Below are 133,593 nucleotides of genomic sequence, written 5' to 3'. Positions count from 1 at the left end.
GTGTGTGTGAGTGTGTGTGTGCGTGAGTGTGTGTGTGTGTGTGTGTGTCTGTGTGTGTGTGTGTGAGTGTGTGTGTGTGAGTGCATGTGTGTGTGTGTGTGTGTGTGCGTGAGTGTGTGTGTGCGTGTGTGTGAGTGTGTGTGTGTGTGTGTGAGTGCATGTGTGTGTGTATGTGTGTGCGTGTGTGTGAGTGTGTGTGTGTGAGTGCATGTGTGTGTGTGTGTGTGCGTGAGTGTGTGAGTGTGTGAGCGTGAGTGTGTGCGTGTGTGTGTGTGTGCGTGTGTGAGTGTGTGAGTGCATATGTGTGTGTGTGAGTGCGTGAGTGTGTGTGTGTGTGTGTGTGTGTGTGTGCGTGAGTGTGTGTTTGTGTGTGTGGTGCAGACTGGCTCACTTTGTAATCACATATCCATATATGACAGCGTAGAGCTGATCCTCATCTTAAAATGGATGTTCTACTTAAAAAAAATACTTAAACACTTAAAAAAGTGTTCCTCTTGGCAGCAAACAGGGTGGGCGGGTTATTTGAGTCTTCATCACCCCCCCCCAGAATTTTCTTTTAAAGCTGAGATTTAAATGACTCGGGACAAATTGTAATGTAATCAAAATGAAGATCACATGCAATCTGTCTCTCTCTCTCTCGCTCGCTCTCTCGCTCGCTCTCTCTCTCGCTCTCTCTCTCTCTCGCTCTCTCTCTCTCTCGCTCTCTCTCTCTCTCACACACATACACTCTCTTCCTCATAAACTGACACAATCATTGCTCTCATAACTGCAGCATCTTGTGCAGGTCGGAGGGAACCAGAATGGAGACATGTGGTCTCCAGAATCATGCTTCTGTGTGGCAGTGTTGCCGTCCCCTGGCCAGCGAGTGGCAGCCAGGGTGGTTGACACTGTAAGCTTGCAGCCCCTGGCAACGTGTCCCCCCCCCCGCAAAGAAACTAATTTGGGGTTACTAGTCCTGCCATATCTGAATGTCCCAGTCAGAGATGAAACCACCCATTCGAACCGCTCACTCCGTAGGGTCCACGTGTGTGGGACCACACACACACACACACACACACACACACTGCAGAAACATGTGCTGCAGGCTTAGGTGGGCATACGCTCAACCGAAGGGAAGTGGAAAGTGCGCTACTGTCCCCTAGTGGCAGCTCGTGGAAGTACAGATGGCGGGGAGTTCGATCTGTACCAGTCTGTCACTCTGAGGTACCCTGATCTGGCACTGCGGGAGCAAGAGACACAGTTGTGAAGCATTCTTAAACAAACCATGCACTTATAAACGTGCACATTGGCTCTCGTGCTTCCTGCCTTAGGCCAGATCCGTGAATTTCAGATGCATTTTCCATCCATCTCTGTGCAGCCACGTTAACGGCACACTCTTCCACCACCTGTCTGACTTTAATTGGCAGTAAATAAGAGTTAAGTGACGTCCCTTTGCACACACGGGGCCAGGGAAAATGTTTACCGATCATTTTTATTTAATAAGAGGAGTTCGTTTGCAGAATGTTAAGTAGGTTCTGGGTGCAGACGAATGACGAGATTAAGTGTTGTGGTGGACAGAGAGAGAGAGAGAGGTGCGGCAGGACTGCCTGCTTTCAGGTCCAATTGTAAGGAACCAGCAGCAGCCGTCCAATGAGCTCGCGGAGAGTGGAGCCGCGCGCCAGGTTGCCGAGCACCGCTGTCGACATAGGAAGTCCTTATATGGGCAGAGACGGGCTTCCGGGGGTAGACTGTAAAAGTTACCTTGAGAAGTCTGCGAACTATACTTTCCACATTAATTGCTGCAATAAGCTGTGCTTAAGTGACTGTAGGTGTTTTCTTGGTTTCTTTTTTCCGATCCCCGAACTTCCGTTCCAGCACCCTGTTCATTTTTTCACAGACGTCATTTTGCCAGAAAAAGTGGGTGACCCCTCCCAACCGGGTGAAAAGACCCCCCCCCCCCCCCCAACCCCCCGTGTCGGAAAGTGGGATGATTGCAGCTGTTGGGTCCGTGCTTTCTGTGTGAGTGACAGCACGGCACCGCCGTGGACGTCAGCGCCGTGGGGGTGGGCTCCGGCCGTCCGGTGGGGGGGGGGGTGACAGAGATTACAGATGTAGGGGGTTTGTGAAGGCATGAATGGGAAGAGCAGGGGAGGTCACTGCGCGGGGTCACCTCGGAAACAAAGGGGGACCCGCAGCCGGCGCCCTCCACTGTGTGCCGTCCAATTGCACTGACGTCATTCCTCATCCTCCTCATCACCCAGCACCTCCTCCTTTTAACGTGGCTGCCATGGCAACTGATGCTGGCTTCCCTCCATGGTGATGGTGAAACAGTGGGCATTCCATGACAGCGACAGGTGTGGGGGACTGGGGGCAAAGGAAGGGGGTGTCATTCCCCTCAGGAGCAGCCGGTGCGCCCCCCCCCCCCCCCCCTTAAAATGGCAGGGTGGGCTTTTCCTTCAAGCCGCCGCTGGCCCTGTTGCCAAGGTGACCTGGGATGATTGCTGTTTTTCTGTGCAGTTATCCCGCTTGGGGGTGTCTCGATGATGATTTGCCGCCGTGTCATGGAATGGGGGGGGGGGGGGCATCATCTCCTGCTGAAGTACAAGTGCTATGGAACAATCTGATGCTCCTCCCCCTGAAACAGCGCCCCCCACTCCAAGGGTAAGGTACTGCAGGTATCAGCAGACCGTCTGAAATACAAGTAACACTAGATAACATAACACTTGACCGACTGAATGAAAAATTCCTCCATGGACAATAAAGTATGTTCTTTGTCCCCCGGAATGGTTACTTGCCACAAAACCGCCACAGCAGGACATGCAATGGACAGAAATAATTTTTTATTTTTTTTTGCAGTCTCTTATGACAGATTATTCCAAACAAGAAAAACCAACTTCTGACATAAATACAACAACAAAAAGCTACGTAATCCAGCACAACACGACCTCATATCTTACCATTCGAAGAGTGTATTCCTATATAATCTGCAGGTTGTTATAGTAACGTCATTACACTGGAGCCGTGTGATGGTCTGAACATTCCCTGCCTTGGGCCCTGTGCATTCTGGGATGGGGTCCAAGCTCAGCACAACCCTGCACTCGTAAGGCGTTGAATGAGTGTGGCTGCCGTCTACAGTACTGATCATCGTTCAATCCAACGTCAGTCAGAGTCAGTCACCACACTAAATATCCTAATTTTGACTTTTTAAGGGGGGTGGGGGGGGCACACAAACGACAAACCCGCCCCCCCATGTTACATTTCGAACTGGTCATTCGTACTTATCTTTATTCATGTCATTCAAGCCTGTGCCCCGCAATGGGATGCAGTGGGGGGGGGGGGGGGGGGCTCAGTTCACTCTCGGCTCATTACCGGCATCCGCTAAGCTCCAGCACGACCGGAAACGCAGTGCGGAGAGACACCCCAGGGGAGGGAGAGGACAAGTTTTATAATCACAGTCATTGGACTTCATTTTATTTTTCTTCTGTTCAAGCAGTGAACGGGCTCTCTGTTACCATGGTGACCTGACCGCGAAAGCCACCTCACCTCTCACCTGGGGACCCCAGGTTTGTCATCGGCCCAGAGGGGTGGCCCCCGGAGGAACCTTGAGTGACATCATAAGTCAGAGATGTGGTGCAGCCTGAGGCTCAGCAGGTTAGGATGACGGAAGGTCACCGGTTTGAATCCTGGGGCTGGCAGAGCGCTCTCGCTAATGGGCCTCTGAGCAAGACGCTTAACCCAGGGACCATGTGACCCCTGCTTTCCTATACGCAGCTTTGCATAAAAGCATCCGCTACATAAAAAAGAACAGTCACTATTCTCTTGGGCATTTAGCTGCCGTTTCAGGGCTTCCTCCTCTCTCTCCACGGCCCCAGAGATGAGCCATGGTCCTTTGATAACTCTCACGGCCTCAGCGTGTGAATAACAGGACCCATTAAGCCGTCTTAATGTGAAACGTGCCTCCACTTCCCCCGTCTGATTGCCTGGGTAACTCAGGCTCTGCTGGGCTCACTCTTTATTATGCAGGGATTTCTGTGAATACGCCTCATCGAGCAGGTTAATCAGCGCAAACTTCTAGGCCGTCCTCCTCGAGATCCCCATTCCACTTTTAGGGTAACGTAGTGAAGTCAGGGGTGCAGCAGGTGGCAGATTTAATGCCAAAAGCCCTTGATTTGCACTTTAAAATCCCAGTATGGGAATAGCTGTTGTACCCTTGAACATGCTGATTAACTTTCATTGATTCTGTAAAGAATTACTTCTGGGAAAATGCAAAACTAAATATCTGTAATTCAAACAACATCTGGAGCATTGCTATGCATCTGACCAGGAGAACTTCTCATTGGTCTATAAATACAACGATCTCATTGGCCATAACAGACGTCAAAGATGACGTCCGTTGCGGAAAGGTGTCGGGGATGGTGGAGGGGCTGCGCGACACGGGGAATCCCGCGATGACGCCACCGTCGCTAGGCGCCAGTCCCGCTTTCGGGGCGAGCGTGGGGGCGGGCAGGCTTGGACAGGAAGGCGAAGGAAGAAACGTCTGAGGTGAGAAATGGAGAAGAAATAAAATCACCACAGGGATGGGAAATGTGCAGATTTATAGGTGGGGGGGGAGCAGTAGACATGAGCTCGGGGCCAGGACAAATAGGGAAGTGACACACAGGGAGACACACACACACATGCACACACACATGCACACACACATGCACACACAGGTAACAGCCAGATGGGGCAAGTGAATTAAATAATCGCAAAGAGGCACAGCTCACTGACTTAGCCTCCCAGGATAACCCCCCCTTCCCCCCACCAGCTTAATCAATTTGATCAATTTGCCCGAGACATTATTACTATTGCAGCTGAGATCCAGTGATCATAACTGAGATTAAAGCACAGGAGCCGAAATGAGACTTGTGACTGCCAAGGAGGGGGGGTGCTGATGACGCACTCACCTGACACTGGGGTGCACCAGCACACTGGCAGCCTCAGCTCACCATCACCACACGCCAGCACTTACGGAAGTGATGCCGAATTACGCAGACTCGGGTTCGAAGTGCATTGGGTCCGGAGCACGCCGATATCCTGACACGTGTGCTCTGCACGTATCTCTGCAATGCATATGACACGCCACATACATGTTGAGATACATGCCATTGTATTACTTAGGTGAAGTGTTCTGTGTTAATAGGGGGTCTATATCAACATATGGTCCAAGCTGTATGCAATAACATAATATAAATAAATGTGAATTCAGTCAGAGGTTTGGTGCCATCGCTTGGTATTCAGAGCAGACAGGTGAATTCCAGCAGCAGCTGGAGCTGTTCGGGTGCGTCTCCGTGACGATCGATCACCTGATCAGCTGCGCATGTAGTGGCTTTCTGTCTACAGTCCGCTCCCTCACCCCCGGCACCTTTTCATGACTTACCAGAAAACGTAGTCATTTAAAACCATATATCCGTAATTGCTTACAGAGCACCACAAAGCCGACAAAATATAGTTAAGGAAAAAGGCAACTTAAACCCAGACCGACCCAGTTTCCCTCCCCCCAGTGCCGCCCAGTTGACCCTGTTTAGTCCATGATGAGAGCAGCAGTCTGATCAAAGCCAACTGGCCTCCATTAAGTGCGGGGCAGCCTAGACATTAATCGCCATGGAGATCTGGCTTCTCAGGTTAGCGTAGCCTCTCACGCTGACCATGAAGTAAAAGCACGCCAATTATTACGCGACAAAAGAACTGATTACTCCTGGCTTACAGTGGCTGCGGCTTCCCTCTCTGGGAAATAACGGCCAACGCAGCGCTGGATTAAATGCGGCCCCCCAAGATAAAAACGATACGCGAATGAACAGTATCAGCCAGTTTCTTTTTTTTTTTTCTGTGTCTTCACGTAAATGTACACGAAAGAAAATTTGTAAAAGCTGCAAGCAAGCCCATGATCGACCCATTCACACGATAAACAGTTTTATGTAGCTCAGCCCGCGCCTCTGGGGCCCTGGGCTTGATTTCTCAGTGTATGTATGAGGGTTTCCTCCCACGGTCCAAAAAATTTGCAGTTATGTGAATTCGCATGTTGCCCTTAGCATGTAACTCTGTGCACATTTTTGATGGACTGGCTTTTTGTGACCCCATGTCCCTAAGCAGTTATGTAAGAGGGATATATTTTGATACAATAACTGTATTTGTTTTGTTTAAACTTGAACTATCAACTGTATTAATTCACAAATGCACATGGTTTTAGCCTTAAGCTAAAGCAGGGAGCTTTGAAACTGTAAAGGACGCGTTTTGTTTAAAGGTTGCTCAGTTGCACAGCTCTGGATCAGCGTGCACGCTTTGGTGGGGCTTGCTTGGCACGAACGCGTTTGGCGTCAGAGAACAGCTCCTGTTCAGAGGGCTCGGCTACGTCACACTGCCATCGCTGTAGGTAAACGGCAGAGCGACTGACATCAGTCAAGTGTGACTCGATGCCTTCATCCAAACAGCCACAACCCAGGACCACGATGTGAGTCACTTCATGACGGCCGCCCTTGTCCTGTCCTTCATAAAATTATACTCTATTTGTTCTTTGCACAACAAGTACAGGTTTAGTTTTCACATTCTATCCTTTTCTCCTTTGACACGTATACACACATATGCAGAAGAGCGTAAAGTTTGGGGTACGACGGGGTTGGTTACAGTGATAGACAAAACAGGGAGTTTCCTAGGATACCTGAAGCAAAATGATAATCAGTTTTCTTGGTGGGTGGGTCTCCCAAGTAATGCTTTGCATAGGACCCCTGAAAAGTTAGAGCTGAGTTTGATTTTGGAGGTTTAAGGATCTTACTTACTTAAGGGTCTGAATGGAAGATATGAACCAGCAACCTTCTAATTACACATACAAAGGCCTAGCCCTCTGGGAAGGGAAGGGAATAGAAGGGAAGGGAGCGGAAGGGAACAGAAGGGAAGGGAGCAGAAGGGAACGGAAGGGAACAGAACAGAAGGGAACGGAAGGGAATGGAAGGGAGCAGAACAGAAGGGAAGGGAACGGAAGGGAACAGAATGGAAGGGAGCAGAAGGGAACGGAAGGGAACGGAACAGAATGGAATGGAAGGGAGCAGAACAGAAGGGAAGGGAGCGGAAGGGAACAGAATGGAAGGGAGCAGAAGGGAACGGAAGGGAACAGAACAGAAGGGAAGGGAACGGAAGGGAACAGAATGGAAGGGAGCAGAAGGGAACGGAAGAGAAGGGAAGAGAACAGAAAGGAAGGAAATGTAAGGGAGCAGAACAAAAGGGAAGGGAGCAGAAGGGGTCTTTTTTGTTGTAGCCATTTATTAGTCTTCAGCCCTTATTTTTAATACTTGTGGTAAGACACTAAACAAGCAAGATCTCAAATTCTATACGGATCAGATGAAATACAAGGACTCAAGGCACAGGAATCACAGGCTCCCTGATCACCGGGGGTGTATGAGAAGTCCTACTAATGCTCTGATCCTGCAGCTCTTAGATCAGACTGCAATTATCACAAATAATTACCTTTTAACCCAGTACAAAGAGAGGCTGCCTTCTTAACCCAGCAGTGGCATATTGTGCTGGGGCGATTCAGGTCAAGCACCTTGTTCAAGTGCCCCCCTGTCTCCTGGAGAAGAGTCAGACCTGTAAATGGGTTATTGAGTAAAGGGAAGAGCCTGGAGTTTGGGATGTGGGATGAGACCCTGATAATGGACTTCAGAGGAGGCTAACGTGTGTCCGTCATCAGCAGGCTGAGCTGCTGTAGTCCATGTATCCAGATATATGAACATACATATGTAAAATCTAGGAGTAGAAAGTAATGGTATAAGAAGATGCAGTCACAGTATTAAAACCAGTCCCATTCATTCACATCACCTGTGTAAGACTACATTTTATTTGCCAGATGCTTTTACCCAAAGTGACAGTTTATTTGAGAAAGCAGGGTCAGATGGTTCCTGGAACAATTGGGGGATCCTGCTAAAAGGCCCCATAATTACATCATTCTGCTGACTCTGGGATTTGAGCCAACAACCTTCTGAGCCACACATTGACTTTGTTTTTTTTTTTCTTGAGCCCAGATAACACACTCAGAGCTCATGCATACCCCACCCCCTGATCTCATACCCCGCAGTCGTTCTTCTTAAGATCTCCCTAATATCTCTTGTTTTTCCTGGTCTGTCTCCAGCTTGCTGGTGTCAAATCAGCCCACTTCCTGTCTGCAGGGACCGTTTAACCCCAGGGGTCGTGTTTCCCTCGAGGGCGGCAGCACCACACGGTCACGGTGTCACAATCGCTCCCTTCATCTGGTGTTCAGAACAAAGACGGAACCCATCCTCCTGTGAGTTCCACCTCAATCCCCTGTTTCTGCCCAAGCACCTCCACGCTACATGAACTTCACCGGATTCCGGAAATTCCCCGAGTGACCTTTCGTCCGGGGGTCACCTGGCACCCCTCGTCTGCAAACCCGCAGCCCACGCAACAGCCCGACTCCCGCGATCGGAAGCACTGAAAACGCTAAATAAAAGACGGCAGGCTTTCCGCCGCGTTCTAATTACAATCATTCACGGCGGTAATGACAGCTTAGCCTGGCCCCCATCGCCCCGGTTCCGACGGCACTCCATGGAATGGCAATCCTGCCATTAGTTTCCCGTGGCAACAGGAAGCCAGCAATGGCGCATGAACCCGAATTCATTGTGCTGGTTGCGGTCGTGCGCAAGCGAGAGGCACCTGCTCAGGGCGCGATCCTTTTAGGAGTCTCGGACGTGCGCGAACCACCATCCCATTTCCCAGAATCCTCAAGGGCCTCGACAATGGTCCGGTCAAATGATTAGGATTAGTGTGAACGGTGTGAGGTTAGAAGATGTCTGTCTGTCAAAGCTACAGCCAAAAAGCTTTACGGCTACCGTTTCACTGGACACAGAAACATCCGGAAAGAAGGAGAACTGCGCTTGCACACGACAGAGGTGGGGCTCGAATCCCCACCCCGGAGGCAACCGCGCTACCCATCGAGCCACATAATTGCAGGTTAGGCTTGGAGGTGGAACTGATGATGAGCAAATAGCTAAACACGTCATGCTTGAGTCTGTGCCATCCCTACCTCAGGGAAGGGCAACAAGGGAATCTGAGGATAACACAGCACTAAGGATGCTTCACAGAGTGGGATAAGCAGCTTGTAGGTAAATCCTCTGAACCTCGATTATTAGTCATGTCCTGCTTTGTTTCTCTAGGCCAATCAGCTTATGAGGCCAACCAGGCTTGTACTGCTAATTCCGGTCGATCAGACGTTAGGTTCTCTCCAACCTAGCGCGTCAAAGTATGGCTCCACTGCTACCCTGGCATGACATTCTAGGGTGTCTGTGGACAACGTAAGGCACGGTTCAGTATTCCACACAGCAGGGAGGTCACACCAAGTCATCTTTATATTACTATCAAACCAAGCGTCAAAACAACACCAAAGACCTCACTTCAGGGTGACGTCTAATCCGTGTCAGGGGGAACACTTTGAGCTACAGGACAGGGTTTGTACGTGACCCTTTCAATTAAAAGGACCTGGATTTCACTTAAGCACTGAGTTCTTGCTGTGTGCTGACTGGTCAGTTTCCTATAATCATGCACGTGTCAGTAATGTTAACGTGAAACAGCTAGATGAGTCTATCATGGAAAGAAACCAGTCAAAGTACGAGAAGAACTGAACTAATCAGCTAAGTACAGGAGCCTTTCAGTTTTAAGGTAATTTGCAAAACCTGAAGCCACGTGGATTATCTGGTCACTCTACCTCACCTCCTTTCTTAGACATACCAAGATGTTTTTCTGCCTTCTTTTGTAAAATATTTTCTATAGCAAGCATGCTTGTGGTTTGAGTGATGCAGCAATGCCATGGAGATTCCTAAGGAAATTGTTTCTGCCTGAAAAAAAATGGCATCCTAATAAACAGCAATTTAAAGAAAATCCCAGTGGCTTTTATCTACCTAGAGCTCAAGTGCCCCTTCAGATGTTCTATGTTCTTGCTTGTTTTGTAATCAAACAACAAAACTTAATCTCAAATGTAAGGAGTATTACATTATACAAGAGCCTCTCCTTCGCAGGAAGTCATGCACAGCAAGTGCACCGCAGAACGCAGCATTAATAAAAAGCATAGAAAACCTGTAACGGGGCGGTGCAGTAATGATACATACAGCATGCAGCCACTTATGCAATGCAGAGTCCCTGAGACTAATCCCATGTAGTGCAGACCAAGGTGCAAATCCATCACACACTATAGGTGGACCAGAGACACCACTGACTTACTCTGAAGGGACGTTGGGGGCAGGAATTCTGTTTTGTGTAAGTGTAGTTTTAACATGAGTGAGCTGCCACACATAGCCTAGACACTAACTTATGACTAAGTTATGACCAAAATCACGTGTATTAGGGTCTATTTTATTTATTGTAACAAAGTATCATGTCATGAAAATCACAGTAACTGCACAATCCACACTAAAACCAAGGCGGAGTGTCAGCGTCAGCATAGTTACTGTGTTTCGCCTCCTTTGGCAGTATGTGCGTACGCGTTTGCGGGTGTGTATGCGTGTGTGCATGCGCGTGTGTCCGATGCTGGACTGGTCTCTTGTCTAACGTGTGTCGTGCCTCATAGCCGATACCTCCTTGGACATCTGCAGGCTGTAATGAGTAACAATAAGCACCAATATCCCATTGATGGCAATAAACACCATGTGACGTAAACTCAGGCAGATTTGCAATTAGATGAACGCTTGTTCCGTTCGCACATATTCCCCAGAAGGATATCGATTCTCGGATTTGTGCGACGCGGCCGAGCGATATCAGAGAGAGATCACAGAAACCACAGAGCAGGAACCTTATCCGTCTGCTGAATCTCTCTCGATTGCGTGAGGCGGCCGCATCGGGAGGAAGGCGACGGCTCATTAATCGTAAACGCCGTCATCCAAAACGTAAAGACAATCATTGGGAGAGGTTCACTCACCCCGAGTGGTTGCAGAACACTCTCACATGCTCACTGCATCTTATTTTTAAACGACATCTGCTGGTCTTAATCACAGTTATCTTCTGAAAATAGCGCTTAGATTTTAAGCAACAAATGAACGAGTTTTCAATGACATTGCCAACCTCTATCCATCCATAAATCAATCCATCCATCCATTTTATATACCCGCTTGTGGGTCGCGGGGTCGCAGGGTCGGGGGGTCGCGAGGTTCTGGCACCTATACCAGAAGCAACCTAGGATGGGGAGGCAACACATTGCAGGGATAGATGCAAAGAGAAGGTTTGGGGAAAGTAGATAATGATGTTTTGCTATTGGGGGAGGAATATAAGAATGTTTATAATATCTCATCTTCTTCAGAAGGTTTTTTTTCTGTAAAGGGAGGAGTGGCACCTGACTCAAAAAACGAGGAATTCTGTACAGACTCTGAAAATGTTATAATTCCCAGAGTCTGGCGTAATTTTGCCTCCTTGATGATGTTTGCAGCGTCTTCATCCACGCAGAGTCGTACTACTCCGAACACAATGGGACACTTTTGATTCATGCAGAATCCGGTTGCTTTGCTCCACAAAGGAAACCTTTTGAGGCTGACAACCTACTCTGTCGCGGCTTCTGGAGAAATGTTTGAAATGGATAAAAAGGATGAACCATAATTTTAACAGAGGCTCTTTTTTCTTTCTCTGACAGCAGCCTTGGTTTAAGAATAAAAGCAAAGTTTTTTACTGTTTAAGCAGCTGGAAAAGGTAGAGTCGAGCTCGAGAAGGTAGGGTCAGAGTGCACTTAGTGGAAATGGACCTGAGATGGTTTATGTTGCCCTGAAAATCATAATCCACAAATTGCAAATACACATGAATTTGCCTGCAGCGTTGCACAATAAAGTCAAATCACAACAAATGCTAAGGTAAAGAATGACTAAGCGTTCCCTGGCAGAAGCTGAATGGGCTGATCGAACCGTCACGGATGGACGACTCAGCACAAAATTCCGATGGCTGGGGCCCCTTCCACCTGCTCACCTGTGACGAATAATGCCCCAGTCACCGTGTTAAAGGTTGTTAGGACCAGGCCTGAACTGCAAGCTCTGGCCAATTAAGTTTGCTCCACCCGACATGTGACACATCAGCTTAGGCATGATTGGCTAAGTTATAATTTGCTCCGCCTTGCAGAGCATCCAATCCCATAGCTAATCCTGTATATGTGACCATGTTGGTAGCTTTGTGCTTAATTGGATTTGCTTTCTATGTCTATCTTACCAAAGGCATATTTCCTAATACCTTCCTCTTAATATTATATTGGGACCTAATCAAAGGTGTAGACCTTAACAGTTAGACTAGGCACTGTATTACATGAAGGACAATGGTGATTGGCTAGTTCTGGCCAATCAAACTGCAGGTCTTCTGCTCAGAGAGCTTGTTGTTGAGTGAAAGATTAGGTTAACTCCGCCTACCTTGGGTAACCACACCTAGTCGTCCACTTTTTTGGTCTTTTATAATATAATTCCACTTAAACTCGAACAAAAGAGCGCGAAACGTTTCATTTAAAGACAGGTAAAGTCGCAAAGCGGAAGATCTTAGCACTCCAAATCCGGGTCACTGGTTTACGTCATGAGCAATCATCTGCAAGAAGAAAGGCTTTTAAATGATTTTTTTTTAAATATACATAATTGTTCCGAGGCTTTTTATTGCCACAAAAAACGTCCAGGGGGAACATTTGGTGTATTTATACCAATATATAGTTTCTGGAAGTTTGAGTTTCAAATGCGACGCCCCCTTCTCTCCTCCTGCAAGGTCTCACGGTCCATCAGAAATGTCTTTATTGCATCCTGAACAAAGGCCAGATTTTCCTGGTTGCTACAGTAACAGGGAACCCAGGGGCAGCAGACCAGACCTTATTTATTACACCAAAAATCTGTCAAAATCTCTAATGCTGCTGAAAATCTCCCCTTCAAACGTATGTTTCTCCTTCTGAATAGCTGCAGAAATATTTTAATAAATGGTTAAAGCATCCGAGAGGCTGATGATGTAAAGCCATTTTGAATCTATTTCATCAATAGAGAGTCGATTAATTCTTGGAGAACTGTCACCTTTTCTGAATAAAACCTTTTTCACAATTTGTCCATCTTTAACCCCTCCTCCATATTTGTCTACTTCTGCGTTACAACGGTTGCTTAGATTCTTATCATAGAAACGGTGACTAAGGAGAGGGCACTTCGGAGCCGGTAATTATCTCTGCCCACTTTCTGTTCTCAGACGTCGTCATGCTGCTGTCGGTTTGTGTCATATTCCTTAAAGCGTTTTCTTTCTTTCATGTAGGCTGCGCATTTCTGATGTGTGAATAATCGGGAGATCGGGACAATTCGGAATGTCGCAGTGTGTCTCTCCGGTTGATGGCATTCCGTGAATAGAAGGTCATCGTGTGACAAATTGCGTGTAATATGTCAAACTTCTGTGTCACTCGGCCGCTGCATCCACGCCTGGGCGTGACTGTTTTCACCAAGAAAGGGGCTAACCTCTGAATACGAGCTGTCACTCTGCAGATCTGGGTCCGGTTGCCATTTTGCTCTCATTATGTGTGAAGTGTGCAGCTGTATTTCAGTCGTTGTTCAGGTCTTGTGAAGAGACAGCGACTCTTAAACTCTGAGAAGTTGAGAGGGTCATTCTGTTTCAGTCTCAGTTTTAAAAGTTAAGTGAAATTGAGTGTCTTAAAGAAAACAATGCCTTTAAAGAATTACCATTTATAGATTTATTTTCTTAGCTCATTCCCTAAAGAATGTAATTGCGCACAAACAGACGCGTTCTGGGCATAAGCGCGTCGACTCGCTTCCAGTCGTGTAAGTTGGTCTGTCTGTGAGCCTGAACAGGTCTCAGCTTTGCACACGCCCACACCAAAAACACACAATAGCCACCACTGTTCCCCTGACAGGGGTTCCATCCAAACGACGTGTGGTGTTATTTCAGCCCGCCGAAGCTGCCATGCTGCCTCCTGACAGGACAGAGGAGCCAGAGCCACTAAAGATAGCCTCAGATGGGACGTCACACATGGACGCGGACGGCACGCTGCCCCCCGGTGGCTGAGTAATTAAGTGCGCCGAAGAAGGGCACAAAAGCGCTTCCTCCCCCACTTTCCTGACCTCCTAATATAACAAAAGACTTAGAATAGTGTGGATTTAATGCCACTTTATGAAATACCACCACAATTACTGGAGAGTTTCTGGCTGTTGCTGGTGTGGGTGGGCGGGAAGAGGGCAGTGACCTCAAACCCCCATTTAACTCCTCTCCTGTTACCCTAAACCCGGTGTGTCACCCTCTGCAGCCAATGAGAGCCGCTGATCCCGTGTAAACATGATGCCAGCACATGATGTTACCAAATATGAGGTCATGCTGTTCTTGATCTCAAATGAAACATAATGATTATTAACGTGCAGAATTGACGGTATAAGTAGTGCAGGTTCCACACAGCTGAGTCAACCAAACCCTGATTATAGATACATAGATCTGACCTGTTTTTGTTCACTTTGGTTTCGCTACCCAGAATGCACTGTACAACACGTGCACCTCCTGCACGTCAGACTTCCTGTACCTGCTGTTTTTTTGTCAAACATAAATTCCTTTATATTGAAGGGCAAGCTGCAGGAATCAGATTCTGAAACATGTGAGCTGTTTTGATGCTTTAAATAATGACTCATTAATTAATGCTTTTGATGAGTTTATCCACTATCATCCCACCCAGGGTATACCCCCACCCTGGTGCCAAGGCATCCCCCCCCAGCCCTGACCAGGACATGCAGATAGAAGATGGATGATTTGATGCATAGTGCATTTTAGCATGCAGTGCACGCAGTGATTTTTGTACAGTTATTAAAGATTTAATAACCATTAGACTTAATAGACTGGGCTGGCGGGTTCTTCCAGAGCTTTCCGTCATCCTTTACATGGCATCGTAGCTCAGTGGCATCCCAAGGTACCATTTCTAAGGTGATTTGTTTCTCTATCACGCCACCAGAACTTGTCTTGCAGCTAAATAACAAATTAGTGCCTTTTTTCTTAATCAAGAAACTCTGAAAAAGTGAACTTCCCTTTTCTCGGCGAGGATTGTTGCCATGGGGACAGTGGCGAGTGCCTGTGTCTTTCTGTGACTGGGCAGATCCGCTTGTGCGTAAGAAATCAGCGAGGAACGTTTATATAAATTGAATTGGAAACTCCCCTCTCTGACGCACGGCGAGGCAGACGGGCAGCTCGGGTTAAGGAGAGCTGTCAGCGTAGGAATGTGTCCTTATTAGGACAGCTGGAGCTGGTCAACAGAGCCGAGTAATTCAGGTCCAGAGAGTAACAGTCCAGACCAGGATTTTGTTTCAACCAGCCAGTTGAGTCCTCTGTGACTGTGACTCTTTATGCTCAACTGGTTGGTTGGAGCAAAATCTTGGTCTGAACTTTTACTCTCTGGACCTGTACCACTGTACAATTTTACTAAGCCGTTGAAGGAATGGAATCAGTCAAAGCAGGGTCAAATTGTTGGATGGATGGATGGATGGATTTTTCCCTTATTTATTTAACATTAAGATTAACTTTATTGATCCCAGAGGGAAATTCTGCTGCAAGAACACAGACAAGCATGCATATAGTGCAAGGACAGTAACACAGTGCAAACAGATTTTTATAAGCAAACAGAACACAGATGAATGAAATATTCCAAAAAAACTGAATGCCATGCTAAATATTTGCATGACATTGATTTAGAGGATGGGGTGCAGGTCCCTGCTCAAGGGTCCAGTGAAATCACTCTGAGCCAGTGTCCTTCCAGTTGAGCTTCACCCAGATAACGACGCCTTTGCAGCTGACGGACAGGCTGCATGCACTGGAGCAGACTAATATGTGACTGACGGCTGAGGGGGTGACAGGCTGCATGCACTGGAGCAGACTGATATGCGGCTGACGGCTGAGGGGTGACAGGCTGCATGCACTGGAGCAGACTGATATGTGGCTGACGGCTGAGGGGGTGACAGGCTGCATGCACTGGAGCAGACTGATATGCGGCTGACGGCTGAGGGGGTGACAGGCTGCATGCACTGGAGCAGACTGATATGCGGCTGACGGCTGAAGGGGTGACAGGCTGCATGCACTGGAGCAGACTGATATGCGGCTGACGTAAGATGTGCTGCGATTGTGTAAATACACTTACCATCACCTTTTTATGCAACCCATTTGTACTTCACCTGTAATACAAAAATATGGGAAAATTATTATAACTAGTTATTATTTGGCAAGTATTCTTTGTTTGAATTTTTTCTATGCTTTTCAGTTTGTGGTATTAAAACTGTGTTGATCTAGACTGATTATTAAATATGATTTCCGGCTTTTATTAAGCATTTTAATAATAGGATTTTAAGCACTGGGCTAGATTTTAAAATTGTTAAAATATCTTAGGCAAAAAGGGCAATTTATTCAAGCCAGGAAATTATACTGCGACAGTCAGACCTCTTTACCTGCCTGAGGGGTACGTCTGCCCCCCACTCGCCCCGTGAGCAGATAACACACCGCACCATCGATCGGGCCGCTAGGCTAACGCGGAGCCTAATTAATGAGTGAGCGTCGCTGTGTCCCTCTAACACACTGTGTGATTCTTGGGCGATGGAGGGGGGGTGGGGGGGGTGGTTGTGCAAGTTAAATGTCAGGAGCGTCGTACCAGAAAACACTGTTACATTGTACTATGTAGAGTTACTGCTTATGGAGGGATTACGGTAAAATTCTAACCTGATGGTGACCATGCATTGGATTAAAATGCACACATGCATAGTTCTGCTTAGATTACCATCTGATCATTTGCCCCTCCTCTCCCCGCCCCTCTCCGCCCCCTTGTTTCTCCCTTACAGTCTGTCATGATTGGTGCCTGCTTGCCTCCTCGCTTTTGTACGGGTACCTTTGTGCTAAGAGTAATTCACTCAGGATAACAGCATCTAATGAGATGAGAAATGAATAGCAGCAGTCTCAGTCCCACAAGTGGGCACCCCCCACATCCCCCCCACCCCCAGCCCCAACCGGAGTCTGGCAGAAATTTTCCCAGTACACTCCCTGTTTTGAAAGACTGCTGGCTTTCAGGTGCATGCTGGGACATCTGCATACCTGCTGGGAGTGAGGCTCTAGTTAATATGCATTTTGTGGGAGGTTGAGAATGCTGGGAAGAGTCCACCATTGTGGTGCATGCTGGGAGTATTCTGCCACTGCAGTGCATTCTGGGGAGAGTTGGTCATTAAGTTACTTGCTGCGAACAGCCCACAATTTGGTGCCGTTGGTGGTGTAGTTTTAGTGAGAAACTTTATTGTAAGTGAAAAGATCCTTTACACAATCCGCACAGACATTTTGAGCTATTTGCACATGCAGCTCGAAAGGCCTTGCATGCAGCGAATGAGACTCAGACTCGAACTTGTAAAAGGCTCGGAAGTCTTAGGGCTTCTGGGTCCGGGTTCGGCAGGCGGCTGGGAGACGGGAAGGTGCTGCCGTGCCGCTCAGGAGTCATCGGAGGATTGTCTCACTTCTGCCTCAAGTCATATTACTAAGTGTCAACCTACGAAGTTTCTGTGACAGCAGAATAAACGTTCGAAGAATGCTTAAGTGTAAATATTTCAGCAGTTTTTAATATTAAAATAACATAAAACATTGACTTTATAAAGGAGTACATATAAGGGCAAGCCACGCATCGACCTGGTAACGGTGGGCGGATTGAGAAACTCCAGCCTGAGGACTCGGGATAAGAGGTCGTACCTGAGCGATGCCCAAATGCAGCTTTAGAATGGGGGTGTTCGCCCCCCCCACTGGATACGAATAACCATGAAGAGATAAACCCGCCTGACCTGAATGGACCAGTGATAAACTCTGCTGGCTTTGTGCTCTATATACGCTGCTGCCCTTGATGCATTATCATTTAAATTACTGCTCTGGTGCTGCACTATAACAACCTGCCGGATTGTAAAAAGCGATTCCTTCTTGTTCCGGCACAGGATATGGCTGAAGGATGTAGCAAGTGAGGTAGGTCTACTCCACAAGGCAGCAGCTGGACCCAGGGACTTCTGAGATGTCCTTTGTTATTATCAGATTATTATCAGATATCCTATGTGTATCCTGACAAGTCAATGACACTGAACCCGCAAGACCTTAAATGAAGCTTCCGTTTCCATGCCAGCGGTTCCCAACCATGTCTGGATGATAAGTCTCAGTCTGGGAGGCCAACAGACAGCAGCAGAAGATCACAGTAGACCAGCCAGACATCGCCTGCTGATATTTGGACCTTTGGTGAGTATGTTCTGGAAGGGTGGGCAGTCCGTTAACCTTTGACCACGGAGGGTTTTTTTCCACCACAGTCACCGCATTCGGAAAGATGCTTTATAATAAAAAAAACAGAAGCCGAAGACCGTCAGCGATGACATCATAAAGAGGACAGAGGGATGAAGCTCAAGAGAGGCCTGTTGTGAGAAACGGGGGTGTTTCTTTCTTCTCATCCGCTTCCCTCGACGTGAGGCTCGGCGAATCCGGTGCCCCGGTCAGCATGTCCTAATAAAACCGAATTCCCAGTCGATGACTTTTCAACATGCCTCTTTGTTGTGGCCCCCGTGAGTCATCGTGACGGTGAGTAAGGACTCCTACACAAGGGATGCTGGTGCACACACGTCCGCGTGCACAAACAGACCTCTCACGCATGAACGGCGCCGTCCAGTCCTGTACTTACGCCTGCAGGCCGGTAGCTAGGTCATGTGATCACGCTGTGCACTGTTTCACGGACAAGGCGAACTCAGCACTGGGGGGGGGGGCACGTGGGATGACGTGGGATGGTGGTTAAAAAGCAGAGCTTGTGTCCAGATGGTGATGTGTTCTAATTCTGTTCTTGTGAGGAAGACTTGCCGCAGTGAATAACCAGACCGACCTTGAGTCATTTCATCTGTGTACGTGGAAGGTGTCCTTGCAGGAGAAACGAGACTTTTATTTTGTCTGGGGGGCCAAATGTCAGAGTGGTGCGGAGGCTGAATGTGTCCAACACCAGGCATGACAAAACCGATACAAAAAAAAGGTGATGGGCTCAGACAGACCCTCACGCGCAGAGACAAGACGGGTTAACAGAGACAAATAAAGGTCATAAAAGAAGAGGGGCAGCCCTCCACCCATCACATAGGGCTGCCATCCCCTCCCCCACCCCCCCAAATTTAATTCTCTATCTGGGTCTGTAACAGCACACACACCAAACATAACACAAAGCAGCCACTACAGGCCACAGCCAATAGGGAGACAGTATCACCCAGCACCAGCTACAGGATAACAGCTCAAGTGCAGTTACACGCCTGACAGACTTTACCTCGTTTCTTAAGTAATGTTATAACAGGCGTCTAATTAGTATGTCTGCAAGCACATGCACCTCCGAAACCATCATTCCCGCCCCTATTATTTAATAGTGTTATTTTAAAAGGACGGCGTCAACACATTGCGCATTAGCGCGACAAGCCGATTAGCATATCTCACTGTCAGAGGGCAATGAGAGCGATGTCCTTTATAACGTAAGCATGAGCTCACGTGGGTACCGGCTTTGAATTTCCTCCCTGTTCCTGCCGTCTCACAGCTCGGTTAAACCGAAACTGTTTCTTAATTTTTCGTGCTCTCATTTTCTCTCCCCTGTATAGATAGTTTGTTAGATAGTTTGTGTTTTCCCCCTTGTAACGCATTTTTAATTATATTTCTTTATGGTTCTGAAAATGGGTGGATGGATGTTTGATTGTATTGATTGCCTGATTGATTGCCTGACTGATTGATTTCCTGTCACTACAGTAGAACATTTTCTTGTACTGGTTGTTTTTTGGACTTACCACTGGCTTTCAGTCAAACCTGGTGAAACCTCTAAGAGACAAAGAAATTTCTGGAAAGCTTTCTCGCATCTTTTAATGTCTCCCCCTGGGGGGTGGGGGTTACCAGGTGTTTATTCTCAGCTTCTGATCGGCCCTTCAGGGAACAAGAATGGCATCCCTGATTTTAATGTGACAGCGGACAAAAATCGAAAATCGGAAGTCGCAAATGAGCTAATCATCAATTAGAGGTAAAGGTTAAGCTGCAGCGAGCTATTCTGAGTATCTGACACTGACGTTGGATGACGAGCGAGTCTGGGCACTGATACCTCATTTGCAAAGACTGCAGTGGACGGCAGTGTGAATATGAATGAGCCTTGAATCTTTAATCAATCTGTGTCAGACAAGGAGGGACATGTCACATGTGTTCTGGAGACTCAGCATGGTTCTGGGACATTGAGGACCAAGCTGAACTCCCAAAAACACCAAGACAACTCTCCTGGAGAGTCTCAGTCCACAGGAAGCTTGGTGAGTCACTGCATGCTTTATCACGACTCTGACCTGTTCGGATACAATCAGTGATCCAGACCGGAATTTTGAATTCAACGCAATATCAATATTTAAAAAAAAAAAAACAACAACATCAGTTACTAGAATTAATAAAGTAATTGAATCCTGTTTCGCTCATATCAAGTTGTGGCATCCAAGAATTTTCAGGTACAAACAGCAGACATTCTAAACAGCAGGGAGATTTATCCATCTTCTGCCACTCGTCCAGGGATCTGCAGGGATGCCCAGACCTTCCTCTCTCCATCCTCTTCCTCCAGCTCCTCTGCGGGGGACACCAAGACGGTCCAAAGTCAGCTGAGAGATTTAATCTCTCCGCAATGTCCTGGCTCTGCCCTGGGGTCTCCTCCTGGTTGGACGTGCCCAAAGCACCTCCCCCCACCTCCACCCAGGCGTCCTGATGCTCAAACCTCCTCAGCTGGTTCCTTTCTATTTTAAGGAGCAGTGACTCTACTTTGAGCCCCTCCCAAGGACTCAAACCCAGACAGCATTCATTCCTGTTTCATGTACCTTTTGTTCAGTACCCAGAGGTGATGACCATTGGTGAGGACAAAAACATACATTAACCTGTAGATTTATCCATCCATCCATCCATTGTCTATACCCAGATATCCTATGCAAGATCACGGGGGTCCGATGCCTATCCTCCAAGCTATGGGCACAAGACATAGGTAGGTTTAGGATTAGTTAATAGCTTAAAAAGTCCATTCCCTGAGCAAAAGTCGCGGGATATGATGAGCTATAGGCTGAATATATGAAAAATATATATTATAACTGAGTACTGTCACACTGGCAAAACAGAGATGAACAGTCAGACCTGCCTGATCTGGATTCTGCGGCTGTGCTTTTACTGTGGTTTCTAAGGTACATAATCTGTCACAGCCAGCCAGCGGACGCTGCCATCTTTCACACATAAGGCACCCTTGGTCACAAAGGTCAAAGGTCAAAGTCATGTGTTTGGGGCAGAGTGGAAGGTAGCAGGGAAGACTGTTGAAAAAAATTATGATCATGTCTTGGGGGCCATTTTGAGCAAACGGTGGAGCAACAAGCCGAGGGCATGCTGGGAAGGACTCTCCTGTCTGACCCTGTTGTGTCTCTTATCTCCAGATGGACGGATGTCTGATGTCAATAACAAAGTAACTCCTTAATCCAGGATATATTAAAAAAATCACATTAGATCACCAGGTTAGACCGAGATAGATCACTAGAGCACATACTAGTTATTTTCGCCCAGAATTACTTCTGTTTATACCCCCCCCCCCACACACACACACCTAACCTGACACCCCAACCCCCAGCAAACAGGAAGTCTCTCTTCAGCAGACACCCTTGACAGGCTTTTATTGAAGCACAAAAATAGGCGTATGTGTGCAGAATGGAATAGGTGCCTTTCAGAGAGGAAAATGAAATGAACTGAATTAGCCATTACTGAGCTACTAATGCAGGCTCCCAGTGCATGGGCCAGTGTGAAGTTTGACATACATCGCCTTGGAAACGCATTGTGCGGGGAGAAGAGCGTGACCTGCAAATGACACATTAGTGACTGATTCTGATCATCACTAAGAGTGGTTTCTTTCAGCTAGCTAATCTCACTTAATGTGATGTGTAAGTCATACTATTTTCCGGTCGTACCCTCAATATATGGATGCAGAAGTACGACCGGAAAAAAGGTGACAGTCAGGAACCTTGTATGTTCCTTATTTGCCGCCCCAGCCCCGTGCACTCACCTGGTCCCCCTTCGTAGATAAGACTACCACAGTCACCACCATACTTCCAAAGTAATAACGATTACTTGGATCTCTATCGCCACCCGATGGTGAAAAGTTGTAAAGACACCGTGGCGGATATCTCACATGAGCAGCATTGCTCTGCGAAGTAACGGTCCTTTTGTTTCTTTGATATGTTAGACTTCAAGCAGTGAATTAACGAAGTCTGTCTGTATGTGTTGTGTTTACAAGAACGCTTAGTCTTTTGTTATCGTTCTTGCTATTCATCATCGTATATGGGAGGGGGACGTCAAGCATGCTGATTTCTTTGTTTTTTTTTTTTACGGAAAAACGTTATTTCCCGCTACACTAACCGTCGCCCCCCTCACAAAGTGCGTTGGTAAATCAACGTTTTGTACGATGCATTAAGCGCAAAATTGCACTAAGCTGTCCAAGTTAATTTAACAATCCCCCGCATTCAAATTTCTTTTGCAGAAGTGACCTCCTAATGTCACGTCAGAATTAAGCACCTACTGTTTTATTATAGTTACAGTTGCACCCGACACCTCTGGCCAGTAGGCGGCGATACGAATTCAACGCAGATATTGGGCTAGGAAAACATCCGAGTAAGAATCAGGCTGCAGAACCCGGAAGTAGGTCGTCGGGATTGTTTATCGGTCCACCATCTTTTATGCGATACTATTCGTCTGCTTTCTTTTCACTGCGCTTTGCTGCAGCTTCCTTTACCTGTCAGGGCTGGGATGATGGAAGGGTGTGACAAGTTTCAGGACTTAGAAACGCGCGTCCAGGAGCTGGAAAAACGCGTGTACGGGGAACGGGGAGGACGAAATAAGACGTTGAAGGTAAGGCGAGCTCGGGACAGCAGCGTCCGTATGTGTATCTGCACATCTCGCACTTATTTGAGATCTCGCCCTGTTCTTTAAAAGAAAAGACTTCGACAACGGTTATCCATGTCACGCTGATGTGTTTTATGTTTCTTATTAGCATAAATAATTATTCCCAAAGTGCAGATTTGCAAGCGAGTGTGTTTTGTGATTAGTTATTTCCTTCCATCCATCCATCCATCCATCCTTCCTTCCATCCATCCATCCTTCCTTCCTTCCTTCCATCCATCCATCCATCCTTCCTTCCATCCATCCATGCTTCCATCCATCCATGCTTCCATCCATCCATCCATTTTCTCTACCCGCTTGACCCTATGCAGTTTGTCTGTCATGTTACTGTGTGTTAGTTCCTATGTTCGTCTGTTTGTCAGGGGTTATTTATTTCTCGATCATGCCTGAGATGTTTTAGGAATAAGTGGGTGGTCTGTGCGGTGACGGGTGTTGTCACGTCAGTCATCCGAAATATTAATAAAAATGTGTTGCTTTGTACGCCTGAATCATGAAATGATTTGGATCTTTTTAAGGTGTTTCAGATGGCACACGTCTGTGTCGGACTGAGTCACAAAAAGTAACGTTTCCATCTTTCATGGATGTGAATCGCAGCTCCAGCAGTGGGGAAACGTAAAACAGTACATGTGGGAATATTTTATCATCCAGATGAATAGTATAAATTATTAGACGTTACATATTTTAGACTTTAACGTTACAAATAATAGCATCTATTATGTAATAGAAGGAAATATTAATTTATTAATATTTTTCTTTTTTTTAATCCATTAGCTTGCCGATTCGGTTACGAAGATCCAGACAGGGCTTGCAAACACGGCCAACAAGAGGGAACGAGTTAAAATTTTGCACAAAAAGAGTTAAGTGGCATCCAAAGTACATTTTTTAAAATTTGCATCTTTGCTGCAGATATGCTCCAGCGAGAAACAGCCCATAATATGTCAAATAAGTTTCCATTCATCTCTTATTCCAGTTGAAGACCTCATGAGGTATTTGGACCCACAATTCACTGACAGCATTGCTGTCCCTGACTCAATGAAGCTAGAATTCATCTTAGCTGGTGAGTAATGCTGCTGTAATTCATAGTTATATTTAATTCACTAGATGAGTATGCCACTGATTTTGACTTCCGGTAACTAGTCAGTGTTTTTAACCATCATGCCACCTGCTGCAACTAAGAGGGCCATATGGTGCTACTGGAAAACTTTAAAATTTATTCCAGTTACAAAAAAAAAATTAAGTTTCTCCCATTTACCCCACTTAGTCCACACTTACACACTACCACATTTGATGTGCACGTTCACGCACTTAACGCAAGTATTCAGTGGTGTCCCGTTCCTCAGATAAGCAGAGTGCCCCTTATCCACACTTTGGCAAATACCACATGGCAGTGATCTTTGGCTGAGTATATAGACCACAATGCACTGCTTAGTGAAAGCTAATGTTGACATCAAACGCAAAGAAATCTGTTGGTTAATCCAACATGCCTCCGGATAAGTTTCAGTGCGCAAAGTTGTATGATGACTTTTTACATGGCCTAGGCTACAGTGAAGTACAACCCCAAAAACAACCAACACAAATGAAAGCATAGCTACAGTGTGTCTCTTGTTTACCACTTCAGATATCAAGTGTGTCCCATTGGTTTCCAGAAATCCCTGCACACTTAAGCTTTTTACATACTCTTGTGCACTTTGCGTCTTACGTCAATATGTGTCACCACAGTGTCTAGTATCTCATTACACTTGTCCTTAAGCGTGCCGAATGGGACAAAGCCATCGTTTATCGTTTTTTTTTTTAATACTCCTGCTCACCCAGAGGAACAGTTCCTGCTGTCACAGGCTGCTCTCCTGGAGCAGGTCAGCACTCTCCAGCCCCTCCTGGACAGCAGCCACATTAAAGGTGAGCTCTGAATTCAGGGCGGACCCTGTGTGTCTATATGTGTCAGTCAGTGCTGTTTGGCTGACTGTCCAGTTCACTGACCACTCCACAGCTGTTCCGGAGCATGCCACCAGACTGCAGCGGCTCTCCCAGATCCACATCAGGCAGCAGGTATGGCTACACACCTGCCCGCTTGAGTGTGTGGTTTCTGGTTGCCGGGGAGATCCTCCATGGCATCGTTGTGTTAGTAGGACCCCAAGACAATACTGTGTCTGTGTGCCTGTGTGTGCCTGACAGGACCAGAGTGAGGCACTTTCCGAGGAGGTGAAGAAGCAGTTTGAAGATTACAACAAGACAGTATCCTTTCTTAATCCCAGCAGACTGCAGTAATGAATTTCGCAGTCCAGTGTACCACCTTCAAGTTCGCCTAAGGGATGAAACAGATTACTGAGACATACACATACTTGAGTGTTTTTAAAAATGTCTCTCTTTCTATGCGTCGGCATTTTAGGTCACCGAAAACGTAGCATTTGTAAAATTCCTTCCTCCGGGTAAAGATTTTCAGAAGTTCCATTTTCAGTGTGGTCGTGCAGATTGGGAAAACGGCGTTTATGGTTTGTAACGTCGAATTGCGCACCGTTGTGCACTTTGACAACCGAGTTTTCGCCGTCCGCTGTTTACGTTGGCTGTTGTTAGCCTAGCAGACCTGGTAATAAGGCTTCTGATTGGCCAACATGGCTTCACGGTTAGAGTTATATCGCCCCCTGTTGGTTTGGCATGCTCTTGACAGCGTGTTTTCATGTGGACAGAGAATTTTTTTTTCATTACGGAGGACGAAAAACACCATTTTTAAAATACCCATGTACATGTGGACAAAGTCTGAGTATCATCAAAATGCATACTGATGTCAAACTGTGTAATTTTTCAAAACCTGAAAGGCTAAATAAGAAGCTTTACAGTGGGGATGACAATTGTTCATTTTAAGTTTATGCCGCTGAACACTAGGACACATTGTAAGCCATGGCACTGAGGGTCCCTTACAGAAGAGTTTCCCAATTTGGTCCTCGGGGATGCAGAGTCGGTCCACATTTTTGCTCCCTTTAAGCTCCCTGCCAGACTGGGAGGGAGCAAAAAGCTGGACTGTCTGTGGGTCCCAGAGGACCAGATTGGGAAACAATCTATTAACGGGTTGATTTTGCCACTGTTCTTCCTTAACCCAGTGCAGATGTTCCTGCTCTCCAAGCAGTTCACCCAGTGGGATGAGTCGTTGCGGCAGCTAGAGGGCGCCAAGCAGGTGAAGCCGGTGGACTAGCGGTGGGGGCTGAGCAACCGCCACCTCAGCCTCTGTCACCCACTGCCCTTTCGACCCCCACCAATGCAAATCGCTGCAGCAAATAATGCAAACCTGGCAAATAAATCTCTGCAGTCAGTATTGTTTCTGTGCAGTTTGAGTAAGTCTTTTAATGGGCAAATATGACATGTTATTTAAAGTAAATAGGCATCAGATCTGTTTACCCTTTGCACCTATTCATTAAAGTGTGAACGTGCACGCTGAGGCTTGTGATGTCATATTGTACTCCTGTAATTCTATTTTCTCCTAGGAAATCTCCATTTCAGAGTCTCATCGTTGAAGTAACTCTGTAATCTACAGGTTCCTGTCTGTATGCTGGGGACCTTTTTACAACGGCTTAGCGCTTCGACTCGTATCTGTTCAAAGTAAATCTTGTACTGGAAATACAATAACGTATGTTGGAGAATTATACAGAATTATTTTATTAACAACATCCTAACAATAAGTGCTGGTTTCTCCAGAATGCAAGTTGCTTTGGATGAAAGCGTCTGCTAAATACATAAAATGTAAATGTCATGCAGGTTTGAAAAAGCGGGAGGACATTTACTGGTTGGCACCACTAGGTGGTGATACGGTAAACCCCAATATAGTAAATCGTAGGCAAAGTACTGGTTGAGTTTTTAAAATCTCTTAGACTGGCTTGCTGGTCTAGGCGTATGGTTCTCGCTTGGAGTGTGAATTGGTCCTGTGTTCAAATCCCAGACGAAACATGTGGTTGTCTTTTCTCTGAATAACAAATATCTATTCACTTTCTATTGCCAGTTATCCAGGACAGGATTAAAAAGATAGAGCTGTTGGCCCTACATGGAGAATCAACTTGTGCCACATGCAGGGGTTGGACAATTACACTGGCCAATAGTGTTTGAGGATTCACACCTATTTATGCACGGCCAGGTGACCAACCTTCACTGATCACACATTCCATCAGTAAGAGAAGAGGGTGAATGTTGGATTAGCAGAGCAATAGCACAGCTGTATATAAAATACTGCAATCCACACAACATAATGGGAGACATCAGAGTTCAAATGAGGACAAACTGTTGGTGCGTGTCTCTCTGGTACATCTGTGACCAGCACAGCAAGTCTTTGTGGTGCATCGAGAGCCACAGTATCCAGGCTAATGTGTGCAAACCACCACAAAGGATGGACCACATCCGACACGAGTAACTGAGGACCCAAGAGGAAGCTGTCTGACAGGGAAGTCTGGGTCCAAACCCGGATTATATGCAAAATACATAAAACCACAGCTGCCCAACTCACTGCAGAATTAAATGCAGACCTTGACTCTCCTGTTTCCACCAAAACTGCTCACCAGCAGCTCCACAGGGCCAATATTCATGGTTGAGCTGCTATAGCCAAACCTTTGGTCGCTCCTGCTGATGCCAATTGTCGATTTCAATGGCACCAGCAGTGCAAATACTGGGCTTTGGACAATGTGAAACATGTATTGTTCTCTGATAAGCCTGCATATCATTGATGTTATGTATCACTGGTGACAGAGTGGTTTGATGAAGACAAACTTCCTCCATGAGGGATGATTCCCTAAATTCAGGGTTAAGGGTTTTGCTCAAGGTCCCAGAGGTGGGACTCGAACCCTCCATATCTTGGTCTAGAAGTAAGCATCCTAGCCACAAACGTTTCCCTCCACCAGCATCACAGAGTGTCTTGACCACTGTTCAGAAAGAGGAACAACTCAAAATCCCTCTGTCCATTTTACAGGACTTGTACCTGTCATTCCCAAGACAAATTGATATATATTGGTCGCAAAAGGAGGCCCTACACCATACTAATAAGTTATTGTGATCTAAAGATATTTCAGCTGCATTGTCTAGCCCCTATAAGTGTCAGCCAGCCCAAAGGTCTCTGTATAGCATCTCTCGATCTATATCTGGGAGGTGTTTGATTACTAGGCAACAAGTCATTGCTGTATACATAATTTATAGTCATATATCCACCTGTTTACATAGATATAGGCATTTCTTCTGATTAGCATTGTTCTTACTATCGCAACGTCTATTAATACATCCATTTATGTTGTTGACTAGTACAATGGGTTACGTCCAGACTGCCAGCCTGAGACATTTCAGCATCTCACGCCAGTTAAATTCACATGCTCAGGCATATCAGCCTGTGTAAATATACCAAGTACACGCATAATATATTAACAGAGATTAACATCGAGAGTCCCTTCATCCCCAAACCCATTGTGTAAAGACGCCACTGACGTTCATAATTTTTGCACTGGGGGGCAAATATTAGTGCAGACAGGGGTAATAACGCATAGCACCACCAGATGGCGATAAGAGTAAAAAAATCTCGTATTTCAGTATAGGTAACATATAACACGGCATATTGTACCCACAGTTGCGTTATGTGGTGGCTCGTTGGTCTAGGGGTATGATTCTCGCTTCGGGTGCGAGAGGTCCCGGGTTCAAATCCCGGACGAGCCCTCTTTATAACCAAACCCACTATCCTCCTGTCGTCTTTAATATATCCATCAACTCCATTGGCCTGCTGCAGTTTGTGTGGATGTAGTTAAACGGGAGGGTCAGTGTCGGATAGCGAGGTACTCTGTGTATTCGTGTGTTCGTTCGCAGGACCTTTGCCAGTTATCAACGCCTCTATAGATACGTGAATATACTGCTTTTCATGCACCAATGCAATGGGACGGAAAGTTGCTTAAGTTTTGCGTGGAATATTTCGATATTGTAATATGCCGTAAGGACTCCAGAATTCAGAAGAGCCTAAGGAAAATGGAGCTAAACACGAGTCAAACGCAGGTACTCAAAACTGAGCAGGCTGACATGACCAGTTATACAAGCAATAAGTACTAACCATGTGTTTGGCCCGTATTAGCAGAGGCGCAACGACAGGACAGCAATGGCCTAGGGCACCGAGCTGGGGGGGACCGAGGGAGGGCGGCCGATTACGTAGTACTTTGCCGTGACAGCCCTGCTTTATATGCGTATTCCGTTTTTCATAAAAGTGAAAATAACGGTCTGGAACTTATGACATTGTCCTTGTGTATATTATTAATTTACAGTTCACAGTAAAATAAAGGTAATACATTTTATCATGCCGGGTGAGGTGGAGGTCTCCATGGAGTTTTTTTGCCTATGCCCCCCCCGAGTCCCGAGAATCGCCTCCGCATACTATCGATGTGCATCTCCTCACTTTCCATAAACATAAGAACGAGATCACGATTCTTCTGTCTTCACCAGTAACCAAAGAGAACCTGCTTCTTCGTGCAACAGTTTATAATAGTCATTAAACGTTAAAATGTGCATCAACGATAAGCAAATACAACAACATTATATTTAACCAGTTAGGCTACTGGATCTTCCCCTTAGTGGATAGAGACAACAGGTAAACATGCTACATTTTGTCAAAATCTTATAAATGAACCAAATAAACTTCCATCCGATGTTTGAAACGATGCATCCCGAGTTCATCTTAAATTGTATCCGGGACGCTCTTTTTAATTCGGACCAGTCGCATCGAGAACTTTTATGCCAGTGCACCAGTGCGAATCGGTGAATCTTACTATCCCGACTTCCTACATTTGCCCATTTTGACAAGAAACGCTGTGTAATTCACGTGATCGAGGAGGCATCTAGAAGGTATTTATGAAAGGTAGGGCGTAGTTGTGAGAAACAGTTCGTCTTGCCGAGTGTTAACTACTGCCGCTAGGTGGCATTAAGTGACACAATAGAAAGTCCTGAAATTTATAGTAAAGTGTATGCAACGTGGCGAAGTGCTGGTGTAGTTTCCAGTAGGAGTATCTCTGTATCGTGGCTCGTTGGTCTAGGGGTATGATTCTCGCTTAGGGTGCGAGAGGTCCCGGGTTCAAATCCCGGACGAGCCCTGATTTTCTTAAGGATATTCTGTGTGTTATCTGTGTGTTATACTCTGCATTCCTTAGGCCTACCTAGCATAAATGTTTTACTGTAAACTGTGACCAGGTACCCATAGCTTCTGATTTCGCTGTATTTAACCCATGTGGATTACATTTCTTTTTGACATGTTAGTACTGATGTATTTGGTCATCCGTGTGCACATCTATCTGCACATTTACTCTGTTTAATAGGTGCTGTCCTTAATGATGTCATAAGTGACGTACAAGTGAGAAAAAATGGCACATCACAAAAATACTGCTGTCTACTTGTCAACTAGACATCAGTGGGGCTACGCTTCCAGTGTATTTATATCAATATAGTGTAACACTACGATCATTTAGGAAACATACTGTATATGTCCAGCATAACAGATACATATTCTTTTATTAAATTTTATATAGGTAAAAAGTAGCCAGTTTTACAGCATTCACAGGCACCTGGATTTCTTATTTCAGCTGCAGGAATCAGCTGTTTGAGGCCGCAGCAGCGGCGACGTCACTTCCGCTTCGTCTCGACCTCCATCTTGCACAAACAAGTCGGGAGCGAAAGCTGGGGCTGTCAGTGGCCGCTGCTGGGGAAAAAACACGGGGAACGGCGCCGCGAATCACGGTGAGAACACGTCGCGGACCGCTCAGCTGAGTTAGAGTAAAGGTTTTAATGTTTCGTGGTCGACAGAGACGCGAATTCGGCCGCGGAGACACTGTCAGATTGGCTAATGCTGTTAGCTGCACTGCTAGTTAGCTGACTTTTACGTAAGAGTGTTGACCAGCTTCCTCAGCGCTAGTGGAGCAGAAATGGTGACGCTATTTTTAAAGATAAACCTAAAAGGAGAGAGCAGACAGTCTCTGACTTTAGTGACAGTAAATGTTAATGGGGTAGTTGAGTATTTTTATATGATGGTTAGCTGTCTATATCCTGGATATGTAGCCACCCGGCTAAGTTGCGTCTTCATTTTTTTTGTTGTTGTTAAATGTCCCTCTGATTTGACCCAGTTAATTATTATTTTGCGTAAGCTGAAAAACAGATTTAGACCATACTTTGTTTCTTAATTTTAATTGTACTAGGATAGCGGGTCAGTTTTTGAATGTTACTTAAAGACTAAGTAACTAACTTGTGTGATTTAATGGGAATTCTGGAGTGGGTTGGGTTCGGTGGATCTTTTAGTTATTCTGGTCAAAACTTGGGGTTTTGTTCATGTCTCTGTGAAAGTGTCAAAGATATAAGCTACAGGCAGCACCTGGAGGTCCTACTTCACTGTTTTTGTACATGTCCTACATGTTACTCACTCTTGGTCTTGCCTCCATTCTCTACAGCGCTGTTGGCGTCCTTTACTGGACAGTCAGCCATTTCCCGGCACTTCACTGTCGTCATCTTCAGGAGGAGGAACTGACCTGCCAGCTTTTTTTGTGTTTTCACCCCTGACGTGAGCTCAGCGGTGGTGAGCAGCTGTAGAGTGATGTGTGAGGGACTGTAAAGGGACCCCGAAGGCACTAAGCGGAGGGTGTTGGCTCCTGCAGGTTCCAGCTCCTGAAAGTGGATGACCTTATTATGAAACATGGACCAAGGTGTAGTTGACAGCCCTGTGACCCTTGTCATCAAGGCGCCCAACCAAAAGTACGATGATCAGACCATTAACTGTTTCTTGAACTGGACAGTGGAGAAACTGAAAACGCACCTATCCAAAGTTTACCCCAGTAAGCCGGTGAGTAGGCGTGTGCTCCCACTGGCCCGGCAGCTGTGGGTAGGAGCTTTTTGAAGGTGTGCCCGGATGTGTGGGAGGGTGCTCCAGTGCCTGGGGGTGGGGCTGATTTTTATCTATCCAATCACTGCAGTGATACAGCTGTGATCGTGTGAATCATGGTCTGCGTGTTTTTGTGGGTTACTGCATGTGTGCAGGCATGTGAGATGTCTGTCATTTGCCCTGATCCATGCCAGTTGACTTCACTAATGGTTCCATCTATGTTTGATTATTTGATTTACAATCTTTTGTCTAACACGGCATAAAATTGAGCAAAGTTTTGGATAGGGTAGAAGGGTAAATCTCTCAGACTGCAGAAAATTAGTGAAAGTGTGGTGGCCCCCTCCTTGAAGTAAAATGGGATTATTCCCCTAATGCTGATTAAGATCAGGAGTGCTTGCAAACTTTTGCAAGTGCTCTGAATCTTGTTTTTTTTTTTTTGGTAAGAGGTCCTGTCCAGCATGTCCAGCATTTCATGGTTTCTAATATGTTTTCTTCTGATTTTTGAAAGGTATTTAAATGAATGCTGGCGTGTGTTAAGGCAGACGAGACGTTTTCTCTCCAGCTGATATACAAAAGCAGAAATGTACCGTACGATCTGATAGGTCTTGGTTTCGGGTCCACGTGAGCCGTTTGTTTCGAGCTTCTGTTTCAGAATGATGGCAAATTGGAAAAAAAAAATCCTCGCAAGTATGGCAACAAAAAATGTCATCGTCACTTTTTCTCCCTGTGGTTCATACCATTTCTACCCAAGAGTGGGTGGCTCAAATCCAGGTAACTTGGCAACAGTCAGAATACAGTCTCCTATGGTGAAAAATGGCACTTCCATTAGTTCCACTTTCATATTCTTATCCGTTGGTGAGATTCTAAGGTAGTAACCCCTTTTTTTATTTATCAGCACGTTGGTAATTAGAACTGCTCTAATTTTCATTCGTACATGTTTAGAATGCGATGCCTCTCCTTAATGTCTGAGCCAACCCCTGCGGAGCTGGTCCTGTTGGCTCTGTGCTAATAAAGTGGATTGTTAGTTGTTAGACTGTATTGTTAGGGTTTCGGTTCTTTTTTTTTTTTGGAAACTTACTTTGCAGGCCGGATCCTCAGATTAGTATCATCTAGCCACCCTGACAAAGGACAAATGACGGTGGATGTCGTGCCTGAGTGTTTTTTTGCGTACGGCTGACAGAAGGGATCTGTATCAGAAATTTGAGGAAGTCCTGCATTTTCGTTTCTTTTGTAAATGGGTCTACGCAGAAGATCTCGGTAGAAGAAGCCCTCCCCCTTAAACGTTTGGAGATTGTTTGTAAAAGCCTCCTGGGGCCATGTATCACAAAGCAGGATCTCTCACTTAGCCAGGTAACTTGTTGGATTTAAGGCAGTTGGAACTAAATAAAAATGAACAAAGATACACTTTATTTTAACTGGGCACATTAAGTGCGACAGGTTATCCGGCTAAACAAGAAATCCTGCTTTGTGATATTGGCTCTTGAACGTTATACTTTCTGGACAATTTATTTTGGCTGCGTTTTGTTTACGACACGTCCACATTTCCCCATGGGCTCTTAGTCCCAGTGAGGTCCATAGCCAAATGCACGGATAAGTGAAAGAACACTCGCAGCTTTCATCGAGCTGAAATTCACCGCAAATCCTGAAGCAATAACATTACTGAGCCCCGCAAAGCAGCGAAAGTCATGAAACTCTGGCTTCTTTCTAGGCAAAACATTTTCCTCCTATCAGGTCACCTAGGAAATATCCTTAATTTGAAAAGGAGCCATGCATCAGTAAATATTCGGGGAGTCCTCCAGGCGGGGAGTCCTCCAGGCGTACTTCGATCCAGGCTTGGCCTACAAATGAGAGGCAATCCGGGGCAGTAGATTAAAAATGCCGGCAGTGAAATTTCACTTTCTGTGGTGATGGCACATAGGCATTAAGAACAGAGAAACCTGCCCTAAAATCAAGTCACATGACAATCCCATAAGTGGTCCTCCCCCCCCCCCCCCCCCGAAGCTGGGGTTTCAGTCAGGATCACACAGTGCCCATCATTCTTTGATTCCTCTTGATGTTCGTAGCAGTTAGGCTAGTGGTTGAGGAGACACTGTAGATAAGAGGGAGTGATACTGTGGTGATTGAGAGAGTGTTCGCAGTACTCTTATCGATCCAAGAGCCAAAGATCTGCTGGAATTGCACTGGAAGTAGCCATCAGGCCACTTGAACACTCGATCTAGGAGGAGATGCAGTGCTGAATGTCTGTTACGTGGGGCAGCGGCTGGGAGGCTGGGTCAGGAGGGCAGACAGCTAGACGTTTACCAGGAGGGGACAGTCGCTGATGATGTGTAATTTCAGTGAGCGTATTACTTGAGTTATTTTTACAGTGGAAGTTTACCCTTTGCTGTGCACATAGGGAATGTTTTCCTATATTTTTTCAGACTCTCAAGCTGTCTAAAACCTTAGTGAAAGTAAACAAATGAAAGAAATAAATGTACTGGATGAAAACTTCATCCAACGGTGTCTTCTGTGGACATCAGCATGTGTCCATGCTAGCTGTCCACGGGGGCTCAAGTTATTACCATCTCATCTTTCTAAGTGTCGGAGATGATCAGCGGTCAACATTGCCAATCGCTCCTTTTTATACTTTCCGTTGTAGTCTTCCAAGGATCAGAGGCTGGTGTATTCTGGACAGCTGCTTCTGGATCACCTGCAGCTGAGAGATGTCCTCCGAAAGGTATGGCAGAAATGCCTGATCTATAGATACCATGTTCATTTTGTGCGGTTGGTTAGCAAGCGGATTTAGAAGCCATTTTCACTTCTGCAGCAAATTCCTCTTCAACTTGCTTGCTTATACAGCCATTACGGGCTTTTATTTTAACCCAACAGCTTTTCAAGTAAGGAGCCCTACGTAGCCTAATGCTAAAAATAAGTTGTTTGTGGCCACTTCTGTCAACACGTCATAAACCGGAACCCGAACATGTGCAGCCTTTTTTGTTCCAAACCCCTGTTTTTCACACCAATTCAAAGTCTAGCACCTTTACGTTCCCTCAAGAGGTTGGCCTAACTGTTGAAATGTACACATCTGAAGTGCAAGAGATGATAGGTTAGTTTCAGAGATCAGCCATTTGTGATGCATTTCAAGGCAGTTGAATGCACTGCTGAAGCGGAAGTCCCACCGCGACATCGAGCTGACATTTTCAGGATCAATCCATATATGGATACGGTTCCAAGATGACAAATTCCGTCTGGGGTAATTACAGTGAAAGGTTTGGCATTATCTGTAGGGGACTGACGTGTCTCTTGTGCACTGTGACGTTCTTGGCCTATTTTCCAGTCATTCTGTGTCATCTGAATGGTTGCCATCTTACTTTAATTCTGCAGCAAGATGAATATCATATGGTTCACCTGGTATGTACATCCCGCACACCCCCCGGGTCCCCCCAGCCTGGCAGCAGCCTCGGGCCCTCTGGGATTCCCTTGTCAAGTTCTTCGGTGAGTCCCCCCACGTTCCCATGTCCTCACATCATCGTGTCTATGAGCAGACCATGAAGATCTCCCACCAAAGGACTTCAGTCCTTCTCTGACCACATCCTGCCCAGGGTTGTCTTGAGCCTGTGGTAGAGAGAATAAAGAAAATTGTAGGACCATGTGAGAAGTAGCGTCAGAAGCTATGGATTGACAAGGACAAGTTCAGTTCGCCTCTGGATCCTTTTAGTTTTTCAGCTCTACCAATTTGTCAGTTTTTGTACGGGACTTATCATGCCGTTAAGGTTCTGTGACTGCGTCACCTTGGAAAAAGCCGGTTCCGTCTGTGTGTCCCGTACAGAGTTCAGGCGCCTCAGACACTGCCACACCTGCTGCGTCACCCAGCCAAGACGGCCAGCCCAGCTTCGCAGTTGGGGGTGGTGATGGCCTGAGGCACCGAGCGAGCTCCACCCAGAGTCACGCCCAGCACCACAACCCCACCTTTGTGCAGGGGTAAGCCCAGCCCCCCCGCCCCCCTTAACTGCTATTTCATAAATTAATATATTTTGCCGTGTGTTAATGTGCATGTTGTGTGTCATAAGCAATATGTCGATGTTTCATGCTTGTAAAATAACACTTCCTAATGTGGTCAGCTGATCACTGTTCAGCTGGAGTGTCATCAGTAGCTTAGACGTGAGAGTGCAAACTTACCCTAACATGGCTCTTGTGCGCCCCCTGCAGGTACATGGGGAACTTCCCTGCGGGCTTCCCTGCTTACCCCATGTACCACCCCATGCTCTGGTGGCAGCAGATGTATGTACGTCAGTACTACATGCAGTAGTAAGTCATCCATCCTCCTTTCGCTCCCACAGCACCATGCCTGTACATACGCGATTCTTACTGGATTTCTCACACGAGGATTTACTACTCATGCACAAGAACAGCATTAGCCTTTCTGAAGTACATCTATTTAGTGTTAATTCAATCATTTCCATATTACTTCTGTAATTAATACTAATCATTTTTATGACCCTTAATCGTGCAGCCAAGCAGCAGCAGCTTCCTCCCAGGCTGCCCCCGCTGCCGTTGCCCCGAGCCTGCCCACAAGCTCCGCCGAGTCCCCACCTCCACAGCCCGCTCCAGCCAATGGGCCAGCCCCCGAGGAGCGTCCAGCCAATCCCAACATCCAGATGAATGCCCAGGGCGGAGCCGTATTGAACGAGGACGAGCTGAACCGTGACTGGCTGGACTGGGTGTACACCGTGTCCCGCGCTGGAATTTTGCTCAGCATCGTCTACTTCTACTCCTCCTTCAGCCGATTTGTCATGGTGATGGGCGCCATGCTGCTCCTGTACCTGTGAGTATCTCCCCTCGGCTTTCACTCCCCCCCCCACGTGACCTTCCATCCCATAATGCCTGTGTGCCTCCCTGTCCCGCCTCTCTCTGCCCAGGCGTCAGGCCGGCTGGTTTCCCTTCCGGCCCGAACTTGAGCCCCAGAACCCAGCGGCAGAGGCCAACCAGGAGGACGGGGAGGCAGAACTTCGCCATGACATCCAGGAAATGGTACCCTCCCCCAGAATAAGCATTCTTCCCATCCGCGGCCTTGTCGATCATGAGGGGGGAGTCATTGTTCATCGCCCTTATCTAGTAGCACCTCCTCTTTGAGATTCATTGAATTTAACTCCAAATTAACCGATCTGGCGATTTTATATGGTGATCGACCTCCAAGACGTCCGCGATCCATTTTTCATGCGCATCATAGATATTGGAATCTTTTATGTCCTTCTTCTAATATACCCCAACTTCACAAAACATCTTCTACCAGTACCGCATCCGTACCCTACTTCCTCATCCGTCATGCTGATAGCTCACACATAAGAAAATCTGTGATAGAGATGCGTGATTTAATTTGGCCAGTCAGAAGTCATTCTTTTGGTTTGTGAATGTATCCCGGGTCCAACTACCTGATCCGTGCCATTTGTCCACATTGTCTGTATTTGCAGTAAAGTACAGCAGTCGCTTTGTTTACTGAGAACTGGTGTTAATGGTTCTGCCAACTGGGAAAAAACTGTTTTGTTCTGCTTGTCATCTTGAATGTTCACACCAGTCATCTGTTTGCAGTTTTTGGACCAACGCTATTAACCAAAATATCCCATAGATGAAGTATTAGCTTATATTTCCGTCAGCTGATCCAGTGACAAAGTATTTTAATGCAGTTATAGCTTTGGTTGACTCTGAACTGAAGGGATATAAACGGTCACCCCCCCCCCCCTCCCCCCTCCATGACTGGGATACCTGATGATAAACACACACTCAGACACTCAGTGGAGGTACGGAATGATTATTAAATATGCAGAGAACAAACAGAATGCATGATCAGATTATCTGGCTTAATATCCCAGTCTGGGCTGGTCGAGGTCACTCACACGCAGCCCGAGGTCTTAGAAATAAATATTTACAGCATCAGGTTGGGTCGTGAAAATGTTGCACGAATATGTCACGAATTATAATGCCATATATAATGCCAATCGGGCGTGCGCAGTCATGTTTCATAGACCACAGTTGGGAGTTTTGGACAAATCTATTCAGGCACCTTAGAAGGGAGTATTCAATGTAACTTTATTATTTAAATATTTGATTCTGGATTTGTATGGCCATTTAAAAAAGTGTCTTTAATGCAATGTTGTGTTTAAAATACTGGTAGTAAGTCGCTAGGCTTGTTCAGGTCTGGATGTTCTTGACAGGACATTTAAAATTTGGGAAGAAACATCACAATTCAGATCATGGATCGCGATTGTGTTATAATTTTGCGGTATGATTTTCTGGGAAATCCTGATTGGTCTCTTGACCCTAATGATCCTAAATGGTCCCCATCGTCTAACTTCCATTATTTTATAAATCATTACAAAATTGCATTACATTGTGTGGACTTGGTCTCCAAGGCCACTGAACTCATTTCCAAAACCAGTGATGCCCCTTGTCTGCCTCGTACAGGAGCGAATAATGGATGAGGGACTGGACGAAGAGGAGGGAGAGAGCGGGGAGGAAGGCCACGAGGACCCCGGTGGCACGGCCCATCACGGCTTCCTGTCGTCTGCCTGGTCGTTCATCACCACCTTCTTCACGTCGCTCATCCCAGAGGGTCCTCCGCACGCCGCCAACTGAACTCGTACGTCACCGGGAGGTGCGGCTGACCAAGACATGACAACGCGTGTGCCCGTGTTTGGGGAGGCGGGGGCACTGTGGACCTCAGCAGTGAACACAGTCCTACTAACAGTCGTATCTCTGATGTAATATCCTGTTTCATGATGACAGAAATGGTGAGGGCCCTTGCAAAGGTGAGACACAGATGCAAGAAAATATAAAACTTCTGCACCTATTCTTTGATCATCTGAAAGTGTTTTTTTTTTTTCTTTTCCTTTCTGAATGAGGAAAATAAATTGAAAACACGTTACGCTGGATCACACTTGTAAATCTGTGGCCAGCTTGTAGGTTTCCTCCCTTGCACATATAGAAAAATAAAGTTATGTATTTACATTACAAAAAATACATCTAAGAAGAAAGAGCCACATTAACATACTGAGGAATAAAACTCCCTTCTGTCCTTTCAGTGGTTGTTCTGGGCTTTTTTGTGGGGGGGGGGGGGGGGGGCATAATGGCTCTTCTTGGTAATTCAAAGTACTCGTTTGCCCAGGCGTATTCAAGTTAGTGGTTAACCAGTCACTTTGGCTAATAATAGCAGACAAGTAGGAAGTTAAAATGCAGACCCCCCTCGTGATTTTATCAAACGTTACACCCCCACCCGGCCGTGCTGGAGGTTTCCTGTACCCGTAACGATATCAGGCCTGGCTGTTTCGTGTCTGAGACGTGTTCTATGAAATGAATATGCTTGCATAAATAGAATTAATGTGTTGCACTTTTAAATTACCAGTACATGCATTTTACAGGACAGTTATTTTCCGGTTCCCGACACAGAATAACATACAGCAGCGCTTTTCTATAATGTGTGCAAAGTCTATTTTCACAATTCAATCTGTTATGTTCTCTGAAGGAGATGGCCGATAGTAACGACCATTAATGATTACTGGCAATGTAATGAGACTGAAAATAGAGATGTCAGCTGTAAGGTTCCATGCTGACCAGGTTTGGCTTATTATTTATAATAATAAAAGTCTTAACATGTCTCCTGTGGTTCGATCACTTTGCTTCCATTACATTATTGTTGAGTAGTGATGGCTTCATTGGTGCATAACAGTGTGAATGAGTACTGGGAGGACTTATTGCAGTCAGTGGAGGGGTATAGCCAATTGTCTTTGCTTTCTTCCGGAAGTTTGAGTCCTAGAATGTTCTGATAGCTCTGAATATGGCACGTTATTCTGCTGGCCAATCACCTGGAAGCTTCTGGTTCCAGATGTTAGTCATCCTGACTGAGAGCACATGATGATGAGTAAATGCCACCTGACACTTGAATATAATGAACAAATTAATTCTTTTAAAGGCCAAGGTACTTGGAGGTGTTTAAGGGAATGCAAAAATGCTAGATACAGGGGTTGGACTGAAATGCATGGTTTTAGTCCACAAGAATTTATTAGTATGGTGTAGGGCAGGGGACAACAGCATGCCCCTAAGGACCACGTGAGCCAACCGCAGACTTGTTCTAAAAATAGCACAACTCACCAGTGAGCAGCGTCTAAAATGTAATTTTATCCTCTTGCTATTCTTCTTTAATCACATTTGCGTTTATATAGATTTGAATATGACAATATCTAAAAAAAAAACATTAGGAGGGTGTTTCACACTGGTAGCCCTTCGTATGGCTCAGTACCCATGAAGTAGCCCTCAGTTTCAAAAGGGTTGGTGACCCCTGGTGTAAGGCCTCCTTTTGCGGGCAATACAGCATCAATTCATCTTAGGAAAGACTACAACTCCTATGCAGTGGTCAGAAGGATTTCGATCCATTCTACTTCAGAACAGTGGCCAGATCACTATGTGATGCTGGTGGAGGAAAACGTTTCCTGACTCGCTCCTCCGAAACACCCCAAAGTGGCTCGATAATATTCAGATCTGGTGACTGTGCAGGCCATGGGAGATGTTCAACTTCACTTTCATGTTCATCAAACCACTCTGTCACCAGTCTTGCCGTGTGTATTGGTGCATCATCATTCTGATACACGGCACCACCTTCAGGGTGCAATGTTCGAACCGTGAACCAGTTGTCCAAAATGGTTCGGTAGTGCCTGGTAGTGATGTGCTCACTTTGAACAATTAGTGGGGAATGCAACGATATTGCAGCTCAAACCATCACTGATCCACCCCCATGCTGCACTCTGGGTATGTAACAGTCCAGGTGGTAAGCCTCTTTGGGGCTTCTCTACACTGTAACGGTCCCAGATGTGGGATAGACTCATCAGAGGACCATACATGTTTGCACAACGTTCACAGATTTCAGTTTCAGTTCCATCGTCCAGTCCCTGTATGTGACAATAATTAGTCTACACTCAGAATTTCTGAACAGACAGGCAGTCAAATTAATGTGCAAGCAAAGTAATAGCTCTGGTAATTGCTTTTACAAATGCGTTTGGAGTCACGGGACAGACACGATGCATTTGTGAAGGCAAAATCCACATTTAATGTCTTTATTTACAGCAGGATCCATGGCCTCAGCATTTTGCGTGTAAAATCACAAAAACTGCTCACGTCAGCACTCTGCCAACATACCAGATCCACAAGAGTGAAAATTCGTGCTCGGAGAGACCAGAAATATCTAGAAAGGTGTGGCTAAGTGTCACCATCCCACCCTGACACTGGAACCATCCGTGCTCTTGATCGCGTGTGTACACTAACGGAAAAGAGATTACAAGGCACAGGAGTCATACCGCGTCTAATTAGCGGTGCAGTTAGAGCTAGCTCGAGGCAGTGGCCGAGGACTGAAACAAGCCTGAAACACAGTAATTAACAACTCTCAGCCAATAAGGACATTTCACATTCCCAGTGCTGTTTTTTTCTCTGATACGTGTTGGGATTATTGCTCATACCAAAAATGATGAGGTATTCAAACAGGGGAAACTGTCTGCTGTTAAACCTTTGTTTGCCACATATAAAAGCACTATTTGTGCTGTAAAAATACAATAAATTTCCAATGAACGCTATTTTTTGTTCTGTTACAATAATTTTTAAATAAAAAATATGGATGAAATACAAATAGATGACATACGTTCAATGTGGATGGTCGATTCTGATGAAAAATGAAAAGTTAAAATCAGACAGTGAAAGTGTTATGATACCTAAAAACCTTAATGCCTTATAACCTTAAAATTAGCAATATGGATTCCTGAGCTCGCTGAAAGGTACGTCGGATTGTCACTGTCAGTCCCACTAACGATGATACACCAAAAGGATTAGCCACCAATCAAACTGTCATTATTATACAAAAGATGCATCCAGCCCGATTATAGGATAGATGCAAAAAATATCTGCAAATTAGTATGTAAGTTGTGCTATTTTCCATTGAAGCGCTTTTTCCATGAAAGGCTTTTTCCATTCTAGCTGGAGTTACTGAAATTATTAGTGACATCTAACAGTAAACGTGAAGACAATTATTCTTTCCCGTATCAACAGCAAATGCAAAATTTGGTGCTGGTGTTATTCCTTAGATTGTAGTGGCTACAGCGAGCCATCAAGCATCTGAAGAGAAATATGGCTGGAGTTAGCATGTCTACACTGGTGTGCTACTAGTTTACGACGAACACTAAATACATACTGGCAGGACATCCAACAATATGTACACCTCAAAGGTCTGGTTCAACCCCCTTCGTCGTTTCGCACCAGCTGTGGCAAAATATCCCAAACAACTTTGTGCTTTTAGATCCGAAAAACGTTCTGACTGTTTTGGTACGAATGCAACGTCGCATTTACGACTATAAAACTGCTGTGGTGTTTACCCACAAGCCCAGGTGGTTTCTGAAGGGATATCTATAGGTGTTTAGACCTTGTGGTACCTTTTCCTTTGGTTTTGCTGATGTTGGCTCTTTGTCGGTTGTAGAGAAGTTCCTTCCTGGGGGACTGGTTCTGCCCTCTTAGACCGAGACGTGAAACCAGGCAGTGTGCCCCGCCCTCCCATTACCCCCCCCGCTCCCCACCCCAGCATCGCCAAAATTCACCCAAATGGAAAGACTATCTCTCCAGCACCAGAAGGAGGTCATCCCTCACAGTGAGGTCTCCACATGCATTCTCTTCCCTTCCTTCTCCATGTTGATCCTAACGCATGCCACCTTCTCCTGGCTGCTAGAAGAAAAGCAGACAGAGTTCAGAGGTCTCAGTTGCAGAAGGAGGGTCTTCCGAACATTGCAAACACAGGCAGGGAGACCAGCCAACAACGTCACATGTAGCATGCCATGTACTGCCAAGGCCACAACACTTCTCAGGTCTTCTATGAACATTCAACCCCCGCATGTCATGACAGTTAGAGTGAAAGAGTGTTTATTTCAGACATGTCAAACTGTGGGACCCTACAGAGCTGTACACAAATGCTGTGTGTGGACGCTCAGTCACTCCGTAAGGTTAAGGACATGCTGAACTGGCCCTTGGGATTTTGGAGACTCCTGCTGGGTGGAAGCGGAAGATTGAGAGAGCCATAGCTACCTCATGTTAACCTTCACATGCTTTGCATTGTTAGTATCCATGGCAACTGCTCTCCATGCTGCGCTTTTGGCCATTTCGTTGGAAATGTTTACAGTGGATGGGTCAGGGCTGAATGAGGGACAGGCACAAATCAGACAAGCGAACAGACAGACCTTGAGAAGCTGCGACAGACATACAGCTTATTACAGCATGAATGGTTGAGGCATTAATGGACTGACATATAATCACACAAGGAGCCCTTCATGAAACATACTTCCATCTTCTCTCTACTTTTATATGTATGGATCCCACCCACGGCTTCTCCTGCCTTATGCTCTGTGGTTCCTGAGACAGACTCCCTGCTGACCACAACCCTGTGCTGAACGAGCAGTTATGCAAGATGGATCCATGGATGGATCAAGGCTTGTTTATGATGTTATCGGACATTAGCGATGAACTTCTTAATGTCATGTTATTGTGTTGCTGCAGATTAAGATAATTAGTCGTTACATAAAAGTCAAACATTATTCAAAAGTAAACAAACCCCTCTAGACTCCTCATCCAGGGACGTGGACTGTGAAACTACTCTGTATGATCTGTTCAGGGCAAATACACCAAGGGGACCCACATCGTTACTGCCACAGCTGTGGCCAAAACACGTAAGAAGTGAGCAAATCTGGGTAATCTGAAGAGCAGGAACAAGCCTTCCCTTCCGAGCTCCATCACAGCACCGACACCCACCTGGCCTGGAGAGCCTTTCCTGGAACCTTCAACAGGTGGCTTCGGTCATCCGTGGCATCAATTTCCATTTCCTGCAGAGTCCGCTGAGCTTCCTGGACACATGGGGTGGACGGCTCAGGATCGTGTCCCCATCTTTCCCAGTAAAACAAAAACTGACCCTGACCGCCACTCTACCTCATTCTCCTTCTTTTTCTTGTCATCCTCCCTCTTCTTTTTACTCTCAGGCATCAGGTCGTCGAGCCAGCTGAGCTCCCTGCTGGTGAAAAAGAAGTCCAGCAGTTTGCGGATGAAGACCAGAGCCAGCACCTAGGCCAGAGAGAGACAGAGCGCTCATCAGAAAACCGGCAAGGGCTTCGCTCAAGGTCACCTTTGATGTTTCTCAATATGTCTTCTTGACCATATTTATGTTCCTGTGTACTCGTTTTATGTCATCTTCCATTGCTGAAGACCAGTTCCCATACTCAAGAACAGAAGTACAAAGAATGGTAAAAATCCCCATATGTCGCTCTTACCCCGCCCAAAATATCAAGGATACATCAACTGCATCCTCGCCAAATGAGACCAATCCCATCATTCATTGCGCCCCAAGTTCATTCTTGGATTGCAGGGTAGCAAGACCGGTCTTGCCAAGACCACAAGTACAATCTTTGTGTTCTTGGTTTTGAGAGACACCCATAGTGTCCCGCTGTCATGCTACGTCAGCTCATGGGCTAAGCACGAGCATCCCATGGGGATTACCAAATACAAACGCCTATGGTCCTTCTCAGGAATCATAAAATATAGCCACAACTCATCGTGACATATGTAGAAGACACCCAAGCAGTGTGGAATTTTGATATGAACTTAATTCTGTCCATGGTCTGTAGAGGGAGACACAATTAAGCTGAATATTGCACTTTCACAGAGATGCCACCTGAAGCAACAGGCTGGTAGAAAGCTGCACCCAACATTGTGATTAAAGACTTGGACTCAGAGAAGAAGACCGTCTACCTTTCTGCTCTGCCTTTGAGAAAGAACCCAATTTGGCAAACCTGGTCATTTTCTAGGGTAAAAAAAACTAAATCGGCAGGCTTCCAGGAAATATGAGCAGTGGCTTCCCCCGGGAAACGTGACAGACAGCTTTGCTCCAGGGCATGAGAGCGGTGACATCCCCCCAGAGGAATGTCTGTACGTTTACCATCATGGGAAAGACGACGGCGGCAGCGGACGCCTTGATCACCCACAGGAGCACCAGGCAGGTGAGCTGGACGATTGTGAAGGCGTGCACCTTCCAGAGCGGCACATAGCGCAAGTAGATCAAGTCCGGTTGGTGTTTGGCAGGCATTCCGAACAGCTTGATCCTGTCAAAAAACTGGAAGAAAGACCAACATCTGATCATCTCCGACAGGCAGACGGTTTGTACTGAAAAGTTTTCTGTCTGAATAATAAATCAAAAAGGGAAACAGTTAGTTAGTGTTAGATAAAGGATGAAAATCTTAACATCCTGCGAACAAATGCCGACTCCAGCTGAAAGAAATGCAACATGTCGAGTAGGGATTCTCCTTTGATCAAAGGTTCATATAAAATTTTTGTTCATAGTCAGAGATTTGAACAATTTCAATAACTTTATTGAATTAACAGTAACTTTCGATATAAACATCAATATATATAACAATAACGGGAACTTAACGTGAGGACTGGTTTAACTGCTCGCTGATCGTTTAGATTCTCTGTCATTGGGGAGGATCATGATGAGTTATGTTTGTGTGAAGTTACATTGCATACTTCAAACCACAATGAGTCTTCTTATGTTAACCATATTGATTCATAAGATGCATTATCAGTTGGGCTGGGATCGTCCTGCATCTGGACCACCGTCCAGACTTCAAAAACCCCCGTTGAAGAGAAAACGATGTGATATTGTTCTTCCACACACATATGCAATCCAAGAGTATTTACCTGTATGCCTTTAAGCGAGGACACCCCCATGTAGAGGAAGACACCATAGAGAACAGGCATTGGAATGAACTAATAGGAAAAGGAAACAAGGAATCGAGCTTAATGTACTGATGAATTTCCATCAGACCATGAAGAAAAGTCAGTCACCAGCATCACAGTGTATGGATCTTTAGTCCGGGTCTTGGCGCCTTCTCACCTTCAGCGCTGAAGTCATGAAGACCGACAGACCCATGAGGATGAAGATCATGAAGCCGGTGACCCTCTGCTCACGGATGCCCAGGAATTTGGGCTGCTCCCCGGGCGCCGAGCACTCCGACTCCAGCTTCAGGCTGTTGACGTGTGAGATGGAGAGGACGGTGGCGGCCACGAACCAGGGCAGGCCCATGATGGAGCACACGCCCAGCATCACAGCCACCACCAGCAGGTCCAGGTGGTACCCACAGCCTTTCTGTGAGGTGGGATGCAGTGTAGCATCCAAACTTAGCCAATAGAGCAATGAAGCCTTGTAGGGTTACCAAGGGAGTCACTAATGACCAGGTCTGAGTCAATCTTTGCATGTTTCTAGTGAAGCCTAGTGATGATCACGTTTCATTGCATGTAGGCTTGTGTGAGAGATTCTTAGATGCACTCCAGGGATTGTGTTTTACCTTGAGCTTGTGCTCCTTCCGGTTGATGATGACGGCCGTGATCTGCTGGTCCATGAAGATGAGGATGGTACAAAGCAGAGCTGGAATAGAGGCCACCAACATAGTCCACCAGGGGTTCCCACCCAGGGGGTCAATCAGCCAGCCCCGGTGCTTGGAGGTGGGCTAGAGAGACACAGTACGACAGCAGGTGGACATATTCTCTCCAGTTGTTTCCCCAGAAATATTGCAGGAAGCACTAAGCAGAAGGTTCCATGCAGTTGACAAAAGAGAAATCCAACTAAGCGTAGTAGTCATATCACATAGTGCTTAAATCATAAGGATTGAGCTGCAGAGGCTGAGCCTGCTTGGGCTTAAGCATGATAGCAGAGTGATTGGTACCTCAAAACGGTCAGGCACGTTGAGCTTGGGGGAGGGGATGCCCATCAGATAGTCCACCGCCACCATGATCATTATGGTGAGAAAGACGGCAAAGTCGCTGATGGTGGAGCGGACCTACAGACCCCATTGGTCATATTCAGGAGAGAGAGACAGGCAGTGAGAGATATGGGGTTTGGCAGTCACAGGAGGAAACAGACACTGGGCTGCCATCGGTGCATACAGGAAGGGTCCATGCTAAGGAGTGACAGCCTCACCTTAGTGGGAAAGTAGCTCTCCGTCTTGAACTGCTTGAGAAAGGTGGAGAGGAAGAAGGTGGTGAAGAAGAGGATGATGGACCAGAAGAGCACATCAGGGATGAAGGGGCCGTGGGGTCCACAGGCAGGACCGACAAACTCCCCATGGAGAAGTCTGCACATCTGAGGACATGAGACGTGTGAGCATGGTGCTCTTCTGACGGCCGTAGGCTGGTCTGCAGACGTCATGCAGACTCACCGACACGTTCAGGTCGCTCCAGGAGATGGATTCGGCCGTGAGGTCAGTCTGGTTCCAAATGCGCAGGATCTCAGCGGAGCCGTTGGCTGGTGGGGAGCACTGACACCTGGGAGGAAACGGTTGCACAGGGAAATACGTTCACTGTCGATTGGTTATGCAAATACCCTTCCTCTGACACACCATACAACCGTGATCTTGAAAACAGTTAAGAACTCAGAAAGCAGCGTTAAAGCAAGTGAAGAAAAATAAGTCATACAAGTAGATATGTAGGGGTGGCATGGTGCCGCAGTGGTTAGCACTGTTGCCTCACACCTCTGGGACCCAGGTTTGAGTTTCCGCCTGGGTCACATGTGTGCGGAGTTTGCATGTTCTCCCCATGTCTTCGTGGGGTTTCCTCCGGGTTCAAATTCAGTACAAAATACTCTGCCTCGTGTTGTAATGTTATTCAGCAATGGTACCAGTTTTTACTCCAGTGGAAAACCATCGCAAAAAAAAACTTTGTATGAAAAAGCATCCAAAATGAAATTGGCTTGCTAAGTCAGTGTCAGGTCAGCAGATGGCGCCCTAGGACGCCTAACAGGTTGACCACTACTGGCCCAGGGTCTGCACTCAACAAAATCACTAAAAGGAGCCCCAATATTTGAGGGTCTAAACACAGTTGCCTGTCCTCCCTTCACTCACATGTAGAAGGTCAGATTGTCCAGGCTGTTGTGTGTGTTGACGGGGAACATCTCGCCCAGGTGGAAGAGCTTCTCCAGCGCCTCGTAGATGAAGATGATGCAGATGAGAGCGGCGAAGGCCTCCTCCGTGAAGCGCGTGATGTAGCAGACCAGCGAGCTGGCGTCCGTGGCAACCAGCAACAGGCAAAGGAATGCAGTCCACAGCCCGATGCTGGTCCGCAAGGACAAGTAGGACAGACCATAGTCCCTGAGCGGAGGGAAGAGTCTGTCATGCCAGCATTCATATGGACAGTTTTAAGGCAGAAGTCCTTCAAGATGGATCCTAAGGGTAACAATGTGTACATGCTTCTTTAAAAGAGTAAGAATTTGATTAAAGGTTAAATTAGTGATTAGTTCAGTGAAGTATTTCAGGACTCAGCAAACACGACAAATGTGATTTGTTATAAAGTATTTTACTGTCAATTCAAAAATACCAGTTTAATTCAATTTAATAATCTTCAACATTTTGTATTACTTGGTATAAGATTTCAAGAGCAAAGACTGCAATAACAGGGAGCCGCCAGCAGATGGTGCATGAGTAAAACGAGGCTCACGTGCAGAACTTAAAGAGGATCTTCTCAAAGACCAGGACCGGCCCAGTACTGCCCAGGATGGTAAGAGGCTGCCCAGCAAACAAGGAGAAGGCCACACCCGTGAGCGATGCACCGAACAGGGACTCAATGGCACTCTGTCAGCGGCGGGGGGCACAGAGAGAAAAAAGACGAGTGAGAGTGTGAGGGAAGACATAAGGAGTGAGAGATTTTGAAAGAATCTGACACAGTGAAAAAAATGGAGGGATACAATGTAAAGAAAAGTAGGGGAGTAGGGCAAGAATGAAGTATTTTTATGAGAAATGGAAGGAGATTGTTTGGACAGGAGTGATGAGAGACTTTGAATGGGGAGGCATATAAGATATGATGCCGGTTCCTCAATCTGACGACTGAAGGGCACAGTGTACTTTATCCTCCATTACAGTAAAGCCAGCCGTCAACACTGTGAAAATCTCTCGCCATCACACTCCTCGATCCCCTCTGGATCTTAGGTTTAGTGTGACGGCGGCTGACAGGTCACGCAGGGGGCGGGGGGACTCACGATGTTGCCCTTGGTGGCCTCGCCCAGCAGGCCGCCGAAAGTGATGACGGGCGACATGCAGGCGCAGTAGAGGAAGAGGATGGAGGCCAAACACTGGAGGCTCAGCGCATCGCGCAGGTCGCTCCAGTAGAAGGGGGCCTTACGCTTCACGTCCAGCACCAGGCCCCCAAAAAGCCTGCCGCACCGTGGGACCACAGACCGGGAATCAGCTAAGCTCGGCATGCTGAGCTCAGTCACCACACTGGCATCTCCTGTTCTACTGCCTCGAGGTGTCAGTATCATGTGTGCAGGAAACATCGGCACCCAGGGCGTATACTGAAATCAGCAGACTGTGCAAATATGTCAGCTAGTTTTCGGCAGTGTATTTTTAGGAACTGCTATATTTTTTAGGATGCCAGTCCATCACAAGACACACACACTGTAGACAAGCCAAGGAAACCACTGCATCTCAGCTACATGCGCTGAGTCCGTATGAGGGAACAAGATCATGCAGAAGGGAGCAGCTCTAAAACAAACTGTCTCTGCTGAATTCAATTTCGGCCACAAAAAAAAATTGGTTTACCGGACTCACCGTCCGGTCCTCTGTAGCTCGGGCCCGGCGTGGTGGTCTGCATCCTTCGCTGTTTCTCTGCTGGCAGCTTGTCCATTAGACTGAGATGGAACTTTCCGCTTCATCTGGGGATGACGGAACCAGAACCGTGGAGTGACTGCACTGCGTTATGCAATCTAGCCATTAGGGGTCCCTGGCTGCTGAGTTCACTGGATCGCAGTAAGACGACCAGAAGTCACTGGGTTGCTATTCACAATAGAACAGCAAGATGTCACTGTTCTATTGTCCATCCATCCACCCATCATCCAACCACTTTCAGGGTCACTTATGCTTTTGGGTCACTGGTTAAGAAACCAGAATAGCATCACAGGTTTACTCAGCAGGGGTCATTATTGCCATTTTTAAAACTTGAGCACCAGTCCGTTTACATATGTTAATTGCAGTATCCTCTAAACAGTACCTACTGTGGTTAGTCGACTTAATTCACTTCTGTCTGTGATCATCCTAAGACATCAATATCTATTTCAAGCTTAAATTCAAACAACACACATATTCATTATCTTAAAGAAATGTTAGCAGCGAACAGAAATGCAGTACCCACTGTAGCCAACAGGGGGTGATATCCCTTTTATGGCTGAGGGGAAACATCACATTTAATCTGCGCAAGTGGTTGCTGCAGGGCATGTTTGCAATAGTAAATCCCCCACCTGTGACGGGACACTCTTCGGGGGCTCGATCCGTATCGTGGGGTCCCATTCTCCAGGGGGCAACACGGTGACCTGGTCAAGAAACTCGTCGATCCCAGACAGGAGGTCCGTCCGGTCTTTGGCCTTGTAGGCAACGTCGTGGAAAATCTGCCGGCAGAGGTGATAAGAGCACTAAGAAGCCACATCTTTCATTACCGTCCTGCACTAAAGCGAGTTAAATGCATTTAGAGACATTTCAGCAGACACCTAGTGGAGAAACTGACATCAGCCTCCAGACACTAAAGCAGGTAATATTAATCTAATCAGCATGGGGGAAGGTAACGTTTAAAATCCCCCCCCATCACCCCCAGCCAGCAGAAGCACTCACCTCATCGGTCATGAGGGTCGCTATCGATCTCCCGATCTCGTGATATTGCCCCCCTTTGCCCTGTGGCCCCAGCATCAAGAAGAGAAACCTGCCCAGGGATAGTGGTTAGAGTTAAAGAAGCCCCCCCTCCCTTCTCCCGGGGGCAGGACACAATAGGGGGAGGGAGCTCTGAAACAATGGAGTTTCTGGGCCTTTCCCTTCACACAGCATTTCACACTCTCAGTTAGGGCTGTTTGGATTGGTACCAATGAGGAGGGCACTGCTGTTCTCTCCTTACATTGAACTGCTTCAGAAGAAACAGAAAAAAAAAACTGTGAATGCTTTGGAGAGTCTCAGCTTAGTATCCACAGAACATTCCGGAAGGAAGGAATGGGCGGTAGGTTCTGCAGAGTGGGGATGGTTACCTGGTGGGCACAGGAACCTCAGTGAGTCCTGTTAAGAGGACGGCGGGCGTCAGTCGAATGAAGGCGATGATGGGCTTTTCCAGGAAGTCCACCTCGCCCACCAGCACGTTGGAGGCTTCGGCCCCGTGAGGGATCTTCTTCATGAAGTTCATGTCCACCTGAGTGGGAACCACAGACCAACGGCCCCTGTTTACAGTGTACGTGGAAGCACACTGATTGGGACTCGTTACGGCTGTTCGCCGGATCTAACAGGTCTCCAGGCACCCTGTGGCCTGTTAGGGATCTTTGCGTTTCTCTATAGCAGTGTTTTTCAATATAGTCCTTGGGGATCCACAGCCGGTCCACGTTTTTGCTCCCTCCCAGTTCCCAGGAGTGTACTGTTCGGCAGGGAGCTTGGAGGATGTGGACCAGCGGTGGGTCCCCAAGGACCAGATTGGGAAAGCAATATATACTATAAGCAACTATAAAAGCCAGAGCTGTTAACATGCAGGATCTGGATCAGCACTGGATCAGCACTGGATCAGCACTGGATCAGCAGTTCCGAACGCATGTCGGAGTGACAGGAGGGTTGGGAGTGGATCAGCACTGACAGGGACAATCGTTTTACCGGAGAAGCACACGATGTGCGATTAAATCTGATCTCAACTGTTTTCACTGAAATAAACCAGGAACAGTAATGTATGAGGTCAGGGGACTCCAGTTACCCAGCTTCAGTTCTTAACAGCTGCTGTAAGATCTACACCAACAGACACTCCTTTTTCCGTGAACGTATACAGATTCCCGAGCTGCTGTGTTATATTAAAGCCAGGACTTGTCTGGGGTCTCCCAGCCCTGAGGGCAGGGGTTCTCGTACCTTGCTGAAATCCACGGTGCTGCTCTCCCTGCTCACACCTGCTCTGGGGCCCCTGCTCTCGCCAGATTTGCTGGCCTCTGGATGGCTGGGGGTCGAAGCTGGGGCCCCTGCAGATCCTGCAGGAAAGGGGAGCCACGTTCAAATACTTTTTCCCTTCCCAAGCATGTTAAGCATACTAAGCAGGTCCTGTGATTGTCTCCCACTGTTTGTCCTACCATTATGATTATCGGGACACTACCAGTTCCTTCCACCCTGCAAAAGAGCTTCTCTGCATTAACAACGGCAAATAAAAAAGCCTGGGTCATGTAACTGGAAGTAGTTATAGTAGCTGTGTCGCATGACAGCTTTCACAGCAGTCGCAAGATGACCTGACAGGAAGGATGTTTAAGGTTCAGGTTAGAAATGATGAACATGATAACAGACAGATCAGAGGTGTCATTGGGAGTGGGGCATGCTGGGAGAATCCTGCAGGGGGTCCCTGGGGCTCTGCAAACAAAAGCAGGGCCTCATTTTCAACACCCCCCCGCCCCCCCCCCCCCCAAGTCCACAACCATGAGAGAATTATAAGCACTTAAAATGCTGTTAGTGTTTGTGTGCGTGTGTGTGTGTGGGGGGGGGGTAGATCAGAATTCCTGATCTATCAGGGTCCGGATAGAGAAGTATGGGAGTGACACAGCAGGTGGGGGGAGGGGGCAATAAAAGGGGCGGAGAGAGCTGCTGAATGGGCAAAGTTAATGAGGCAAAGCTGAGGTAATAACTGGGCCAGGTAAGGATGCCGGCTGTGGTATCGAGGAGGTCAGTGGTGAGTGCCTGTTTATTGAAACCAGTGTCACTGGCAGGCAATGTGCATATTTGCCTTCTGGTGGCAGCAACCATGGCATGGCCACGCCAACAGGCCCCTCCTCCTGTGCCAGGGGCGGGGTCGGCGGCTCGTCGTCCTCCGGGGGAATCAGCACCACCTCAGGGATGCCATCCTGTTCCACGCGGGACACCAGCAGCTGTGGGGTGGGCTGGCAGGTCGCGGGCCGGCGGGGGGCTGGCGGGCTGTTTTGGGGGGGTGGCGGCGGCGGAGGGGGAGGGGTTGGGCAGAAGGCGGTTAAGGAACATGGAGGGCAGGGACTCACGGCCCTGGCACAGGCTGGAGGTGGAGATGCCAGGCTTCAGAAGCGAGAGGCGGGACGAAGACAGGCCTTCCCCTGGGAACAGGAGGGAAGAAACATACAGAAAGGAAAGGGGGCAAAAAAAGACAAACAAACAAAAAACGAAGGAAGAATATAAAGGTCATTTTCAGGAGTAAGTTTGCAGAGCATGCTGGGAGAGGCAATGGGAAAAAGAACTCTGGGATAATGGGTTCCAAGCCAAACCAGGCCAAATGAGCTTGAGAGCGAGCAAAATAAAACAGTCACACGAAAGCGGGAGCGGTGCATGATGGGTAGAGTCTCACAGGCCACCCACGTGTGAACAGAGACTCCGGCATTGGGCGGCATCCAGCGGCAACGAGCGTTTCCAAGCAAGTTAGTAGGAATAAAGCATGATAAAAACAGGGTATCCATCAAACAGAGCACCATGCATGGTGGCAAAAGATCAAACTTTCAGTAAATTAAGCCATTGTTTCCCTTCTGGCATACTGATAAATTTGTTTATAAAAGGTACTGTGCTGTAAACGTGGAGCAGAGCACTTTATTTAGACTTCTCCCTTGGCGGAGGCTGTTTCAGAAACTTTGGTCTCTTGGAAAACTTTTCCAGGGCAGAAATAGTGAAGCAGTGGCACATATACCTGTGAGGTACCCGACACAGGGAACGCGGGGCCGGTGAAACAGCTGACGATGGTGCGTCAAACCCGCCACTCAGACACAAGCAAAGCAACATCACACAACCATGCCATGTGCACAGGCCAAACATGAGCGTCGTGTCAATCACACCGAGTCTCGTCCAATCCCCCGGCAGTCCCGCCCACTGAAACACGAAGCAGCAGGAAGGTTATGCTAAAGCTAACATGCTAGCATGTAGGCACTCGCACTTTCCTTTTTTTTTTTCCCAAGGACGAGGGGGGTCCTTATTTTCTCATATCTCTCGAGGTGTGATTCGGGGTACATTTCGAGCCTCCCCCTACCCCAACCCCCCGGGGCCAAGATCAGATAAAAAAAAAAGTAAGAGGAGTGGGAGCAGCCGGGGTCTCACCGTTGCGCTCAAGCATGTGCGGGTCGGAGTGTTTCTTGCCTATGTCCGCAATGGAGCGCACCAGCGGGATGCGATTACTCAGTTTCTTCTCGCTCTGGTGGTGGTGCCGCTTCAGCAGGGCCTCCCGCACCTTCTCACGCAGCGCCTTGTCCAGCTGCTTTGACGCCACCATGCTGTCGATCACCATATCTGTGGAACACGTTAGCGAGTTAGCGAATTAGCAAGTTAGCAAGCTCTTCAGCAGCCCCGCTGGTATATCCCTACCACGGCACCCACACTGAGGACGCGCGGGGCGCCTCAGACACGCTCACACGCGCTCACCTGCGATCTCCTCGATGTCGTTGGCTCGCATGTCGAGCATGACGGTGCCGTTGAGGATGCAGCTGCGGAGCTCGAACAGGCTGTGCAGGGACAACGTGGCCACGTAGGGTTTGCTCCAACGCTCACCGCCCTCTTCCACGTCTTCCTCAAACTTCAGCCACCTACGAGTCCAGAAGGGCTCACTTCAGGCCAGACACACACACTGCTAACATACAGATACTGTAGCACACACACAGGAAAGACACAGGCAACACACACATGTTTGTACTCATATCTTTATGGGGACTGTCCTTTCATTTTGATGGGCAAATTCCTAATCCCAACTATGACAACCCTGACCCCTTCCCAGCCCTAAACTTAACCATAAGCAACCAAACAAAATGCAAGGCATGTGGCATGTTTAGTATTTGATTGTAGTCACAGATTTATTTTTTATAGAATTGAGTTTCCTCTTGCGGTGACTGAAAAAAAAGTCCCCACAACATCAAAATAACAGGTGTTTATCACATTGTGTGGACATACATACATGTATACGAAACAAACACACACACACACAGGGCACATACACAGGACACACACTACATAACACAGGTAGCACACCAGCAAATGATCTGTTTAGCCATCAAAAACGTTAAAAATCAGTGATCTCGGTGCACTTCCCAGCCCTGGATGCATATTTTTGAAATAATGACAGTATTGTGAATTCAGCAGCTGGTCATGATGGCGATGATGATGATGATGATAATGATGATGATGATGATGTAAGTCTCAGATCAAGTCACCCCACCCAGTCCTACAGGGCTGCGTCACCCTCTCCCAAACCGAAACATGCTGGTAGCAGCTGAACCGGTGGCCAAACCCCCAACCCTAGCACATTTATACCACACCACCCCCCTCCCGCCCACCACCCTCTGACCCTCTGACCTGGCCGTCTCCTTCCACTCGCCCGTGTGCCCGTCCCGAAAGGTCAGCTCGTCCAGTTCGGTGAAGAGTTCATGGGGAATGTGCTCTTCATCCTCATCCCCTGTGCCCAGGATGAACTGGACCCTCTGGGAGGGGGTGTCTGTGGAAGCGGTCACGGTCACACGGTCAAGCATGTGCGGTCACATGGTCAGACATGTGCGGTCAGATGACTCTATATGGACTTTTTGGTCTGGTTCACTTTTCCCAAAACAAGCTGGACAATTGTCAACACATGGATCCTGAAACCGTCGCACTCCGCATTCCGCTCACTTTAAGGACACAGGAAATTCACCAAACTGCAACCTCTCTAATTGTTCATAACCTCCAGTTTCTTCGATTTAATTACTTGTAACCATCGTGCAATGGGATCACAGCAGCTAGAAATCACAGTTAGGTTTACGACACGTCTGAGAGTTTCCATGTAAGAATGCAGACAGGCTGCCTGATGTTACTGAAGCTGATGCAGTTTTCTACAGTATCACAGAGCAGGTAGCGAATAGTGATTGTGGGCAGGGCTAGTGGTTTCCATGGTGATGCTCACAGGCCACGGCCCAGGATCTCAGATGAAACACGTGCAGTAGTTGTGGGTCAGGTTGTGAGCAGAAGCACTGGGAGGCATGAAAGGGAGCTGCGTACGATGCTTGACTCAACCTTGGCATTACAGCCGAACAAACCGACGGATGGATCGCATTGGATGGCGCTCAGCGCTGACAAGGAATGTGTGACGCGTATGAACATTTGAGCCAGAGTGCAGATGGCACAGAGATGATTTTGCAAGGTGTTTCATTTTTGGGGGCTTTATTTTATTTGTCTGAAGTCTTACTTCTAGTTTTAAAAGTGGCGTTTAGATAATCTATATTTATTGCTTGCTGTATGATTTTGTTTAGCAGTAACCTTGAGATGTTTTGCCTGAAGAGCTGAAATAATGCCAGTAATCATCTTCATCTGTACTGGGTTCTACCAAACGTTCACAGTTCAGAAGGTTGGCGTTGAATTTGTTCCTGGTTCGTGTCAGTTTTTTTTTTTTTGTATGGAAATACGTATCGTGCTAAGAATCTTGAAAATCATCCAAATGTTTTAAAAACGTGGGAAAGAAATATGAAAAAGCATTTCAACTAGCTCCAGAAATGCGACATACATTCAAATGATCACTGTTGTTACTTTTATTGTAGTTTTTACCATTAAAAACTCAGAAGACCTCAAAAGAATCTATATGGAGGCAAATATATTTTACGTAACTGCCAGAATTTATTACAAAAATTATTTGATTACCTAGCACAAACCTTTAGCAGCATGCATTAGCGTAAATTGCTTAGCATGTCAATGTAGCACGTGTTAGCATGAAGTTTTAGAATGATCCACTAGCTGCTTGGAAGCAGTCATGCTAACTCAGTGGTACCACAGCAGGTGTGGCATAACAACGGGGAGCTCAAATGAACACAAGCCGCTCTCCATGGTGTGTGCGAAGTACGAGTGGCGCTGTAGTACTACCGCAGGTGGCTGGCTCCCTGGTGTCGTCATGGGCGTCAGCCGGATCCCGTTCCCTCTTCCCACGCGGGTGCCTGTGGCCGCGGTGGTGACGCCTGTGCCGGCTCTCTCTTCCCAGCGGGACATGGACGCCAACATACACCGCGCGGTGGCCTGTAGGGGGCAGACATAGTGAGGACTTGCACTGACCACTCGTCCCTTTGACTGAGTCTGAAACTTAAGGGTTTCAGTGAGAGCATCTCTGGCCGGGACAGTCATTGGAACCAACGGAACCATATGAGGCCAAAGACCAAACAGCAAGCAAGAGGATTGTTTAGCATATTTCCCCTTTTCTGGGTTACAAAATGATGTGGCAGATCTAGGGGAAAATGCAGCTGAAATTGAAAGCAGGGGTCTGTCTCACGGATGAAAAGGTTAAAAAATATAGGCAAACGGACAGGGGAGATGGGAGAGAATTACAGATCTATCAGGGTTACTGAGTATGAAACAAAGCAGAACAGGGCAATTTATACATATTGTGGAGAATGACAGGATGGTGATATTACTCTGTATAAATAACTCTGGTCACGTGACTCTCTCTCTACGGACAGCCAGAGCCCATGCCCCCCCCCCCTCCATTTCTGCAAATAATAAATCCCATCTTTAGAGAAGCCGGAAAGTGACTCCTGGAGTCCTTCAGCAATTGCAGTCAGCGTGACATTTTGTGAGCGGGGTGGGGGGGGGGGGGGGGTGGGGGTCGTGGATAAGGGGGTATGCATTTTATCTTCTGGCTGCTTTATAAATGCACCGCATAACCTTCAGTTCTCCAGCTGCCAGCTGGGAAAGAATTTCATCCTTCACAGTAAGAGTCCCGGGTCAGAATCAGAACCTCAGGAGAGTCTCTGACCCAGGAGTCTATGGTAACACTTTACTTAAGGCCATGTTTTTAGTAATTTATTAACACATTCATAATGCATTATAATGCATTCATAAAGCATTATAAACATGGCTATGAATATGTATCAAAAACCATAACACATTATAGCCATGTGTATTATACATTATGACTGCCTTATGAAGCTCTCATCTAATACACCATGGATACCTTTATAATGCATTATAAATATATCTATAGTGCATTATAGATGACAGCTTCATAAGGCAGTCATAATGTATAATTCACGCGGCTATAATGTGTTATGCTTCTTGATAAATATTATAGCCGTGTTTATAATGCTTTATGAATGCATTATTATTTGTTATGAATGTGATTATAAATTACTAAAAATATGACCTTAAGTAAAGTGTCACCGAGTCTACCTACGCCAAGTTGGATATGGGTGGACTTACTCTGCAGCTCATCTTCCTCGAAGTTGGTGTGCGTGGCGGAGCTGGTCTTCCCGAGGTCCACGATGGCCTCGTCGTCAGAGCCCTGAGAGAGAAAAGCGCCGGTAAGTTTTTGGAGTCCAGAATCGATCTCCTCCCTGCAGGAAAGAGGCCGCGAGGCCAGGTGGACGACGTGGGTGGGGGGGGGATTCCTGCATGTAACTCGACGCCACGGCCCCCGAGCGGGCCGCTCCCGTTACATCCCGCTTATTCGATCCGACTGAAGTTGTGCCGACAGTTTGGTCTGATGTCCTGATGGTACGGCACCTCTCCACACACACCGGGTGTAGTGTTACGTCAAGGACAAAAGCAGCTGTCTAAGAGTGGATCTCAACATGTCATACAGTTGGCGGACAATAGCAGCACCAAGACACCAAGGCGGGGGAGGGGCGGCTTCACCCCCAGGTATCCTTGTTCTCTGGTACCACGGCCGGCTCACGTGCCAAGCGAAGTTCAGGATAGCAAAACCAGACCCCAACCCAAGATGAACTGGTCATCATAACTTCACCTGAAGCAACATGTGGCGTTACCCCATTTGGTGGCCGTTTAATGTCCCAGGGAGGATCTGCTGTTGTACCCTTGGGCCTCGTACTTACCTGATTCCCCTGGTAAATTAGGTGGTTATGTAAATGCATAGTCACATACTGTAAGGTATTGTAAATTAAACTGTCAGCTAATCAGCTAATTACCGCCATACTCAATACCTTTACTTTTAATCCATGGGTAGAGGGGCCTATGCGACAGTGAGAATTCCCCTGCAATGCACAGAGATGCAGATATCCGCAGTTTAGTTAGAAAAAGCCAGCCAGCCGCTGCTGCTTTGTAGGAGAATTACGCTCATCAACACAGCCACATTCACTGCAGGGCTATCCTCAGTAGTTAGGGTCAACTAATCTTGATCCAATTCACAATCATTCCATCCATTGAAGTTTCACAATGCATAATCCACAATCAGGTTTCTGGGAAATGTTTGTTCCAATAGAATTTAATTGTTACTGGCATAACCCTGATATAAGACCTCATGCAGATATGATAAAAAACACTACCTGGCCAAAAAAAGAACAGTTGCCATTTGAATTTTTCATTGGAGCGCTTTTAGCTTTGATTATGGTGCACATTTGTCATGGCATTGTTTCCACAAGCTTATGCAACATCTCACCCTTTATTTTCATCCAGATTTACATTCATTTCTCACGTAGATCCTGTATTGACAAGTGAGCTGAACCACTGCATGGATCCTCCTTCAGCACATCCCAAAGACCTTCAGTGAGGTTAAGGTCACAACTCTGTGGTGACCAAGTCATGCGTGAAAATGATTCCTCACGCTCCCTGAACCACCCTTAGACAATTCGAACCCAATGAATCTTGGCATCCTTGCCCTGGAATATGCCCATGCCAACAGGGAAGAGAAAAGCCCACTGATGATGGATGTAACCTGGCCAGTCAGTAGATTCAGGTACTCAGCTCGCGTTACTTCATTGCTGCATAACATCGCTGAGCTGTAATAACGATCCAGTCATTGGTTCTTAAGTATTTGCTGATATAAATTCAAATGGTGATTTTTTTTTTGGCAGTGTACACGCTCACAGACAAATAAAAACATTCAAAGGCACACACTCCAGGGACAAGATTCATATGTACACATTAAAAAAGGATGAGTTCCATGGTCTTCCACAGCCCAGACACACTGCAGTCTGTCCCAGTAGTCAGAGAATTATAACAAAACTCTGTGTTCACCCCCTAGCTGATATCACAGACCCAATGCCATGTTCCTGGGCGCCAGAGGGGTTACGCTCTTACCCTTGTACTGGAGGGCCTATTTTAGTCAACGGAGAGGTGTTATAGCTGAGTTGGGGATGTCATTTTAGCTAAAATTACACCCAGTGTCATCTTTTGAGATCACTCTCCCCACCCCCAACCACATCTTGGCAAAACTCAATTTGCGACCACGGACGGCTTCCTGGTATACAGATGAGTCATCATCATTAGGCAGAGCAGGGCTCTGAGAAGACTCTTGAATGTCTATATTTCTGCAAGTGGTACAAAATGTGGTACATACATACATATATATATATATATATATGTATATGATAGATAGAGAGAGGATTGGGTTGCATTCTTTAGGATGCAGCTGGTTTTCTCTGCTCAGTAAATCTCGAGGGGATTCCCTCACACATCTGCAAACCCCATAAGCCCTTATGACATGAGGCAGGGGACACCCTGGACCGGGATTCAAGGCCCTTGCAGGGCACATGATCACACACCATGTGTAATTTAGAGGTACCAATCCAAGGAGATCAACGGCTCCGTTAAAAGACATTCATCGGCATAAATAAATATTTAAAAGGCTATCGGCCAAGTAAACAAAACATAACAACTGCCTTTTTATGGGACATTAAGCTGCATTGTTGCCTGAGTGATTGTGGGTAAGCAAGCAGTGTCAATATGTCAGTGTGTTCCTCCCCCCAGGACACTCACATTGTCCATCACCACCTGTTCATCGTGGTGGGGACCTCGCTGTCCCATGAAAGGTCAGCCAAAGTCTGCACATGGTCACCCAGCCTCAGCTCCAGCCTTCCAAACTGGCTCCCAACCAACCCGAGGAGGGTGGGGGGGGTGGGGGGGTCGGGGGGGGTGTGGCAGCTGTTCCAGAATCCTATTGCATTTTCAGAAGCTCATTTCCCAGAATCCCTTGCATTCCGGTTCTCGCCGCTCCCTGACAGTGACAGCATTGCGGCTCCCACCCAATAGGCCCGGTTCTTCGTCACGTCACTTGAGAGGGTGACGGAGAGTAGCATGTTCCTCAGAGCGGCGGGTGGATGCCTGACATCATTAAATCACGGCGTCGCGCTTCCAGCCTGACGAACGTGCATCTCTTCCCAAAGACACGCAGGGCAGGCGGCCACCCTGCCAGAGCATCACTCCTCCGCCCATGACGCGCCTCAGATTCACGCTGTTAATGCTGGGCATTCGGGAGCCCGCTTACGCAACCGGACAGCTGCTCTACGAGGAGCCTCAGACGCGAGACTTGCCGGTCACCCCTTTCCTGTGATGCTCTCTGCCGAGTGCCTCACTGTGTTTACATAATTACCGCATAAAAAGCGTGAAAGACCTGCCCGCTTCAGAAATGGAGTTACACTGTCAAAATGGGGACAGCGTAATTAGATTAGATCTATTTCCCGACAAGAGAAAATCCAGAACCTCTTTCCGCACTATTTCTTAACCATTGCAGGGATCGGTTCCTGTTTAAACTCTCCATCTGCCCCCCTCCCCCAGCACATAGAGTGAGACGTGTGCATGCTCCTGTCTCACTTCTCTGGACATACTTTAACACGTGAAGTCCATGGCTGGTTGCCGTCAGATCCTCGCCTCGTAAACCTTAAAGGCACTCAGCCCCCGTCCATAAAGTTTAATTGCGCACCGGCTTATGACCCTCCTACTTGTATGACCTCGACCACCCTGCACACTCAACTGTGTTCGACAAGCCGTGGTTGTATAGAGTCTAGGAATAAATCCTTTCCTTTCACATTTGAGTCAATGACATGCTAAAAAATGCTAACTGTCGCTCCCTGTCATCTGTACTAACAGACGTATCTGTGCGGTATTTTTTGATGAGCCTTAACTATGACCGGAAACCTGTACCCCATTTTTGCTGAACTACATTTATTTGTTTAACAGATGCTTTTATCCCGTTAAAAGGTTGAGTCCCTCAGGTATTCGGTGGTTAGGGACCTTGGTCATGGGCCATGGGATTTGAACCTCTGAATTTGAACCTCAGAAAACTCTGAATCAGCGGTACGGATGTCTGACCCACACAGTCACATGCTTCTCCGAACTAACACACGCTAAAGTAAATATGTCACCTCCTCTGGCAGGCAGCCAACTCCAGCCTCAAAAATAGTGCCCACTGTGTATCTCTGTTCCAGAAAGGAGGGAAGGTCACCTTAATGTCAACACAGGGACCTGGCTCAGGACAGAACCCTGTCCCACACGCAGATCATTCCCTCGGGGGGGGGGGGGGGGGGCAGAGTACTACGTCATTAGTGGTGGGAGCACAAAGGTCTAGCCAGGTCCCTCAACCCATGAGTCAATCCTCCAGGAGAGAGGAGACTGGAGACCCATGAAAAGGAGGAGTCATTTTCAGAACAGTCAGAATCGACCCCCTTCCCGGCTCGGCTGTTTTCCCAAATGACAATGTTCCGTCACGCCTCGGAACACGTCGACACCACTGTGGCACCTGCTTGCCAAAATCAGGTCCACTTGCTCCGATAATGAATCCAACCATCAGCGGGAGACAAAGAGAAGCGCGTCAGACCCAGTCGGCCTGGCGCGTATGACTATCAAAGATAATAACTCCACCAGAATCAAAACAGAAGATCGCTTACATTTATATAATAGAGGCATTAAGGTGATCGCTGACACTGTTTACAAAATGAGACGGGTCAGATGTTTGTTGTTGGTTCTTCAGGTCAACCGTTGGTCAGCATTGAGAAGGCCGCAGCCAACGGCTCGGGGACCCGGAGCGGGAAGGGGATGGCGGTACAAAGCTGCTTTGAATGGGGATGGAGGTACAAGGTTGCTTTGAAGGGGGTGGAGGTACAAGGCTGCTTTGAAGGGGATGGCGGTACAAGGCTGCTTTGAATGGGGATGGAGGTATAAGGTTGCTTTGAAGGGGGTGGAGGTACAAGGCTGCTTTGAAGGGGATGGCGGTACAAGGCTGCTTTGAATGGGGATGGAGGTACAAGGCTGCTTTGAAGGGGATGGAGGTACAAGGCTGCTTTTAAGGGGGTGGCGGTACATGGCTGCTTTTAAGGGGGTGGCAGTACAAGGCCGCTTTGAAGGGGATGGCGGTACAAGGCCGCTTTTAAGGGGATGGCGGTACAAGGCCGCTTTTAAGGGGATGGCGGTACAAGGCCGCTTTTAAGGGGATGGCGGTACAAGGCTGCTTTTAAGGGGATGGTGGTACAAGGCCGCTTTTAAGGGGATGGCGGTACAAGGCTGCTTTTAAGGGGATGGAGGTACAAGGCTGCTTTGAAGGGGATGGCGGTACAAGGCTGCTTTTAAGGGGATGGTGGTACAAGGCTGCTTTTAAGGGGATGGTGGTACAAGACCGCTTTGAAGGGGATGGCGGTACAAGGCTGCTTTTAAGGGGATGGAGGTACAAGGCTGCTTTGAAGGGGATGGTGGTACAAGACCACTTTGAAGGGGATGGCGGTACAAGGCTGCTTTTAAGGGGATGGCGGTACAAGGCCGCTTTGAAGGGGATGGCGGTGCAAGGCTGATTTGAAGGGGATGGCGGTACAAGGCTGCTTTGAAGGGCTCAGCTCTGGCGAAAGCAGCGGACATGACAGTGCGACTCAAAAGTAGCCAGGCAAGGCATAGGGAAGATCGGTCTCTCCAGCTTCGAGCTGTCAGCATGATGGAGAACTCCCCCTCTTGGGAAGGTGCCGGTAATTATCCGAGATGGTGACCTCCGGAAAGAGGCTGCTGCTGGCGCCAAGCCCGCTGACTTCTAGAGATGGAGGAAACGTTTGATCTGGGTACCCTTACTAATGTTATGGATCCAAAATCAGATGATGACTGCATGGGAAAATGACCAACAGAGCAGGCAAGCTAAGGGGACAAGTAGATAGGTGATGTGGCCATTGGGGAGGGGGGGGGGGGGAGGCGCTATATATCATTAGCTATTGGCCACTAGATACAGGATGATGGATGATGCTGAAAAGATGGTGAGTTGATTGGGTGGGAAATGACTGTTGCTTTCTTTATCTCCTGGTATGTCTCATACCGACCTTCAAGCCAACACAAGTGTAGCCCATGATGCATTGCTTCCTTCAAGGCCTGACGGTAATATCTGAGGCGGACCAGCAGCCAGTAGCTGCTGACTGGAACCAGTGAGGAACATCACAAGATGCTTCGTCAATTCACGGATTTTCGGAGCATACAGGCCTCAGAAAATGCATACAGGCCTCAGACAATGCATACAGGCTAGGATTATGGGTAAGTGGAAGCTGTCGACACTCTGGAGTTGCACCCCACGATCTGGCACATGGGACAGGTCACTCTGGGCCAGAGAGGGCCTCATGCCAGGAGGCCGGTCCCATTCCATGGGCGGAACCAGGCGGGCAGCACCAACACGTTCCCACATTCCTCTCTCGCCCCAGGAACATCTCACCCCACTGGGAGCTGCAGATGCCAGCAGAGCAGGCCAGCATCATCATTCGAACAGTTGCACGCACACACATAGATCATGCCTGCATCCGCCACAAACACTTACACACACCAAGTTTGTGCACATCAGAGCACACACCCACAAACATGCCACTCGTGTAAATACAACAGTCATCATACTATATGTAGCCCAAACAGGTGCTCTCATGCACACACCACCCCTCACGCATTTACCCGCACATACCCACACATGCGACAAATATACGTCTCCCCCTCGTCCCCCCTCCATCACCCCCATCCCATTCTCTCTGCCCCCCTTTCCCGCAAGGGGCTGCTAAGACTGTTTCCTTTCCAGGACACGTTGCTGAAGATCATCTGCAGCCCCCCACCCCACCCCACCCCACCCCATCCCACCCTCTAGCATCTCCCAGGTTACCCCCTCAATACCCCACATCTCCCACCTTTCTCGGTCTCCCATGAAGACCACCACAAACACACACAGACACACACACACACACACACACACACAAGCTTACCGTCAGAGTGTGTCCCCCCTCAGCTCTCCCTGCCATGGCGGCTTCTTTCCACAGCGTGTGGCTGTGCGAGCAGCCGGCCTGCCGGACTCAGTACTGCGGGTTGCCTTGTGGCCGCGGCGACGGCAGAGACACAGCGAGAGCGCTGCCCCGTCTGCCTCTGACTCAGCGGCCGGCTCCCTCTGCAGCAGCCAATCCCAGGCACCATGAATATTTAATAATTTCAGCCAATAAATCTCCCAGACACAGACGCATGGGCACACCCCCTTCTGTCTCCTCTCTCTCCCTCCCCCCTCTCTCCCACCCCCTCTCCCAGCCCTCTCTGATATTTACACAGACACACACGCACCCACCCGGCATCCAGACACGTCAGACAAAGAGGTGGAAAAAATATCAAAAAAGGAGAAGAATCACTTCAGCCATCTTTGTGTCTTCAGCCTTGTGTTTTTCTTCATTCTTGCCCACAATCTAGGTCAGACCCTTGATCCTCAGGGTGCCAAAGAAATCCATTCGTCAGGAGACACCCTGCCCCGTGACTGAGATGCCCACCAGGGGGCTCCATGTGAAACCTACTAGAGACGGAGCTCAGTCACACGGCTCCATTGCCAAATTTAGACATGTGGAATTCCAAGCAGATTCCAGGGAACGTGGTGATGTTTGTGGGACGGGAACGCCCCGCGTGATCCATCCAGACGCCCAGCTCCATTCGGGCTTCCACAGGCTCAGTCTGATTCGATCAGAACCTACATCAGTCAGTTTTCTTCTCCGCTTATCCAGTTGAGGCTGCCGTTTGACCGCATTTATTGCACTAAACCCCTGCCCACTTAGCAGCTTGTCCCATGGCTTTTAACAGCTTAATTTTCCATAACTGGGAATCTCTGAAGGTACCAGGGGGCAGAGTGGCATTTGGACCAGAACGTGTGTAAATAGAAAATCTGCTCATAAGTGATCTTTCCCTGGACTGAAAGGTTTAAGCAGCACACATACAGTTATTTCAAAGGTGTTCTGCATTTATGCTTGACGTCCTGTCCAGGGCGCCCCCTGCTGGGCTGACCTGGCTTTCAGGAATTATCTCCTGGCCCATCACAACCCAGTACTGATGGAAATAAAAAAAAAAAAAAAGTATAATGATTACAAGCGATGATGGAAGAAACTGGGCACAGTGAGTGCATTTCTGAACACTGCCAATCGGCAGCTGTATTGGGTCCCAGTTTTAGGCAGATTTCCCAGACAGTTTGAGGACAGTGACCCCTACTGGTCAGTGTGAACTCCATAATGGTAACCAGAGCTTTCAGAATGACCCACTTCGTAATCCGAGGCGTGTTGTTAACCAGCTAAACCGCACCTGTAAATCCATCTCAGAAAAATGTGCATGAATAAAGTCTTATACTGCCTAAAATAGTGTGACAGTCATTAATTGTCATTGCTGACACACCACAGCACTGCACGAAATGTGTTCACTGCATTTAACCTGTATGTGGCATAACAGGGAGCAGCTAGTTCAACACCTGGGAAGCAGTACGTGGGGGCGGCACCTTGCCGGTCAGGGATTTGAATCAGCAATCTTTCAATCACAATTATCCCTCATCACTGTAACCACATATCAGTTCCTTTCAGTCGGGTTTGACTTTATTTCACTGAGCTAGTAAGTTAGAGATAAGGTTAAGAGTCGGATCAGAATTATCCACGATATAGCTAGTGTGCAAAACTCCTACCTCCACATACAATGTCACCACAACACGACCGCTGGAAGTACCTGTAGCAGCTTCCTCCTTGACAGCGTTAACTAACAAATGACTTAAAATCGTTTTTTTTTTTTTTTGCATTTGGTTTTCCACAGTTGATGGAGAACTTCCGGAAACCACCAGCAGAGGTCACTGTTCTGAAAGGCATTCCGCGAGATCGATGCAATGAGCTGTGTTTCTGATCCTATTCTTAGTCACGTGTCAGACGCGCTATAAACCTGAGGCCTGACCTTTTTATTTTAATGACGAGCACTTAAGGGGACGGCAAGTTGCATTCTAGGGGACTGGAGATGGGGCAGATCAAGGTAAGAAATAAGTGAATTAAAATGCTGTTACCTCAACCCCCATCCCATATGCCCCGTCCTACTGCCAAAACGCTCACATATGGCTGCTTAGCTGAGACGTTCGTCCAAAGCCACTTTGCACCCATTTAGTCAGTGTCATGTTTCTCTGGAGGACCTCCGCTTAAACTGGCAGGCTTTGGTTTAGGAGCCCAGGTCCTTAGGCATGACGCTGGCCACTTCGATAAACGGCCAACTCTGCCCTGGTTTGTAGAACTGAAGCAACGTTTGAGTCTGACGATTTGACGTTTCTTAATGTAATTTGATACAATCGAATAATGGCAGTAAACACGCATTTAATCACATGCCAGCAGAAACACACACATAAACGACGCCGTACCTGTTCTTCACCATACATTGTAACCTATAATTCCGCTATCATGCGTACATAACAAGTTCTTAAATAGCTTTCACAGAAACATGGCGCGAGAAAGGGTGAGAGAGAGAGAGAAGGGAGCGAGCGAGGGGGCTACCTCTAAATAAATAAATAAAAATAAACCACAAATTGGTGTGCCAGTTCCCACAACGTAACGGACTAATTTTCTCCTGTGTTCGTTGAAGCTCATGGTGAAATTACACAATTATAAAGTCTAAACCAGCCGGAAATTGAGTACATTAAAGGAAAACTCTTGACCCACCTAACAGTAGTAATTAACTCGGGGGGGGGGGGGGGGGTACACTGGCATAAAACTAATATTTTATGTTAAATGTGGGGGGGGGGGAGTCCAAACCAATAATGAAATGTGAAGGAGACACGGAATGGGGTGAAGTCTCAGGTGGGATGTTACTGTAAAACTGCCATTTCTTTGCTGTAAGACCATTGAATATCCTTGAATATTTTTAATATGCGGTCAAATGCTTCTCTGACAACAAATTCCACCAAAGCATTTTTGGAGACCATCTGAAATGCAACTTTTATGCCCTGACTACTGTAGCACTCATCGATTTTCCACGCATCTGAAAGTCGTCTCTACCGAACGGACACCTGTCAGTCTGTTTATGCATACATATTAAACTGGCCCAACTCGACAAACATTACAATTAATAACCCCCACCCAGTACTGATTGCTATCGCAGTCTTTTAAATTACACTATATAGTAAAACTACAGCGAAATCGCTTCAGTCTAACCTTTACCTATAGAGTTCAAGACGCTACTATACGACAACAGGAAATGCAAGTACAACGATAAAACTTTCACCTGTTGTGTAAAGAGTCATATCATCATATGCCACTTACTGCTGTCAATAGAGGTCTTTTGAATTCGTCTTTCCTTCCATCCATTACTACCACTGTCCGTTTCTGCGATAATATGAAAAACGAGTGTGAGACTTTAACAGCTTTGCAAGAGTGACAGCTCCCTTCTCCTGTAACCAGTAACACGTGAGTTACCGGTACTTCGCCACCCATTAGAGGGATTGGATGGGCGGGGTCGGCTCAACTGAGGGGGGGGGGGGGGGGAGTACAGCATAGGAAAGCTGAAAGACGCAAACGTTTGCGTGCAGGGTTTACCGCTATTAAAAAGAATTGTCAGGACGTCTCGTTCTGCAGTGGAAACTATAGTATGTGGGTATCATGCATTGAAATCTCTGCACAAGAATGACTGAAGTAAAATATTTTGAAAACAATGCTGGGTAATACATTGTGGTTTTCATATTAGCAGCAAAACTCTGGTACACAATTTGACTCGTACTTTCGGATGGTAAGACAAATAAGCTATTAAGCTGAATGAATCTTTAATTGATGTTTTTTTAAAAAGTGCGTGAATAAAAGTCTGAAAAGGATGAAGACGTAGAAGAACAACACGCTGCGCCTATGTTTAAAACGCACACAAGGGGTTTGCAGGAAAAGAACGACAGTCTACATTATTTTTAACGAAAACAAAGTTAAGTTCTTTTGAGATTGAAAGTGATGATTGCCGGTTTGTTACACCATGAATTAACTATAGGTTTTCGTATAGTTTTATTGTTCTTTTGTAGAAACAATTAACTTACCTCACGCAAAAACTTTATCTGTGATAGATGAAGTCCTGGTCTACCTCTAGTGGCTGAATGAGACGGCGCGACTCCGCTATGCACCGACTGCTGCCACATCAAATGGGTGCGAATTATTGTTGATTTGCTGTACTATGCTGTCCACGGCTGTGGCGTTTCAAAAGCTCTGCATCATTAATGAATTTCTCACTTTCATGAACACTCACAGCTGTAAGCTGAGACATCGTCGGCCAGTGATGGCATGGTACGTCAGTTGGGAGGGGGGGGGGTGGGGTTGGCAGAGACAGCAAACCGTGCTTTGCAATTAAAAATGCGAATCATTTTAAAGAGGAAATAGTGCCAGAAAAGTGCCAAAAGCTTCGGGCGACACGTGGGGCCAATATTTTGGGCGGGAAAACGAATACAAATACATATGTTATAATAATTAGGCCCTACGGAGGATCTGCAAACGTGGTTGCATTGTAATTTTAGCTTACCTTTTGCACAGGTAAGCGTGTGTGAACTCATCTACCCGCTGTCCTTGGTGCTGAATTTCCTGCTGATGGATCTTGGTGCTGAGCGCACCGCCATGCAAACAGTCTAACTCGTCCGTCACCCCACTCGGAACCACGTTGTCCACACGTTGTAACGCAACGCGTCCACTGATTAAAAATGTAAAGTGAAACGATGCGGCCTATTGAATGTATACATACATGGAAGGCGGCATTGATATTTTTATGTACTTATCAGTCTGTCATTTATGTAAGTATGTCACTGCATATGTTCCAGCTGAGTCCACCTTATAATTCCATAGCGAGGCTGAGTGCAGTCAGCCGGAGATGAGCAGGGGGTTAAGCCGCGCGCTTCCGTTATGCTTGGCCGTTCTGCGTTTCTGCATTTAAACTGCGGCGTTTAATTCAATTTAATTTTCCCACTAATGCAATATGTGCGTATATGACGTTATGGATGCGTATGTGATTTTGTAAATTGTTTGAAAGTAATAAAACGGGCAATAGCTTTTAATCATCCTGAAAATGCATGGGTTTATATGCAACATATATATCTCAGTTTCACTGGTGTCATTCACCCGCCATCTCCCCCAACAGTTAAATTTTGACTCCCGCCCCCACTTCCCCCTTGTCTGCCTGTTTCCCCGGCCTTTCCGTGTTTATATTTCGCTACCATGGCTTTGTATTTCACCTAATTAACAATACTGCATAACCTAACTGTCCGTCAATGCTAAGTTCCCATTTTCTGCTTCATCTTCTACCCCGCAACCTTGGGCCGCCTGGGCTCGTGAACTGTTTTCCAGAAGAAGCACTGAGGAACCTTAGCTGAAGGAAAAAATGTACGAACGATTTTCAGTTTTCCAAAAATTGTGTATTGGCCAGAAGGTGGCAATGTAGCACAGTGTGACGCACACGGTACCAGCTAAGGTACGCTTGTTCTTTGTCGGGTGCTTTTTTACTTAAATTCTTGAAAATTATACATACAGTTTCAGCAGGGGAGTCAGAAAGGCTCGGAGACCCTGACAGTTCCGGGGGGGCTCTGCACTTTATAGAGACCCCAAAATGTACAATGTTAAGGGGCTTTTAAGCAGAAGATCACCACAGTGTCTTTCCAGCTTTTGTGCAGCAGTTTCCTCAGATGTTGGATACGAGTTGGTTTACGATGAATGAATTTCCCATAAAAGTTCTGTCACTGAGGTCCAGAGGCTGGTCTGGCCAGGAGGTGTCCTTCACTGTCCTTCATTACCAGACAGTTTTTTGCACAATTACAGACAGAATGCTGTAGAAAAATAAAGGCTGTCATTCTGCCGCTGTGACATTGCAGGTCAGATTCCTGTTTAGTGTACACTGACGCGTCTATGGTCTGATCACGTACCATATGGTAAGCAGTCGCTGGGAAATTGGTAATTAGAGCGCCAGTTCCGAGCCACGCCGAGCAGAGACCGCGAGAACCCGAACGCGAGCCGGCGCACTTGAGTTAGGCTACAAGGTCCGAGTCGTGGCGAAGCGACTCGGGATGGCACCTCCAGTGGGCCCACCTACCCCGGAGAAGTCCGCAGGAGGCCGGGGACCACCGAAAGGGGCAGGAGAGGTGTGGCAGCTTTCGGGAAAGATGGGGCAGACTGCCAAACAGACATCTCGATTGCACCTGCATTTTGCTGCGAGGGTTGCATGGAACATGCATGCTCATGCAGAAATAACAGTCACTGTGCTAAAACAGAACATAGACATATATTTAATTAGATTATTCACTGTTTTTAAAGCAAACCGTTTCAGATGTTTAGGCCTGTGTGTGTGTCTGTGTGTCTGTGTGTGTGTGTCTGTGTGAGCGCACCAGCATACGTGATCACGTGTGTAATGCAGAACAGATTACCAGGGATATTCTTCAGGATTGGGGAAGGATGTTTTCTTGATGGAACTCTGGAACTCTCCAAGGTACTGAGAGTGTGTGTGGGGGGGGGGGGGGGGGGATCAGGCATGGATAAAAAACGCTGGGATCTGTGGGCTGGTCAGCCAAAGTGCCACAGCAGTGATTTGCCCAAGGGATCCTTGCACATGGGCGCATCTCGCACGCACTCGCCAACAATCTCACCCCCCCCCCCCCCCACCCCCCCGCAGCCACTTCGGAGGAGAAGCATTCCAAGCTCACGCCTTTCCCCATGGGGCTCACAGAGGAACAGGGGCAGGAAGGAAGAGATGGCGCTTTTGCAGCCCTTCCACTCTGAGTCTTCCAAACAGACGGGCAAGACCACCCATGACCCCCCCCCCTCCAGAGACAGCAACCCCCCACCCCCAGTACCACCATGGCCAGGCCGGTGCTGTCTAAAATCAAGTCCCCCATCCAGCAGAGCACTCTCTGCACCATACTATGATGTCTGCTAAAACACACAGTCCAGGCCTTGCAGAATCCCAAACTCCTGGCTCCTTTTGGCACCTGGGCCGACGCCCAGCTCCCCTCCACGGGCCCCAGCCAGTGTGACTCACAGATCTGTCAGGTGTTCCAGCGACGACCATGTGATGGTTCCCTTGAAACAAAGCGTCTAACGTAACCTGACTAAACAGGGAACTGGCATTTCGGATCCAAGAATGGAATCACAGTCCTGCTCTGAAGACATAAGGACCTGCTGTGTCACAAAAAAAAAAAACTTCAGATGTGAAATTTCTGATTGAAGCTGACAAAAAATCAGTCGGGGATCTAATCTTCACATCCCCTATTCTCCACACATGTGAATCTTTGCATGCCTGAATCTTAGTAGGACCCAGCAGAGTGTATAGCACAAGCTCCAATTGATTGCTGCTGTTTTTGCATCAACGGTTGCATGGGGCCACCATGTCAATCGACTTTAGAGCTGTAACTTGTACTTCAAGGCTGCTTTCTCATGCAGATGAACACTCATGGAATCGGCCGCAGTGACATGGAGAAAGTTGTATTCACGGGCATGCGGCGCCATGTCCTGTGTCACTCACGTTTGCTTCTGTGCCCAGGGGGCATCACAGTCGCCGCACTAGTGTAGAGTGTTGCACACATCAGCATGGTACCTGACGGATTTTGACGGGCTGGGCGTTCTGCAGCATTGCCTTCAGGACGAAGGCCTGCTTACACGTTAAGCAGGATTGCGCTGAATCTAAGACCTATTTTGATGTAGACCCAATGCCACCCCCCCAAAAAAAAATAAAAAAATAAATAAACATCGGAATACCTGCTTCATCTTGATCAGAAAAAAATAACGTCTGCATAGCTGCGCATCTGCGCGACCCTCCCCACGTGGGCGACACCTCGCGCCCGTCAGTCAGCTGTCTCGTGTCCTGCTCAGCTTGTAAGACGCCGCACGCGAACACGGTGCGTTTTTAGCACGGCTCCCCGCATCCACAGATCCCCGGATTGTCGCTTGCCTGGGGGGCGCCGGAGCTCCGCCTCATTAGAGGGTGTTAATTGGAGGACGTCAGATACTTAGATCGCAGTCGCCACGCGTGACAGCGGAGTTAACCGGAATAAAACTGTTTGGGGGTTTTAATTGATTCAAATGGGAGAAGAGTGCCCTAAAAATGGAGGAACTCCAGCTGATGTCTGTGCCCTCCTCTCTTTCTCACTCTTTAGATTAGGTACTTTGGTAATTTCGCCCTGCTCTCCCTGACCTGCTGTTGTACACTAAATCATACCGTGCAATTAAACTGCTCAAAAACAGCAACCATTAGAAAACGCACCAGTGCACACAAAGCTTGGAACACGTTCGTAGGGACGCTTGCAGGATTTTTTTTAATGTTACGCAACCAATGTGGCGCCCTTCGGACTTGCTTCGCCCTCGCTAAGCAAATTTTAGATCCGCGTTCACGTCGCAGGTGACACATTGCCGCGCATTTGCCGCTTATCAATCAATGCACATGAATAAAACTGTTGAAACGACAATAACGTTTTTTTCCCTGTAAACTAATATGATCTTCAGCGTTTCTTGGCTCCGGGATTAATTACCTAAATTAATATACATGTACCTATTCACCAGTGTTAAATGCAAAATGATTCTGTGCTATTTTACATTTTCTTCCCGAAAAATCTACAATAAAAAGTATGTCTGCATAATACGTCGATGTGTTTGTTATTCTCTCACAAATTAATTAATGAGTTTAAGTAACGCAGCTTTGTCGAATACGTCCAAGTCGTATAACCTTCAAAAATAAATTTTCGCTATTAATGTAGAGTGTGCAGGACTCTCATATGCAAAGCAATAGTATTGTAATAGATTACTATTCTTATGTGCGTAAGCTATAAAAAATTGCAAAATTTCATGCAAACACATAAAGCAAAACAGAAAGAATGAGGATGATAAAACATCTTTAAAATAAAATATTTAGGCAACTGTAGTATACAGAACTGCCTTCTCATTACTGCATTAATGCATTAATTAAAATGTACATCATAATAAATACATGTTAAAATGCACAATGCAACCACTACAAACGGATGAAATGTTGGTAAGCTGTAAATTGTGTAATTAAAAATGGTCTGCTCGGCGCCGCTTTTTTATTTTACTTTTTTGCTTTTGCTTGTTTGTTTTTACAGCGCCTGGTTTTTACGAGTGGTTTGCTGGTCTCAGGCTGAGAGATGCTGCAGTGAAGAAAATTATCGAAGTTTCGACTGCGACTACTGGCTCCCGCGCGCAAACGCTGCTCGCTCCGCTTTAAACACCTTCCGCCGCTGACCGCCCTCAACACGTCTTGCCAGCAGCGAGCACAGCGATGCACACGCAAACTTGTTTTTAAATGCACCTGGGGGGGAGGCTTTCACATAAGACAGAAGTTTATCGGAATCTTCCAAAACCCGCTACCCAACCTTTTTTTTTGTTTTTTTTTTTGTTTTTTTTTAGAAATTTCGTTCAGTGCGTTCGTCAAATAAAATGAATATCTTAAATATTTGAAGATTGGCTACACTCACTTTTTCCTAAAAATATTTCCAACGTTAGACTTACAGATTTACACACCACAGCAAATGTAACTGTGTTTCCAGTTGTTTTTTACAGCTAATTTTGAATGTTGTATTAAAAACAAGTAGGCTACTTGCTGTCTTGTAGTCTACGTTTATTTAATCTACATAAACGTGGAATAAAACTATATTAAATGCATCATTTATAATTTTTGTCAAATCTTAATTAAACCCGTAATTTTACTTCAAATTCTAACAAGAAAAACGAGCTTAGTGTAATCCAGTCTATATACGGAAGTGTTTTGACACCATTTAGGCGCAACACAAAAGGTTTAATTAGCAGCAGAGCCAATGATTGCGCGATAATGCAAATTTCCTTTGTAAAAAAAATTCAACTAGAAGACGGTCGTGCTACTTTTCTTCGTTCGCTTAAGGTCATATGTAGGTGATGATACGGCTATTCGCAAAATCTAAACCCATAACGCTTTAATTAGAAAGTGTCATTCCTATTTTCACGTGAATTCATGTTTAAAAAACGTTCTGAGAGGTTTTCGAGACCTTTCGTACGAGAATTTCACCTATTTGCATACTGCCATATTCTACATGGTCTGGTAATTGCTTGCAGCCGAATAAAAATACTAAGAAAATACTTAAAAAATCCCCGCGCTTCGAGATGTGTCCTTCCGGACTTTATCTGGACAACCCAACGGCGGATATATTGCTGTGATTCAGGTCAAATATCGGATATTTGCCTAAAAATATTACCATGTAAATTCTAATAAATGCAATAAAGATCATTTGGAATCAGGTTACATTTTACTTACCAACCGCTATCTACACTCAAATAATACACCAATTGTCTCTAAAATATTACTGGAGGAAAATATTCCTTCGCGGACTAATTTAGGAAATTTATCCCCGCTTGTGCCGATTCGTGCATCATCAGCGGCGTACAACTTAGCTGACTTCGGGCTATCGATTAGCTCCATTTTATATTTTGCACAACTGCAGCCGAAGATTTACAGATATTGAATACTGCGGCCATCGAGTATTCTGAGCGAATGAAAATAGAATTTAAAGCGCAATACTTCGCAGTTTCCATGACGGCAATCACGCCCGTTAATAAATATGCGTATTTAAGTACCGTATGGAAATATCAAACAGCAAAAGTCTCTTTTTGAAAAGCGTGGGGAAGATTTTTTTTTTTATTATTTTTACTAATTTATAACACTTCCATGTACACATTTTTGTACAAGATACTTCACATTCTATAGTTGACAAGTACTGTACAGCAAAGAATCTTTAATAAATAAATGACAGTTTGTACAAAACAAACAAACAAACAAAAAAAACTCGTGGCATGCTTTAAGGAAAAAAAAAATATTAAAAAGCAAAACAAAACCCTTAGTCATTTGTTCACACCTGGCGGGGGGGGGGGGGGGGTTAATTTCCGCAACTTGCTCCGAGCAGTAAAGCTTTGGCACAATACAAAAAAAATAAAATAGTCGAGTACATCTTTAAAAGGCGGCATTTAGAAACAGAAACACAACGGGAATGAGCACATTTGTAAAAGGGACCGTTTAAGAGCTGGTGTAGAAGGCATAGTAACCGACACCTTTGGGGTTGTCTTTGTTATACTCATCGGAGGTCAGGTCCTCGCATTTGATCGTCGGCGAGTTCTCTGTGCTCGAATTGCTGGGCGACATCCTCCTCCGCTTGCACACCATGGAGTAGATGCCCGAGTCCACAGAGTCCAGGGATTTCAGGGAGTGGGGGGTGTCCAGCCACGTGGAGGTGCCACTTCCACTGCTGCTGCTCTCCTCCCGGGCCTTGTCCTTGCCAGAGAGCGGGTCTTCGGGGAAGCTGGGCGGACTGGGCCGGGGGGACCAGGGCAGGCTGGTGGCCACCTTGCGCTGGTAAGTGCCCCTGGAGCCCCACCCAGCGGCCATGGAGGCAAACGTGGGATCCGGGTAATAGCCGAGGGCGTGAGAGGTCTGGAGAGGCAGTGGTTTGATGCTGTACGGCAGCAGGCTTCCCGCTGAATAGTCCCCCTCGTACGGGAGGTCCAGCTTACCAGCGCCGCCCTGCTGGACAGGGCCCACGAACCAGCGCTGTGTGGCGGCCGCTGCTCCGTCCTCGGCCTGTGGTGACAGGAGCCCGTTGGTCTGTGGCACAGCCCGCTCACCATTATAGAAGCGGCTCTGGGGCAGATTATTGACAAACTGGTCTTGGAAGAAGGGCTGCATGGCGTACCGGGCACTGGGTACGATCTGGTGGGAGCGCGGCGAATCGGTGGGTGATGGGGTCAGCCTATCAGTCTCTGGAGCCGTGTACATCCTGAGGAGAGGACAGCAAGGCCTGTAATACCACTCTGCTGTGTGACGCACTCACGCATGGGCGTATGAAACACAACAAAATGTACTTACGAGTCATAATTGTCTCTGAACCCTTTAGCAAAAGGATTATGATCAATTTTCAGCTGTGTGATCTACAAAATTACAAAGAAAGAAAAATGCTTATAGGAAACCACATGCCAGAAGTCACCGCAGTCAAGCATCTAAATGCTGAACGTGTTTTGAAAAGTACATTTGTCCTGTCCTCTTACATCAGTGTTCTGGTAGGCTGTGACGGCGATGAACTGGTTCTCCGGGAAGGTGAAGGTCTGGGTTTTTGCCTCGTTGTTTATATCCTCCACCCCGTCCTCGCTGACCTCGACAATGTGCAGTCTGGGCTGATATTTATGTAAAGACTGGAGGACGATCATCTGCAATGAAATCAAACACCACAATGCGTCAATGTCGAGCACTTCGGGAGATGACGGTGTGACAGTTTGAGGCTTTCTGCGCACTACCGCTTTTCTCACCTGCGTGTTGTTGTTATTTGCGCCTTTGTTGTTAGTCAGTTTCAGTTTGCCGAATGAGATTTCTTGCCGCATCCAGTGCGCTCCGGTGTTTGGGGATTCCGGGTGGACGTACATTTTATTACCTTCAGGAGGGGGGAAAAGGTGTCTATTTTTATTTTATCATAAGTTGCTGCAGGATACTTTCCATTCCCGAAAATATCAGGAAAATATCCTGAAAGCAAAAGTGAATCAACCAAATAATTAGTTTACCACAAATGAGACAATTCGGAAACTGGTGTTTTAAACAGTCGCATTATTATGTGTGTATTTTCATCGAGCCGATCGAAAATAAAACCTACACTATTTTCTTTTACAACCGACAGAATCGTTTTAAATGCCTTTGAGAATTTTAATTTGTCTAATTTAAACGATGCCGCAAAAATCCAAGCCCGAGCGTTGCTAAATGTCCGAGAAATTACGATTTGACTTCAAATAGATAAATTAAACAAAATTTTGCTCGCGATGGTAGATTTTCAGTTAAAATATAAATTTATTATTTCCCTATAATTAAATTGCCCACAACTCTTAAATTTTAGATGTTATTAATATACTAAGAAGAATCTTATACGATGCTTGGTGAGTTATTAAAACGTGGACTAAGCATAATGATGTTGCCAACGATAAAGTATCTTTGAAAATTAGATAATTCAGTCTGACATCGTCTGCAGGATTTCCTATTCGTGGTTGTGTTAAAAACAGAACTTACGAATGACGTAGCATTAAGAAGGCTTTGGGAAACGCACCCGTTTTACTTATTACTTAGGTTCTTCCCTTTTTTTACAGGTTTTACATGCACACCGCAGACCCGTTAATCATAAGATACCGTTTCCCAAATAAACATGACCACGAAAAATCTGCAAAGATCAATTACTGTGTATTATCTGTGGCATTTTCTTTAGAATTTCTTTGCTGGTTATTTCGATTTCATCAGCAGGCAGGCGAGACTGATATTTTGTTGTTGTCATCAGGGCAAAAAAAAAGTAAACGAAACATTCAAAATGGAGCAGCGCGAAGGTCCCACGTTCATCATCTTTGTCTGTCTCCAGCAGTAGGCCTACTCTCAGTTCACGGGACGGCAGCTTACGATGAGCAGTAATTTCTTGCGTCTCGTGTAGGTTTGTCATATATATTACAATAAGGTTCCATTTTGCCACTTGTAAATGATAGTATCTCATTAATAAAACTGTTATAACTTGTTTAAAATGGTGTATTAATAATTTACAAAGCATTACAACCTAATTAATAACCAGATCATAAACCATTCATAAACCCTTTATATGAATGTGGTACCCTTTCCGAAACATTTGCGTATTCGTACCTTGCATGTTGTTGTCGGCCTTTCCGCACGTCACCCATTTGCCTCCCTGGAAGCGCCAGTGGTTCGGGTCGGCCAGCACGATCTCCACAAACACGTTGTAATGTGCAGAAGGGTTCAGTCCGGTGATGTTGAAGCTCAAGAATGGGAACATGCGTCTGTCGACGGTAACAAACACGTCAATTTAGTCAAACACGGCCAGGAATTTCTTATGCAAGCAGGAGCTTTAAATAACGGAGTGGCACTGCGGCATTGTAGGAATTGTACACTTAAATACAATCATGAAAAGGGTTCATATGTATAATTAATTAAAATACTTCATACAGTGGACACTTTGTATTTACAATTGTACGTGTCCTAGAAGTATAACATTTAAAAATATGTGCCGATTAATTGTCGTATCGTTGCATTCCCATATTCTGCGTTAGGATGTCTTATTCATATTTAAGAGGCAAAGCAACCTAATTTAAAACAAATATTTTTGTGGCATGTCGGTTTATCAAATTATTGGATGTGACTATGTATATGTAGCAAGAGAACTAATTGTACACTAATAAACTAACACGTCTCATTTAACAAATTCATACGGATTTACGTCTTGCAATACGCACATGCAAATGCAAAAACACATTGTTGGTCTAGTTGCGCAGCAGAAAAAAAATAAAAACAATTTGGCTCGCCTACCTGCCCTGCTTGGTGATGATCATCTCGGTCTGATGCCGGTGGAACTTGAGCCACAACGGCCGGTTGCAGAGGTAGACTTGCGCTCGAGCTCCGGTCCCAGTCGCCGGAATAGGCACTGATGCGATTCCCGAACTTGTACCCGGGTAAGAGGGATAAAGACAACCGGGACCTTGCCCGAACTGGTATCCGGCGCCGAACTGGCTTCGCGAGGCGCAAACGGCAGAAGAGAAGCTCGTCGGTGGCAACACAGATCCATAGTGGAGCGATGTGGAGTACCGGGATCCATTTGACCCTGGATAAACTGTTCCAGTCTGAGCAGCGTAAGGGAAGAGAGAACACGGATTCGCCACATCAGAGGCCGGCTGAGAGGAGGAGAGGAAATACCTGTCAGAACCAAGTTCATCTATATTGTAACGGCGCCCGTTGGACAGGTCATCTTCACCGATGACCGCAGAGCTTTTTCTTCCGTCCGGAGCGGTTTTAGTCCCAGTGAACGTGTCACTTTCTCCTTCGTTCAGCATGTCGTTAACCCCGCTGCTTAAGTATTTTTTGGGACCGTTCCCGGGATGAGATTCTGTCCGAGAAACCTCCTGAAATTCTAAAGGGCCCGATCCCGGACTACTGCTATTGTTATTATTATTACTTTCTGATGACAGACTGTAAAACGGCTTTGGTAAATTGATAGCGGAGCTGGGTAAAACTGGATCTCCTAACTGCATAGTTTAATTAAAAAATATATTTTAAAAAAATCAGATGCCGCAGTTAGAAAACTTCCAGAAAACTACGAAGACGAGAAGGATGCCGCTAGCCTGGGTATCTCTCCGCCGTGTGTGAGCGTCCTAGATGCGGCCGATGGCTGATCCTCTCAGCCACACCTCCCGGTTTCCAGGGCTGCTGCTCTCTGCAAGTGATAAAAATGTTTCGGTGCCTTTATATACGATCATCTTATTCACACTCCCAATGTGCTGCGAACTTCGGGGGAGGGGCTTTTCGGTATCCATGGCATTACCTCTTCAGCTTTCTGTGCCTATTGGCTGAACGTGTCGACAATAATTTAATTGGATGTTAACAAGTTCCTCTGTTGAACAGACTATCATTTAAAATTTGTTTTTATGAATGCTTAAAAATGAACTGTTCTTTTTATACCAGATAAAAAAAAATAAACCTGTAATTTACATAGCAAATAATAGTAATATGCCTACATTCAAATAATTTCAGCACATAAAAACTATTAATAATTATTTGCAATATAATTTTTTGAGAAAACAGAATAAGAGTATTAAGCAGACCAGAATTAAACGCTCACCGTGTCAGCATTAGTCCTAATTTCGCCCGACGCACTTTCACTGGCGAATATGCAATGAGACCGTGTCTAATTTTTAAACATTTCGAGGCAAGCGGTCGCCGCTGAAATGGTGTCTATTTGCACCATCCGCGTTGGTTTCAGTAGCGAGTCTCCACCGCATTAGCGGCAAACTGGTTTCCCATTAGCGGCCCGTTACTGGGTCTTTATCTTAGACACGTGCGCCGGGCGCCGAGGTTGCCCCGCTTGGCTCGCTAATTAACCGAGGAATGTGCTCAGTTATTCAGCAAGCTCCTCATTGTCTTATCCGAGTTAAAAAATGTTGCTGAGGACTATAATAGAAAAATACGCCTGAAGCGTTCGTTTTAATTAAATTAGCCACTTCTACAACTAAAATAAACACATTTGCTCGGGAATAAAATTGCAACAACAGAGAAAGCGATATTAAACAAGTCATACAAATTTACCTCTAATTTACCAGAAAAAAATCTACATGGACAATGCCAATGAGATTATTTTGTATAATTTACTGACAATTAATTTTGCATTTTTTAACTAAAGACAATTCACGGACGGCTGCTTTATTTACGGCAAAGACACCAGCTGATTGAATATGATGAAAGCGTGAGTAATTCGCATTGAAAACCTGTCGCCTGCGGGATTTCACTTTTCTTACCTCACAAAAGGTGTCTTAAGTGCTGTTTTGTTGAAGTTTCCCATCGGCCCTTATTTGACCGCGCAGAGCAATATCCAAACAGAGTAATGCACGAATCTGTTCTTGCAAATTCACAATAAATAAGGAGAGAGACGGCTTCATACATCCAAATAATTTTTAATAAAAATCACATTTATTTAAGACTGGCGTAACATAAAAATCAGGCATAGTATTATACTAAGGTCCGCGTGCAATTAGAATTAAAATTGTGTGTGTGTGTGTGTGTGTGTGTATGTGTGTGTGTGTGTGTGTGTGTGTGCGTGTACGATATCCACAACCGTAATCATAATTGTGGAATTGTGTTAAAACGCCGTTTTGGAAAAATCTTGTAGCATATCTGTATATATCAAGAGTTGAACGCATTAGAATTCAATAGGCCAACTACACCTGACTGAACTTGAAGTAATCACCAACCAATTTTATTGTTAATAACCTATGTGATTCCGTGCTCTTATCCAGATAACCTGCTAGTCGTACGAGGGGAGACCAGCGGATTTAAATCCCCTTGGAGCTCCGCTCTCCAAGCAGACTGAAAACTGCCAATTATTTTTCCGTCTGAAGGAGCCGGTGATATAGCAAGAAGAGACAGCTCTGCTAGGAGACACAACATTATTAAAACTGCTAATATACACACACGCCGGTGATACCCAGCAACTGCATGCATCATTTTTAATGCGTCGGGTCAGGACAAGACACCAAAATGCTCAGAGCCGCCGCTATGAGTCAAGGAACGCGATTGCGCCGGCATTTTAGCCAGAAAGAAGCAGGTCACCTGTTTTCCACGAACTAACAAATTTATAAATGCATAGTTGTGGGTTGGTCCCTTTTCGCATATCGAAAAAAAGTGTCAAGTTCGAAAACAATATAGTAAAACCACGCGTTAAGTGCTTTAAGCACCACGTATTATACGGTTGATATGTTATAAAAAGGAAAAGTATATAGATAGTTTTAATTGTATGCGAGTTTCGAATAGCATTGTTCTTAGCGTGAATAAGTAACGGGATAATACCAAATTCTGAGCTAAGTAAAATAGGGGTCTCGGTCATTTTGTTGCGTGATATTCAGAGATAAAGAGGGTGAAATAACTGAGAAAAATCTTTCAATTAAAACTATATTTCATACTGCATGTTTGAACATGAACTGCACGTTTAGCATTTATGTCGGCACGATTACAACAGTGTTTAACATCTTTAATACATTTTATATGCTTAATATAGAATTATATTATCCAAAATATCTTTGTAAAATTTGCAAATAAACGGATTTTTATGACATCTACACACATCACGTTAATGTCCTACACTTTCTCGGGGGACGAGCCACGTAGTTTTGCGTTTTTCCAGTCACTGTTTAAAATATAATCCCTCTTTCTTGTGTCACGTGAATATCGCCTACTGCATTATAGCGACAATACAGTCTAAGCAATAGGCGCAGTGAGTCATTGAAGACGTTTAAAGAAATGTTTGAAAAATATGTGAGACTTACAGTTTACGTGACAGGTGCTATGAAAGAGATATTTATTCACTTAACTGTTGCATGCTTCCCGGTGACTTGGAAACGCCCCACGCTGTGTTCAGAGAGGGGCCTCGCCGTGTAAAATTCGATTATACTATTACAGTCATCTTTCTTGTCTCCCGTCATTGAGTCGTTCCTTCACGTGACTGCACTGATTGTACTAAGCAGCGCAGCACTTAAGTTGCCTTACGAAAAAAAGTGCAGCCGGCCTTAAGTCTCGGGACGGGCCTTAGATTTTCACGCTCTCGCAAGTTCTAAGTTCTTAAGTGAAATATAATTGTTGTTTATATTGAGATATAAATTAATAAATGGCAGAGATGTCTGCTTTGTAGTAGTTATTATAATATAAAAACCTTGGCAAAAATTACACATCAGTTAGAGAATAGGCTTACTGTTAATGGATCAAAGAGCTGTAACAATCCAGTTGTTTCTGATCTACATCAGTTTAGTAACTGGACACCATGTTGCGCTGTGGCGTCTAAGCTCCGCCCACGGCTGAGAACACCAGCCTGTGGAGTCTTCACCTCGCCAGTGACTGACAGGGAGGCAGGGTATAAGGGTTGTATTCTGTCTACTTCCTTTACTACTCATTTTCATCCAGAGTGACTGTTATATCCTTTTCATACCAGCGTTGTTCATGAATGCAACAGCCAGGCCCTTCCTCAGGGTCTTACGCTGCAAATCAAAGCCTCCAGCCAGTCTTAAATCCCCCCCCCATCTCATACCTGAGCAAAGGAGGGGGAAGGAAGTAAGAAGGAACCTTACACAGTTGATAAATTGCTTTTTTGGCTCCTGCAACCTCCTACTCTTCTTATTAATTTCTTTATGAGTCTCCCCCAATCTGTGAAGACAATGCTGTGTCCAGCAGAGAGTTTTCCAATAAGGAACAAGCTACAATCTGCTTCTGCGGGGTGTGTAAACCTCACACAACCCACACGTACATCCTAACAGACCAAAAAACCAGGAGATCAAAGCTGGACTGGCAAGACGGCAAAAGAAGATTCGTTCCACATGGTTTGTGCGCGTTGCGGAGTGAGGGTGCTCGTGCCGAGCGAGCTGGAGCTGAGGAGGAATTTGAGGGAAACAGGCCTGGAAAAAAATAGCGAAAAGCTGAATGACAGTGCACAGTTGCAGGGAGATTGTCTAGTGGTGTTAAGAGGAAATAAACGTCTGGTCATGTGGCAGCTGGGCGGGCAGGGCAAAAGGCCACACGGCATTGGACTGGGGGCCGCTCCTCTCCGACACCCCGGGGCCCTTTTGTCTGAGCAATTTTCTGTCCCTGAAGGAAAGGCTGACGCAAGGCTACGCTGTTTTCCAGAAACTGTTTTTATTTCTTAACCCTCTTCCCCACCCGTTAACAAATATCCCATAAACCCTTTTCATGTGTGTGTGTGTGTGTGTGTGTGTGTGTGTGTGTGTGTAGGGGGGTGGTTATGACATTTCTATGGGGTGAGGCCTTAACACTAGTAAGAGAATGGGGATTTAAAAAAACAGGATAACTCAAAATCAATACTTTGCTTTTAGACTGGTTGGGGTAAATCCACTAGGAATGGTTTGATGTTCTTTCTTTAAATCTCAGAGGCTTTGGTAAAAGTGACAGGGCGGCTTGACTGCACCCTGGAATGAGACCTTTCACATCAGATAAGGAAACCCAGCTCAGGCAGTGACACGACACCCCCAAAAGCGGGAGACTGATTTCGTGTAGCCCGGTATTACCACAGTGCCCATTCATAAGCAGGCGTCCCAGTGTACTTTGGAGTGGAATCTAGGGAGGCTTGAGTTAAATTATCATGTTCAAAAAAGCAAACAACTTAACGGGTAAAACCTTCTGTTCAGAAAGCTTTTATCGCTGGCAGGAATGCATACATATTTTCAGTGTGTTAAATGATTTTAGTACATTACAGTAAAAAAAACGACAAATATAAATAACAACATGATAAAGCAACTATAGCTGCTTCAGGAAACATCATTGGAACAGATGACACTTCCAGACTTCAGCCTCCCCATTTATTCAGTTACTCAGGGGGTAGGGTGTTCTAGATCCGTCCACTCTGAGCAGAGACCTCATCCAAAGGAAAGCTGCATAGGTAATAACGAGACCAGTGATCAGGCGTAGTCAGTGCCCAAAATATTACAGAGTGGCGTGCTATATCTGACACCAAACCAACAAGTATATGGAGAGAGTATTTACAACACAGCGCAAGGTGATCGATTGAATCAATTTAATATTCAAGGTCAATTTTGGGATCTATTCTGTTTCGGCCCAGCACGAACGGTAATGAGAATCAACAAATAACGTGCATTCGACACCCGAAAAAACGGAAATCCGTGTTGAAATGAGTTTCATACCAAAAGTAATGGAGGAAAGACTGGACTAGGGTCCAGTATTAGTGATAACATGAGATACTGGAAAGGGATATTGGAAAGGGTGACTTTTCGCATAAAATTACGAATTTCTATTTATCGAAAAATGCCGTTAAGAAATATTAAATTGTCTTGCATGACACATAAAGTAAAATTGTTGCAGAAGCATAAGTGAAATATTTTATGAAACCGCAAAAATCAGTGCACTTGTTTTGCATTCAAAATAATCTTCCGAGTTATTTCTAATATATTTTAGGATATGGGGACAAAATTGAAAGTTACCAAAAAAAGAATCTCCGATACCATATGTAAGCCAGCGTTTCATATAATATAATCACGTAATTGAGATTTTTTGATTATGAGAGAAAATCCTCAAATGACTTCACATCAGGTCGCAACGAAACGGTAAAGAGGTGGCATTTAAAAAGGGGATTAAACTATTAATTTCAGAGGCGCAAACAAAGCCGGGTAGCAGCATAGAGACCGGCCTTGGGCTCGATGTCACTTCGCGTTCCTAAACAGCCACGAGATGCGACAGTAAAATTTCATTGCGCCCCAAGCAGCGATGTTTTACGGCGCGCTACTGCACTCCCCCCTTAAACACCCAAAGCTACCAAAACTAGCGGGGTGATTGCAGGGGCAAACGCGCACGACGCTGCCTCTGCCTTTAAGGTCACTCGGAAAGCCTTAAAATTTTAACTTGTTGCGGTTACTGAGCGGATTGGGTCTAAGTGAGCGTCGTTTCACAGGAAAATGTCTTAACCTAACCGTTTTATAGAGGCCGCTGTTATGTGATGTTTAAACTAGTGTTTATTAACTTTTACTGCGGTGAAAATACAACTGACAAAGCGTCCTTTCAACCATTTTATAGACAGCGGCAGGATAAGGATGTCTGTAGTATAGCCCATAACACACATGACAGCTATATATGCACACACACACCCACCCACACACACACACACACATATACGTCGGTTCTGAAAATGTTGTTATTGTCGTAAAATTGGGGATTCTCTCGACTGACACATGAATTTGTTCACAGTCAATTGACAATTAATTTTTTCAGCTAATGGCTCATGGGTCCAAAAATGAGCTGAAGAAGAGTAGATGTTTTCGGCCTTGAAAAACCAAAAGATATTTAGGCAGGACAGCAAAATAAAAGTGATTTATACCGCACCCATACGTAGATTAATCCCAAATGAGGCTCAAGTTAACATCCTTCCGTAAAAAAAGCTTCCTATCATGACCTATCAGCATGTTACCTGACCACCCATAAAAGACTCAGTGTGCTTAGGGTGACCTTCGACTGGCCCCTGCTGAGGGCAGGCATGACAGGGGCAAGGGAAGTCCCGGCATATTGTTGTCAGAGGAGATGATCAGCAGAGCACATGAAAGAACAGCATTCCAGGGTTTTACGAGGCAAAGCCGACAGCCGCCTCGCGTCTGGATTCATGTACCGCACCGCAAGGATTAATCACTCCGTCTCATTAGTGCAACAGCGAGAGTGGGGATGCAGCGAAAACGGACCGACCCGGCTGAAAGCCACGCCCACGTCCCGCCAGGCCACGCCCAGCCCCGCATCCCCTCCGCCCCCGCGCCGCTGAAAATGAGAGAGGTGAGATACTCCAGTATCTCACACCGGTCACGGATCACAAAAAACACCCCGTTTTCCGTTCCAGACAGCCACTCAAACTCTGACCTTTTGCATTATCATTTCAAAGAAATGACCAAACGATTGCAACATCGTTGGCAGTGTTAAATTAGCAGCATAAATTGTTGCAAGTATAACTAATAAAAATGTAAAAATGATGCTGACGTTTTAATGATGTTCGATGCGTAAACCTCTTGACAATGTACGATTTAAGACTTCAAAATGGGATCAGAATGTTCATCGCTTAAAGCTGCATTGTTCTATTTAAACGTTGGTTCAGAATCGACAAGGATAAATTAAAGTTCATTTTCTTCTGAATTAGACGTCATCGTAGTTACATGACGAACCAGAGAGAAATAATGGAAAAGATATAAGCCTCACCGCCCCCCAAAAAAAAGAAAAATCCCCCATAACAGTGTGTGAAAGGCTTGTGTTGACCGGCGTGTCGGTGAACTGTCGTGAACGTAGTCGTCCTACGCCGCCCCCCCGCACACACACACACACACACACACACACACACACACACACACACTGCAGCCCCCCCGGCTCACGTCCCACAAGTGCCATTACGGTCTGACAAGGTGGGCTTTTATCACATTGAATCCCTGACTCCGAAATGCCATTTCAGCCCCTCCGTTTCTGTGTTTTTTTCTCTTCTTTTCATAGGGCTGCACAACGCAAACAGATTTACGCCGCAGCAATGTTCCTGCCCTCTTCCGCAAGGTGGTTAAGTCCGTGAATCAGAAGTGAGAATGTACAGTTTTGACACTTCCCTCTCATGGTATGAAAACCTCAAATAAAGCAGTGAGGGAAAGTCTAACTATCCAGCGGGGGATTATCCAAGACCCAAGGGGACCGGTTCGTGTGTCTGCGTGTGGATGGATGCGGTTGGTGTTTTTAACCTCCACCAACTCCACTGCATCCTTGCTACACATATGTTGATTCTTTTAAATATTCTGCTACCTTGCTGTGCTACTGACAGCCAAAACAAACCCTCAGCAGGACTGTTCAACAGAAGGTTTTAAGTTCGAGACCTAAGATGAGCCCTTGCCTGGAATGAGGGTTCAACCTGCATCAGTCAGTAAACCATCGAGCTAAAGAGCTTTTTTACAAAAGATTTAACTAAATGAAGGACTGTTTGGTTCAACCACCCAAGAGCAGGTCTTGTAATATTTTTATGTTAATCAGCAGGCAAAATCAAGAGAAAATATCCGTACTAGGAGAGTACATGATGTACATGATTCAAACAGTTAATCAATTATTATTATTATTATTATTATTATTATTATTATTATTATTATCATCATCATCTTAAGGTCGAAGCATTTATTTTCAGTCGATTATCAGTTCAATTACCAATTGCTAATTCCATCCTACAGACTATGGGATTAGTTAGTGATGCATTCTCAACTTGTCATTTGGGAATAATGATATCTGTGTGTGTTTTTGTGTGTGTGTGTGGCACGGCATGGTTGGTGACCCCGCACTGTTCCCTTAAAAGGCTCCTCAGGTTTCTGTGTGTGTGTGTGTGTGTGTGTATACCTATCCTTATGGGGACACAATGTCCCCATAACGTAATAAACATCCGTTTTATACTACTGACATCTGCGGAAAATGTCAAATGGAGCAAAAAGGACAAGAAGAAAAACACAGGGAGCCTTTTTATTATATGCAGAAGGGATGGATGCAAATTCACTTAAAATGTTTATTTGTGCTTGTGACTCATCTTTTTATTTATTGTATCAAAGATCTTTTTAGCGGCCATTTGTGGAAACAGTTGACACCTTAACACTGTGCTGCATGCTTCTTTCCAAGAGGCGAACCTGGAAAGACACAAACACAAGATGCCGCTTCTGGTAGCCGAGGCTTTTGTACAACAAACATCGCCCTGCCGCTTAGTCACTCAGCGACTTCACAGACACAGGTTACAGCTTCGCTCACTTCTGCCTCCGAGTGTGACACTGAGGGCTCCTCTACGTCTCGAGTGGGAAATCTTAAAGTTATGGATCTTTAGCCGGTACGCCTCCTGCTGTTCGGAAGGAGGATTTCCCCAAGATCTCTCAGTTCTGTATCTATGCTGTGCCAAAGAAACGCACACGACTGCACACACAGTCGTTTACCCATCACTGCGAGGACTCATTGGCGTCTATATTTAATGCAATAGCTAACTACTAGTTCCACCTCATGCAAAACATACGAAATGATAACAAATGAAAGGTGTCCCTGTTTTTTGCTAGACGACAAAGCGCCCGAAGGGGGTCATTTTTTAAGCTTTATTACTCTTGTGAGACATTTATGGGGAAAACTTGGCCACAAGGTTAGGAAAATACACACACACACACACACACACACACACACACACACACACACACAGTCCACATATTAAGATCTTTATGGGGGTTCTCCATTCATTTTGATGGGCAAAACCCTAATTCCAGCTATCACACCTTAACCCCCACCCAGCCCTCACCTTAACCATAAGTAAACAAACTAAATGCAAGATTTTTGGCATTTTTAGTTATTTCATTGCAGCCACAATCTGGTCCCCACATTGAAATAATTACCAAAACACACACACACACACACACACAGAAACACACACAGCATAAATTATTGCAAGTATAGGTAATAATGCAGAAATGATGTTGACCGTTTATTGATGTTTAAGAATGAACCTCTTAACTACAGATGGGGTCAGAACTTTCATTGCGTGAAGTTGTATTTTTCTACCCGACTTGATATTTAAACTTTGATTCGGAATCGTCAAGGAGAAATTTCGTTTATTGTCTCTGAATTAGCCGTCATCGTGAGCGTTACGAAAGCACTCAGACGTGCATGCGTGCACAGACATACACTGACACATGTACACACACGGACACACACACACGTACACACACTGACGCACACACTCACACATGTACACACACTGACACACACACACGTACACACACTGACACACACACAAACCTGCGTTAATGCAGTGTGTCTGTGTTTACATGTAAATGGTTAACAACAATCTGTGGCGAGGGGCACAGGACAGATACTGGCCGTCAGATGGGTCGGGACGACTCCGGGACCCAGACGGTGGGGCGCGGGTTCTGCTGGCCCGAGAGACAGACGCTGCCACCAGAATGACTCCCACTTGCAATGTGGCGACCGGGGACATGCAGTGTGCATGGAGCCTCGGTTCTCGGTGGATGAAGAAAAGTCGTGGAGGGGGCGGGTGGGGGGGGGGTGGGGGGGGCACATAAACTTTCCTGGTTGTTTGATATGCAGGTCCTTTTTAACTCGGCAGATGGCGCGAGGCTGTGGAGCTTACATCGGGGTCTGTTTGTCCATAAAGCTGGCAAACCTCACGCAAGATATAGGAGTCTAGCGGTAGGGATGCCAGCAGATAATCCAACACATTAACAAACAAAGGACATCGCGACAAGAACAGATCACGTCGTGTAGCAGGAAGACGTGAATATAAACTGCTCGGGCCCCTATTTTTTTTCCCAGAAGGGCTCATAACACTTCTATAAGTGGGCCGAACACCAACACTTAAGCGTCTTAATGGAATGCGAAGAGTTCTCCTCGCTTGGATTGTTGGTGGAGTGTTTTGCACGTCCTTCTGTGCTAACAGGTCAGACGTGCTTCCAGTCTACGCACATGGAGCCACTCGGCTAAACATTCTGTGTGACAGAAGCCTTCCCCAAGGTTCATCTGACTACTTTGGACCTTGTTAGAGCTCAGCAGAAGGGCCACAGTTGGGCCAGAACCTTGTTCTAACGCCTCCCTTTCTGCCTCTGAGCTTGTGCGCCTACTTAAATCCCTGGAGACACGCACACACAGACTTACATCACAACGCACGGCACTCCTGCATATTCACCATGATGCACGTGCAACAGAGATGCACGAAAATTCACACGTGCGCCGCGAATCCATGGGATGCACGCGGGGCACTCGCTCGCATGCACGGTGTGTACGTTCGCAGGGTACAGGCTGCTGGGCATTAACGCGCGTCCTCTCTGTCGCCCTTCAAGGCACTGCGAAATGCATGCATGCAAACACAGGCACGTACCAATGTCTCGCAGAATAAACGAAGATCTTAGAGTCACAGGAATAGGGAACTATGGAATCTCGGGTGGGGGGTGGAGTGTGAGATGGGGGGCGGTGGTGGGGTAGTGGGGGATACCCTGTTATCGCTTTTTTCCAAAGAAAGGTGGCAGTCAGTGTAAGGGCACCTCTGACCTTATGAGGTCAAATGACATTCAGTTTGAGACAGATGCAGCATAACCCCCCCCCCCCACTGCATCCCCCACCAACAGGGGCTCTTCATAAGCACTTCCTGTGTGAGGTGTGTCGTCAGTTCAGCCTGCAGTCTCTCAGCACCCTGATTCACCATCCCCCTTGACACCTAGCCCTGCATACATTCTGGAAGAGATGCATGTTGGGATTGGAGGGTGAGGCAGCAAGGTGACTTCCTTTACTCATAACACCCTGTCTTAGAGATACCTGGACTACAGTTAACATTACCATAGAGACTATGGCAGCAGGAAATACCATCTTGAAATGCACTCAGATTTGCAAGCTGTACTAACATTGTAGTACATTAAGTCGGTGTCATCGTTCAGAGCAACTTCCCGAACTTTAGCTGTTTTTACGCAGATGGATCATCAGGGCCAGTTCAGATGAAGAGCCAAGCTCAGTGGTATCACAGGGGGGCTTCAGGGGATCTGAACTAGTAACCTTCAGGTTATGGGTCCAGCAACACTACCCACGGCCCCCGGAAGAGCGGTTCCACTGGTGCTGGCCAGTGTCCTGCAGGTCTGATCCGGGATCAGCTTGGTAGGAGTCGCCATCATGACGTTCCGGGGGCCTGTCCGACACGGTCTGATCTAACGCAAAGTCATCCTGCCTGCGACTCCCCCATGGCGCTGAACGGGTGGGGGAACAGGAGACCCAGCTCCCGCAGCCGGTCCTGCTCCCCCCACCGGGAGCAGAAGGCCGGGTCAGCGGCGCTGCCAGCTCCGTCGCAGTCTGTGGTGCTGATGTCATAATGGCAGTGGCCAGTGGGTGGCTGCCATTGGTGAGTCCTTTTAGCACCGGATTCTAGAATGCCGTCAGCTGCTGGCGTCACTTCTTGGCAAACTCACTTCAGGGTGAAAAGACGAGTGTTCCTGCTCACAGACAGCCGCGCGCTCCTGCTTCGCATTTGTGTGGAGCGACGCTGTTTTTGTCCCCGTCCGGCGTGTTCTTCGGTGGGACCGCAGACACCAGAAGGTCAAGGTTTTTCGTGACCCCCCCCTCCCTTCTCCTTGTCACCTCACCACCCCCCCCCCCCCCCCCCGCATCAGTGTTTATGGTTTGATCCTGTGTCCTGTAAAGAGCAGCAGCAGGAGCAAACCATCACATTTGGTGCTCAGCATGGGGGCGGTTTGTGAGTTGTCATGCTCCAACTATCCTATGGAGCCTTTCTTCTGACTTTCAGTACATTTTTGACTAACCACATTTGCATCTGCTAATTAGATCCTGTTAGCATAATTCATTCACACAACACCCTCTTGAAGCTAATGAATAGATACATCTCCAGACAACTTGCAAAGAACATATAATGAGGTTCAAGTTGCTCATAAATGTATATTTGTCCTAGGAGGATACAGAATAAAGCAAAATCAGACGCATCACATTTGGTATCCGAAAACCTCCCATAAAAGGTCTGTGACTTGTTAAAAGCAAACTGCTGAAAAAGATCGAGAAGTTATTTCCAGCCGATTGCCCTACACCTCCTGAATTACAAACTGTTAAAACAAGACACACTACCCCAAGCAGACCAGCCCACATTAACTAGCACAAAATTCTAAATGGCGAATTACTTTTTGCATACGTTAGAAAGCTATGGGGGCTGGGTTACATAATGTATCGAGAGTCGACCATTGTGGGTGGGATGTTTCAGGAATATCAGTAAAACATATATCAATGCCCAGCTGATCTCTGCCTTGGATCAGGGGACCCCAGGCACCGGGGACCCAGCGAAAAACCCATTCAGAATCTGCAATGACATCAAGGCCTGAAATATAGATGGAAACAAGACCATCGATTCGCGGAGAACTGAATCCACTCCTACCACAGGAAATCCAAGGGGCATTCAGAGCAGGTTTTTAGCAGTTAGCATCATTCTGTCGTGCGTTTTATCCTGCTAGCAGAGATCTGGGCTTAGTGGAACAGCGAGCTAAAGCCAGGATTCGTGGAGGTGACACTTGTTGGCACGGATCGGCCTGTTAAAAGCACACCGGTGAGCGGCCCAAATCAACGTCCCAGGGTGTGTGACTGAATCTGATACACCAGCTTGACCATCCTGCCCAGAGCCCAGTGGGCATCATGCCAGCCATGAGGTACCCTTGAGATGAGCGTCACCTGAACTCGGTCCCACCAGCAGATCACATTGATGTCTGATTGTTGAGCTGCGGATGGTTACGTCCTTCCTGAGCCTCTGCTGTGCATTTTTAGTATTCTGATCTTATCACCTTCGTTCATTTCCATGCATCACCTCCAATTAGCACATCAGATCTCCACCCCGCACATGATCAACCGACACCCAGAATCGGGTCTCCACCACACATTATACCCCGGCACTGGAATACAAGAACACGTCACATGATCCTACTGGCACGACACATAGAATGGATGCTCAAGTCATCCTAAACACAAAATACCTTCTATACTCAACCGTAACAAACGGTGCCAACGACCATGAAATACCGACTGCTCACGTCTTCTCTGTCTGACTTCACACCTGCTATGTTCTTCATCACACTTACCAAAGCATCAGTTCCCCGCTAGATGACAGAGGAAACCAACCAAAATACTGATATCAGGGAAATTACGTTTGCAATTTATTTAATTTATGAGACACTTTTTTCTAAAGCAATGAACATTTTTTTGAGGAAGCAGGTCAGACAGACCCTGGAGCCATCGGGGGGGGGGGGGGGGGGGGGGGCGGGGGTTAAGGGCCTCGTTCAAGGGCCCAACAGCGAAATCCCACTGAGGACCCCGTGATTTGAACCAGCAACCTTCCGATCACAGGCACAGTGTCCAAACCTCCAGGTCGGCCCCAATACATCACAATCTGCAGTGTGGCATCGTTGTTTTTTTTGCCGGGGTACTTTTTAAAGTATAGTCTGGACAGTGCTCCCAGTGGCCACTTAAGGGAATGCTTTTATAGGAAAGCTCAGTTAGACATGGTGCATCCAATCTCCAAGGGCCCCCACTCAGGTGTGAAAGGCAAACCCAGCTGTCGAGGGGGGCTTTTCCAGCACCTGTGAATACCTCCAGAGGCAGTGCCTGTCAGGGACGACTGAAATTGGGGTGCGAAGCAGGAGGGTTGGCCACCATGGGGACATGCAAGGTTCCCACAAGGACATCTGTGGCTGAATCTGCCCATCTGCATCTTAAGCTCCTTTTAATTGGCAGGTTAGGACACGTTAAACCAGAGCTCCCCAGTTTGCAACACAACTTGCAGAATTTTCCCTGCACAAACACACCTACTAAGAAGGGCAATCAGCTGATGTGTTTGAGAAAGAATTTCATCCAGGAGCAGGATCGGTGGACCCCACATTACACCGTAACCATTCGTACATTTTTTTAATTTAGCAGAGAATTTTACATAAGGCAAAAACATTTTTGAGAAAGTAGGATCCGAGAGTGCCTGGTGCGATCGCGGGGGTTAGGGGCCTTGCTCAGGGCTGCAATGGTAAAATCACCCTACATTCTTTGGGATTTGAACCTGAGAAATACCCTGGACACCCAAAACCACGGGGCTGCACCCCCCCCCCGTATAGTCTTCTGCTTTTAGTTACGCCTTTAGTTTCAGGACCGGGCGAGCCGGCGATGGGAACTTCACTGCTGACTTTCATGGTTTTGACACAAGCGACACAGTGTGAAAACAGACAAACTGTCATGTGGACGTAACACTTTTGAACGGGGACAGCAGTATAATTATCAATTTACAAAGAACTGGACCCACACCTGAATATGGGAACTCAGAGGTGTAAAATCAGAAAGATATGAATTTGAAGGTGATGGTCTCCTGGCTGACACGGAAAATCGAAGTGCTACTCCAAGCAGATGTTAACAATAACACCTGACAGCTCTGCGTTTTATTCTCAGAAAGACGTGACAACATGACATGAACGGCACAGCATCAGCATCCGGCGGTGACCTTATTCAGTGTTACGTTTAAGAGGGTCGCAGCAAGCGACCCAGGAATCGTAATTAACAAACAACAGTCGGCTAATTAGGGTTAAAGGCAGACGACAACTGGATTATTTTCTGAGGTCGTTCGCCGTGAGTTTGACACTGTGAGGGATATTTATACAAACACCCTCCCACATCACTGTCTTCGCTGCGGACCGGCGTTTAAAATCGTTTAGATCTCTTCAATGTATTGCCAGTCACACCTCTTTGCAGTCATTTTTAAAAATCATTAATCATATAAAATAATTATCCATCCATCCATATTCCATATTGCTTATTCAGTACAGGGTCGTTGGGATCACATTCTCAAAATAACCCTTCGAATATCTAGTGGACTTTGCAAAGAATAATTTGTTGAAGTCATGCGTTTATATTAAAATTTCACTGAGATGTGAGAGCATGACTCTCATTTATTAGCCAAGCATATTTGCTGTTTTCTTTTGATCTATAAGTAGATTATTATATTAACTGGTCAGTTAGCTTCAAAAAATCTGCAGTCTGTTTTTAAACACGGTTCGTCCCACATGCTTTCATGATGACTGTGGATGGGTCCATAGGCTTGCTGGCACCCAATACAGCCCTCATGGTTTCACTCATTATTAAAGTCCATTTTAAAACCAGCTATGGCAGACTGGAAAAAAACAGTGAAAAAAGACAGGAAAGAGTCCAACAGCAGGAAGATTAATAATGGCAAATAACCAAAATGCTCACAAGCAACCTTTCTTTGCAGCTGAACCAGGGACAAAACTCCCCCACACATTTAGATAAGACTCTTTAAACTTTTGTTTTATTTTGGAAGATATTTCCATCTATTAACTCACAAGGTTTTCACTTTTTACAGAACGAATAATAGAAAAAAAAAACACAACATAAATTTTTTCTTTAAAATATGCTTTAAAATATCTTCAAATACGAAAGAATTTTTAAAAATTTGTTTATAATCAATTATCCGTCAGACAGACTTATCGTGTGTCAAAGATCATCTGTTAGCTTCTCCGCAACACTGACTGCATGATTATCGCATTCTCTGCTGCGCAATATTTTTCTTGGAAAAAAAAAAAAAATGTGCGTCTCATTTGAAAACGCTTTTAAAAAGATCAAACGGCAAGCCGACCGAGGAGCCACACGTAGGGCAGACGAGCATTGCTGTAGATTAAGGGAAGAAAAGACAGATAAACAAACGCATAAATAAGGTTTGGTAAAAATAGCTTAGCCCGGGGCTGCTTGCTGAACGCCGGAGTCTCAGTGTTCGCACCTGCACTTGGCCTGCGCACCGTGTTCAGTGCCGGCTCGCCAAACCAGCGGCCGCTAGCTTGGTTGGGGACGGCTAATTATGGACGCTCGGGCCTGGGTGGGGGCCTTTTTTCTGGGCCTGGGTTGGGCCTACGCCGCTCCCGGGAACAAATGCGTCGTGGGCGAGGAGGCAGCCTCTCCCAACGTGGGCCCGGCTCCGGCGGGGAACAATACCGGCATTGTTTGGCAAGGACTTGGGCAGCCGTCCCGCCACGCTTGGCCCTATCCGAATGTCGGGCTCGGTGACCCTCCTCGCGGTGAGCCTTCCAGCGATGCCGCATGTGCGACTGCGAGATGACACATAGAGGGAACGCGCGTCTCGGAGCACGCCAAAGCGCGCGCAGGTTTCCAAAAAGCAGTCACCGCGTTCCAACGGCCCGTTAGCGCGTCGCTTTGCGCCCATCGTGTGGGAATTACTTTTAAAATGCAATTTAATTATCCAATTTAATCATAAACAATTAAGTTTCTCACAAGAATGGCCATGGTATTAATAGATCTATTACATGCTTTGGCGATATTTTTGTTTTTAATGCTGGTAATATTTTAACGTGTTACTTTTCACAAGACAGAATGAAAGCTAAAGATGTGAATAAAAAAAAAATGGCAAATTACTATTCAGAACCTGTTTTGTGATGTTGACAAAAGGCAGTTTGTGTACGTTCGGAGGCATCTCCTGTTGTGTAGACGGTCCCGTCTGGGATCAATACCAGCAAAGTTCAACCCTGGAAATGACAAAATTTTCCACAGTGTTCCACTTTGTTAAAAGTGTGTTACAAGTGTGCTAATAGGACAGTGGAATGAATGAAAGCCTGAAAGGTATCCACCAAAACATCAAAGCAAAAATGCAGATGGATGCAGAGGAAGGCTTACACACTGTACATGGGTACACGCACGCACACACACAGACAGGTACGCACAAGCTGCACACTGATACACATGTACACACACACACACACGCACATTTTTATTCAGTCTTTATGGGGACTCTCCATTCATTTCTATGGAAAAACCTCAATCCCAACAATGATGACCTTAACCCTACCCAATCCTAACCTTAACCATAAGTAACCAAATAAAATACAAGTCTTTTGGCATTTTTAGTTTTTCAATTGCATTCATAGATTTTTATAAAATAGAATTTCCCCTTGTGGGAACCGAAAAGGTGGTCCCCACAACGTCAAAATCACAGGCTTTTGTCACATTGTGGGACCATGTAGCACCTACATTGTAATATACATACGACACACACGCACACACACACGCACACACACACACTGGGGCAGGAAATGTGTACAGGTGCACAGGAAGTGGGCCACTGGCACATGCACTCAGACGCACGCAGGCACACACATGCACTCAGACACACGTATGCTCAGATGCATGCATGCACGCGCACACTCTCAGATGCACGCATGCACACACGCGCACAATCGCGCACACGCCTGTGGTCCCTCACATGCCAAACGTGGCCCCCAGCCTCGGGCAGGCTGGTGCCCTGCGGTGATTAGATTGATTTCCCATTGAACAGGGGAGCAGCTCGCAGGACAATGCGGGGCTTCAGTGAGGGTGGGGCTAGGGGGGGGTGCCGCTCTCTGATTGCCTACATTGTCATGTGGTGACACCGAAGTGCGTTTCAGGCCTGCCGTCAGCTGAATTAATCCAAATTATTATCGCTTTTGTCCCTCCCCCCCCCCATCGTGGCTGCAGGCTAAAACATGTCAGGCCCTTTATTTCCCCCTCGCAGCAAGCTGCCCGGGCAGATGCCATATACAACTCCCCCCACCCCCGTCGCCATTCAGTGCCGTGCCCTTTGTCTGCCTTAATTGAGTCCCCCGAACCGCTTAATGGGTGCTTTAATGCTCATTGAAACAGAGCTAGTGCGGTGGGTTAATGCATGTTCACGTGGCCCCGTTAAGCCCTTCGTTAAAAGAGAGACTTGAAGCTCATCAGGATTGGCGCTCATTAATTAACAGGCCTCCGCGCTCCGTCGTCCACCGGAGCGCCAACTCTCCGTGTCCGGAGTCTGAGAGGGAGGAGAGGGGCAGGCTTCCCTTGCAGGCTCGCAAGTCTGTCGACTTTCCCTTCATCCACAAAGCAATCGCAATAATAAGTGTAGGCTTGTTTACTAGTCAGTCTGCAGAGTCCATCTATTTTGGCATCATTAGCTCGAGTCCCAAGGCACTTCAAATGTCAGTCAGTGGCCAACTGGTGAAAAGTCAGAACGCTTTGTTCTTTTAGACGTCTAGATCGACAGGCTGAAAGCAGTGTGGCCTTCTGCCCTTATATAAATCCCAGTAGTTTACCAGATTCAAGTCAGGCTAGCAGTGTCCTGTTATGACACAACCATGCAAGCCCCTTTCAATGGAATAAGAGAGGTTTTCATTTTGATTACCCAAGTGAGTGAAAGGCTACGATTATTACGAACACCTAGAGCATTCAGTGCTCTTCTCAATGAATGTAGTCAGGTATGAACCCTGCTCGTATCATCCTGTTTTTCAGGATTTCTGCTATAGACGTATTTTGCTTCAGATCTCAGGCAGGTTCATTTGCTAGATGCCAGTCTGAGGTGACCTCAGCATATGACCTGACATAAATCTCGTTTAATAATCTCCCCGGAGCCGCAGCCGTATCCCGGCCGACCACATGCTTCATGCCTGGCTTGCGTCGGTAAACCGTGCGGAGCCCACGACTCAAGACGTTCGAACCACAAAAAGGAATTTGTCTCTGGAGTTAAACAAGCAGATTGCGATCATCTTGAATTGAACTCTTCAAAAACCCACCCCCATCACTACTCCCCCCCCCCCCCCCCCGCACCTCCCCCCCGATGCTCTCTGCTTTAATTTCCCATCACTTTGAGAGCTTTTCTCACTGTATATTTTATCACTTTCTCTTAAGACTTGTGTTCAGCTATTCCTCAGCTCCTTGTTATAAATGGAGCCAAAAAAAAAAAGAGAAGATTCGGTTTTGAAAAAAAAAAACGAAAACGCTGCGGCACATTTTGGAGGGACATGCTTAACGGAAGAATTTCACACTGTATCGATAATGATGTCTTTTTCACACCTATAAATATCTCATTCAATGATCCGAGAAGCCAGTTCCTCAAAAGAATAGCCACTTTCTAGGAGACTTGGTGACCAGCGTAACGTCTCAGAATTTGACTCCTGTCTTGTGACCGCACCGGTGGGGTCGGTCATCCCTCTGTCAGCACATCGCACTGGGAAGGATTTTGGGGGAAGTCTTTCGCATGTACGAAAAAGCAGGCACTTCTTGCCGGGGGAGTGTTTTCCACTAATAGACATATAAACCCCCCCCCAGGAAAAAAAAAACAAACATGGGATCAGGATGAGCCCCCCCCCCCCCCACTACATAACACATTTATGATGGCTATTTTTGTGCCACTTGTGGCAAAATGGGGGCCCCTAAAATGGATTTATTCATGTTATATCTACGCCCCTAATTTGCCCCCCCCCCCCTTTCAGGTGTGCACCGGTCGTGGATTCCACAGTCTCATGAGAGACTGGATGCTCCATGCAAGACGGAACCAAGGGCCGCGAACTGTTTGTGCACAAGGCTGTGGCCAATGTCTCACTGAATAATGAATCTCTTTTCGATTAATGAAATTCCTGAGCGCGAATATGGTGTGTTGTGTAAGCGGAGAGTAATGGGGACACTTCTGCTGCCGTGCTGCTGGAAGGCCTCGGGAGAAACACACACACGGCTTGTGACACACGGGCGCCCCGTCGAGCCCCCCCCCACCCCCCCCCCCTTTAATCAGACGCCTGTTTCTGGTTGCTGGGTGAGCGACTGGTGATGGTGAAGGGTTTCGCCCTGGCAACATGACCGGACTCGGAGCCTTTTATCTGATGGAAACTGTTGCCTCGTTTAAATAAATGCGCGAATGACAAGGGAGGCCTTTCTCCTGCACAAACGGATCGGATGTTCAAACCTTTACGCTTGTAGAAACGGCTGCACTTTAAGAACCGCTGTTGCAGGGGGATGAAACGCAGCGACATACACTGAGCCTCATGTGAGAATCCAGGCCTGCAAGTGAGAATCACTTCTGGCCACAATGACATAAACTTAAGTAAGGAATAAATGATAATCATGGACCCATATTATGCAACAGAATGAAAATAAAAAAGATTTACATGAAGTGAAAATGATGAGCTGATTTAAGGGGTCAGTGATGTCATGCCGACGGCTAGGTGACTTAGCGCTGAGTTGCGTGGCATTTCCGGAAACTTCTTTTGGTTCTTGAAGAGATCGATTTACTTAAAGTGAAACAGGGTCAAAGTAGCGTGCTGTCAAGGTTCAGCATCATAGAGAAAATCGCAGAAGTTTCAATATCCCGTCAGAAATTTATCTCGAACATAAAATTTTATATTTAGCAAACACAGTGTTTTTTTTTTACAGCTTTTCACTCAATCTGTATGTGCGTGTGTACGAGTGTGTATGTGTGGGCACGGCCTCTCAGAGTACGTGCCCGTGTCGCTTGTGATGACAGACAAGCCCCGACAGGCAGACAGTATTGATCCCAAGTCAGAGCAGATAGAAAGTAACAATCAATCCGCAGATTGATGGAAGTCCTGCTAACGGAGTGCTGGAATTTTCAGCGACATGTCCGAGCGAGTGCCAGTTTCTGGGCATGGACCCCATTCCCCATCCGCTGCACACCCTGCAACACCCTGACTGGCTACTCCAGTGTCTCCTCCACACACACACACACACACACACATACACACACACACACTGCGGTCCATGAGGAGTCCAGGACGGGTCGGGGCCCACAGTCACACGCCGGGTGATGTGTTAATAGGTCCTAGGCCATCTTATTTTCTCACTTCTGGAAGACTGAGAGGGGCGGCCAGGCGGGAGTGTCAGCCACCAGGCAGTGCTGCTCTGCTGGGGGGGGGGGGGGGGGTCACACGGGAGGCAGAGGGCACAAGTTCACCAGGCATATAGCTGAATGAGCTCGTGGAGGGGGGGGGGGAGGCAGTGGTGGAAAAACTGAGATTGTTTTTTTTTTTTTTTAAACCAGAAGAAAACAACCCTGCATGTGATTGGCTGGGCCGTTTTTCCACAAGCCTCATCAATGGATGCCACGGAAATGACGACACGCATCACCGCGGTGCCTTCATCGAAATACTGACTCGTACGCATTTTTCATGTATTATATATATATTATGTAGGTATCTATCACCTAACTGTGGGTTCTGTTATTTTTTTATTTTCATAAATATTTACATTTTCATTTACATTTAAATATCAGCCCTTTTGAATCCCAACCGTTAAAATTGCCCAGCTTTGCACCGTCAGTCTTGCAGAATGTCCTCTTCTGAAACGCTATTGTACAGCGTGTTCTCCATGTGTGCCTGAAACGATCCAGATGGCAGATGGCATAGTGGTTAAGGAACTGGACATCTGTGAAATCGTAAACTGTTTTTGCTTATATACGTGTGGATATATAAATATACACTCTAGGTCAGTCAAGGGCGTGTGCTGCTACACACCAAACCTAAAATCAAACTGTGGAATTTTGTGCCAGTCATTGACATCTGTTGCTATATGCTAATGCTAAAATCACACAGTGCAATTCTATGCCAGTCACTGGCATCTGTCGCTATATGCTAAAGCTAAAGCCGCGCAGTGCAGTTCCATGCTAGTGACTGGCGTCTGCTGGTGCACGCTAACCCTAAAGTCACACAGTGGAAGTGTGTCAGTCATGGGGATGTGCAGCCATATGTTACGATATGCCCAGGATTCAGTGGAGAAGCCAGAAACAAAACAGCTTTAAAAGCCTTGTTGCCATGGTCACATTAGCCCACTTGGTGTGCAGGATGCTAAAAATAAGGGCAGGTCCGGGCCGGCCTATGAGAGGAATACCTGTCCGTTATCTAGTTGTTGGGCGACCGGCTGAGTTGGCCAGTGGGATCTGGAAGGATGGGTCCTTCAAGGTTAAATGGTCCAGCTGTGCCCAGACAGAACTACTGCAGTTACTTCTTTTCACTTATTAAGACTTCTGGAATCTGAGAGCATTCACCTAAATAAGAAAAGCTAAAGACTTCTCCATGCCGCTGATTTGGCGTGACCCTTGTCCAGCTTTTCAGCAGCTGTGGAGTAAACACCGCTGAGAAGCATGATGGAACCTCTGTAACGGACAGTCTTAGACATCCCTGCCATCATGGAAAACAGGCAAGAAGGACTCTCGTATGATTCTGGGAGTCCACAACTGGATTGAATCAACCGAGGCTGAGCTTTCGCTTGCAGGTCAGATGACCGAACTTTGGACATGTTACGAGAAAACCAAGTTTGCTGAAGAAGACCTTAAGGTCTGGAAAACTCGAAGGTAAAAAAAAAAACAAGCAGAAACGTGGTGGATGGACTCAGTTGTGATAGCGATGAGCATGGCGACGGGAAGCCATACTGGGGGAATACCGCGACCTCGACCAGAACGCAGAGCAGAGGCGAGTCCTTGAAATGCACATCACCCATCTTCTACAGGTCCTTTTCTTCGCTCAGCTGTTCTTTCTGCCGCCTTCATCCTTCTGCTCATTAAGTTACACCGCAACCTATGTGTCAAGGCACATAACCCACCGTGTTAATAAATGCTCAATGTCACGGTAACAGCAGCAGCGCGGGGGCCTGAAGCACCTACATATCCTGCCGATCAACCCTGGTTTGCGCAGACCTATACAAACCGCATGGAGGGGTCCAGCGTCCCATGTAGAGGCCAGCATTTTACGTGGGAAGAGGTCTTTGACTGATGCCCGCCCTTCTGCTGCTGCCCCCTGGGCTGCTTGCCCTGGTAGCACGCCTGTCTCTTAACTTGATGTGCTGGATTTAAAGGTTAAACACATCACAAGGTATAACGGTTTACATGTTGGTGTGGATATGACTGCAGCAAACCCCAAAATGGACTTTTGTGGAGAGGAGGGACAGTTGAATTAGTTACCCAGCCGTCTCCCGTCCTAAAGTAAAGGGGACAATAGGAGGAGGTCAGCAATGGCAGGATTGCTTAAATGTTGCCTAAACTAAACCTGACTGGGGGACCCTGTGGGTTTGAGGAGCATAAATATCATCCATCGTCCCTTGATCTAGACACGTGTGCGCTGATGATAAACCCCACCCTGCAATGATTTCTGCTGACATCCCATCAGAATGTGTGAAGCCGTTTATAATATGCAGGTACTGGAGCTGACACGACCTGGAACCATCGCGTCTCCTTGGATGTCTCTCCCTCAGACACCGTGCCTGAGCGACATAACCGCTGCAAGCTAGAAAGCAGAAACCTTTAAACAGTGAATAACGAGGGTCTGAAATGAAGTTATCTGACAGTGGAAGAACAAACACGTGGGTCAGCCTCAGTCACTCCACAACTGGAACCTTGTGCTGATAATGTGAAGGTTGCAGGTTCAAGTCCCAGAGAATTGCACATAACTTCTAATCCTTCCATCTACTGTGTGTCACATTTTACAAAACTGTCAAAAAATGTCATTCCTAAGGCTGTGTAAGTAAGAGACTTGAGCAAGCATTGGTCCTTACCCATGGTCCCGAAAAACTCAATATGATGCACAGACCTGAAATTTACTTCACTCCTGACTTCCCCAAAAAACAGCCTGAAGGTGACACTTTCATCAACAAAGACTTGATGTTAAAAAAATTACTGATACGTTGTTAAGTTTCACCAGTGTTTCTGCGGAACAGCCTGATTCCGACTGTAAAGCATGAATAAATTGTGTGTGTAGGTGTGCGTGTGTGTGTGTGGTCCTGGTATACATTACATATATAGGGTAATGTATACATATATAATGTCCCCACAATGTGATAAAAACCTGTTATTTTGATGTAATTGTTAGGGATCCGGGCAGATTTGGTGCGAGGCCTAGACTTGTAGATAGGAGGTAGACGACCTACTTGTAGCTCACAAGACAAAACGGGGTTTATAAACTGAACTAAAAAAAAACACAAGAAAACACTTGGAAAACAAAGGACCACGAGGGATCAAAAGGAAATGGGAATAAACAAAGACTAATTACAGAAACAGAGTATGTAAGCATACAGACTTCAGAAATATCCAACAGAACTTAACAAACCACCAGTGAACTAAACAGAGGCGGGACTTAAATGCAGAAGGGTAACAAGACTAACAAGGGATAGGTGAGATTAATGAACAAGGTTGGGAAAACAGGTTACAGGTGAAACACAGGTGATGTTTTAGTATATTGAGTTAATTATAAGAACTAACCAATAGGGAAAACAGAATCTATCACTGGGGGACTAACAGACAGGTAGAAACACAAGCATGGGCACAAAGAACGAAACCAAAACTTGGACTGGACTGGAGGACGAGGAGGAGGCCACAGTACAGGAATAGGAACTGGAGGGTGACGAGGAGGAGGGACCTGGGTCTGGGCTGCTGACCCGACTGACGTGTCCTCATCTCCCCTAACATGGCCCTCTGTGAGATCTCCTCCTCCAGCATAGGCCAGCTTTGGTGGAGGTAGGGGCCTGAAATGGGGGTCTCATGGCCAGAACGGCCTTTGGCAGAGTTGCAGGGGAAAAGTCAGGATTTGTGGCCCCCTGTGGGCCGGGCTCGGGCAGCTTGGGCAGGGCGACGTCTGCGGTGGTGGCTGCAACTTCCCCTGGGCAGGGCTCGGGCATCGCGGCGGTGGCTGTGATTTCCCCAGTGTCAGGCACCTCAGGTGACTCTGCCAGGTCCACCAGGTGCCAGAACACCTTCTCCACTCTACACACCTCTTCCTCCGGAGAAGCAGGGCAGAACTGCAGAGTTGGTTGACAGCTTCAGTCAGGGCCTGGCACAACCATGGAGACCAGAGGACAGTTGGGGTTAGGGACAGCCATTTCCAGATGACCTGGAGGGAAGTCCTCCATACGAGCCTGGACGGACACTCGGGAAAACACAAAGACTGACAACACGAGGGACGGGATGACCAGCAACACCTGCTGGCCAAACGGGGAAGGGACACAGAGTGGAACAACAGGAGCTGACCCTGACACTAACTTTCCCCACAAGGGAAAATTAAATTTTATAAAAATCTGTGACTGAAAATAAAAATTCCAAAGACCTTGTATTTTGTTTGTTACTTATGGTTAAGGTTAGGGCTGGGTAGGGATTAAGGGTGGGATTAGGGTTTTACCCATAGAGATGAATGGCTGGTCCCCACAAAGATATGAGTACAGGCCTGTGTGGGTGGGAGCGGGGGCTGTCTTATAATTTGCTGAGCCAATTGGTATCCCAGACAGAGATTTGTGATCTGTGATCTGGGGGGGCGGGATGGTGCCAATGTAGAGACAACCCACAGGAGGTCAGAAAGTGTGGCCCCAGAATCCGCAGTTTGCCCAGGGTCAGTACAAAAGACACAGAATTGGACCAAAGCTGTCACGCTAAAGACGGACACGACAGACGTGCCATGAGAGAGCCAGCAATGGAGGGGGGCTCCATTAACCCACAGCTGCTCAGTGGTTTGCAAGACTGGATTTAAGAGATGACTAACTGGTCTAAATTGACTGGTTATAAGAAGCATCTGCCAGAAAATGGATTTCATGAGTGGTACTACTTATCCATACATCCATCCATCCATCCATCATTTTCTACACCTGCTTGGTCTATCCACAGCCAATCCTGGAAGCTACAGAGGTAAGGCAGGGTTATAACCCAGGATGGGGTATCAACCCATCGCAGGAGTCGTACTATTAATCATGGGTAATTTCATTTTCAGTTTCAGAGTTACTGGGGTTATCGGCATGCAGTCATACTTGCTTTTCATATGATTTCATTTTACCATCGAGAGGGGATTATCTGGCTGGTGTCTCGAAATGAATCCACCTTTTCTTATTTAATTTCCACCACCTACATATATGCAAAATCACCATATATCAGTCATATGACTATGCATCATAACAACTTAAAGCAATATGGACAATAACAGAGGCTGTGGGCAAACCAGATGGCCATAAATCTGGAGATTTTCCTGTATAAAGCGATGGACTGTGTTGGGTAGACTGGAGAATGGCATTTCCATAAATCAGATGGGAGTTAATGTCCATCAGATGGAAACTGGTTCACTGTACTGCCCCTGTATTCATCATTTATTCAGAGACAATGATACAATGATGTTCGATTTCGCCCCAAATGTGGACACTTTTCCTTGGGACCATATGAGTGGAAAGCAACAATATTTCTTCTGTTCTTCTAATCCTCTATCAAGCTTTTCACTTCATCTTGTTCTTGATGTTTTTTCCTTCTTTTACTAGGCATAGGGAAGCATGCGCCCCCCCCCCCCACCCATCACTGCCCCTTAACCCTGCGGGACATGTGTCATCTCGAGACTCAAGCTGCCACCTTCCCTGGTTCCTCTGTCGCTGTCCGTGCCCCTCTCCCAGGCCAGCCCCGCTGAGATCGAGGATCGCGAGCCGTTTCACGCCTCTGTGCGTTAGCCCGTAACAGAAAATTACAGCCCGGGGTAAACGATCCGGGGTCTGGCGGGTTCACGTCGGGGTCAGGCTGGGCCCAGACTGGCAAGCGTGCCAAGCCCAGCTTATGTGCCCTCGCCCTCCTCGCTGTGGTCAGCGCCAGCCCCCGGTGATCCCAACGAGAAAGCTAATATTTATACAAGAAGTTACTGGAGTATAGAAGTTGGAAAATAGAAAGAAGATACGGAACAAGGAGTGACTTTTCAGTTACGGCAAGTGAGCAAAATTACATGTTTCTATCGTATTTTTGTGATCAGTGTACAACTCGTTTAAAACAGCGAATAACGTCGTTTCTTTCCAGATATGTAAAATATATTCACTCTACATGTTCCTGGCCACCATTAGATCCCTGTTACTTTAAAGTACAGTAAAGAAAGGGTAGTTTCTGAAGAAAGATTGTAAACGAAAGTTACCCTTTCAGAGAGATTTCAATGTGGAGGTGACTGTCATGGTGGGTGAGTCAAGTCAAAAGTTGCTTGAAATTACCTGCTGAGGGGGAAAGGAAATGCAGCGTGGTAAAGCACTGTATCGGCGAAAGGCGCGAATCTATTTAAAAATCGCTGAAAAAGAACTGAATCATTTATGACATTTAGAAGTATTCGTGCGCTTTTTGATTAAAATTATGAATGCCAAAATCATTTTTGTTGTGACAGTTAAACCATTGCTAGTGTCTGTAAACACAGGCCTACTGTCCTTCTGAATTTCAACCATGAATATAATTACTCATTTTATTTAGGGACAACTTGTTCTGATATATTTAATTCGTCTACAGGTTTTAATCCCATTCTGAGCTGAATTATAAAAAACAATTGAAATATTTTAGTAATATTAAAAATAAAAAGAGATATTTACATATATTTCTTTTTCCTGCTAATGAAAAGCCGCGACCTCTTGAGAGTTGTATCGCACACCATAAAACCACAGGACGGCTTTTACAAATTACAAATTTGTGAGTTGACTAAGGTGCAGTTCTGAAGCAATAATATTAAAGATGATTAATTAAGGGCCATTTAATCTATGGAGGAAATCTGCGCACACAGAGGATCTACAAACAGAGCTACTGATAAAATGCTACAAATTACTCACAAATGTGCAAAAATGTGCATTTTTTTCACATTTTGGAATTTAATGCACCGGCAAGAGGTGGACTCATGCCGGTGGGCCATCGCTGCATTCAACGGCGGTATCGGACGTTCCGTCTTTAATTAGCACGCGCTGCATCGCGGTCCCGAGCGCCGCATGGACGCGCACAGCACCGGGCCCCGGTGCAGGAAGTTAACCCTTTCAGCACCAGCATCCGCTCAGCCAGTAGCTTATATGGAAGCATCTCAAATGTCCCCAGCCCAAATCCTCCATTAAACAAAACGAAATTAATGTGTTAAATCGCATAAATAGCTTGAAGTTAATTTGACTATACTAAGTAAAACTAAGATGGTCGATTTTCAAGGTTTGAACAGTTTCTTGTAGTTTTTTTATTACAGTGAAACTGATGAGCAATTCTATACTATAATTGTACATTTTTTTCAATTATTATTTGTGAATAAGTAAGAGAAATACTATTTCTAGGTACAGTATTAGTAGTCATTATTGTTTAATTTTCAATATGTGGATCTTATACGTAACAGAGTTATTAAAGAAATGGCTTTAGTACGGGCCTGTCAGTCATTGTTGCGTTTCAGACCACGACCTGGGGACAGGAGGTTCTGATTAACTTAGACGAAGGTGTCGAGTTGTATGAAGCGAAAGGTGATGAGTATTTTCTATTCAGATGACTTAACCTGTCAGGGCAGGAAACGTCGGTCACTACCTTGATCGGCTGCTATGTTAACAGTGTGTGTGTGTGTGTGAGAGTGTGTCTGTGTGTGAGTGTGTGTCAGAGTGTGAGTGTGTGTGTGTGTGTGTGAGAGAGAGAGACCCTCTGTTCTATTTTTAGTGCGCGGCACTGCAGTATGGCTGCCGAAAGGCTCTGGGTTGTTGTCGGAAAGGGCCGGCCAACCCATCACCGGTCCTCTGAGGTCAGCCATCTTCATAGGGTATGGTACTCACTTCCCCTCTCAGGCGCTTTGTCTTGTAGCGACACAGGGGGAACATGGCTGCCTGCTCTTCCGGCTGGAGCACACAGACGCGGAGCGGGAGGTCTGTGGGGCCTCGTGGGTCTCTGTGGTTCACCTGTTCACCAGCCGACCCCTTGGCTCCCAGTAGCAGGTCCAGCTGTTGAGGAACACGGAACCCTCCATACCCCCCAGCAGCAGCCAATCAAACAACGGGTGGCCAAGGGGAAAGAATCCCAGTCAATACCATGAATGCTTGGAGCGGGCAGGGGGGGGGGGGGCACCAGCGGGGTTCCTGTACGGGCGACACTGCAGCCAGAACCGCCCCCACCCCCCCCACCCCACATGCCCTGCAACCCAGGGTTCGACAAGCTGGCTCCCCTAATGGCTGCCAGCACATCTTTAGCGACTTGGCAGCCGCCGCGTCCGTCACAGGTTGCAATCAAGCCCGCCTCACGCGCCCCCACCCACCCCGCGTGTGCAGTACCCCCCCCCCCCCCACCCCCACCCCCCGCCCCCTTCCGGCTGATTAATCATAATGTAATTTTAATTAAAAACCACAGTGTCAAAGGGTTTAGCTGCTTGAGAAGCGAGCCCAGATTGCGGCCCAGTGGCAGCTCGGAGGAAGCGCGTCCCGGCGATCGGCAGCCCAGCCAAGATAAACAAAAGGCAGACGGGCGCATGGCACCTGGTGGATGCGAGGCCCCCCCCCCATTTGCCATTGCTGCGAGGGTCTCACATGCCACCCGTAAGGGGCTGTATCCTGGTACTCTAGTGTGAAGGCTGCTTCAGGTGTCTCAACCACCTCTTACAAGCCCCCCCAAATTCCCTGCAGGCTCAACAAATCCTGTGACTGTCTCTTTCAGTTGAAAAGGTGCAATGCGATCCCATGTCCGCATCAAAAGCATTGTGTTATATTTTAAACATTGACTTATACTATGATCCACTGCATTTTTTGTGAGATTTAAAATTTAGGTGACTGGATTTCTGTGCCTGTAAACGTGGTCGAGAGTTTTACGGTCCTTTCAATCATCGCTGTCGGCTTTCTATGGCTGGGCAAACGGAATACCAGCACCAGCCTGCGCGAGGCACCAGCCCGAAGGATTAAAGCAGGCTGATCTCGGATCAGAACTGCGTCACGGCGCCGAGTGTCAGGTTCGAGTGCGACGAGTGAGACCCAGGCTTTGCGGGATGCCCTCGTCAGCCTTGGCTTGTTTAGCCACGTTTCTGACCGCTGCTAAATACTGATTCATTCTCAATTTACAGCCAATTTGTACCAATTAGCGAGGCCGCGGTGTGACAGCCCTACCCCGACGGACCGGCGTTCAGAACCACACGCGGAACGCGGAGCACAGGGTGTAGAGGGGAGGGGGGCTCACTTTACCATGACAGCTGATACGTGCTTTATTTCCAGAATATTCCGTATGCTGCGACTAGGAGCATCAAAGCTCCAATAATGGGATGCGGAGAAGTTCATGTGGAAGAAAGCAGTAAGACTGGGCTGGGGGGGGGAGGGGGCTGGGAGAGAGAAAGGGAGAGCGAGGGTGGTCGGGAAGGGGTGGGGAGGTGGCGCGGTGTCCGTGGTGACACCTCGGGGGGGCCGTCGCGAGGACAGCGGAGCCTGGACCTCATCCCTGGAAACAATTAGTGCACACGGGTCCCTGACGCTTTCTGGGAGTGCAATCTGTACCACAGGAGAGGAAGGGCTACAAGCTCGCACTCCCCTGGATGTGAGAGAGCAGCGCCGGGTGGCCGGAAAGGACCCGATCGGGTGACCTCTGAGAGCCAGCCGACCCCAAGGCTTCCAGGGCTCCCATGCCAGCGAGCGAAGGTGAGAGACCGTGAAGACTTCGAAGGCCCAGAACACGGATTTGATTTATTCAGCTAGCAGTCGTGAGAGTGTGTGTATGAGTGTGTCTGTGTGTGTGTGTGTGTGTGTGTGTGTGTGTGTGTGTGTGTGTGTGTGTTCTCGCACGTGTGTCTCTCACTTTGCCTCTGCTCTGCTGCAGTGGGCTCCGCTAGCCCTGCTGATATGAAGCTACAGACCTTAAATTATATACAAGCACAAAGTTTAGCAGAAGTTTGTCATGTGTGTCTCCCGGTCTAATCTGAATGAGCACAGAGAACACCTGGGAAAATAGATTTAAACTAGGAAAACAATTTCATAAACAGCAATTAGCACTAAACTATCCCGAAAGGAAGTTTTCAGAATGAATGACTACTTATATTTATCAGATAAGTGGTATTATCCATCATCCATCCATCCATCCATCCATTAAATGCGTTTTCTTGCATTTCCTTCATCTACCTTTAACCAGTTAGTTTAGACTAGTTAGTTAGTTATCATATCCAGTCTTGCAAAACTCTGAGCAGCTGTTATTATTATTATTATTATTATTATTATTATTATTATTATTATTTTATTTTTTTAGTATTTTGAGACAACGTGAGGAGAATTACTTTAATTTTGTTTTTAATCTTCCATATGTTTATTATTGTATACACAATAGCAGGGAACAAAAAAATCACTTATCAATTGTTTAATTTTACTGTTATATTGTTATTTTGACCATTGTTATAATGATGATGAAAATGTATGTAAAAATACTTTTCCCCCATAAATCTCAGTCAGACGTTGCTATCGCCGCGTCGTTTGCCAGGGGAAGTGAGAGAGCAAGGGATCGCTGACATCTGGAGACAATTAAAGAAAGCAAAGAAAACGAGGGCGAGGCGTTTCCCCAAGTGTGGGGGGCATGGGGGGGGGGGGGAGGCCTAGGTGGGCGCCGGCTGCGAGGTCTTAGACCCGCAGTACACAGGTAACAAAGCCACTACCTCATTTAGCATTAAAAAGGCGAAACAATAAGGCAGTAAGATCATGTTCGGTATTCGGGAAAGAAGGGAGGGGGGATGAGAGATGGCCGACGGTGGGATGCAGCGGCGATTTTTGCTATATTTCAGCCGGAGCTGTGGCCATTCTGCTCCCGGTCGTCCCGAAGCCACCTCCCGCTGCTTCCCTTAACCACATTCTAAAAACCCATCTGTTAGGGCGCTATTGTCCTCCCCGGCTCCTCTGCGCTGAGAGTAATCATGTGACCCAAGATGGATTCAAGGTGGACCGCGTGGTCGGAAAAGAAAACGTGGGACAGGGAAATACAGGGGCCGTGCTGAGGGGTGGGAGGGCCATACCCCAGGGACACACTGCTCTCCTTTGTGCCCTAGTGTGCCCCAGGTGGGGTGGGGGGGGGTGCAGGGGGGTCCTGTCACATTCCAGTGTGGCCCTGACCTCAGGCGTGATGAGTTCACTGGTCACTTTCTACTTTCTAGCCCCCCCAGAATGAAAACGAAGCCCCGTTGAGAAGCATCAAGCAGACATCTGTGAACCGTAATGCCCCCCCCCCCCCATTTCCGGCAGTATGGGCTCCGATTCGTTCCCCATCTATTCTGTACGTTATCCACCACCGACAGAAAGTGGTGGAGTTTCATTCTACTGTATTTGGGCTAAGGAGCCAGAATGCACAGAGGGAGAAAGGCCTACGCTCTTCTTAGGGTGGGCTGTGAAGTGGTGCGACTCTGTCCCCTTAGCGTGCGATGACAGGGGCCCTGTGTCATCTTTGGCCACAGATGGTCCGCTCTGGCCTTGGGCACCTGTGCTTGGCGCAGCCCCGAGGTTCGGCTGAAGAGGCACTAAGTCCACTGAACGAGCCGGCTCGTGTGTCTGGCAGCAGCCTCCGCTCGCCACTGGGGTAACAGGTCCTGCCGGGGGTCAGACTTTTTGAGCCGGGGGGATCCTCCCCCCTGCCCCCCATAGACCTGCCTTTATTGCATTTCGCTTGACTGGTGCAGGGGCCTTGGAAGCCCTCTGCAGTCACACCCACTCTTGTCTAATCACTGCTGGTGTTTAAAAAAGGTTTTTGTGGTTTTTCCGCATGGTGGAGGTGGGGAGGTGCATGTCCATGTTTCCCAGCACAGCAGGCACTTAACCTGAGGGGAGACGGTTCATCGCCCTGAAGGGCCGGTTCATTAATTTCTGATTAAAGAACACACACTTGCTCTCACGTGCGCACTTGACTTGAGCTGTCTTTGAGTGATCCAGAAACCAAACAGATCCACTCAAAATTTAGAACGAGGCTTGGAAGAAGAGTAGTTTTAATATTCCGACTTAACACTGGTTTCAGGTAATGATGTAACAACTTAATTAAGTGGTTAGTACTCACTAAAAGGCCCTCAAGTCCGAGGTAAATGCCAGACAGTATAATAGGTTACCCCCAAACCTTGTCAGAGGTACTTAACCGGATTTGTGAAACATTCGACTCCATAAATGGGCAAACGGTAAGATGGTGAAGTCTCTATGCAGAAAAGCATGTTGTGGGGTGGGGGGGGATTTGGAAGCTACACCTGGGAGGCCCGGAGCGGAGAGCCGACGGGACGAGCGTCCAGAGTCTGCCCGAGCCAAGGTGCCAAGTCAGGACGCATTCATGCAGGTCCTGCGAGGCTCAAAGTCACCTGTCACGCTGTGAGGTGACAATTAGCCGCAGGATAAGCTGCCCAGGAAGGACCCAGGACGTGACCTCTGTGGCATGGGCAGCGAGACAGGTAGAGAGGGGGCGACCGAGAGGGAGAAAGAGAGAGAGAGAGGGAGAGACGGGTGAGCAGCTTCATGCCTGAGATGCGGCAGGTGCCCGCTCGGCTGTGCCGGCCGTCCTCGGGTGTTGGGCCACTCCGCTGCCAGAGAGCCAGACCCAGTTTTGGCGGCGGGCACAGCAGTCGGCACGTTGGTCGGGGTGGGCGTGGTCCTCCCACCCGGCCAGGAAGTGGAGCTGAGCCACCTCTCCACCAGTGGTTCTAGGCAGAGCTGACTGTGCTGCGACTCTGGTTCTCTTCTGGGGTCAGGAGGACCACCGTTGAGACAGTGTTGTTACCGTGTCACCATACACACACACAGGCGCATACAACAGCACATAGCACATGTCACACCCCAAACAACACACCGAAAAAAAATCACAGCAAAGACAATGCTAGTTTTTAAGTCATTCAGAAATGTTACTAATTCATGCAATGCTCGGGGGGTGATTAATGCATTGAAAAATGTATTACATAATTCCTCAGAATCAGTATTTTGTGACCATTCTACAAGCTATAAAAAAATCTGCAGCAGGACAGAACAGGACCACAAGTTAGTTGCATAAATGAGAAAACACAAGGTATTGTCAGTAGTTCTCTCTCTTGGCATCTAAAGACTATGACCTGCTTCATGATGGTGCTTATATGACTCAAGTTTCTTTTTTTGGAACTGAATTATTTTTTTTTATCATAGGCCCACATAATCATATATTCTTCTATGCTCTATGAACTGTGTGGGACATTTATCATTCTCTTATTTTCTATTAGGTTAACCCTTCCTCAATGTTAATAGCTGGATCAAACATAGCAAAGCAGGTTAAGGTACGTCACCCAGGGTTTTATCAGTTACCTAAACCTAAAAGCAACTTTAATACGTTTTTAAATTAAAAGCTAACAAATTAAATGGATTGCTGTAATTATCATGCATATCTCCATAAACTTAATGAGATCGAATCAGGGGGTGGGCAGTTTCACCCAAAAGCCAAAAACCTCACTTTGTGCACATGTTAATGCATCAAATCGTGTCATGTAGCACTTAAGTAAGCTAGGATTTGCCAGTCACACCAGTATACGCTATTCTCAAAATTAGCAGTGATAGACTTCCATTGGGTTTATTTTTTGGTTATAAAAAGCAATGAATTTATAAGGCGAATTCAGGTGCTGTCATGTTAACTGTCCCTGTAAAATGAGAGGAAAACAGAGAGAAGTATGCTTCCTATGGTGAGCTTTTAGCTGGGCACTGGTCTTCCATAAGTGCTGTTTTGTCCTTTGACAGTACAGTATATTTTCATTCCTCCTGGGGGGGGGGACAGAGTAGGTTTGGAACAGTTGCCGTTCTCCCACAGGCTCCGTCATGCCCAATAGTACTAACCACATCAACTGGTAAGGTCTACTAACCTAGGGGCACGGAGAATTTAAGTCTCAGTTGCCATCAGCTGCATCTCCACATTGTATTACAGGTGTTATTATTGCAATATTTTAGAGAGAAGCCTGTCCATCTGTATCTTGGGCATGAGGTGACGTCTGACATGGATGCCAGACGAACTCCGCTTCAGTCAAGCGACAGAAGTCTCAGAATCTTATTGTACCGGGCTGTGGGAGGCTGTCAGATCGGTGATATTCATCTTGAGTATTTAATAAAAGCTGGCAAAGTCTTTGTCTCAAAGCACAAACGACAGCACTTCCCTTCCCAACCCACCTTGGGGCTTCCATGTGGAGAAGCGAACTTCCTTTCGAGAAGCACAGAGGAGCTCATCTTTCGATTTCCGCAGGGCAAGGGTGAAGCTACACAAGTACCACCCCCCCTCCCCCACATCCTAACTTCTGCAAGAGCGGTGTCCCTCCAGAGACCCATGAGATCAGGATTCTCACACACCTCACCGTGTTCTGCCTGAGGGCCTCTCACAGGTTCGATTTCTTACCCTTAAATCTGGAGCTGAAAATGAGAAACTCTAAATTAGATACGCAGTCGTGCTCGAGCCTGACCACATCTTTCACACTTTGCACTCCCCGGGACCTGCAAGTGCTTAGACGTTGGCCCCAGGAAGACCTCTCCACGTCCGTCTGAAAGCGTATCAAAGCATGGCCTCGATGTTATGAACAGGTCCTATGACACTACATTATGTACATCGTCTTTCCGTAATCAAACTGGTAAATAATGAATTTTAAACATTATAAAAAATGCATTTTTAAAATAAGCTTCCAAAATAGGCAGATTAAACGTTCATGAGGAAAGTCTATGTTATTTAAATGTATCTTAAAACAGCAGAAAGCAAGTATGTTTGTCAAAATATTCCTTTTGCCGTCAGTTACGGTCCTCAAAAATATTGAAGCTTTCATCATTATTTCTCCATTGATTAATTCGATATATATATATATAACCATCAGAACAGACAATAAAATTGAAATAATTTGAGGTAATTGTTTGATTTAAAATGTGAGTTTTCTGTCGTTTATTGTTTGTTTGTTAGAACTCGCATTCCCATAAGACATAGTGGCATTTGTTCTCACGTGATCACGAATGAGCAAATCATCAGCGTGGCTCAGTCACGTGTCCGAGGTCGTCCGCTACCCAGGCGCAGAAATGTCCTTAGATATGAAGGCGTCGAAGGAAGGTAGCTACTAAGCTTCAGTCAACCTCTTCTCTGATCCCATCAAACTGTTACATTCTTCTTCTTGCACACAGATTGTACTTATGTTCGATAGCAGTAACTAACAGACAAGCATGCTTTTTTATTGTTTTTTATGGCGCTAACGCTCCAAATCGATAATACCTCACCGCACATTGCTAAGTGAGACGGCGTCACCATTAGCATTAAGCGCTCATAATTTCCCGTTTAAAAAATGTTTGGATGGCGCCTTTTGCGGGGAGGACAGCCGCTGTCACTTGGCGACACTTTTTTTACAAGGTCGCGTAAGATTGTGATTTATCGTCCCAAATGACCTCCCGTGTCCCGGTGCCGTTAGAATCACGCGGTCAGCTCGAGATGAACGTAGTTCATTTGTGAAACGTGGTGAGAAAAAGAGCCTGGATCTATAACCACCTTAAGGATGCAGGTTCGAGTCCTGGCAGGTCCTTATCTACTGTACCCTGGAATTAGGTGCTGCTCCTTAATACTTGTAACAGGATATCCCAATGCCTAAACCGGCAGCTTTTGGATGTGGTGATGATTAGTTATTAGAAATGAATGTCAATGTTAAACCTGTCGGTAGTGGGGAAAACATATTCGCATTTCATTTTGGAGAAAATGTGTCCCAGAAAAGGTTTTTGACTTCCGGACTTACGCCGTTTGCTACCTGTAGTTAATCGCGTGAGTTAAGTTAGTGTAGATGTTTAATTTCTTCTGTCTGACCGAACAACATCTTGTATAACAGCGGTTTGAAAAACTGGTTGATAATGCTTTGGAGTTGCTGGCATTTATTGTAATGAGTAAAGTCCTGATGGTAGACTCAGCTTTTTATTTCTCTGTAGACCTTAACCATGGTGCTGAACATAGTTGGAAAAACCCACACGGTTTAATGACCAGCATCATCGTTTAAAGTAGCATCGATCTAAAGAAATCTTGGAGAACTTTAAAGAGTACTTTAAGGCCCCTTTGAGCAGTGTTTAGAAGTTAGCCTTTTCTGAGACTTGGTGTTCTTCTCACAGACGAGGTGGTAGATGGACATCTTACTAACTGAAATCTTGCCCAAACCGTTAAGTGTTTGACTGTCATCTTGGATCATGACGGCAGATTGCCAGCCTTTACTGCAGCAAAGCAGGCTGTAGCAGGCTGTTTGGCATCCCGGTCTGATTTGTACACATTCCTTAAGTCTTCGGTCTGAGTGCAACTAGCATTTTTTTTGCGGCGTTCCTTAGGAGGCAGAGGATGTTCTGATCTGATCCTCCAGGTGGCCAAGCACCTTTAATGGCTCAGATGGGTTTCAGGCTGTGCATATTGCTCCTGGGGCCGGCTGCCTTTCGCAAACCGGGGAGTGGTGTCTGGGGACAGGAGTTTCTGTGAGACAGGAGGCTTGTCTGTGGCCAGTTATTGATGCGTGGATGGAAAAGTGCCCACTGGGGCTTTTAGGAGAGAAGCCCTGTCCCACAGATTAAAAGGGGAATTGGAGCGCACATCAGCCCACGGTTTAGACATGCTGTCAGCTTTTGCTGTCTTTAGGGGGTTTAAGGTAGTGCCAAGGGAGAAGTGTGAGGTGAGGTTCTTGTACCACATGAACATTGCTTTGGTGTTACCTTATTCCTGTTCATCTCCCCCAGTTTGGTAGTGTTCTTATTTCTTATTTTTTTACCTTGTCTGGAATGCGGTGACACCCGATGGAGGTTTGCTTCTGGTCTTTTAAAGCATTTGTTTCTTCTAGGGGAGCCAGCACTGCGCCACGTGGAACTGGATGTGCTCATCCCGAAGCTAATGAGAGAGAAGGCCAGGGAACGCTGTGCGGATAAGGTGGAAGGTATGTACACAGACACACACACACACACACACTCAAAGCACCTGCCAGGTGTGACCTCTTTAACCTGTGTCTGGTCATGTGGCTGCAAATTAAGCCATTGGAGAAACAGCATCGCAGATAACATGTAATCTCTTGCATGCAATGAGTCAGGTTTTCTGAATGTATTTGGAAAAAAATTACATCAGGATTGATGATTGATATGCAAGAGAAGACCTGATCAGTGTACACTGAGTCCAGGATGACTTACTAGTGCAGTTGTTATTTGCAGTATTTCCCTCTTTTTTAGTCTCTTCGTTTTGCTTAAGGCCCCAGAGATGGCATATATAGCCTGAGTTTGCAGGCTGTGAATATTTTACTTCCCATAAATTGAGCTGCGAGTTGCACAAATTGTGCATGGTTGAGAGTCTGTTGTGTAGAGTATTGGTGGCAAGTTTTGGACCAAATGGGCGTGACTCCTGAGTTAAATGGTGGAGACAGTAAAAAAAAAAAAAAAGATGGTGTTCGAAGTGATAAAACATCTGAGTGAATTTGACTTACTTACATTTTATGATTTAACTACTTACCTCCAGCTGAGATATTATTTTTGATATTAAAAGTCGTTAAATATCCTAGCATTTGATTGACCATAGGTATTTTGTACTGTGTCATTAAATTATGCAACATGTTGTCAGAAGCAGAATTGTAAAATACAGAAGTTAATTTGCGGCCTTTAATTCTGGTAAAACCCAGACCTGCACACCCTAACTTTCCACTCACCGAAATGTGCAATAAAAAACATAATTTGACATGTTTTTGTAACACACTGCATAACTGCTTAATTAATAAAACAAAAAAAAATAATTGCTTAAGTAAGCAAATGAATAAAATGCGGAGATGAAATGTTTAGAAATTGCAGGAAAGGTCACCCGCTAGGCCTACATTTCAAATTCTCACTCTGAGGAGAGTCTTACCGCAATACAGCAGCCCCATTGCATGCTGGGAGGGCTCACAGAAATAATTGTCATTAACACCTCAATCAGTGTGAGCCTCTGCCACTTTTTAATTAAACCAAACTAATGCAACGCAGGAAATAAATATTCAGCTACTGTTTCATTCCTCATTAGAATTTAAACCCAAAGCACCACTTCTGAATATCGCCAGTCTTTTAAATCGGCATGCAAAAACACATAGCCTGTTATCGTGCACGTTCTGTAGAGCAAAGCAGGGAATGCTGCAGCACAAGTATTTGCTGATTAGCCTGTATACAACGGAAAAAGGCAGCTTTTAAAATTCGTTTTTATTTTTACTTTTGAGAAATGTGGTTTCACAACTGTGTTCACGCCTTGGATGGTGCAGCCGATCTACTTGTGATAACCACCCATTCTTTCATTGAGTTGAAACAAGACTTAATTCCTCTTAGCTGCTAAAAAGTTGAGCACTGGCTCTTTGTGTTAGCAGGGTTAGCTTCTGTTTAAACATAACATCTCACTATCTGCATTGATTATCATATCATTTATTATCTAATGCCAGTTTGTGAGTTTTTATTGATTTATTGCCTCTTTTAATGATGCACTATTTTGGAGTTATCAATTATATTTTTAGATGTTCCCAATATTGAATTAAATAGCTGATCACCAAACATTTTTTTTTAAATAAATGATCACAATGTGACATACAAACATCATTTCGTTTCGACATCGTTTTCCCACATTTTTGCTTTTTGATTGCTGACGTGACCGCAAGGTATTGCATGCCCGGGCATGTGCACGGGCAAATGGCTAAACATAAGCCAACCAAGCTAACGAGAGGTGTCCAGGCCCGTTGGCGGGAGGGAAGCAGAGGAAGGTGAGCTGCGTTAAATCGCCATTGCTGAGGGTGACACGTGCGATGGTGCCCGTCGCTGGCTGTCACAGAGTCACATGGCCGTGCCTCGGCACCGAGCGACTAAACTGCCTCGACACGGGTCACTGCCGTTGGTCAAATTTGTTAGCGTTAATTAGCTCGTTTCATGCGATCACACTTCGTGCTCTTGAGCAGGAGTATGCGCTTTGCTGAAGTGAGCGTACATGCTCCCAGCCTGGGGGCTCTATCTGCTATGTTCGCCTTGCAGTCCGATTCTCCAGGCGACTGTACCTTATGTTTGAATTTGTTTTTCTTTATTATTATTTTTTCTCTGACTGTTTTCTTTTATAATTAGCTGTGATATATACACCAAGTCGGGGATAATACTGATAAAGAAGTGAACAAACACACACACACACACACACACACACACACACACACACACACACATGTACCCTGGCAACAGACTGGAGTGTTTTCTCTGGAGTGTTGAGATCAAGGAACTTGATAATTCAAACTCACCAGCAAAATGTCAATAACTCATTCCGTCCTATTTTGCCTTCACACGTTGGATTTTACATGTGGAGGAAGAAGTCAACCCATGTGTGCTTTGTGCATGTTCATGGCTTTGCGCTTCTGCTCCACAGTCTATTTTCATCATCGATGATCAGTCAAGAACAATAATGACTTTCCATAGTTCTCTTCTTGTGCATTCTTCTTGTCCTATTAATCTAGGTGAAATTGCACCATGCAACGGCATGATAGTGGATTAAAGAAGGAAAAAGATTTGCCTTGTGTTTAGGGGTCTTTATGCGGTAAACGTATTTAAAAAGCAGTTAGAATTTTCATATGATTGCCGTCTGACTAACAGATGGACAAAAGTTTACCGAAGGAAGCACAGGGCTTTAATGTAATGTTTTAGTAGCTACAGAAATATATTAACACCATCAATTTATCTCTGATGTTGTGGTTCAATAATGTGCATATAATAATAAACATCATGGGTTCCTATACTTGATGCATCATAAGTTTTAGTTGACAATGCATATTAATTGCATAAGGGAATTTATTGTATAGTTTTATTTTTGGTTAAGTAGTCCTTGTGTTAGTGTCTGTAGTTGCATTCAGATATGTATCTCGGTGGTATTATGTTACTCAAGCTGATGGTGTCTTTGAAGTTAATAGGTAAATGACACAAAAATATAATCCCCTTCTCATTTTGACATGCGCATGGATATATAACTAATATGTTTCTGCCTGCTGAATGTCTCGTGTTTCGACATTACCGTTTTGAGTCAGGGTCGGCTTCTGTGTTTGGCCCGCGCAGTGCAGGACCCTGTCAAACGGCATGGAAACCCCCTTCTCCTTTACACCCTCCCACACCAAGACCAAGCTCCTTTGGTTTGTTTGTTGTTTGTTTTTTTTTTTTCTCTTTTCGTTTTTTTTCTTTGTGTGTTACTCTCACTTCGTTCACTGTGAGTGTGACTGCAAGCGTTTAGCCGCTACAAAGCACTGAACCTTGCCTCCAGCAAACAGCTTTCGTTCGGCTTCCCCTTTTTTTTTCGTCTGCTGCCATTTTCTTTCTCAGCTGGGTTTTCCAAAATTTAAACAAATTACTCTGGTTGATAACCCCTCCCCCCGACACAAGAGAATCCCATAACATTTTCTTTAGTGTTGAGTTATATTAGCGTTTGCTCTTTCTGTACCCGATGTGGCTTTTGTCTGAAAAGTTAGAGTGTGAATAACCTTAAATAACCTTAAATGCTCTTACTTCTCTGATGTCCAGTTGGACACGATGGGTTTTATTGGTACCGAGGTTACACTGCATCACTGCACCATACATAAACTAGCATGGCTTGTATTAGTGCTCAACCAGATGAAGGCATACATTAGGCTATATGGGATAATTAATATTTGTACCTGAAATACCAATTTAGAGCTCTGTTATTAAGTAAATAAACAGCTATGGCCTTTGGCTTAAAGTGACGCGATTTAAATTTTGATCATTTATGCTTTAACAACCTACTTGCAAATAAAGATTTTCAGCTTTTTTTATTCTGATAACCGCTGTGTAAATTTGTGATTTTTTATTTTTTTTTAATTATGACTGTTGTCATATTAATGTGATATTAATATGATAAGTAGGATAGGATTGTGTTTACTGTTAGCTGTAACCTGCATTCCCTGCAGTCCAGATGAGGGCCCTGAGAAATCTGTGAAATAATCACATGACGGTGAAAAATCGTTAACGGGCATCCGAGTGCGCGTCTGGACCTGCACATTCTGGACGGGCTGTCTGCTATTAACAAGGCGCACCCCCCCCCGACCCCGTCTTTTAGTCCTGGCCTGTGGAAGCCATCTGAGCACCAGAAAGCCAGTCCCACCGTCCAACAGCGGCGAGCAGCTCAGAGATGCGTTGGCCTCACACCACGAGTTTCCACACTGAACAGTACTTCCTGCAGCGTTCTCGGCCAGAAGTCGCAGCCTGGCATCGCCCTCCCCCCCCATGGCAGATTCTGCTGTGCTGTTGACCTCTGACACTGCGATGATGTGCGATGTCCACAGGCTGTGCTGTTGTTTTTACAAAATCTCCAACCGTGTTTTACATGGGGTTAAATTACTTTTCAGCCTATTGAAAGCCAGGTAGCCTGAACACTAACCACTTGTTTGTTGGCATAATCATTTTTGGGTTTTTTTTGTAGCATAATTTTTCTGACTTTCTTAAGCTTTCATTAGTGGATCCTAATGAGTGAGGCTACTAGTCTGGTTTTGTTGATCCACCAGGATCAGCACAGCAATGCACTGGATCAGTGGTGTGTGTCTAATATGTATTTCGATCTTGGTTACTATTACTATTGTGATTTATCAAAAAGTAGGCTGTAACCCATTGGCCATGCGGCCATGATTTGACCTGTGAGAATATTATTTAGGTTTTAAATTGTAAGAATTTTATTTTAAACCTGTGCACACATGGTAGGCCCTGAAGCAGGTCCAGGAGGCCATGCGACATATGAACATTTATGTGATTGTCACGTTTCATATTTTGGCATATTTATTGCCCCATTCCTCCATTGCTTTATCGACAGCAAAATAAAATTCCTCGGGGGTTCAAAATCATCGTCAAATGATGTATGTTTTTCGTTCTGACTGCCCTGGATAGGTGAAATGCTGCGCTGAATAGTGAAGACTCAGTGTGACGACGAGTCTCGATTGCATCAGTCAGCCCGTGAGTCATCGTAGTGCCGTGAGAAGCGCATGCATTTTCATTTCGGCAAAATACTGGGTTACATGCATGCGTATGTCCCTGCATTTGGAACCATGTGAACTGCAAATAAAATGCAACCGACAGGAGGTCGAGAATGACAAAAGACGTCAGGCAGCTAAAATTCTGCAACTCTGCTGTTCATTTCCTTACCTGCCTGGGTTAACACACACACACGTGGTTCTTTCTGCCTTTTTATTGCCGATAAATAATACTCGCTGATTGCTTTCAGATAGCGTGCGGGTGCGTAAAAGCGGGTAACGGGTACTGTGATGTGAAATCCTGCTTCTGGCTGCTGTTGTCACAGTGGGGTGTTGTGTTAACTTGAGGGTCATGTCTTGGTCACACCTCTCAGTATCGTCACACATGTTTGTGAGCACTGATTTCAGACGCTCACGCCAGCCTCCCCGACAGCCTGCTCGGTTTTCCGTCGCAGGACAGGAGATGGCTTGTGACTTGAGCTAGCGGACCCTTGAGCCGCAATACCGGTTTCAAGAAGTGGTGTCACTTGAACGCAGTCAGCTGACAGGATGTTGACATGTTGAGAGAGGCTGGATAATATCCAGTGGATGTACATTAGGTGTATTTTTTTATTTTATTTTTTTTATTTTTTTTTTGAGTTTTTGGACCTGGTGCTTTAAGTTGTTGCCAAGGAGTAGTAATAGGAATGACTTCATGGTCCCTCCAAGGTCGTTGGACTCTTGGTCAGGTCATACTATGTCACCCAGTTAGATTACAAAACAGTTATTTAACAGGTGCTTTTATTCAAAGAAGGTTCAGACAGCTCCTAAAGCAATTGCGAGTTAAGGGCCTTGTAAGGGATTTGAACCAACGTCCATCTGATCACAGGCACAGCATCCTAATCCACCCATTAGTAACTGAGCCACCTCACCACATCTGCCATATTTGTTTTGATTTGTAATGCAGTTTTAATCAGGCAATACATACAAGTCTGTCCCTCCTTTGGTGGGCAAGTCCAGAACTCCGCGCTTCCTAGATTGAGTTATTTCAAAATGGGGGCTTGAGACTGGAATGTAGGCTGGTTTGGTCTTCAGTAGTGGGTATCGAGGACAGAGAAGGATCTGAAAGAAGATCAACATCGTTCTTTCTTATCTTCTCGTGTCAGTTTCCAACCAAGCCTCGTATGCTTAACGGGTCACATGCCGGAAGTCTGCCCAGGTGTACTTGGCCGTTGTCTGTCGGTAGAAGCACCAAGTTCAAGAGGAGCAAAGGCATCTGTGACATCCTGAGCAGGAGGTGCTGCTAAGTTTAAGAAAACCCTGGAGGAAACTAAATATTACAACCAAGGGTGCTGGTAGAGATTTTGGGCCCCATGAAAGCTTTTCATGTTGGACCCCCAACCAATTCAATTATGTTTAAAAAATGTTTAGGGCCCCTATCACTCATGGGCCCTTGGAATGGTCCTGTCTCCTCCACAGTGCAACTGAATGTGACCACAACTCACTGCCACAAGTAAAATAACATTTCCCACACGGAAGACACACCTAGTGACACGGACAAAGGCAACGGGAAGGATGTGAACCAAACGGCTAACCTCTTGAAGGTGAACCATGTGTCTTCAGTGGGTGGCAGTTGGTCATTTACATACCGGAGCGGAGTGGGCCATCCACGGGTGGAGGCGGCGGGGCAGATGGACACGTCTTGCGCTGACCGAGCCTCCGTGCGGCACGCTGGGCCCAGAAAGGGGGCGTCCCACTGAGACCCTGGCGCAGACTCGCGGGCTTGGCCCCCGCCCATCCGCGAGCTGACCGGGCCTCGGGACGGGCTGCTCCCCCGAGGTCCGGGAGCAGCAGACTCCAAGCTGGTCCGCAGGCAACGCATGCCAACATGGATGCCAAGGAGGGAGGTGGGCACCAGAGCGTCGCCCATACTCGCATGCCATTTTGTTCCGAGCTTGTCTTTTGTCGTTCGCCACGTGTGTACCGTGCTGCATCAGTGCATGTTCACTTCTGTTCTTTGCATTATTAGAGCTGCCCCCGTATTTATAAAAAGAGATTTAAAACGTACAAGTCGGTATAAATGTAGCCAATGCACAACTGAGGGCTTCCATAATTTATATGAACAGCATAGGTTGTTTATTTGGGATAACTGTCGAATAACCAGTTAGCCTGGGTTGTGAACCCCGACCACGCATCGCCCCAAGATACTGCCTCCTCCGAGCAGGCTTGTCCCTGGGAGGCGCCCGGGACCGAGTGAGGGGGTCGTCCCTCCCCGTGCTGCAGACCCCAGGTTTGGGCCGGCGTGGCTGAAGCGGGCGAGCCGCGCTTGTAGCCCCGGAACAATGAACTCATCTGTTCCTCACACTCCTAACGTGCCCCAGCAGAGCTCCCGCTGTGTGCCTCATTAAAAAGAGCCCGGCTGTGGGGGGTGGGGCGGGGGGGGGGGGGGGGGATGGGGGTGCCTCACGCGTTCTCGTCGCGCCGCTTTGGAGATGGCCCTCTCTGCCACATGTCCCCACGCGGGCGCAGGTGGGGCGGAGTGAGAGGGCGTGCGCAGCAGGACCTGCTGCAGCCGGAGCCAGAAAACTCGCAGCAGCCAGGACGAGTGTGAGGGGAAGCCGTGGAACGGAGCCTTTACGTGCTTTTTTTTAATCTCCATTTTTATTTTTTGTTTTGTTTTTTTTTTCCTTTTTTTGCCCCCACGCTCAGCAGAGGGTTCTGCACCTGAACACAGGAGAACTTTCCACACCTTTTGTTTCGGAGTCATTTTGGTCATTTTCATCTGAACAGCTTGAGGAATGTATTTGTGATGTTTTTTTAATCGTAGGTCTAATAGATCAGTTATTCTCAGGTTTTTTTTTTTCGGGGGACCAGTTAGGTCTTCATTTAGAAATGTCTACACCAGATGAGCTTCATGTAATGTAAGCTGGAAATTAGTTAACTCTTAATTCCTCAAGTATAGTAAAAATATACCAGTGAAATATGCCCTTTGACGAGTATGAGGAACGGGGTCTTTGGTGTTGACCACGTTTAGGGCCCTCATTATGGGGGCATTGTGTCCGTGGAGCTCACTCGTTGGCTCTTCCTTTTGCGGATACCTGGCACGTCGCTCTGGGGGCTGTGGGACGGCACGTCTCGCTTGATCAGGTTGATTGGAGATGCATGCAGGCTTAGGATCAGTCGCATGGATGGGATGTGTCTCCTGCCAGAGCCGCGGCTCTCGCTCTGATAACTCCGCAGTAATCCGACAGGCCAAGCCGCTCCAGCACGTAGCGGAGATACGGAGATCTCACCTTTTATTCATTTGAAAGGGAGATGAGGACCATCACCTTATATGCCGTCGGATTGAATATTCCCCACGTTCCTCATCAGGCAGTGGTGTGTAAGGGCTTTGTTTCCCCACAAACTGGGTTTGCTTCTCCTATTTCGAAGGACAGTGTCATTCACTGTCTGTCTACCTTTCTAACTAAATTATGATATGAATGCAATCAATAATAAGCTAAACCCTGTGTCATCTTTCAATATTAGTTATGGTTCTTGTTCTTGTTGTCCCCCCCCCCCCCCCAGTACAGAAAACCAACACTCACTTTCCTCTGTGAGCAATGAAGACGGTTTTCTGCATCAACACTCCTCCAAGAACCTATAGGCTCAGTGTTTTTAAATATATTATTAGTAAATGTAAAAAATTTATAAAAAAAAATGTATGTATTGTTAACTATGCTTAGTCATACTGACTCTCCTAATTAAAATCTATTTTTGTGACAGATAACATCCGAGTGCATCGAAGTTGGCCTATCTGCTTGTACTATATCTTTTTGGCGCGGCCTAACAGCTTTGGTGTGAAGTAGGAACTAAAAAAAAATAAATGGAGCCTGTGTGGTTTTGTGGACCTGTGACCAGCTGCCTGCACCTCGCCACCACATTTCCACGTTAGACTGGACGTCTCCCTTTAGCATCGAGGCTCTGTTAAAGCCTCATCGGGAGGATGAGAGCTGTCGGTTAGGCACGATCCTTCTCTTAGCGTTTCCCGCGCATTGCAGGACTTTGCATTGGGCTGTCTTAGGTGCCCTGCAGTAAAGGAAAGGGCAGCGAGACCGACCCGTAAATGGAAGTCAAACCGACATGTGGCGTTTTTTTTGTGAATTGTACTGAAATCTTTCACCGGCTGATTTCCATTTGTTAATGAGCACATGGGTTTATCTTTTTTTCCCTCCCTTTCCCCTTTTCTCCCGGCCTGCTTTATGCCGACCCACGTCTGATGGACGAAGGTGTGTCATTAATGGGGAGATGCGCGCCGCAGTAATTAAAGCAGCAGGGGGCTTGCATGTACCCTGGCCGGCCACCCTTTTCAGTTCCTGCTCCTCTGTCCTTATTCATCGGCCATGTGGGCCTGTAGCCGGAGGCAGTTTTGTCACATTCTAACGATGCTTTTCAGTGCAGGGCTCGGCTCCCAACAGCCTGGGACCTTTTGAGCCAATCAGTGTTGGCTTTTGTCATATGACGCCCCTCCCCCCTCAGCCACCAGCACCATTGCCACCAGCACCTCCCTGTTCTGGACCAGGGCAACTGGCATCCCAAACCCCCTGTGGGGCTTATCTCCTATTCTGTTCTTGTGATCTGTGATTACAAGATGTCGTCCCTGTGTTGCCTTGTTGTATGTTGGCTTTGTTCAGACCGCGTAGAACAGTGTGGTATAATGTGGTTTCCCATATTTTATGAGCACCCAGTTTGAACATTTGTAAAATGCAGGTATCAGAGAACCGGTGGGCAGGCACTGAAATCTCTGGTCGTTGACCTGGTGCCAGACAATGCGGGCAGTAGCAGATTGGGTACATGTTTGACCTTTGACCCCTAACCCTCGCTCTCTCTTCCATTTCAGCCTTTACCCACTGCTGTAAGGAGAGTGGTTTCCTGATGGTGGTTAAGTGTCAGGAGCAGAACGCAGCGCTCAAGGAGTGCCTGTCTATGCAGTGAGTCGACGGGCAGCCGGGGGGCGCTGTGCCGAAATACTGTGCCTGCCGTTTGGGCCTCGAGTTATCAGATTAGAGCCATCAGTGAGCAAAGGCTCCCCAGGGCGTGGGATCAGATCTCTGGGCTATCATTGACACGTGTGGCATGACGATCTTTCTAATGGCACTCTTCCACTGCCATGGAAAACCGAGCTGTACCGTGAACTGACGGTTTTCCATTTTAAATTATGCGAGCTGTACCCAAGCCATATCCACACTGACACGGCTCTGCCTACTAGCAGGGCTGAAAGTGTGACCAAACCGAACTGATTTTGTTGCCACAATCTAATTGGTTTTCGTTATACATGCATTATCTAAAAGAAAAAGGGTCATATTATATATATTATTAGTAGTGTCGCACATCGTAATGCATTGATGCCTTGCTGGTAACTCAGCACTTGAAAGTTTCCAAGCATTTGATGGTAACATAACGCGACAATTGTCACAGATGTACTAGCGGATCTTTGCACTTAGTGCATCATGATGTACAACCGTGTGAACAGTAAATAAGCATCGCTTCAGTTTCATATCACTGTCACTCTCCAAACCTGGCAATGCCGTTGCCAAGCTGAACCCTACTGCAGTGGAAACCCAAAGCGAATCAGAACCGTGTTGTAACTAGTTTTTTCTTCGCAGTACAGCTTGGGTTCGGCTTGGTTCCTGTGGGCCAGTGGAAAAGCGCCATAAGTTCTTTTTATCTGGGTAGTCAGCCTGTAGGTTCAATTGCAGGTTATCATATGTTAAGCCCCTGAACTTCATGTTTTGTCTAGAAATATCTACGCAGTTTCAGCTCATGGAGTTTTCGTTCTGTCCCGGCAGCTACAAGGATCCCGAATTTCAAGAAGAGTGCAAACAGCAATATGTTAAAGAGAAGGAGGAGTATGAGAAGACTGGCATCCCAGCAAAGAACAGGAAACAGAAACTGCCCACCAGCATGTAGTGCCAGGAGGCGGGGTCACCCACGGGAACGCCACCCCTCCCTGTCCCGCTCTGAGATGGAGAGTGGTCGCCTGTACTCGCTGAGGTTTTGGAGTGAGGAGACTATACTGCACTGGAAAAGCTTTTCCTTTGGCTCGGGAGGCCCCTCTCAGCTCCGTGCCAGTTTGTACACTGTCTGTCTGTTTTCATGAAAGGAGAATATTATTGTCACTCGATTATTGTACCTAAAATAAAAGGGGATATAGCTTAAAAAATGGTATCTTCCGATGTTGCTGGGCTACGCAATCTTTGTCATCTCTGAATGACCATGATCAGTCCGTTTCTTTTCTGCACCTGGTTTGCCTTTTGTGTTTAGTGTAATTGTAAAATAAAGACACTTTCATTAAAGGCGATGTTTATTTTATTAAAACTAGGTACCAGCAGGTAAGAACTGAAAATTGGCCCAGGTTAGATTTAACACATCAGAATATTCCATTGTGATACCAAATAAAGACAAATTTCATGTCATTATTAACAGAATTTTTGATTGGGCTGTTGTCTCCCCCAACCTGATGAGTGGGGGCTTTTGATTTATTTGCACTGCAGGTTTTTACTGGGGATTCTGGGATTTCTCTAAGGATCTCTTGAAGATCTGATTTTCAAGCCTTAATTTGGTTGCCCAGCTTCTGTGAGAAGTGATGGTGAAATTGGTCATTGTTACTGGGAAATCGTTGCATTTCAATCGATAATTTCTGAGTGCTTTTCGAGGAAAATGACAAGGCTCCGGTTGGCAGAAAGAGTAAGAAAAGTCTTTTATTTTTTGTGGAAAATAAAATGTCACATTTCTGTGCAAAGAAATGTGTTGCGCCTGTTTTTATACCGTCTTCCAGTCACCGTTCTTACCTGCCGGTACTCACTAAAACTAATGAGACCAATTCATATCAGAATGAGTGTCTTTATGCTGTCTTCGTGAGCCTCTTCCCCTGTCTCATGAAGATTTGAAATATGGGGATTTGAAATATGCGAGGTTCAGCCACTGCCAGCATGGCGACAGTTTATGTCCAAGCCGCTCCAAACAGACCACGTCCCATATTGCTGATACGGTCTTAAAACAATTAATTAAAGATTCTTTGCCAGCACTGTATCCACAGAACGCCTTCTCCTTACGGCTCAGCCGACGACTAGATTCTCAGGCACCGGTACACTGCGAGGCATAATGGGAAGTAATGCTTGGTCGAAATCACATTTGACACATTTTTTTAAGACTTTGCACCTTATAAAAAGTAACCTCTGTCCCAGTTTCAAATTCGTACTTTAGAACATGAAAAGGCAGAGCTGTCTGACGCTAATTTATAATTAGACCAGTGATCATACCAGTGCTTGCCCTCTGCTCCCGAAACAGTAGAAGTAGATCCTTTGACGTTTTCTTTCAAATGGCATAAAATGATTTTGCTGGGTGTTGCTCCTGATCTTTGGGGAGATTTTGGAAAAATGTGCAAAGACACCCAGGCCTAAGAATTTCAGAGATATTTCCCACAAATCGCGTCGTCAGGGGCAAATCTCACAGGCGTCCGTAGTGGACCATTGTCCCCCTTGGATGCCTGGTCACGAAACAGCGACTGCCGCTGGCAAATTCTTAAATGCTGAATCTTACACACTTGTGGGCACTGACTGCAAGAATGTGCTCTTATTTAATCATCAAATCCTGTCTATGAATACAGCACATACGCAACTGAGTGCTTTACTACACAAATACAAGCTGTACTCTTATTCCACAATTAGGGGAATAGCAGTAATTTGACTCCTGGGATTTGATCTTAGAACGTTTTGGTGCGAAAGTCCAGACCTTGTCCTCCATGTCTGTATTACAGCCCTGAAGCTTTCGCACTGCGGAGCTTGCATTCGCTTCTGATGCTTAGCGGTGCAGGTCCCTGCAACAGTCTGTGTGCATGTTGATATGGAGATTGTGACCTGGTGGCAATCTAGTTATGAGTTTGGCGCATTTCCCATTTGACTGTCACTGTGCATAATTCATATCTCTCACAATCTCATATTTTACCAAGAAAAAGTCATTTTAAACGGCCATTTTGTTCTTTAGGGAGCCATAGACCAACCTGGAACATGCATGTTTTTTACCTTTCTGTTGCATTTCAGCAAGATCTCTATTTATTCAGTACACTTGAGAATGTGCAAATGTAGATTTTCACAGAGCCGGGCCGCTTCTGCTTGCTTGCTCTTTGCCACACGCAGCTGGAGAAGAGCGTGACTCAGCCTTTGTGATCATGCTACGTTTTCTCGACGTTTTTTTTTTTTTTAATCTACCTTTTTTATCATTTAACAGGCTGTGACTTTGACAGCAGGGCTCATTGTAGCGAAGGTCTGCCTGCCATAGTGCTGCTGGTGTGGCTGTTGGATGCAGTAAAAAGTCACCAATAGCACATTTCAGACTAACACCCCACAGACATCCGTACACGCTAAATATTCTGGAGCAGACTTGTGTGTTAAGGCCCTGAGCTGAAATGGGCTCTTGGACTGTGGCTGGGCATAGCAGTGAGAGATACTGGGTGCTGTGCCTGTGTGCGTGTGGAACTTTAGGTCGACGGGATACCCATTGATCACCCCATGCGCGATAGATCCTGGAAGCTAGACTAACAGCAGACTGACCTGTGTCACCTCTCCTCACCTGCCTCCCCCACACCCCCAGTGAGCTTCCCTGGCTCTCTGTCACAGCAGCCGGTCTATCACCAGCTCCAAGAAAATACGCTGTGCTTTTCGGAATATAGGCAGGTGTAAAGTCAATGACAAGCCGCTTGTACATCAGAACAAGTAAATTATCGGATTCGTTTTTACCCTATTAATATAAAAGGTAGCTGTTCAACTTGTTGCCAGCTTGATATAAACCCCGATTTGTGGGAAGAAAAATAGCATTTGTACTTTTACTGGGATATTATAATTGATGTTATAAGTCTGTGGTAAGGTAACGATGATTTACATTTTCTGTCATAATATAATGTCATGTAATGTCAGGATAAGAAACTGAAAATGCAATTGCATTATACGGAAGTGTTTTTTAACAACGCATTTTGGGAAGTTATCTGTTCTGCGCTACGTATTTTGCAGCGGCATTTCAAATGAGATGTTAATTAGGTGGAAAGCTCCCGAAGGTTTTGGAATTAATTGGCTTCTTCTGGAAGGAGGAGAGTCGAATCGCGTGTGAAACTGACACCTCGCTTCTTCCACTTAAACGCTGTCAGTCCTTAACTCAGGTATGTATCTGGGAGCGCTGTAAGACGAAGCTCACAGAAGGGGCGGTTTGATGTATGTCTTACATCTAAACCATTTACCGCTGTCTTCTGCGAACTACACGAAATCAGATCCCTTTCAGCGGCTTCGTTATAAGAATACAAACACCCCCTGACAAATAAACCTGATAAAACCTTGATTAGTCACGAAGGCAAAACTGATTCTACAATATGGCTCAGTAAAGTTCGTCATCCCTGGAAAAAACAACAGCGGCAACCCCACAGTGGGATTTTAATATAAAAGCAGCCTGTTATATAAAGAAAGATTGAATAGAGCAGATGAATATAAATAATGACACACGCTGGAGCACCGGCGGCCTGGCCATCTGGATTTCTTAGGTAGGAAAATACGCTCAGCATCCAGCGAAATGTGTACACTGCTGCGCCACACAATTTTACTTTTTTCTAATTTGCACCTCTGTTTTCCCGGCTGCGTTGGGGGAATAAGTCTATGGTCCCTCTAGGATAAGCAGCGACGGCTCTTAACGGAGAGTTCATTATGTGGGACACTGTAATCATCTGTCTGTCACAAAGCTACATTTTGCACAATATTATCCCCCGTAGAGTTCCCTTATCAATACCGCAGTGATCGCTTCATTATGTTCAACTGGTCTCCTACTGCAAATCAGATGAACGCACCTACTACACATTAAGAGAAAGTAATGTTTACATTAAATTGAATATATACCGGCCTATACGATTTCTGCAGCTACCGCATTCTTTGGTAATCGATTGGCAATGAATAGTGAGATTTATTGGCCTAATAATGTTCAATTTAAATAAAGCCGTTTTCAAAGGGGGGCGTTGTATAGGTGACACAGAAACCTTCCAATGGGGGAGCAAAAAAAAATCCCTGATATGACAGTCAATTTAAAAAGAAAATAACAGTTTATGAAATTACAGAAAACGACGCGTCTATTTATTTGAGGGCCTGGCGAGAGAGACCGTGCCCCCGGGTGCGAGGGAAAGCGTACGTGCGGTTAGAAAAGGAGAGCGATTCGGAGCGCGGTGGTGTGAAGTCGCGGCGACTGGCTCGCCTGCGCTCAAACCGTAGTATCAATAACACCTACAGGCGTGGAAGACAGGCTATGCTGTTGAAATAACACTGCTGTTTTTTTTTTTTTTTTTTTTTTTTTAAAAAAAAAGGGGGGGGGGACTTCTGAAACATCTGGTTACTGATGTTTTTGAAGTACTGAGACTGCTCAGGTGCTGCCTTTTTTTCTTTCCAGTCGCCCACATAGGTGGGTGGTGGTGGGGGACCCCCAGAGGTTGGCCGGCGTTCCTGCGAGCAGCGCCTCGGCTCCCCGGCACAGACCCCTCTACCTCTCCGCGATTCGGCCTCCCTTCAAAACATCAACAGTGGAGACACAGCAGTTTTTTCCCTTCCACACCCTCCATCGATACCCTGCCCACCTTCCAAATATTAGCGGCTATGAAAAA

At 46.4% G+C, this 133,593-nt stretch overlaps 5 protein-coding genes and 2 non-coding genes across 10 annotated transcripts; 5 read left to right on the top strand and 2 right to left on the bottom strand.

Moving 5' to 3' along the window:
* Positions 1–22,675: 22,675 nt before the first annotated feature.
* On the top strand, positions 22,676–26,389 carry dctn3 (dynactin 3 (p22)). Its single transcript, XM_048994143.1, has 7 exons — positions 22,676–22,908; positions 23,731–23,815; positions 23,930–24,016; positions 24,772–24,855; positions 24,947–25,005; positions 25,132–25,191; positions 26,060–26,389. The coding sequence occupies exons 1-7, from the start codon at positions 22,807–22,809 to the stop codon at positions 26,144–26,146; spliced, it is 564 nt and encodes a 187-aa protein (XP_048850100.1). The 5' UTR covers positions 22,676–22,806; the 3' UTR covers positions 26,147–26,389.
* A 2,174-nt stretch (positions 26,390–28,563) lies between these two features.
* On the top strand, positions 28,564–28,635 carry trnap-cgg (transfer RNA proline (anticodon CGG)). The gene has a single exon. It is a non-coding gene; the product is annotated as a tRNA-Pro (tRNA).
* A 1,343-nt stretch (positions 28,636–29,978) lies between these two features.
* trnap-agg (transfer RNA proline (anticodon AGG)) lies at positions 29,979–30,050 on the top strand. Its single transcript has one exon. It is a non-coding gene; the product is annotated as a tRNA-Pro (tRNA).
* Positions 30,051–30,546: 496 nt separating this feature from the next.
* Positions 30,547–39,453, top strand: herpud2 (HERPUD family member 2). The gene is made up of 9 exons (XM_048993110.1): positions 30,547–30,690; positions 31,395–31,783; positions 34,461–34,538; positions 35,186–35,296; positions 35,631–35,782; positions 36,011–36,109; positions 36,315–36,626; positions 36,721–36,832; positions 38,264–39,453. The coding sequence occupies exons 2-9, from the start codon at positions 31,637–31,639 to the stop codon at positions 38,432–38,434; spliced, it is 1,182 nt and encodes a 393-aa protein (XP_048849067.1). The 5' UTR covers positions 30,547–30,690; positions 31,395–31,636; the 3' UTR covers positions 38,435–39,453.
* Positions 39,454–40,874: 1,421 nt separating this feature from the next.
* On the bottom strand, positions 40,875–68,993 carry LOC125718875 (sodium bicarbonate cotransporter 3-like). Its single transcript, XM_048993105.1, is given in 27 exon segments — positions 40,875–42,553; positions 42,911–43,018; positions 43,631–43,722; positions 43,805–43,936; positions 44,808–44,981; positions 45,569–45,637; positions 45,765–46,016; positions 46,216–46,377; positions 46,594–46,707; positions 46,848–47,009; positions 47,086–47,191; positions 47,767–48,012; positions 48,359–48,492; positions 48,897–49,071; positions 49,468–49,571; positions 50,154–50,300; positions 50,521–50,608; positions 50,925–51,082; positions 51,778–51,893; positions 52,634–52,845; positions 52,847–52,973; positions 53,998–54,147; positions 54,280–54,440; positions 55,204–55,342; positions 56,734–56,883; positions 58,060–58,141; positions 68,879–68,993. Coding segments are annotated over 27 exon segments (3,738 nt in total). The 5' UTR covers positions 68,978–68,993; the 3' UTR covers positions 40,875–42,474.
* A 6,485-nt stretch (positions 68,994–75,478) lies between these two features.
* LOC125718876 (eomesodermin-like) lies at positions 75,479–83,138 on the bottom strand. 3 transcript variants are annotated; one of them, XM_048993107.1, is made up of 7 exons: positions 81,165–83,138; positions 79,186–80,086; positions 78,505–78,659; positions 77,148–77,269; positions 76,890–77,048; positions 76,711–76,772; positions 75,479–76,621 (listed from the first exon to the last, which is right to left on the bottom strand). In XM_048993107.1, the coding sequence occupies exons 2-7, from the start codon at positions 79,902–79,904 to the stop codon at positions 75,865–75,867; spliced, it is 1,974 nt and encodes a 657-aa protein (XP_048849064.1). In that variant the 5' UTR covers positions 79,905–80,086; positions 81,165–83,138; the 3' UTR covers positions 75,479–75,864. The 3 variants fall into 3 exon arrangements, with proteins under 3 accessions (XP_048849064.1, XP_048849065.1, XP_048849063.1); XM_048993108.1 differs by having other exon boundaries at positions 79,186–81,260; positions 82,734–83,138; XM_048993106.1 differs by having other exon boundaries at positions 79,186–83,138.
* Positions 83,139–115,954: 32,816 nt separating this feature from the next.
* On the top strand, positions 115,955–129,259 carry cmc1 (C-x(9)-C motif containing 1). Of its 2 annotated transcripts, XM_048994114.1 has the most exons (4): positions 115,955–116,044; positions 117,789–117,881; positions 127,804–127,894; positions 128,753–129,259. In XM_048994114.1, the coding sequence occupies exons 1-4, from the start codon at positions 116,014–116,016 to the stop codon at positions 128,871–128,873; spliced, it is 336 nt and encodes a 111-aa protein (XP_048850071.1). In that variant the 5' UTR covers positions 115,955–116,013; the 3' UTR covers positions 128,874–129,259. The 2 variants fall into 2 exon arrangements, with proteins under 2 accessions (XP_048850071.1, XP_048850070.1); XM_048994113.1 differs by lacking the exon at positions 127,804–127,894.
* The last annotated feature ends 4,334 nt before the right edge of the window (positions 129,260–133,593 follow it).

This window comes from Brienomyrus brachyistius, chromosome 23, assembly GCF_023856365.1.
Source record: "Brienomyrus brachyistius isolate T26 chromosome 23, BBRACH_0.4, whole genome shotgun sequence".
Lineage (NCBI taxonomy): Eukaryota > Metazoa > Chordata > Actinopteri > Osteoglossiformes > Mormyridae > Brienomyrus > Brienomyrus brachyistius.
This window is presented reverse-complemented; position numbering and strand designations above follow the sequence as displayed.

Excerpts from the sequence above, each read along its gene's own strand:
- herpud2 (XM_048993110.1), top strand. The coding sequence starts at position 31,637 with ATGGACCAAGGTGTAGTTGACAGCCCTGTGACCCTTGTCATCAAGGCG. Across the intron at positions 36,110-36,314 it reads CGTCAGTACTACATGCAGTA|CCAAGCAGCAGCAGCTTCCT; the intron begins GTAAGTCATCCA and ends TTAATCGTGCAG. Across the intron at positions 36,833-38,263 it reads GCCATGACATCCAGGAAATG|GAGCGAATAATGGATGAGGG; the intron begins GTACCCTCCCCC and ends TGCCTCGTACAG.
- LOC125718876 (XM_048993106.1), bottom strand. The coding sequence starts at position 79,904 with ATGCAGTTAGGAGATCCAGTTTTACCCAGCTCCGCTATCAATTTACCA. Across the intron at positions 77,270-78,504 it reads GGCCGACAACAACATGCAAG|GTAATAAAATGTACGTCCAC; the intron begins GTACGAATACGC and ends CCCCTCCTGAAG. Across the intron at positions 76,622-76,710 it reads TTCAGAGACAATTATGACTC|GATGTACACGGCTCCAGAGA; the intron begins GTAAGTACATTT and ends TCCTCTCCTCAG.
- dctn3 (XM_048994143.1), top strand. The coding sequence starts at position 22,807 with ATGATGGAAGGGTGTGACAAGTTTCAGGACTTAGAAACGCGCGTCCAG. Across the intron at positions 22,909-23,730 it reads GACGAAATAAGACGTTGAAG|CTTGCCGATTCGGTTACGAA; the intron begins GTAAGGCGAGCT and ends TTAATCCATTAG. Across the intron at positions 25,192-26,059 it reads TTGAAGATTACAACAAGACA|ATGTTCCTGCTCTCCAAGCA; the intron begins GTATCCTTTCTT and ends AACCCAGTGCAG.
- cmc1 (XM_048994113.1), top strand. The coding sequence starts at position 116,014 with ATGTCCTTAGATATGAAGGCGTCGAAGGAAG. Across the intron at positions 116,045-117,788 it reads TATGAAGGCGTCGAAGGAAG|GGGAGCCAGCACTGCGCCAC; the intron begins GTAGCTACTAAG and ends TGTTTCTTCTAG. Across the intron at positions 117,882-128,752 it reads CTGTGCGGATAAGGTGGAAG|CTACAAGGATCCCGAATTTC; the intron begins GTATGTACACAG and ends CTGTCCCGGCAG.